Genomic DNA, 141,296 nt, shown 5'->3' on the forward strand with positions numbered 1-141,296 from the left:
GGACCTAGGGAAAAACGTACCAATTGATACACCTAGGAAAAAGGTTTAACCAGGAAGAAAAACACATGGACACTGGAAACTCTACGACATTGGTGAAATCAATTGAAGAAGAAAACTACATCATACTCATGGATTAGAAGAATTACTTTTACCCCAACATCCATACTGCCCAAAATAATCCATACGATCAACACGATTCCTATCAAAATTCCAATAGCATTTTTCAAAGAAACAGAAAAATAATCCTCGAATTTATAGGGGTCCACAAATGACCACAAATCAGCAAAACAATCTTGAGAAGGGAGAACAAAGTCGGAGGCAATATACTCCCTGATTTCAAACTACGGTCATCCCTTGGCATCCATGGGGATGATCACAGGACCTCCCAGGAATACCAAAGCCAGGAATGCTCAAGGCCCTTACGTTAAATGGCACAGTGCTTGCACAGAGCGTACGCATAGCCTTTGTATCATCTCTAGATTTCTTCCAATGCCTAATACAATGTAAATGTCATGCAGAATAATTTTATTTACTGCATTGATAACGGAATGATGAAAAGAAAAATGTCTGCATAGACTGCATAAAGATGCAATTTTTCAATACTCTCAGCTGATGCCTGGTGGGATCCTCAGATGCAGAACCCAAAGATACAGACAGCTGTCTGTGTATTACAAAGTGAGCAACAGATATCAAAACAGCATGGTACTGGCATAAAAACAGACATGCAGACCAACAGAACCACAAGTGGAGGGCCCGGAAGGAAAGCCAAGTAACCTTTGACAAAGATGCCAGAAATAATCACTGGGAAAAGTAATCTCTTCAACAAAGAGTTCTGCAAAATAATGTAGGGATGGTAGCAATGGCTGCACAATATTAAGAATGTATTTTACAACACTGAGTTGTGCGCTTTAAAGCGTCAGGATGGAACTTTCATGTGATGTGTATTTTACCATGAACAAGTTGGAGGAAAAAAAATCAAACCTGTTTTCAAATTCCAAATTAAAAAAAAAAGGATAAAAGTTTTGAGTCTTCCCTACCCAGCTGCAGGACTCTCTAGGAGTGTATGAGGCAAGAGGTGAGGAGGAGATGCCTGCAAAGAGCAATCGGCACTGGCTTAAAGATCCCAGATCATATTTCATTTTCCTAAGAGAGACATTTTTTTCATGACTTGAATCACAGGGATCTCAATTATTTGATTCCTCTTTACAATAAAATCAGATTAAACTATCAAAAATATAAAACTGAGCCAGTCCCAGTGGTGCACAACTATAATGCCAGCTACTTGGGAGGCTCAGGTAGAAGGATCACAAGTTCAAGATCAGCCTGAGAAAATTAATGAGACCTTTTCTCAAAACAAAATCTTTAAATGAACTGTGGACAGAGTTCTGTAGTAGCAAGCACAAGGCCCTGGGTTCAATCCCCAATGCTCCAATAAACAAATATTTTGAAATATGTTTATGTATTTGTAAATATGTTTTCCATACTTCACATATTTCATAAAGGGAGAAGACCTGGTCATTGGTACCGCACGACTTGAAAGAGTTATCCATGGACGTACCTCCATGCATCGTGAACATACAGTCTCTGCTGGAAGGTTCCACGCTAATTCAGTTCATCCTTCAACATCTGCAGGAGGAGGATGAGGGAAATTGAAGAGAACATTCTCTCACCGAGAGATCAGTTCACAGCCCACTAATTTAACAGACCACAGGAAAAAGAAAATTTGTTGAGTATTAGAGTAACTGGTTAAACTAGATTTTGACATTAATATGAAAAGCATCAATAGCATTACCAAGTGTACAATGAATTAATACAAAGTTACTAAGCACCAAAAAAATTTTTGTTTGTTTGGTGCTGGGGATTGAACCCAGAGTCTCATGCATGCTAGACAAGTGCCTAGCATACGTAGACAAGTGCCTAGCATACGTTAGACAAACGCCCCTGCCCCAAAGAATATTTAATATGTTTTTTACACTGTAAAACCATTGAGATATCACTCTGAATCTGATAAAACAAATTTAAAATGGAAAATAACCTCAAAAATTTAAAGTGTCTCTATTGGGATTTTTCAGATAAGCAGAACCAATAGGATATGCAAATAAAAAAAGAGATTAGGAGGGATTAACTCACATGATTAGGGAAGCTAGGAAGGTCCATGATTTGCACTCTGTAGGCCGGAGACCCAGGAGAGCCAGTGATGTCCTCCCAGTTTGAACCTGAAGGCCTGTGAACCAGAGGAGTCAGTGGTATAAGTTGAAGACCATTTTCAAAAGGCCAAGCAGAAGCTCCAGTGTTTGGGGACAGGAGAAGAAGCATGCCCCCACCAAGCACAGAACAAATTCACCCTTCTTACGCCCTTTTTGTTCAGTTCAGGCACTGCATGGGTTGATGATGCACCCTCACTGGTGAAGGCAACCTCCTGCCCTCAGTCTCATTCAATGCTAATCGCAGACACACCCAGAAGCTGGGTTTCACCGTACCTGAGCAGCCCCAGCCAGTGAAACCACATAAATTAGGCAGCACCACAGCTGATCTCTCCTCCTGCTCAGGGACCCCGCTCTATTCTGCCTTTTCCATCTCTTCTCTGACCCTGGTCCCCTCCTTCTCCCTGCCTCTCCCAGGTTGTTCTCTTTCACGCTCACTGTGCCACTGCAAGTCAACCACCACCCCACCCTCCCTTCTCTTTTACCTCAGTTTCTTCCACCTCTCCCTGACAGTTCCCAGTTCTTGGTCCCTCCTCCTGCCCTTCCTCCCCATCTCAACACAAATAACCTCAGAGAAGGAAGGGTCCACTTTAGAGTGGGCATCAAAAATGAAACAGACCCTGGGAGATGTACTTGGTGGGATGCGATTTGGAACAGAGAACACTGGTGTCAGGACAGGGTGCCTCCGGGACTTGGGCCTCCAGGAGGTGGTGCTGACAATGGGAGGCTTAGGGAGAGGCAGGCTAGGCCCGGGGCTCAATGACGGGGCACCTCAGGAAAGGAGTGGGTCTGCAGGATCCCAGAACCAGGGAGAGCGGCAGGTCCTGGTTGTCTCAGGGAACAAGAACTGAGGCTGAGCCCGGGTCCTGGCCACCAAAGTGAGAGGGCAGAGGCTGAGCCTGGATCCTGGCCACCCCAGAGAGAGAGCAGAGGCAGAAAACGGCGTCCTGGCAACAGGGCGTGAGGGCAGAAACTGACCCCGGGTCTGGTTGCAGGATTTTAGGGGCAAAGACAGCAGACTGAGCCTGGGTCCTGGCCGCCCAAGGTGAGAGAACAGAGGCCGAGCCCGGGTCCAGCTGCCCAGATGGGAGGCAGAGGCCGAGCCCGGGTTCCTGTCTCAAGGTGAGAGGACAGAGGCCGAGCCCGAGTCCTTGAAGGCAGGGTGCGAGGGCAGTGGCCGAACCGGGTCCAGCTGCCCAGATGGGAGGCAGAGGCCGAGCCCGGGCTCCTGCCTCCAGGTGAGAGGACAGAGGCCGAGCCCGAGTCCTTGAAGGCAGGGTGCGAGGGCAGAGGCCGAGCCCGGGTCCCGGCTGCCCAGATGGGAGGCAGAGGCCGAGCCCGGGTTCCTGTCTCCAGGTGAGAGGACAGAGGCCGAGCCCGAGTCCTTGAAGGCAGGGTGCGAGGGCAGAGGCCGAGCCCGGGTCCCGGTGCCCAGATGGGAGGCAGAGGCCAAGCCCGGGTTCCTGCCTCCAGGTGAGAGAACAGAGGCCGAGCCCGAGTCCTTGAAGGCAGGGTGCGAGGGCAGAGGCCGAGCTCGGGTCCAGCTGCCCAGATGGGAGGCAGAGGCCGAGCCCGGGTTCCTGTCTCAAGGTGAGAGGACAGAGGCCGAGCCCGGTCCCGGCCGCCGAAGCTGGAGATGCAGGGCCAGGAGGCGCTCCGAGGAGGGGACTCGCGGGCGCGGAGCGGGCGAGGACAGGGCCCCGCTCTTGGGCAGGCGGGCGAGATGGCCGGCGGGGTCCACGAGGACCCGAGGACCAGGGTGGGACTCCCGGGACGCAGGCGCGGCCGCGGTGGCGGACACGCTCTAAACCGGAGAAGGGCGCGGTCAGGGCAGGTCCCTGAGGGCGCGGCCGCCGCAGGGCTGAAGGAAGAAATGGCCCCCAGACCTACCCGCCCGGCTTCCGCTACGACTTCCGGTGGGTTGTGAACCGCGACCTGGGGCGGGGCTCGGGCTGCGTGGGCGGGGCCTAGAGGGCGTGGCTGCATTCGGGGCCTCTTGGGGGGCCTCTTCCGGGGCGGGGCCTGCGCAGCCCGCCCCCAGCTCGCTGAAAGGCGCGGGAAGCCCTGACCTCAAGAGCAAGAAGCACGTGGCCGCCCGACGCCCTGTTGCCAGAATTTTTTCCCCAAGAACCGGAACCAGGCCTCCTTGGAAAATGGTTGACAGGTCTAAGGGTGGCAGGTCTAAAAGAGGAGGACAGAGGGAGGGTACGAGGTGAATCCTGTGCTGGAAGGTAAGGGACTTCAGGAATAAGGGGGCAGGTGAACAGACAGGAATCAGATCGGTCTCTCACGGACCGCATTTGGGATGATTTTAGCATCAGAGGGAAGAATGAGCTTTCCTGGTAGCGTGCGAGGAGATAGAAGGCATCGTCCTTATCGGAACGACAACACTGTGTTCTCACAACACACCCACGGTTAAGCCAGGGGACGGTGGGGTTGAACAGCTGGTGTGTGGTAACCGGTCCACCCTGTGTAGTTAGGCCACAACCTCACCGTGTACTCAGTAAGTACAGTTTTAACTTGTCAATCACACGTCAGTAAAGGTGGAAGGGAAAAACCACTACATAAGGGAAAAAGAAGGGCTTGACCTCTTCACAGGTCCACTGGGGGACTGAAGAACAGCAGAAGCTGTTGCCCCCCAGGTGGGAGAGACACAAGCAGACACAGAGAACCAACTCACCTGAGCAGCCACCCTGAGCAGAATCTCAGTGGGGTCCAGTACCGCGGTGGGAAACCCCAACTGAAATGTACCAATTGCTGAAGGCAGACTATAGACACATTTGAGGTTTGATAGACACATTTGAGATTTAAAATTTTAGAGGTCCCAGGTTTTTGTGAGTTTTAACCTCCAGAATTCCTCCCTCCTGGGTTCTCACAGTGAAGATCAGAGAAAAAAAAAAAAAAAAATACCCTGGTTCTTCCAGCAGGGAGGGAGGGGGAAATTATTCATTCTGAAATTAGTCTGGAGAATTCTGTTCTTAATAAAGCTGGCTTTCAAGAGAAGCAGTTTCATCAGAGCCTGGAGTGTCACCAGATCCTGGCCATCCCATGGGAAGGAAAGTACCAGCTGTGGCCCCCCAGACTTCTTGTCCTAGCTAAGGTGGGAAGGGGTGGTAGAAGCACTTAGGAAAGGCACATCCCAGACACACAAGCTCACCACGAGCTCAAGATGGGTTCAATGGACCACAGAACACCTGGCCTCCCTACCCCTGAGGCCACGTCAGCAGAGCTGACGTCCATCAGGAGAGGAACCTGACAGAAAGAATCACACTCTTAAGAACTTATTCAAGAAGTCTCTAGGGACCCCCGAAGACAAACAGTGAGACAAAAACAAGGATGTCAGAGGAAATTTTAGCCTCCAACACCTTAGAAGCAAAGCAAACTGTAAATACAGCCTAACACCTAATCAGATTAGCATAACCCACATGAGACCAACTGTGACTACCTCCTCCAATACACTTAAAAATAAAATATGTAAGGTGATCAACCCTATGGGCATGGTGGTGCATCCCCATAATGCCAGCAGCTCAGGAACCTGAAACAGGAGGACCACAAGTTCAGCAACTTAACGGGGCCCTGTCCCAAAACAAACAAGTGAAAAGGGCTGGGGATGTAGCTTCGTGGTGGAGCACCCCTGTATTCAGTTCCTAGTATTGCAAAATATGAAAACAAAACTTCAGGAAGATTTTTTTTAATTACAGAAATAGCATGTTTCCCCAATATCAAGATATTTTTAGTTATGTTTCAGTACAAATTTTCTAAATGCATGGGATCTTATCAGGATTACCTTTCAAAAATTAATTCTGTAGATTATAGGTGGGATAGGAATGGTGTCTAGAAAAATACAAAAGAATCCATAGAGAATGGGAGGAAGATTTAACCTCATTATGTTCATGTTTATAAATAAAATTCACCAAGAGAAGGAAAGAAAATAACAACAAACTCTAAGGAACTAAAGGATACCCCAGCAGAAAGATGGGCAAGATATGAATAGGCAGCTCGCAAAAGAACGAGGAGCATTTTAAAATGCTCAGACTGAGAGAAAATAAATGCCAGCAAGGGCAACAAACTATCCCCCTTTTTTTATATATAAACTTTCTATTCTTTTTTAAAAATTCTTTTTGTAGTTGTAGATGGACAACATGCACTTGTTTTATTTTTTTATTTTTATGTGGTGCTAAGGATGGAACCCAGTGCCTCACACATGCTAGGCAAGTGCTCTACCAAGGAGCTGCAGCCCCAGCCCAAACTATCCCCCTTTTACCTTTGGAATGTATAGATGAAAAGATTCTCAAAATGCTGAATTGGCACGGATGGAGAGAAAGGGGCAACTCCCACACGGTTAAGGCAGCTTGAACCCATGTGTCCTTTCTGGAGGCCATCCTGCCTTCAACAACTTGTAACAAAGTGCACAGTGACCTTGAACCCACCCTATCTAACTTCCAGAAACCAAAGGAATGTGAACAGTTGTTGGCACAAATCCAAAGCAGGGTAGACTTACTGTCCACTGGAACTCAGATAGACCAGGTCAGCAACAGGAGCACACACGGTCACTGAAATGTCATGTAGACCATTGTCATTATCTCTCCTGCTGGGTTCAGAAAATTGTTTGCTTGCACCTGGAGTAAGACTAATGAGGATAGTTCCCACTTTCCACAATAGGAAGGCATGCAGACATCCCTCTTGGCCAAGTGCCATCCCACTGTGGACCCAAGTTTAAAGAAAGGAATAAAGGAAGCAGAATGCCAGGTGGGGTTTTCTTATGAAATTTGACCATTTTCAACTGAAATTATTCAGGCCTCGTAGTGTGTATAGACTTCAGCCTTTGAGTAGGAGTTTATTACAAAAGTTCAGATTAATAAACTTCTGTAGTGAATATCAAGACTCACTATAAAACTTCAGTAATCAAGGCAGTGTAGGAATAAGATAAGGATGGCCCCGTGGGACAGAAAAGGGAGCCCAGAAATAGAGCCACCCTTATATGGGTGTCTGGTATTGACACAGATGACAAAGTAGTCCAGTGTGGAAAGGGATGCCTTTTCCACAAATGAAGAAGAAAGAAGAGAGAGAAGGAAGGAAAGAGGGTAGGAGGGAGGGAGGAACAACTGGATTATTTATGTGTTTTAGAAATCTGTCTTTGCCTCACACTATACACAAAATATTCAAAATGAATAATAGACTTAGCTAAAATTATACTTCTATAGCTATAATGTTAAAGTTAAAATTGTACTTCTATAGCTTAAAAGAAAGCATATAAAAATATTTTCGGTTACCTAGAGAGAAGGTAACTGTGTCTTTTAGGACACAGAAAGCAACAAACATAAAGAGGTGGGTAAATTAAACTTCAAAATAAAAGTACATCTTTTAAATAAAATATTGTTAAGAAAATTGATAGGCTAGTCACAAACTAAGAGAAAATATTTGCAAAGCACATATCTGCTAGAGAACTGTGTATGGATGATAGCAAGGATGTGTATAATTCAGTAAAAGCAGACAGCACAGAATAGGGAACTTTTAGAGAATAAGGTCCAAGTGATGCTCAGTGGGGAAAACGGTACCTGAAAAATAGAATTCACTAAGACTACCATGACCCTCATATGTTACCCAAATTCGGTGGAAGAATGATTGAATATTTTTAAAAGATAACATTAGGTGAGCAGAGGCACACACCTGTAACCCCAGCAGCTCAGGAGGCTGAGGCAGGAGGATCATGAGTTCAAAGTCAGCCTCAGCAAAAGCAAAGTGCTAAGCAACTCAGTGAGACCCTGTCTCTAAATAAAATATAAAACAGGGCTGGGGATGTGGCTCAGTGGCCAAGTGCCCCTGAATTCAATTCCTGGTAACAAACAAACAAATAAAAAAAATAACATTAATTGGCATATACACTTGCTCTATTAATCTCATCCTAATTACACTTGCTCTATTAATCTCATCCTAATTAATTCTTCATAAACTTTGGGTAGTATTATTTTTTTATTTCACAGTTTTTTGTTTTAAAAATATAAATCACTAGGTATTTTGGAAAAACATACACAGGATAATCATTTAAAAGTCACAATGTTACAAAAATTTAAAAACCTGCACAATAGGTCAAAATAAACGTGGAATCACTCTGACCTAGAAACACAAGATGGCCACTAGGAGGGGGAAGTGGACCTGGCCTGCGGTTTCTCTATCATCCATCATCACCGAAAGCAGTCCCCCAGACAGACTCCCAGGACATTCCTGTGTCCCAGTAGGGTGTGTGATGTACACATGTCAAGTTAGCATATTGAATTTAGTTCCAAAGTACCGCTTCTCCTCGTCCTCAGGGAGGAGGGTCCACTGCAGGGTGAAACAGGGAAGGCCACGGGCCTGGCCCACACTCGTCCCCCGCCCTGAAACACTAGGAAGCACAGGATGTGGACCATGTGTCCGACAGCAGAGCCACCGGCCCCATGTGGTCAGTTTTACTTATTGACATAAGGAAAATTGAAATGCTACCTCCTCAGTCACAATAGCCACATTTCAAGTGTGTACCAGGCTCATGTGACTGGCGGTCACCATAGTGGAGACTGCAGGTATGGAACGTTGCTATCCTCATGGAAAGTTCTTTGGACAGCCTTGGATGTGGGAAGTGATTCTTCTCCCTCTGCTTTGCCAGGATGTAGGCTGCTCGTGGAAGCAGCTTTGAGAGCGAGTCTCCCGGGATATTCCTAGCTTGGTGGCAGAGTCACAGAAGGAAGCCAGGAAGACTTTCTTTGCATAGATTATCTCCCCAGTGCATAAAAGGAAGGGATGGTCTTTTATGGGCACCAAATACACAAACATAGATTCCACTAAAATCTGACTGACAGGAAAGTTAGGAGGACACAAACGATGGCCGTGAGGAAGAACAGCGCTTCGGGCTGTGTTAAGCCTCCATGAAGATACGTCCGCCCAGAAGGGGCCCACGAGGGCAAGGCTGCCTGCCGAGGAGAACACCTGGCATCTTCCCTCACCTGGCTGCAGCTCAGCAGCACTGCCCAAAGTCCCAGCAGCTGGGAGGGGGCCACTGTCTCAATGCCTTTCAAGCATTGTGCTCCTTCACAATTGGATTTTGTCACCAGGGCACAGACAGCTGGTTGTCCACTTGAGACCTGCGGCCATCACCCCTCACCAAAAGAATGCAGATTTCAATTGAAGGCTGCAGAAGCTCCATTGCATCCAGATGGCAGCTGCCCGTAACGGGGGCTGGCAGCTTTGAGCAGCCGAGAAAGCTCTTCCAAAGGAAATGGATTCAGATTGCATGACCAGCTACTGCTCAGGGCTTCCTCCGTCTGGTGGGGAGATGCAAGGGCCATCTTGGGACCTGCAGGAAAAAGCCAAGGGAGTCACCTAAAGCCTGATGGCTGTGAGCTGCGGAGCCGACACCAGTGGTCACCTACCTCCAGCACACATCAGTGTGAGTTACTGGAGAAAAGAACATCCCTAATTAAGCCACTGTCCATCACCTTCCTTCTGTTATGAGATAGCCATCCAAGGGAGATTTCCATCTAAAAGAAAGAACATCCAGTCTGAAGAATGGACCCATTCAGTAACTTAAGGGACTTCTTAGGCATACTAGTAAAACATAGTCTGAGTATAGGACTTTCAGCTTCAACTCAGCCTTGCCTTAGGATCTCTCTGTAAAGACCAAGAATGGCAGAAATGGTCCCTCATGAAATGAAGCAGCTGCTGATATGGATTTTTAGCTTACTCCATGAGGAAACTTTCCCTGTGTGCTTATTCTCTTCTGAGCACTCTTCAAACACAGTTCTGTCCTTCAACTTACCCAGCGTATGTATGATAACATGGTCACTACTCAGATAATCAGATCTGTATTTAATCTACAAGTTTTTAAAAATTCTGCGTGGACAAAATAAGCAATGGAGAATTGAGGAATTTGTTTCTCTGATTCAAACAAACAACAAAACATCTGCATCAAAGATCTACAACTCAATTCTTAACTTGCTCTTGAATGTGACACAGACATCAGCAGTTATATCTAATGATCCTAGAGTTTCGACTATGAATTGTAGCTTAAATAAGCACAGATACCTCAGACTAGTTGTAAAGATTGAAACAAAGTACAGAATTCTGCAAATACTTTTTATGTACTGCATTAGTATCTTCAGTATTCTTAAAGTCCCTAATCAGTACAACTTACAAAAAGTCAGTGTTTCCTACTATCCAAAATGTTTTCTCCATTACAATGCTTAAAATTTTAAACGTTTAATATTTAACTCTAGTGCACTTACTTTGAAACTACAGACAAAATCGGGGACATGGAATGTCAAATCAAAAATAGAGAATTGCATATTTTTTTACTTACCTAGTTCCAACTTTCCACCCCTGCAAGTGAACCAAAAACAAATCCTGGCATCCTGTCATTCCCAGAAAAGCCAGTGCATGGCACACTCAGGGTAAATTTTATCTTATTCTGCAGAATCACACCAGATGGCATCAATCCTGCATCTACAGCTGTGCCCTAAAATCGAAGTCAGGGCACAGGAATCTGTGTTATTAGACGTTTTGGGTTTTGCAGGTGTGGATGTGATGTCATTCTCATCCAACTTGAATGGACTGTCTTTCCAAGCGGAATTGTCCATCCACTTCACTTGCAAGCTTGGAAATGAAGAAAACAATCCAGATTGTCCTAATAAGATTGGAAGTCATTTGAACAGCTGAAATTTAGAAATAATGAAATTAGGACACTTGGAATAAAATACTAATATTGCATTATTGAATTATGGCTCATTTCCGTATGACACAAGAAATTCAACTTGCAGTCTAACATTGCTGAAATCACTAAAAACCTGTTGTTGAAAATAAAACAGAAACATTTCATAATCAAGTTACACTTAGAAAATGAGCAGTTATTTTAAACATTTCTGACTTTTCAAATGCTTTAATGTCTCGTTCATATTTACCCCATCTTTAAAAATGAGTTGGCCTAGCAGTTGTGAGAAGCAGGGCATCAGTGATGGAGTAGACAGCAGGTGGAGCCGGGGACCTGGACCACTGAGAGATCAAAGCATTCCATCTGGGTCGAGAACTCCTGAGCTTTAAAATCATTCTGATTGGTGAGATCAGTTCTACACTGGGTCTTGGAAAAATTATGATTGAAAAAATGAATAAGAAAAGGCAATTTGTGGAGGGGCGTCAAAGTTTCAAAAGCAGAATCCCTAGCAAAGCCAGGGCAAGGAAGGAGATAAGGAGCAGGAAGTTGTAAGAGCTAATGTGAGGCACTCCAATACCACGTTTAGGGCCAAGCTCCAAGCAGAACATGGACAACAGGAATGGATATTCTGTTTTGGCCTGGATAAATAAGAACTAAGTAATTGATGGATTAGTTTCCCAGGAGGATATATAATGGCACCAGACACAAGATAGAAAGGCAGCCACTCTTCTCAGGACCCCAGTCAGGAGAACCAGTGGAGAAACAAAGTCAAAGCTGAGATGGTAACAAACTACTTACCCAGAGTTCCCTATGGTCTCCCATCAGAGAAGGTCAGGGGTGGGGTGAACTTGTAGACTCCAGCAGTACTGCTAGGAAGATTAAAGGATGGAAAAATCAAGACACCAAGCAGGTGGTTAAAGTCATTTGCACTCTGAGAATTTGTAAAGTGTAGAATCATTGTTTACTAGCCTTGTAAACAACCATAATTGCTAATTACTCCCACATTCATCTTCAGTGTTCATATTAACCATACAACCCTGTAATTAAATGCCACTGCAGAGGTATCAACCAATTAGAGAGCTATTGTTCAAAGCTCAACATGATTCACTGCAGCTGATTCTGGGAATTCAAACTGGAAACTCAAATCAAGTCTTACTATAACTCTGAGAAAGACACAACAAAGAGGTAAGAATTTGCTCATGTCATAAAAGTTAAAAGAAACCACTTCATTTAAGAAGAGCTCTGTTTGGATAAAGTGAAATAGAAACTGTGGGAAACCATCTGCACATCTCAAGCCAATACTAACTCACCTAATGGAGACTATTTTTTCTTTCCTTCGGATCATCAAAACAATTGTCTTCTACTTAATTTTGTATTATCTGCTTAGGCAAAAATTAGTTATGCCCCTGGTTTTAGCCTCTCCACATGGTCTTTGTGTCTAAAAGTAACAATGTTTCCAATATTGTAGTGCCCACAAAGCCTGTCCACCATCAGTAAACCCAAGAGCAGAATGATTGTTAAAATTGTTAACATTCCTTACACCACCTCTAATTTCCATAATCCTCTACCTAGACTTCCGTTCCTGAAATGAACTAGACATCCATCAGCTTTGGCTCCCTGGTCCCAGCAGAAGCTCAGCTGTTCTGAGCAGGAGAGAGCCTTTTACCTGTGGTCCCCATTTCCCTCATCCCAGCCCTTCACTTTGTTAGGCCCTGGTTCCCCGAAGGTTAGGTACAACTAGGGGAGACGTGAAAGTGGCGTGGTCCAGCTTACCCTTCGCAGACAGCTCGGTTCTTCCATTGGCAGCCTCCTGGTGCAGCTGCGGTGCTTGGCGCTCGGTGCGCCGCCTGGGTCTGGAGGACGAAGTTATTCCTGCGGTAGCATCGCCTGGAGAGTACCCAGGCCCACTGCTGAGTCTACTCCGCCCGACCAACTTCCCAGTAGAGCCCTAGGAGCCACAGACGCACTGGCGGTCCTCTCTGCCCTGTGGCCCTACGCTGGAGGACAGTACCCCTCTTCGCCATCCTCCATGCCATCCCCAGAAGCTCACAGACCCGCCAACCCGAAGGCATCTTCCAAATGACTCTCACTCTCACGTTCGCCCTCTTCAATCCCAGATCCCACACCCACCCTAGAAGGCGCCCAGGCTGAGTAGGGATCGAGGGCAGGAAAGAAGCCCTCCCCCCAGGGGGACCCTGAACGCCCTGTCCCCGGACGGCCAGTACAGCCGTCTGCGGACGCACAAAGACATGGAAGGCAATAACTGGGGTGACCCAGGGCGCCCCGTTTCCTCCCGCCGCCGACCCCAAGGCTCCGCTCCTCCTGGATAATTTAGATCCTCAGGTCGACAGCGGGTTTTGTTGGGAAGCGGCTGGAGGGATGAGCTGAATGGTGGAATTTCCAGCTGTTGGCACGAAGACTGGACGGAGAGGCTGGCAGCAGGTGCTGGCAGCAGGTGCCCGAGCCCCTGCCTACTGCCCTCTCTCCTCCTCTCCGTGTGCCCGTGCGCACAGCCTGGCCGCCCCAGCACTGGGGTCCCCTACGCGAGCCTCCGGGAGCCTAGAGTCCCCACCCACGCAGGCCCCGACCTGCCGCCCGAGCACCTGGATGCCGGGGGTCGCGGCCGCATCAGGCTCACACCGCCTGCTCGTGCGGGAAGCCCCAGGGCTCGCGGTGCAGCGACAGGCGCCCGGGCTGGAGCGTTCCGGCCGTGCTGGCCACCGAGTTCTTCAGCTGCTTGATGACCACGAAGAGCAAGAGGAAGAGCAGGAAGAGCAGGAAGAAGAAGAGCGCCAGGTAGAGCAGCAAGTTCAGCTCCCACTCCATGCTGCAGGCGCCGCGCAGCTGCGAGGAGACGCGCCCCGGAGCCACAGTACCCGGGGCTGCGACTGCCGAGCAGGCGCGAGAGCCCGCGCTCCGCTCAGGTCCTCCTCTCAGGTCCTCCTCTGCGCCCGGAGCGCGCCAGCAGATCTCTGTAGAAGCAAACCCCGGCAGGCGGGGACACCGGTCTCCAGGGGCGTCGGGTTGGTGACCCGCAGAGGAGCTTAAGATCTCCACTGCAAGCACCCGCCCCGCAGGATCCCTAGTCCCCTCCCTTCCTAGTATCTTTTGTTACCCCCACCCCCGTTTCTGAAAAGCTAGGCGATGTGTGGCCCAGAGACACTGAAAGACTAAAGTGACAGTGAAGATGGAGTCCCCAGTGCCACCGAGGGCTTCGTGCAAGAAATGACTTAGGGGGACCTGAGTGGGGTCCGCTTGATTGTTGCCTGCTCCTTGGAGTGGCAGATGCGCTCAGCACGAGTGTACTTCATTTGGAGGACAGCTCTTAAGGAGAACATAGAGGATAAAACGCATTCCAGAGTTGTATTGTGCAAAGCTTTCAAATGTTGGCTTGAAATTCAATTTCTTTGAGGAAAAGAGAAAAGAAAATACACTGAAAGTGCTCCATGAAGACCCTAGCACCTGTGTGTGACTGAGGTCCCCACAGCCCTCAAATGGAGCCTTGAAAGAAATTCAGCTTTTCTCTTACTGTGCAACAAGTCACCTCAAAACTTAGAGGCTTGAGGCAATGTAGTCATTGGGTATTTCTCCGTTTCTTTATGGGTCAAGAATTGGTAGCTTAGCTGAGTATTTCTGGCTTAGGTGTTCCCAAAAGGGCTGGCTGTGGTGTCAGCGAGGGCTGCAGTCATCCAAGGGTTTCCACATGGCTGCTGTGGTCTGGAAGGAGTCCGGCGGCCCTGGAAGGCATGGGCTCCCTCCCAGTGGGCTTCTCCACAGGGCTGCCTGGGTGCCCACCACACTGGTTCTGGCTGGTGGAGAACCAGCAACCCAGCAGAGCCAGGAGCTGCAGAATGCCTACCACCTGAGGTGTCCCTGCTGCAGTGCCCCTTTGCCACACAGGTCAGCCCTGTCCAGCACAGGAGTCCCGAGACACGAACACAGGGTGAAGATCAGAGGAGACTCCGTGGAGTTCAGCTGTCGCCCTGTGTCGTCCTTGCCTGTTTTGGGAGCCTCCAGTGGTATTTCATTCTTCGCTTGTGAAGATTCATGAGAGACCCCTGGACTGAGTCTGGGGGATGAGGCCTGACCAGCACACCCAGGTTGTGTGATGGGCAGCTATTCCAGGGATGGCAGGGCTCCAAGAGGACAGCTCTGAAAAAGCCGTGGCCTGAAAGCCCCAAGGGCCGTCCTACCCTCAGCTCCACCTGCCGGCAGCACTTTCTCTCTGCATCGGCTCAGTCCCCTCCCCTGTAGCATAATGTACCTTTTCCTCAGGTTTGTTGTTCATTAAGAATGTGTTTCACAATATAAAGATTCATTTCTATTATTCTATGATTGAGGGTCTCCAGTCTTAAAGGCCATTTTTTAAAATGTCCAGGCCTTTCCACTAAGCATCATACCACCCACCTGCCCCCTCATGTTATAATGATCCATTAAGCTGGGGATGTGGCTCAGTGGTAGAGCACTTGCCAGACGTGTGGAGCCCTGGGTTTGATTCCCAGCACACACATGCGTGCACACACACACATTATAATGATCCACTTCACAGGCACTGGTATGCTGGAGCAGGCTCATAATGACTCACAAGAACACTTGTTAAAATTTTCATGCCAATTGTTTAAAAACTCTATTATTAGAAATTAAATTATATGAATTCACAAATGTTAACAAAAACATAATAAAGGCTCAAGACTTTTGCTTCCTAAATGTTTCCCACTTGAGGCAATGTGTCTCTGTTGTAGCTGCGTGGTGGAGACTATTCCTGACTGCACATCTCTCTCTTCCAACTGTGTTCAGTGATGTCATCTTAGCTTGAGACTGGCCAGGGTGTAAGTGTGTACCCCAAGGAACACAAATGCTTCAGATCAGGTACAGAGGGCCTGTCGTTAGACATTGGAAGGCTTATGCAAGTTAACAAGTTTTGATTTCTCTGACTTCCCAGAATCCATACATCTCCACTCTGGGCACCATGTGTTCCTCTTGTGGAATTCTCCATTTATGTAATCTTGGCAAGAGGACAGCTCCCCATGCCTGCCTTCCGTTGCCTCCTCCCAGTAAGGAAATGAAGGGGATCAGATATAGCTTCTACCCACCCCTGGAACCGTGTGGGGAGGAGGGCAGGAAGAACCCGCCAGAAGCTCAGCCAAACATCCTGATTCCAGACTGGAGCCTGGGAGCTGACAGAGCAGGAGGGAAGGTTTGGAGGAGTCTAGTTGCAAGGGTGCTCTGAGAGCCAGCCCAGCCCCAGGCGTGACCTGGGGGTGGCTCCTGGCCCTCTTGCCTTCTTTCTGTTCTGTTACCTCTATTGGTTTTCCAGGAAATCTTGTTGTAGCTAGTCAGAGTGGCTAGTCCCAGCTAACAGATGAGGACGCCGACTGATGAAGAACACTTAGCCAGGCTCAGTGGCACATACCTATGATACCAGCAGCTTGGGAGGCTGAGGCAGGAGCATGGCAAGCTCGAGGCCAGCCTCAGCAACTTAACAAGAACCTGTCTCAAAATAAACATAAATAGGACTGGAGATGTAATTCAATGGCAAAGCACCCTGCATTTGATCCCCAGTAAATCCCACCCCTTAAAAAAAAAGGGCAAGAAAATATCACTTGCACACTTTGCACAGAATAAGCTCTCAAAACCAATGAGGTGTTTAGTAGAAAAGGCATACGCCATTTGACTTATTGCCCACCAGATGTCCAAGCTCTTAAAGGATGTCAATTAAAGCAGAGAGGTTAAGTGACTACTGGAGGCACACAGCTGGCGAGGAGCAGAATCAGGATGTGAACCCAAGCAGTGTGCCTACAAGGTCTGTGCTCCAACCCTGTGATGTGCACTGCTTCATAAGAAAGAGTAGTTTTCTTGTGCGCAATTATCAAACTAATGGTCATATATTTTCTTGTAAGTATTAAACTAAAAAGAAACTTCAAGAGATGCATATCTCCTGACATACACCTCAAGTCCTCCTTTTGAAATCTCAAAGGTCAAAGGAGCCTTTGAGGAGGGTTTGCCTGGAGCGTGCTGAGGAAAAGGCCAGGGGTTGAACATTTCATGTGGCCAAGCTCCGAACCCTTCAGCCTCCCTATCCAGGACTAGATAATCCATTTATCTCAGCAGCTTAAATGAGTTATAAATATTAACTAATAAATCCTCATAGCCACCCTCAGTATTAAGATAATACTGTTCACACACACACACACACACACACACACACACACACACACAAATAACATTACATTTATTAGATGCTCCCAGAGTTTTTAGACTCTGGGTATGTACCTCATTAAGGAGGTCTGAAATTTGGTTTCCATGACATAAATGACTTCATAGAAATAAGACATAATCTTCCTCTTCCTAAGTATGCACATTATGGAAATCCATGGAAAGAAATCCCAAGCATTTTAAAGGACAGAACAGACACTGCTAGAGATTGGAGCTTAACAGCTGGCCGGTTAAAGGAGGGCCTGCATAATGTGTGCGCTGTGTGAACTCTGAGGTGAGAGAGCCCTCATAACACCCCTGGGCACAGCAGACCCCCCTGCTCCAGCTCACCAGCTCTGCTCAGCCCTTGACAGGCTCCTGGGTCTTGCAACCCTGCTTCCTCCTCCCACGGATTTCAGAACAACTGCCTGCTGCCAGGGGGCCTCTGTTCCCACACCCTGGCCTGGGAGGATCTTTTATCTCAACTCGTGACATAGGCATTTATGGAAAGTGACCACTGGTAGCAATGAAGGACTGTGAAAACTCAGTGTCACAATCCCAGTATGAAGAGACCTGAACTCACCTGTGGGGCACCTGCAGGATGGAAGGGGCTTGATCAGGGAAGAGCAAAAAGAGAATTCCAGATGCATTATAAGGCTGAAAGGAGCCCAGAAGAAGTGTTTGGTACCATTCTCTGGCCTTGAGGTGTGACTTTGACCATGGCAGGTAAGACTGGGTTCTGATGTAGCTACGCACTTACCTTGGTGCCGTTGCCACGACAACTGAGTTACGTGTGGATGACTGCTGCTTACCTGGGATGTGCTCTGAAGCACCCATTCATGTTCTGAGGATGAGGCCCATCTCTAGGGAAGCCATCCAGGCCCTGCTCCATCCGCTAAAGAGTAACTTTAGCTATTATGCAATACTTAGAAAATAAGAGATTCTCTTCAGGAAGTAAGTAGAATTGATGTGAAAACTATTATATCTCATGTAACCATTTAGGAATTCCAGTGAGAAGGGAGGAGGGAAGAAGGGAATCTAAGGAAGAGATTTATTTGAGGGACATGTGGGAGCTGGTCCTATGTGGGTAGCCTTTAGAATGCAGAATTCACCACTAAGAATAGTTCTCTGAAAAACATTTTAGACTCTGTCCTCATCTTTGAACATTTTAAACACAACAAAAGTAGCATCAAGCCGAACCATTACTGAAGAAGAAAAATATTAAATGTCAGATGGTGATTCTGGCCAAACATTATTTCTTTGATTTAGACTCTTTCCCAGGAAGGGAGCAGGAACATAGGAAGTCGACGGGAGGGTGGCGGCTGGGCTGGACGGATCCCGAGCGTCGCGCAGCAGCACTGGCTTCTTCACCACAACTTGGCAGCTGTGGAGAACCCGCAGGAGCTGTGAGGCTTGGGAGCCTGAGCTTGCACGCACACACACACACACACACACACACACACACACACGCTCACGCACTCGCTCACACACACACACACACACACACACATGCTCACACACTCGCATAAGGCTGAGCCCGGACTGCCCCAGGGCAGGAAGAACTAGAGGAGAAGAGGACTCTGTTGCCCTCCTTCCCTAGTGGTTCCTGAAGTCTGGCGGCCAACAGGTCGAGTTTGCACTCCCATGGTGACCCACACTGCCCCCAGGTGTCCACAGGTGGCCTGAGTGCAGGCTGGTGACAACAGAGTCCCAGCCCGGCCCCCATGCACTGTCCCTCCCCAGCTGGATGGCACTGTGAGCTGCAGCAGGTACTCTGCATCCCGCGGACTGGACGTGATTCCCAGCCCCCTGTCTTGCTGACTGGGTGTCCTTGGACATGTTGGGTGGCCCCCCTTTCTTCTTTCTTCCTGGATCCTGACTTCATCCAGGAATCTCCCTCGTCCTGAAGCCTCCCATGGGACTGAGAGGCATCCTCCCAGGGAATTGGGTCCTGAATGGTCTAAACTTCGCTCAGACTATGGCAAGATTTTATATTTGGTCCAGGAGGGAGTATCTGATGGAAAGTGACATAATCTAATGGAAGCATATCAATCATTGTCCAAAAAAAGAGAAGAAAACAACTGTTGCCTCTAAGAAGGGAAATTTACTGCTGGTTAAACTGGTCCAACTGGCTTGGAGGCTGTGCAGAGGCAGGAGAAGCCAAGTGGAGAAGGTGGGAATAGCACCAGATAATAGCCTGGGGCCAGAGGAGCAAAGGACATCACCCAGAGCCACACTCCCTGTGTCAGGAGGGCCACCAAACACCACTGTGCGCTATGCCTGGAGGAGCTGAATCCAAGGAGGAGCAAGCAACCATGGCCACTGGCTCTGGCCCAGGTACCACGGAAGCCCGGAGACAAGAAACCTCCCTCACCCTCGCCCTCCAGCCCTTGCCAGTGCCCCTGGGTGAAGCCAAGCTGGGAACAGGTGGCAGGGCTCTCTGGACTCCCTCCAGAGAGAGGATGACCACAGAACTGAGACAGCAGACACCCGCGTCCACGTGCTCACACCCTGGAGAGAGTCTTCTCCTGCAAATGCCAAACATAAGTAACAAGAACAGCATCCCAACCTCCGTCCTCATGGGGGCACAGCCGGCCTGACAATTGGTAAGACTGAGGAACCTGCATCCCTGCTGCCATTATTGGGCCAGCAAGCCAGCCAACCCTGATGGCTCACCTGCTTCCTGACATCTCATTTTACACAAAAATACGTTTCATTACTTTTAAATCTAGATTGAGGCTGGTTGCTGTTGCCTCCTGGAAGCACTCTACTGATAAATCAGAAGCATCCTGTTCTTATCTGTTGAGTGGAACTGATATGCAACCATGGCATCCAGTACTCGAGTGTGGGTGTCATGACTGCTAAACGGGGTCAGGCATGAGCCCCCAGAGGGGATGTGCGTAGCCTCTGGTCCTGCTTCTCTGGAGCACGCTGGCTAGTGGACATTCCACTGTGTACTGGTTAAACCATGTGGTGCTGTGTCCCACTCTGTGCTCGTGCCTTATACTGGCTAGAACTGCAGGTGTTCCATGTGTGCTAAACCCTTGAACAGGCTGGTTTGGCTGTGGGTATAGGCAGGCAGACTTGCACCCCCCCAGGGACCATCTCCTACAGAGCCAGCATTCTTACACAGAAAACCCAGTGTTCCCACAGGCGAGGGACGGGCTTGGCAGTATTGCTACTGGAATATCTCATTTTAGAAGGCCCACTATCATGAATACTAGCTGGAATCTACAGCAAACATCCCTGTGAGAGACTCCAAGGCCTCTGCTGGGAAATATACCTGCTACCGACCTTGCTATCCCACCCTAAACCGATCAGCAAACACCTGCTTGTCCTTGCCTCTCTCTGGCTTTTGTGTCTCCCTCTGGAAGCCGCAGGACTCTTCTAACCCTCCCCTCTGAAAGCACCTCTGTAGACCAGGGCCTGCTGGCTTAGGCCGTGGTCACTTGGCTCACATGTGCTTCCATAGCTTCATGGAGCTGAGGAGCCAAACCCCAAAGTGACCAGCACCATAGAGTCATGGAATCTAGAGCATTTTTTTTTTTTTTCAAGAATCTAAAAGCTATGGGCTTTCAGTTCAGCAGTAAAGGCACTGTCCTATCATTTTCTTTATGACCTGCGAAACACGTTAAAAAGAAGGGTGTGTGTGAAGACAATGGTATCAACCGTAAAAGGCTCCTGAGCTTCTGTTTTGCTCCACCCGAAATGCTGTTGGTTGAACCAAGTGGTACTGTGATAGCAATTACTCACCAGTGAAAATGGGCCAGGTGACAGCCAAAGAAAATGCATCTTCCTGGCCAGCTGGTCCCACTGGTTCTCGTGTGCCTTCCAATCATGATCTCTTCACGTGTTGCATGGCTGAGCCGTGGGTCCGGTTCTCACCATGCACCACCAAGAACCACTCTCCATCCCCCCAGCTGTGGGCGAGCGGGTTCTCGCCGTAGGAGACGTGATCACAACTCACCGTGCCAGCCTCGGCACCTGCTGCCTACATATTCTACAGCTCTTCGTATTTTCTTCTGTCTTGTGTATTCTGTCACAGGACAAAGTTCTTCCAAGAGGAAAATGGCGCGATCCCAGTTTTGTCATCTTGTCCACGCCTTAGTTATATTTCCCAGTACAATTTTTCCTCTTCCACATTTCTTCAGGTTCTCTGGCTGGAGAAAGTCCCTGGTGTGTTTGGAAACTAAGAGGCCTAGGTTCTAAACATCCCCTGCTGGCATGAGCCATAGAATACTGGGCATGTGTCTAACTCTCCCTGCTTCTGGTCCCTAAATTAGGGGCTTACACATAATTATCTCCATATCCCTTCTGCTTCCAAAATTCAAGTGGCTCAGCATCCTTACTGCCAAATCCAGGGTGGTGAGAGCCAGAGTATCTGGGTGGATTGCTCCCATCCACCACGATGACAGGGCAGGCTTGGAACCCAGTGTGCCTTCTTCCAGGAGGAAACTTGCTGCAGGAGAGGCCTCCGTCGCACCAGCAGAAGAGGGTGCTTCATGCCCCAGCCAGCTTGTGGCACCCCTTTTACTTTAATGGAGTGGAGTTGCCCATGTGTAACCTACATGTCAGCTGCCCCTCAAATCAGTCCCTCCCTCGCTGTGTACAAACCCTGAGCAGGTTGGAGCCCATGTGGCTTTCCCTGAGAGAGAGAGAGACATCCGGAAGCACAGCTGCCTGGTGCAGAGGGCATCCAGAGAGGCGTTCCTTTAACCCTCCATCCCCAGCTAAGTCGTCACTTCGCCCCGTCGCCTGGCTTTCCTGTCACACAGGAAACCTGGGCAGCAACCCGAGCTGGCTGCTGCCTGTCTACCAGATCTTCTTTACGTAAAACGGACCCTGCCCGCAGGAATTCTCCTGCTCTCTGCTGCACGTGCTCCATCAACCTCCTTGAGCCAGCCCAAGTCACTTCCACGGAGGAAAGGGTATGAGAAAGGCGGTGAGGGAGACCCTGCCCGGCTGGGCTGCGCACCTGCCTGCCCTCTTCAGTGTCTCTCCCGAGGGAGTGCACACAGAGTCACCGCACACACAGGCTGAGGCTTTCCAAGTTTTCAGCCCTCCAAGAAGAAGGCTTCTACTAGTGTTCAGTTAATTTTGAACTGAAAATTTGTCTCATTGTACAAATTCCTCTTTAAATACAAGAGTATTAATAGAGTTTTTTTCTTCTTATTTTTAGGTACTGGGGATTGAACCCAGGGATGCTTAACCACTGAGTGATATCCCTAGCCCTTTTTAAAATATTTTATTAGAAACAGGGTCTCGCCGAGTTGCTTAGGGCCTTGCCAAAATGTTGAGGCCAGCTTGGAACTTGCAATCCTCTTGCCTCAGCCTCCCAAGCTGCTGGGATTACAGTTGTACACCACTACTCCTGGCTAATAAAGACTTTTTTGTTATCAAGCTGTTGACAATCTATTTTATCTTCTTTCACATCACAATAACCGTTTCACAGAAGTATTATTAAGCAGGTGTATTTGATGTGTTGTTTGGTATTCATGCATTTCTAATGAGGCTCCCACATTTACTCAGCCAAGGAAGTGATGTGACAACATTTGCTCTCGGCTTCAACACAAGCAGAATATTAACATAAAGCACGATTGTTCTGTTCCCCTTCTGTGATAAACTGTTAATAATCATATTTGTAAAATACTTCATGCATAGCAGCAACCATGTGTCTAAAACTATTCTATACACTGTGATTTTTTTATACTGTGAAATTAAATTGTGAAATAGGCCTTGCAACTGTGTCAAGATTATACTCTCTGGTTAGTGAAATAGATAGGGGATAAAATAATACTGTGCTTTCTCCGTGAACTGTTAAATGAAGAAGAGCCTTCTCTAGAGCTTTTCTAAAGGAAATACACAAATTGTTTAAACTTATCATTACATACACAACTTTATTAGCCTGAAATATCCATTTAACATTGCTTCAAGTAGAGTCTGGTGATGAAAGCTACGGCTGCCTAGAGGGGCTTCCCTCCTCACCAGCATGGAACCCCAACTCCCTGCAATTCAACTGCCTGAGGCAACAACTTGCTCATCACTGGTTGCTGAGATGAGTGGTTTAATACACACATATTGCTTAGAATGCTGCCCAGAACATAATAAGTGCTCAGTAAAGGTCGATGGTCACTCTTACTATTATTCCACAATGTAGGCTATTGAGACATCAGGTCAGTGCTGCTCCGGGGCACTTCTGTGATGACACAAACCAGCTGTGTACTCCATTGCCTGCCTCACTGATCACACCCACTGCTCTCCAGCTAATAGTCCCTGTAGTGCAATGATGGTTTCAGTTTTTATATCTAAATTTTTGATACAGTATAAAGTGGAGATCTGCCCTTATATTTTTGCATATGACTATCCTGCTTTCCCAGAGAGTCTGTCCAGTGGTGTCTTGACAGTTTTGTGTGCTATAACATAATGCCTGAGGCTGGCTGATTGTAAAGAGAAGGTCTACCCAGCTCACAGTTCTGGCGGTCCAGGAGTGTGGTGCTGGGGCCGCACGCCAGATGGCACCGCTGTGGCAGCACTGGGGAGGGTGGGAGCTGTGCCTGTGGAAGAGATCCCAGGCTGGTGCTGGGCTGGCTCCCGCCGCCCCTTCTCCAGGAACTCATCCAGTCTGGGGCCCGAGCCCCTCTCTCGAAGCCGCATCAACCTGCTCACAAGGGGGAAGCTCCATGACCTCATCACCTGCCACCAGACCCCACTTCTTAAAAGTTCTCTCATCCCAGTCTTGTCACACTGGGGCCCGGGCTTCCGGCACCCAGACCTGTGGGGGGCAGGGCACACGCCAGCACAGCACATGAAGACCCCACCTTTCCTGCTGCGTTTTCCTGGTCCACGCACTCCTCAGCCCAAGCCCAGAGGCCTCCGAGCCCACCTCAGGTCCACCTGAAGTGGATGAAGATTTCCCAGAGGGCACACACACACGGACACCTCCAGGGGCCAGGTGCAGATCCTCATCCTCTGTGCACTGCTTCCTAAAATAATATTACTTTTCCTAAGGAGAGGCTTGTCATCTGGTCTCTGTTCCTCTCTCTCTCTCTCTCTTTTAGGTTCTCAGAAAAACTGATGTCCCTGTAAGTCCCTGCGTCCCCCTCCCCACGGCCCCGTGACATCCTGCCCCAAGCTGCTCATTTGGTAGTTCCTGTGGGCCCCCGAGTCACATCACCCACCACCCATAGCTGACATCAGGGCTTGCTCTTGCTCTTGTGTATTCTGAGAGTTCTGACAGATGCAGAATGACACATGTTGTGTCGATCAGCTTTTGTATTGCTGTAACCAAAGCACCAAATGAAGGCAACTTACAGGAGGAAAAGTTTGTTTCGGTTCATGGTTTCAGAGGTCTCAGTTCATGGATGGCTGACTCCGCTGCTCTGGGCCCAAGGCAGCGCATCATGGAGGAAAAGTGTGATGGAGGAAAGCTGCTCAGCTCCTGGTGGGGTCCAGAAACAGAGAGGGGAAGGGGCCACAGGGCGGATGCTCCTTTCCAGGGCACACCCCAGCGACTCGCCTCCTCAGCCCCGCCCCACCTGCCCACAGCTCCCACCGGTCAGTCCCCTCACCTGGGAGGGACAGACCAGGTCACAGCACTCCCAGTCCAGTCTCGCCTCTGCCTATTGACACAGGTGCTTCGGGGGCCCTCATACCAACCCTGACATTGACCTGTCTGCTGTAGTTTGGATGTGGAATGACCCCCAAAGCTCCATGTGTGAGTAGAGGCATGGTCCCAGGTGGGGCACTGGGCGTTGATGTGGACCTTCAGAAGGTCCTATGGGGAGGCCCTTAGGCCGTGGCCACTAGGCCTCCCTTTGGGCTGTCGTGAGGCAGCTTGCTGTGGTGGAAACACATGCAGGAGGAAGGCTGCTCCCCACAGGGCAGCCAGGAAGCAGAGAGGAGGGGGCCCAAGCCCGATGTCCTCCTCAAGGGCATGCCCCCAGTGGCCTCGAGTCCTTCCTCCAGGCCCCATGTACAAAAGGTTCTGCCACCTCCCCATTGTGCCATCAGATGACACAAAGTCCTAAGCATATGAGCCTTTGGGAGACACTTAAGATCAAACCATCGTGTTTAATGATATTTCAATATCAATCACACCTGCACCCAACCCCAAAAGACTTACAGAAAGATAAGCACTTCCTGTGTGCAGGAGCCATCTGCAAAGTCCACCAGTATAAAATCAAACTGTCATATTGGCATTCACACTTGTGTGGCAACCTGACATGTCTGATCAGAGTGAGTGGTGAATATTTACTGACTGATTGATCTGTGGGGCTGTGATAAAGCAGGACCCACCATCCTGAGTAACAATTCCTGAGTTACTCAGGAAAAAAATCGTATGTGCTATCAGGAGGGTTAAGACATCTTACCATGGCCCATTTGGCAAGGGGGCCTTGTGTAGGACCCACGGTTGTCAACTGCTCAGTTCCTGTTAGCTGACAGCAGTCACACACACATAACATTTTGGCCAGAAATGGCCACATATGCAATGATAGTCTCATAAAACGATCTTGCCTCGTGACAGCTGAGTCGTTTGTTTGTGTAAGTACACTCCATGAAATTTGCACGGGGACAAAATGGCCTTATGATGCAAGTCCCATTAAGTGGCAGGTGACTGCATGTGTGAAATAGATTTCCTCACGCCTGCAGACCCTCCCAGCGAGCGGCACAGGATGGAGTAGGCTAGTGCCGGCCCCACCATCATATATAGGACCCTGACCCCCAGCATGCAGTCTGAGGTGGGGCCTCTAGAGGTGACTGGTCTTCGTGGGTGGGCTCAGGGCCGCACAAAGAGCCTGAGAGTGTCTTCACTCCCACCGTGAGGACACGTGAGAAGACACTGTCTACCAAGCAGAGAACCTCCCCAGCCAGCACTGGATCTGCCGGCACTGGACTTGCACCTCCAGACCGAGAGCACCAGATCTGTACAGCTTATCAATGCTGCAGCCCCAGGAGGCGCTACAGCAGCCGGAATGGAATAAGGCAGCAGGCGCAGGCAGGGGTGGGGTGGCCAGAGCCAGGAGGGCCAGGCTGAGGAGGTCTCCAGCAGAGACACTGACCTACCATCAGCAGGTTCAGGCTGGACGTCACCGGCTGCACTGCCGGAGTTTGGAAGGAAATGTGGGCAGTTTTAAGTTGCCTTTGTCACTGCTTCCCTGGGTGTTCTGTCAGCTAAGACCATCCCTCATGGGGGGCCCTCTCCACCCCGGCCATGCCATGCCAACTCCTGTTCAGTACGTGCTTCTAATCTCCCCCTCTCATGAACCCAGGACATCTCTAACGTCACTGTAAGCTGCCATGGTGGGGCACAGGCTGCCTGTCTACTGCACTAGTCCAGGGGTTGGCCGATACACAACTACCAAACCCCAGTGGGGACACCAGTGGCTTGAATGGGATCCTCTCTGGTCAGCCAGCCATCACCTATCAATTGCTAGTTCTTTGTGACATCAAATTGAAGAAACAGAGGCTCTAAAATACTTAGGGGAGACCTACATCAGGGAAATAGAAGTGACTGGTGAGTCAACACTACTCAATGTGCGGTTCAGAAACATCACTGGTCATTTAAGAAAAGGTTTGTCTTGTGACTTGGACAGGTGAATGGAAATGTTCTCTTTTTTAAAAAGGTTTATCGAGACATCACCTACATATAATAAAGTCCACTCCTTTAAGGTCTATCCTGCAAAGGGGTTCAGATGCCACAGACTTGTGCAGTCACCGCCACTAAGTTTCTCCATTGTGCCCCAAGGAAACTTCATCCCCATTATCAGTCACTCTCCTTTCCCCCATCTTCCTACCACCCCTTCCCCAGCCCACTGCCACCGCTAACCCACTTCCTGTCTCCACAGAGGTGTCTTTTCCAGACAGTTCCCATCCGTGATCATGGACACGTGCTGTCCTTCAGGGCCTCCTTTCTCTTAGTGCCGGGTGTTTGAGGTCCATGTACGCAGGGTGTGGAGCCCGGACTGCGCATCGGCATCTCAGTCCTTTTCACTGCCAACTAGTGTTCCGTCACACAGGATGGTGCATTTTCTCCATTTGTTCTGCAGCTGAAGGACGTTTAGTTTCGTTTGCACTTCGTGACTACCATGAATAACATTCCCATGAACATCCCGCACAGGTTTTCATGGGAACGTGTTTTCATTTCCCTGGGTAGGTGTGTGGAGGTGGAGCTGCTGGCCATATGTCTAATGCCATGCTAGCTACTTAACTCTATGCTAACATTTGGAGGAGCTGCCAACCTGTCTTCCAAAGTGGTTGCACCGTCTCGCATCCCCACCAGCCATGCTCCAGACCCATCCCCACCTCCTCCTCCCTGTTGTCACGCTGCCCTGTTACCACAGCCAACTAGTGTGTGGAGGGGATGGCTGCCTTCATCCAGATTCCCCACTGGACTCTGCACTTCACTCTGCCTGATAGAGTCACAATCAAAACCACAAACCTCCAGGTACACTGAGTTGCTAGCAGCACAAGGTCTGTACGTGTCTGATTGCACATGCTACATGCAGGTACCGAGACATGAAACATTTCACTTTAACTCTTGTCTATACTGTCCTGGTTCCCCCTTCTACTTCAGAGAGAACAGGTAATAAAAGGTGAATCCTGCTATGCACTGAATGTCTGTCTCCCCAGCAAATTCATGTACTGAAGCCCGAACCTCCTGGTGATGGTATTTGGAGATGGGGGCCTATGAGCGGGAAGAGGTTTAGATGAGGTCATGTGTGTGGGTCTTCTTATAAGAAGAAACCAGACACTTTCTCTGTCATGGCAGGACACAGAGAAGGCTGCCATCTGCAAGCTGGGTCAAGAATCACATCTGCCAGCAACAGGATCTGGGACTGCCAGCCTCCAGAGCTGTGGGAAAGAAATGTCTGTTGTATAAGCCACACAGTCTAGGGCATCTTGTTACAGCAGCCACGCTGACTAATATACATCTCATCTTTAAGGAATCATTATTTTCTGGTTAAGAAGAGACTAAATTAAAATTAAATAGATAACAATTACAGATGAAAATGTGGAAAGTAGCTATAAGATTTAAAATGTGTCGAAGTGACATAAACAAGCCAGAAGAGGTGGGGTTCACAAGGGAAAACTGAGATAGTCATGTATTTGAATGTTTTCTGGTTGGGCCTGTTTCCTTTGGGCCCGTCATTCGTTTGGGGGCTGCAAATACGTTTGAGTCAATATTTTTTTGTGGGAGGGTAACTAGGGATTGAACCCCGGGGGGCTTTCCCATTGAATTACTTTTTTATTTTTTACTTTGTGACAGGGTCTTGCAGAGTTGCTGAGGTCTAGTTAGTTTTTCATTGCTGTGACAGAAAGACATGGCAAGAACAACTTAGAGGAAGAAAAGTTTATTTTGGCCCATGTTTCAGAGGTTCAGCCCATGCTGGCCGACTCCATAGCTCTGGAACTGAGGTGAAGCAGAACATCATGGCAGAAGCGGGTGGCAGAGGGAAGCAGCTCTGATGCCAGGAAGCAGAGAGGGGTCTGCTCACCAGGGTCAAAATGTAAACACCAAAGGCCCTCCAGAGACCCATCTCCTCCAGCCACAACCTACCTGCCTACGGTTTCCACCCAGTTAATCCATAACAGGATTAATCCAATAATTAGGTCATGGTTCTCATAATGTCACCATTTCACCACTGAAAATTCTTGCATTGACTCACATGAGCTTTGGGGGACACCTTGTATCCAAATCATAACACAAGAGAAAAGGACTATGGGTGGAACAGAAAGTCAGAAGGAAGGAACAGTGCCCACAGACAGAGTCAATATGCTTAATACTAAAATTTCACCTCTCCACCAGAAGGTCACACGCTCATGTTCACATCTTATTTTCAGGGGACCATATCCGATCATGTGGACTATAATCTACTTTGGGAAGTCTACCAACATCTGCCCTGCTCTCCAGAAGCCCTCATGGACCCCTTGTCACCACAGCCTGTGGCTGGAGGGTTGTTTCCTATGCTCAGGGCCTGGGGAAGCTCGTTCTGAGTGTCCCGTGCCCAGCTCCTGGACCTGCCTTGTCTGCAGCCACTAAATGCGCACCACATGGCCCCCTAATTCAGCGATGGCCGTGGCACATCTCTGAGGACATCTTCTCTGCTGCTCGCTCCCACCCTCCTGGGGGACGGCCACACTGCTCCTCTGCCTCGGAGTTCCACCCACCCACCCACAGTCGTTCCCTCTTGGCAGCTCTGGAGCCTCTCAGCTCTGCTGGGGTAGGAGCCAGTGGTGCTCTCGCCAAGTGGGCTGACGCCGCTCGGCTGCCCACGGCTGGGCCCTGCTCCAACAGCTGCTCCTTGTCTCTGAGCAGCATGGCGCCCACAGCGAGGGGGGGACTCAGCCCCCGGCGCAGCCTCTGCCTCGGGGCTCTGCTGGAGAGTCTTAAATGCCCAGGAACCACTCAGCGTGCGCCTGTGAGGATGTGCTGTGGAACGCGAGGCTCTGACAGCATGTGGATGGGTCAGAAGATCAGTCTGCTCTGCGCACTGGGACAGGCGGCTGCCAAGCGGACCCTGCATTCCTTTCCAGTTTTTACCATGGCGTGCCTGACACTTCCTGAACACTAGGGGAAATCCCACCATGCTGGTACACTCGGTGGTTTAAGTTTTATACATAATTGGCTGTAGTACTTATTTGCTATAAATGCAATTTTAAATACTGTTCATCAACCAGCAAGTGATTCCACTGTTCCATTTAAAACACTCCATCAACAAATATACAGGACCACTTGTCTGGGGAAGCTAGAGATTTCAGGTTAACTTCCCAAAGCCTGATCACCAAAATACTGACTAACATCCTGAAGAAAAACTGGACGTCCTGAGAAGCTTGTCAAACACGTTTTGAATGGCAAGATATGTGGTGGGATTTTTTTTTTTTTTTTTTTGGATTCTGTGAAACTTCCCAATTCTGAACAAATGTCTTTGCAGCCTGCTTTGCCAGTGTGGCGCTACGGAACTTGGTGCTGTGCCTCACCTGCGCTGCCTGGCACCCGGCCCAGAGGTGGGACGATGAGCTGCCCTCCCGCCTGCCCGAGCAGGCTTTGAGCAAAGGTGCACGGGGTCACCGAAACTTTCCATAATTTATAGTATGTTGAAGGGTTCTCTCATAACAGAGATGTACAGCTACTTAAAAAATACAATCTTTTCTAATCTAGAGATTGAATTTGTTTGTTTCAGAAACACTGAAACCTCAAACACGCAGTCTGGTGCAATCGCGTGCGGTGCTCACACGCACCGAAAGTAACGTCCTCTCTGAGCAATGCTGGGAGCTCCCGCCATCCAGCCCAGTACGTCTGACGTCTGCCAAGCGTCTTACCCGGCTCCGCTCCAGCATCCTGGTGGTCTTGAGGTTGTCGGGGAACCTGCAGAAGTGGCCTTGAGCTCTGCGGGAGGCGGCTGTGGGGTCCTGGTAGGCTCGTGTCTCCAGGTGCACACCGCCATGTGCGTTCCACTTCTCTCTCCTTCGCTCTTCTTTATTCCTTCATCCACTCGCTCGGGATTTACTGAGTCCTCTCCATGTCACTGGCCCAGGCATTGTGGGCGGCGAAGGGAATTGAGCTCATGGTCAGGCCGCCCTGGACACGCCCACCTAGTTGGGTCTTGGGAGCTAAGCAGGGTGGGGCCTGGGGCTTGAATGGGAGAAGGATGAGTAAGTGATCTTCCTGTGGAGCTGAGTGGGACACGCGGCTGGGCGAGCAGACCACCTGAAGCCTATGAGTGCCGTGAGGGGGGCAGGGCTCAGTCCAGCCTGGGCCTCAGCAAGGGCTTCTTGCTGTCCCTGAGCTGAAGCCTGAAGGGTAAGGGTCAGGACTTGACCAGGAGAAGGCGTTTCAGGCAGGCAATTCCAATGCAAATGGCTGGAGGGAAGAGAGAAGTCTGTGCCTTGAAGTCATTGAAAATAACTCAACCAAGCTGAGATGAAATAATTAGTGCTTACAGATGGGGATGGGGAACATACACAGGGACTAGATCATAAACGCCATTGCAAACCACGGTAGAGAGCTTAAGACCTATCTTAAGAGCAGTGGACTTCATGGGCGCCTGGCATGGAGCAGCCTGGTTAGACTCAAGGTTTGGAAGCATCTCCCGAAACGTGAAAAACAGCAGTATCAGGCAAAATGATGGTACGACTGGAGACACGCAAGGGTTAATGTTGAGTGGGTGGTGTCAGTTGGTCTTGGCGCTTATGAGAAAGGTGGGTGTGGAGAGGGAGGAGTCAAGACAGACACCTTGATTCGGGTACTGGGTGCTGCCATTCCCCAGAGGGAACACAGGAGGAAGACATCTGGGGACCAAGATGATGATTCAGTCGTGATGCTGAATTTGAAATGTTCGTGGAACATCTGGAAACATCCAGAGCCCAGAAGAGAGGTCTGGGTGGTACAACAGATTTGGAAGTAATCCACATATCACTGATAATTGCTAACAAGGAGGTGGAAAATTAGGGAGAATTATAAAAGGAAAAATGTTCTCAGACAGAATCCCACAAAACATTGATGCTTCAGAGACGACATGAGGAAGAGAAATTTCTGAAGGAACTGAAAACAAATGCCTAGAGAGGTAGAAAAATCAAGAGAAGAACAAGTCACAGGAATAGGGAAGGACAGAAAAATCAAGCGAGACAATTTTCATTAGTTCAAAACAAAAGGTGTAAGTCAATCCAAATTCCACAAACAGAGACAGACACTTAAGTACACACAATAACAGACTTTAAATCCTCAAATAATAGGCCAGCGGCCCTCCAGGACACACCAGGGCCTGCTCCTCGGCTCCTCTCTTACCACCCCTGTTCTGCAGTTGCTCTCTGAGCCATCTGCAGCACTTCAAAAGTAAGAGGGGCGAGAGACCAGGGCGTGGGGTGCCACTTAGAAGTTCTGTGACCAAAGCCAAACCCCTCTCAGTGGTAACCCTGATTCTAGCTGTTGAGCTGCAACTCTCCAATGGGAGCAAACTCATTTTTTGAAAACTCAGTCACAGAGATGTGCTGCTAACTTGACCAGCTGAAGTTGTGAAGTTCAATTCTCATCTCCTGATTAATTTTCCTTGGAAAATTTTAAAAGGGAGATCTTGAACTATAGCTTTTAACACTGAAGAACTTCTGCTGCTAGTTTTTGCTCTGGACCACACCATCTGGATATAAACCATATTGCAATAGAAGAAAAGTATGCATAGTTTAATCTTTTGCTCCATTTAAATGGTCACAAATTATTTATTAAGCAAAAAATGTAGTTGGGAAGATTTGCTGCAAAGAAAGAGACTGACTTATTTCCAAAGTCCAATTATAACTCTGAGAAATTAAAATATATGAGATCTAATTCATCAAGGGGTTAGGAATATAAAAATCTCATATTTTCATTTTTTAACTCCTTCAAAACATATGGATTAGTGAAACAGAATTTATTTACAAGGCAGAAGAATGTCACATTATGACTCATGTCCTACCTAAATTTTCCTGTTGGAAGCTTTTCTCTAACAGATGAGTAATCTAATTTTATGTTGGATCAGCTCCACAATTTGATACAGAGTTATGGTTTGAAATAGGCATCAGTTGCTAGTTGTATAATTTAAATGCTCTTCAAGGACAATGTAATCATCTCATTCCTTTCATTAAAAAGCTGAAATTATGTAGAAAATCTCCAGTGGTCTTCATCACTGAAAACTGTGAGCTTGATTTTCATCCTGAACAGAACAAAAGTTCCCCAAGACCCTAACATGCAAAGAAGGAGCGCCTGTAAACCAAGTGCAGTGTGGACTTTCCACTGGTTCCCATGACGTTCTAAACCAGGTGCTCCAACAGGAGGGGGTGAGCATTTAGGGATGTGGGAGGAGGCCAGCAGGGCTCAGACAAACTGTGCCTGTGGTCTCATGTCCTCCCGGGGCACAGCAATGCTGCAAAAGTGAATTTGCAATACACACAAGGGAACTTAAACCATGAAAAATGACTGAACTTTTTAGCTACAATAAGATATGCAGGTAGTCTATTGACTAATGATAAAATTCACTGATTCTGCAAAGCCAATCATTCAACAAATATCCAAGCACCCCTTACCTGGAGTCTTGCACTGAGCTAGTATTTACAGGTCATGCTTGTTACAGTCTTCTCTGTGAAGTAGAAACTCAGTTGATCCATGTGTGTGGCTTCAGTTTGCAGCTCCTGTCACTTGAGACTTGAGTGACCTTGAGAAAATAAATTTCTGCCTAATTTTCCTCATCTGTAAAATAGAGAGATAATAATAGTAACTACCTTGCAAAGAGATTGCAAAGTCTAAATAAATTAACTTCTGCAAAAGGCTTAGGAAAGTGTCTGGTACATATTAAATTCTTTTTTTTTAGATTTATTTTTATTGTAAACAAATGGGATACATGTTGTTTCAGTTTGTACATGGAGTAACAGCATACCATTTGCATATTAATACATTTACATAGAGTAATGATGTTTGATTCATTCCGTTATTTTTTTCGTTCCCCCCACCCCTCCCACCTCTCTTTTCCCTCTATACAGTTCCTCCTTCCTCCATTCTTGCCCCCCTCCCACCCCCCATTATGTGTCATCATCCGCTTATCAGAGAGATCATTCGTCTTTTGGATTTTTGAGATTGGCTAATCACACTTAACAATATATTCTCCAATTTCATCCATTTGCCTGCAAATGCCATAATTTTATTATTCTTTATAGCTGAGTAATATTCCATTGTGTATATATATATATATATATATATATATATATATATATATCACAATTTCTTAATCCATTCATCAATTGAAGAGCATCCAGGTTGGTTCCACAGTCTGGCTATTGTGAATTCAGCAGCTATGAACATTGATGTGGCCATATCTCTGTAGTATGCTGATTTTAAGTCCTTTGGGTATAGGCCGAGGAGTGGGATAGCCAGGTCAAATGGTGGGTCCATTCCAAGATTTCTAAGGAATCTCCACACTGCTTTCCAGACTGGCTGCATTAATTTGAAGCCCCACCAAAATGTATGAGTGTACCTTTTTCCCCACATCCTCTCCAACACCTATTGTTGCTTGTATTCTTGATAATCGCCATTCTAATTGGGGTGAGATGGAATCTTAGGGTAGTTTTGATTTGCATTTCTCTTATTACTAAAGATGGTGAACATTTTTTCATATGTTTGTTGCTTGCTTGTATATCTTCTTCTATGAAGTATCTGTTCATATCCTTAGCCCATTTGTTGATTGGGTTATTTGTATTCTTCAAGTAGAGTTTTTTGAGTTCTTTATATATTCTGGAAATCAGTGCTCTATCTGAAGTATGAGTGGCAAAGATATTTTCCCACTCTGTAGGCTCTCTCTTCGCATTGCTGATAGTTTCCTTTGCTGAGAGAAAGCTATTTAGTTTGAATCTATCCCAGTTATTGATTCTTGCTTTTATTTCTTGTGTTATGGGAGTCCTGTTAAGGAAGTCTGATCCTAAGCCAACAAGTTGAAGATTTGGACCTACTTTTTCTTCTATAAGATGCAGGGTCTCTGGTCTAATTTCAAGGTCCTTGATCCACTGTGAGGTGATTTTTGTGCAGGGTGAGAGATAGGGATTTAGTTTCATTCTGTTGCATATGGATTTCCAGTTTTCCTAGCACCATTGGTTGAAGAGGCTATCTTTTCTCCATTGCATATTTTTGGCACCTTGGTCTTGTATGAGAAAATTGTATTTATTTGGGTTTGTGTCCGTGTCCTCTATTCTGTACCATTGATCTACCTGTCTATTTTGGTGCCAGTACTATGCCATTTTTGTTACTAATGCTTTGTAGTAGAGTTGAAGTTCTGGTATTGCAATACCCCCTGTTTCATTCTTCCTGCTAAGATTTGCTTTAGCTATTCTGGATTTCTTATTCTTCCAGATGAATTTCATGATTGCTTGCTCTATTTCTGTGAGGTACGTCATTGGGATTTTAATTAGAATTGCATTGAATCTGTATAGCACTTTTGGTAGTATGGCCATTTTGACAATATTAATTCTGCCTATCCACAAACATGGGAGATCTTTCCATCTTCTAAGGTCTTCCTTAATTTCTATCTTCAATGTTTTGTAGTTTTCATTGTAGAGATCTTTTACCTCTTTGGTTAGATTGATTCCCAAGTATTTTATTTTTTTTTTTTGAGGCTATTGCAAATGGAGTTGTTTTCCTCATTTCCCTTTCAGCTGTTTCATTGCTTGCATATAAAAATGCTGTAGATTTATGCGTGTTGATTTTATAGCCTGCTATTTTGCTGAATTCATTGATGAGGTCTAGAAGTTTTCTGGAGGAGGTTTTTGGATCCTCTAAATATAAAATCATGTCATCCGCAAATAGTGACAGCTTAAGTTCCTCTTTTCCTACTCGTATCCCTTTAATTTCTTAAGTCTGCCTAATTGCTCTGGCTAGAGTTTCGAGGACAATGTTGAATAGAAGTGGTGAAAGAGGACATCCCTGTCTTGTTCCAGTTTTTAAAGGGAATGGTTTCAGTTTTTCTCCATTAAGAATGATGTTGGCCATGGGCTTAGCATAAATAGCCTTTACAATGTTCAGGTATGTTCCTACTATCCCTATTTTTTCTAGTGTTTTGAGCATGAAAGAGTGTTGTATTTTGTCAAATGCTTTTTCTGCGTCAATTGAAATAACCATATGATTTTTATCCTTAAGTCTATTGACATGATGGATTATGTTTATTGATTTACAAATATTGAACCATCCTTGCAATCCAGGGATGAACCCCACTTGATCGAGATGCACAATTTTCTTAATATGTTTTTCGATACGGTTTGCCAATATTTTGTTAAGGATCTTTGCATCTATATTCATCAAGGATATTGGTCTAAAATTTTCTTTCCTTGATGTGTCTTTTCCTGGTTTGGTATGAGGGTGATATTAGCTTCATGGAATGAGTTCGGTAGGGTACCCTCATTTTCTATTTCCTGGAATACTTTGAGAAGTATTGGGATGAGTTCTTCTTTGGAGGTCTTGTAGAACTCAGCTGAGAATCTGTCTGGTCCTGGGCTTTTCTTGGATGGTAGATTTTTAATGGCTTCTTCTATTTCGTTGCTTGATATTGATCTGTTTAAATCGTGTATGTCCTCCTGGTTCAGTTTGGGAGGAGCATATGTCTCTAGAAATTTGTCAATGTCTTCGGTACTTTCTATTTTGTTGGAATACAGATTTTCAAAGTAGCGTCTCATTATGTTCTGTATCTCAGTGGTGTCTGTCGTGATATTTCCTTTTGCATCATGTATTTTAGTAATTTGAGTCTTCTCTCTCCTTCTCTTTGTTAGTGTGGCTAAGGGTTTGTCTATTTTGTTTACTTTCTCAAAGAACCCACTTTTTGTTTTGTCAATTTTTTGCATTGTTTCTTTTGTTTCAATTTCATTGATTTCAGCTCTGATTTTAATTATTTCCTGTCTTCTACTACTTTTGCTGTTATTCTGTTCTTCTTTTTCTAGGGCTTTGAGCTGTAATGTTAGATCATTTAGTTGTTGACTTTTCATTCTTTTCTGGAATGCGCTCCATGCAATGAATTTTCCTCTTAGTACCGCTTTCATAGTGTCCCAGAGATTTTGATATGTTGTATCATCGTTCTCGTTGACCTCTAAGAATTTTTTAATCTCCTCCCTGATGTTTTTTGTTATCCATGTTTCATTCAATAGCATATTATTTAGTCTCCAGGTGTTGGAGTAATTTCCCTTTTTTATTTTGTGATTGATTTCTACTCTCGGTCCATTATGATCTGATAGAACACAAGGCAGTATCTCTATTTTTTTTGCATTTCCTAAGGGCTGCTTTGTGGCATAACATATGGTCTATTTTAGAGAAGAATCTGCTCGTTGATGGATGGAATATTCTATATATATCTATTAAGTGTAGGTTATTGATTATGTTATTGAGTTCTATGGTTTCTTTGGTTGGATTTTGTTTGGAAGATCTATCTAGTGGTGACAGCGGTGTGTTAAAGTCACCCAGAATTATTGTGTTGTGGACTATGTGATTCCTGAAATTGAGAAGGATTTGTTTGATGTACAGGGATGCACCATTGTTTGGGGCATAAATATTTACTATCGTTATGTCTTCCTGATTTATGGTTCCCTTAAGCAGTATGAAATGTCCTTCTTTATCCCTTCTAAGTTTGGCTTGAAGTCCATTTTATCTGATATAAGGATGGAAACCCCCGCTTTCTTACTGAGTCCATGTGCGTGGTAGGTTTTTTCCCATCCTTTCACCTTTAGTCTGTGGATGTCTTTTTCTATGAGATGAGTCTCTTGCAGGCAGCATATTGTTGGGTCTTTCTTTTTAATCCATTCTGCCAGTCTATGTCTTTTGATTGATGAGTTTAGGGCATTAATGCAGGGTTATTATTGAGATATGATTTGTATTCCCAATCATTTGGCTTATTTTTGGTTTTTAAGTTGGCTTGGTTTCTTCTTCGAGTGGTTTTTCTCTAAGGTAGTTCCTCCCTTTGCTGACCTCCATTGTTGTTTCTCATTTCCTCCTCATGGAATATTTTGTCGAGAACATTCTGTAGTGCAGGCTTTCCATTTGTAAATTCTTTTAACTTTTGTTTATCATGGAAGGATTTTATTTCATCTTCAAAGCTGAAGGTTAGTTTTGCTGGATATAGGATTCTTGTTGGCAACCATGTTCTTTCAGAGCTTGAAATATGTTGGTCCAGGCCCTTCTAGGTTTTAGAGTCTGGGTTGAGAAGTTGGCTGCTATCTGTATTGGTCTCCCCCTATATGTAATCTGATGCTTTTCTCTCACGGCCTTCAAAGTCCTATCTTTATTTTGAATGTTAGGCATTTTCATTATAATGTGCCTTGGTGTGGATCTGTTGTGATTCTGTGCATTTGGTGTTCTGTAAACCTCTTGTATTTGATTTTCCATTTCATTCTTCAGGTTTGGGAAATTTTCTGATATTATTTCATTGAATAGGTTGTTCATTCCTTTGGTTTGTATCTCTGTGCCTTCCTCAATCCCAATAATTCTTAAATTTGGTCTTTTCATGATGTCCCATAGTTCTTGGAGAGTCTGTTCGTGATTTCTTACCATCTTCTCTGTTTGGGCAACTTTATTTTTAAGATTAAATATTTTGTCTTCATTTTCTGAGATTCTGTCTTCCAACTGGTGTAGTCTTTGGGTGATGCTTTCCATTGAGTTTTTTATTTGGTTTATTGTCTCCTTCATTTCAAGGATTTGTTTTTTTTTTTTTTTTTTTTTTTTTTTGAGAATCTCTCTTTGTTGAAATGATCTTTTGCTTCCTGCAGGTGCTCTTTCAGCTTATTGGTATTATCATTCATTGCCTGCATTTGCTCTCTTATCTCATCCTTTGCTTCGTGATCATGTATAATCTGAAGTCCTTTTCTGACATTTCCTCTAACATGCTGGCATTTGATTCTATTAGTATAGAATCTAGATTTGTTTGGATCATTTTCTTCCCTTGTTTTTTCATGTTGTTCATGTATCTTCCCCTCTAGCAGTGCAGATCTGGGGTATTGCAGATTTCCCCCTATAGGCTTATAGTGGCCCTATAGGTTTCCAAAACCCTTTCTTTAAGGGGAGATCAATACTAGCAGTGCCCAAATCAGACACTATGCAATCCTACACCAAATGGCCCCTATAGGGACAATAACAAAACTGTCATAGTAAACAAAATGAGTTCAAGTATTATCTTTGGTAAAACAAACAGGTCTGCAGTTTCTAATGGAGGACAAAAAGGATGCAGAGGGATGTAGAATGTGGCTGTTAATGGGATAAGAAAAGAATATACAGAAGTTCTAGAAAACAGAAAGGGTGAGAGTGTAATCAAAAGAAATTGGATGTTAGCATGAAAAAAAAGGGAGAAAGATACTCTGAGGGAACAGGTAAACAAAAGGAAAAGAGAGCAAAGAAAGTAAAGAAATAAAAACTTACATTTTTTAAAAAGGAGAAAAAAAGAAAATCTACTGTATAACAGTCATATACTAATGAAACCTCCCAGCGTTCAGTAGCCTGATGCATGAGAGGTACCTGACAATGAGCCTCAAGCCTCCAGCAGGCGTCTCAGGATGGGATTTGCCCCACCTAAAGATCGGAGCTAAGGCTTCCAGGTTTATCCAAGATGGCCGCCCTGGCTTCGAAATGTGTTGGCAAATGGGGCTGCACCTCAGAGTTGGACGTGGTCAGCTGGAGGTCCTGGAGACGGGATGCGTTTGTTCTGGCAGGGGTCCTGGAGGTTTGGTGTGTTTGGTGTGGTGGTGGGATCCTGGAGGCCGGGTGCAATCAGTCGGTCTGGGGTTCCGGTGTAGGGTGCAGTCCGTTGGTCTGGGGGTCCTTGCGGCAGGGAGCAGTCAGTCGATGTGAGGGCCCCAGAGGCAGGGAGTGATCGGTTGGACTGAGGTATCCTGGAGACGGGGCTCAGTCAGTCTGGCCAGGGGTCCTATGGGGCCTGGCTATTGTCTCAAAATGGCGGCAGCCACATGTAATCAAACCAGCAGGAACTGTAACAGTGAACTTCCAGGAGACAGCAGGCATCTGATGCTCCACCGGCGGTAGGCGGTCAGTTTGCTGACTGTTGTTGGACGATCAGGAGGTGAACCTTGTGGGTTGGGTGATGGATAGGTGTAAGGCAGGCGATGGACAGGCGAGAGGCAGGCAAATGGCAGATGATAGACGCCTAACAGTGAGCAATCTGCACTCAAAAAAGGCGTCGATATGCTGGCAGACTGCAGGACATCACAGCAGAGAAATGGGGTAAACACCAGGGGATCGATAAGCAGCAAAAACTGCCTCATGGAGAAACAGATATCCTGTGCTTGAAACCAGAGTTATGGAGCAACAAGGAACGCAGCCTCCCTCTAGTCCACCATCTTGGATCTCCATATTAAATTCTTTATGAGTGTCAGCTGGACTCCATTTTAAAGAGGTGCTATTGACTGAATGCTGGGGTGTCCCCAAAATTCATGTGCTGAGGCCCAGGTCCTCTGTGTCATGGTGGTCGGCAGTGGGGGCTGTGAGAGAGAGTCAGGTCAGGAGGGTGCGCTTAGGAGAAGATGTACAAATCGGCAGATCTGTGTGCCTTGTGTAGATGCTGCCAGCAGGCAGCCCTCAGAAGCCAGCATGTGACAGGCCTTCACAGCTGTGAGAAATAAAACTCCATTGTTTAGGCACTGGTTCGAAGAAGCCCAAGCGGCCTAAGACAAGAGGTGTCATCCAGGAACTGTCCAAGACCCCAGAATTTCCCAGCTAGCATTCAAACCCAGGGCTGTCTGTTGCCAAAGCCCATGGTCTATAAAAATTGTTTTAAAAAACGTGAACCTCTGTTGACTGATTTCAAAGAACTCTTGACACCTATTGCTTTATACTGTGTTTTCATAACGTCTGTTATGTCTAATGTTTCTGGGAAGCTAGCTCTGCGTTGAAACTTTCCTAGAGGCCTGGAAAGTTGCTTAGGAAATTGGGCTTGCCAACTTGAAGGCAACACCCCTCCATTTAAAAGGCATATTGTTATAGCTCTGGAGCACAGCATGTGTTGACATCATCTAATAAAGAATAAATATTGTAATAGATGTTTATTGCTAAATATGGGCTCTGGCTGTTTAAGAACTTTTGCATGTTAACATCTAATTCTCATGACCACTTTGTAAGATGAGGTGGTATTATTAGCATCCACACATACAACAGGGGAAGTTTATAACTTGCCCCAGGTCACCAGGCTAGTAAGTTGCTAAGATGGAATCTGAGCCAGGAAGCATGGTCTCGAGTCTGAACTTTTTATCTGCCTAACTCCCTCCAATGAAACCACTAGGAACTCTCCCCAGGCCCCAAGGAAGTCATGGCCTCTTCAGAACTCAGTGACCCTGTTTCCAGCAAATTCCTCACAGTCTCAAGGTTTGGATGTGAGGTATCCCCCAAAAGTTCACATGAGAAAATGCAAGAAGGGTTGGAGGTGAAATGATTGGGTCATGAGAGTCTTAATCAGTGAATTAATATCCTGATAGGGATTAAGTAAGTGCTGACTGAAGGCGGGTGGAATGTGGCTGGAGGAGGTGAGCACTGCGGTGCGTGTCTCTGGAGTGCGTACTTGGTGAGCGGAGCTCGTCTCTCCTTGCTTGGTGGTGGCCATGTCTGAAGTTGCTTTCCTCCGCCACACTCTTCCACCATGATGTTCCTTTTTCCTTTTTGGGAGGGTACCAGGGACTGAACTCAGAGGCACTTTATTACTGAGCCACATTCCCAGCCCCTTTTTATATTTTATTTAGCGACAAGGTCTAAGTTGCTTAGGGCCTTGGTAAGTTGCTGAGGCTGGCCTTGAACCTGTGATCCTCCTGCCTCAGTCTCCTGAGTTGCTGTGATTCCAGATCAGGTGCAGCCACCATGCTTGGCTCTGCCATGATGTCCAGCTTCACCTTGAGACCCCAGGAATGGAGTAGGCTGTCTACGGACTGAGAGCTCTGAAACTGTGACCCTCCCAAATAAACTCCTGCTCCTAAAATTGTTCCTCTCAGGTCTTTCAGTCGCAGCAACTAGAAAGCTGGCTGAAACAGCCTCCTTGGTCAATTCGAACACTGCCGTCCGCCCACTTGCCTACATATTCACCCGCCACTCTTCAGGTTCTGCAAAGCCTGCTCACCAGAAGCCGCCTGCCCCCTAGGGCACCATGTGCAGAGCCATCTGCCAGGCACTCTGTGGTCTGTGCAGGCTGTCTTCCTATCATTCATCATTGCCAGACATCACTGCTTATTGATTATTTTGTTATCCACCCATCCCTATAACACTAAGTTCTAAGACTTTAAAATTTGTTTACTACATTAACCTAGTGCTAGAATAGAGCTTGACACAGAGTAGACTCACAGAAAAAAAAATTCTTATGACTGAATTTTTATAGATTATTTTAGGTTGGTTATGATTATTAAGTTTTAGCATATAATACCAGAGAAAAAATTAAATACCCACCATTAATCTTTTTTAAAGAATTTTTAGATGTTGATAGACCTTTTTTATTCATTTATTTATATGTGATGTTGAGAATCGAACCCAGTGCCTCACACATGCTAGGCAAGTGCTCTACCACTGAGCCACAACACCAGCCCCACCACCATTAATCTTGATGTATAACCTCTTATTAATTTTAATTTTCCCTTCTAGTTCTTGATTATAAGCAATTTATTTTTGCAGATGTGTACTCACTGTGGACATTATATTTTCATTCATTTTTAGATAACATCAGATTTTAAAAATCTATTGCTTGAAAAAAATCCTGCTTCCTTGGAAGGTGGTGTATACCCGGGGAGGCCAAGGCAGGAGGGTCGCAAGTTTGAGGTCAGGTTCAGAAACGTAGTGAGACCCTGTCTCAGAATAAAAAGGGCTGGGTATGTAGCTCAGGGTTCCAGGTGTGGCTTAACTAGGTTATCTCAGGGTTCCCTAGGATGCGGCCATCAAGCTAGTGGCCAGGCCGAGGTCCCTGCTGAAGGTTCACCACCGCCAGCTCGACACTCAGGCTGCGACCATCGGGAGCTCCTGCCCCTCCGGGGCTGCGGATGGAGGGCTCGGGAGCACTGTCTGCTCCTTGCCACATGGGCCCCTGCATGGGATCTTCTTCATCAGATGCAGCACAGCAGCAAGTCTGCTGGCATGACGAAGTTACCTGTTCTTGTACTCTAACCACAGAAGTGCCGCACCTTGAGGGCTCAAGGGTTCTGCTTAGAAGCAAGTCATTTCAGGCGGAAAGAATGGGACAAAGCCCTACCTGCCCTGAGGTGGGAGTCACTGGGGACCATCTCAGAGGCTGCCTACCACTGAAGGATCATCCCAACATGGTGTCACTCTACTTGCTAGGAAGTATGCTCGACGACACCACAGTCTGGCTTTGGCTACTGACACCTTCCTGGAGAGCTGCATCACCTTGTGTCTTGCTGCTGCTGAAACTACTCGTTTCCTTCCTGGGTAACTTTAGGAAGAGGTAAAAAGGTGTCAGAAATAAAGTAGAAACTTCCCCTCTTAAATCATTAATTTGCATAAAGTCAGTCATTGATGAGTCACAGCACCCTTGGAGAGAAGGACTAATGGAGAGTGGCCACTGTTGTAGAAATGAGAGTCTGCAAGAGTCTCTCAATCAAGGACCAGGACCAGTTTTTAACTAATGTGCAACGCCTGTTCCTTCTAAGGAAAACTCCAAGACCAAACTCACCCTTGCCAGTGTCCTAGCTTTGGGACTGTGTTCAGACCTCCGGTGTTTCTGCATTCCTAAGCCCTACATTTAGTTGTCAAGCCAAAGCAGAAGAAACTGGGTTCAGGTAACCTAATAATAGCAGCTTTATTCTCTACATACATGTCAGAAGGCAAAGTAATTAGGTGAAGAAAGATCCCACAAAGATAGGAAGTAAATGGTTGGGTATTAAGGGTGAAGATAATATAATTGGCATAGAAATAGATTTTCATTTTCAAAAACAGCATGGTGTAGTAAGTATAAATATAGACTCTGGAGACCACACTGCATATGAATCCTTCTATGATTTACTAGCTTTGCAAATGTAAATTATTCAATCTCTCTGCTTCGTAGAACAGATAATAAACACAGGCTCATTCTAAGAAACGTATACACTGGTGAGGGAGGTCAGCAAGGGGAGGCCATAATAGGGAGGAAAGAGTATGAGAACCCTCTGTAGTACTCAATTTTGTTGTGAACCTAACATTGCTTTAACACTGTCTATTAATTCTGAAAAATCACAATGTTAAAATATACCTTTATTATCCTGAAGGTGCTACTTTTACACAATGGAGAACAAGACGGAAATACTTTAGGTAAGCACATCTCATTTAACTTGGCTGATGCCAGTCATACCACACACAAATATTTATTCTATAGCAACTCACTGTTAAAATCCTAACCCCTGATGTGATGGTATTAGGAAGTGGGAACCTTTGATTTGGTCATGGGGGTAGACTTCATGAACAGGATTCATGTCCTCATGAGACCCCAGAGAGCTCCCTTGTCCCCCTGCCATGCAAGGATACGGCAAGAGGAGGACCATTTATAAAGTAAGCAGCAAAGCATCGCTAGACACCAAATCTGCCAGGACCTCAATCTTGTACTTCCCAGCTTTGGAACTGTGAGAAATGAATTTGTTGTTCATGGATCACCAAATCTACAGCACACTGTTATAGTGGTCTGGACTAAGACAGTGCTGTTACAAATTACCCGAACTTAATGGCTCAAAGCAACATACATCTATTTGCACAGTCCTGGAGCTCAGAAATCTAAAACGTGTCCAGGCAGTTTTCTTTTAAAGGTTCTGGAAGAAAACCCCATTTCCTTGCTTTCTCCTGCTTCTGGGCATTCCCATATTCTTTGGTTTGTGGCCCCTTCCATCCTCAAAGCCAGCTGTGCAGCATCTTCTTTCTCTCCTGACTTCTGTCATCACATCTCCACTCCAGCCTAACTCCACTGCCTCCTTCACCCAAGGACCCTGTTAATTACAATGGACTCATCCAAATAATCCAGGACAATTCTTTCAACACCCTAAGGAACTTCTGCCATATAAGGTAACATACTCACAGTTCCCAGAGACCAGGCTATGGGCATCTTTATCAAGGGCCATTATTTTGCCTATCACATAACCCCAGTGTAGTAATATGCAATCCGTGTCACAGTTAGTCCACAATAACAATTTTAATAAGATTTTATTTGTAGAAATCAAACCAAATTGACACAGAACTTTTCTAAAACACATTTGTCATTTAAGACATTAATTTTTAATAAATTAGAAAACACTCACACTCTTTCCAATACCAAGTTGCCTTACAGGAAAGAATACACTATTTTAATGAAGACCCCCTTTTGATTTCTGAAAGGGGAATTATGAAATGCCCACTGTAAGAATCAAAGATTTAAATGAACTCAACCAGGAGTTCTGGTGTGAAACTAGACACACATTCACATTTTCAAAGAGCTTGCACCCTGTAACCTCTTATCTTGAAAACCAATCAACTGAGGAGGTAGACATAACTTCCCATCCACTTTCTTCCTTCCTGACAGGTCCTGACCTCAGACTATGAGTTTACTCCATATCTCTCTGTACTTTTTTTTTTTTTTTCTCCTGCCTCAAAACACTTCCTTTCTTAGTCACCTCTACCTGCAACTACTTCTATAAAAATATTAAAATAGAGCCCCTGTCTCAGGAAACACAAGTCAGTGTGAGAAATGGCTTGATTTTAATTAAGTTTTTATTGTCTCTTCAAAAAGAATCTAAATTCTTTGAAGAAAGGACCTTGTCCACCTGGTTTTCCCAGCATTTGATTGTTCTTGGGATACAGTAGCCCTCTTTAAATACTTATTGAGTACATGGATTGCAAAGGGTGCAAATAACGACTAAAATGTATCACTTGTAGGAAAAAAGCGTGAGAAGACAAAAGAAACCGAGGTGCATTGCCTACACCATCCAAAGCCAAAGGAAACAGAAGAGTAACGTACAGTTAAATGGGGCTCACCTCGATCAGGCACGGTCCTACATTTTTTTAAAAGTAGTTTGAGTTGTCAATGGATCTTTTATCGTTATTATTTATATGCGGTGCTGAGGATGTAACCCAGGGCCTCACGCACGCCAGGCAAGCGTCTAGCACTGAGCCCTGCCGCAGCCCTGCTCCAGTTGACTCCTTTCCACTCCTCATCGTAATGGCATTTGCCATCCTAGTTCACAGGTGGGCACACCAGCACCAGGCCCAGCAGTCCGCCGCCGCGGGCAGGCCCTCTATCAGCCACCAGCGGAGAGGGCCTCCCCACGCACCGAGGCTTCCCTCCGCCTGGAGGTGCCGGGCAGCGGCAGGGAATGAACCGCACTCCGCTCTGGCGCGCCGCCGCGGGCGGGCGGGAGCTCCCGACTCCGGCCGAAGCCCCCGAGACCACCAGCATCATCGGCCCTACCGACGCCCGCCCGCTGCGACCCTGCCGGCCGAGGCTGACACGGTGCGAAAGTCGGGGGTCCTTCCCTCCCGCGCTCCGCACTGAGGAAAACGGGGCACTGCGGAAGCGGATCACCTCGCTCTGCGTCTGCGCTCTGGCAGCCGCCACGCCGCGGTGACGTCAGCCCGCCACCGCGCCGCGTGACGTCCGTTTTGCGCGCCGCGCGTGGAGGCGCGGGCCGCTTGCCCCTCGCCCCTCGGACTCCGGTGCCCGTGGGCCAGACACCATGAAGGAGACGCCGCTCTCAAACTGCGAGCGCCGCTTCCTCCTCCGCGCCATCGAGGAGAAGAAGGTAGGCGGCCCGCGGGGAGGGCGGGCGCCGCGGCCCCGAGCGCGCGGTGCGTGACGGCACGTTGTCTTGCAGCGGCTGGACGGCCGGCAGACCTACGACTACAGGAGCATCCGGGTCTCCTTCGGGACGGACTACGGGTGCTGCGTGGTGGAGCTCGGGAAGACGAGGTGAGGCGCCGGGCGAACGCGACGCCGGGTTGAGGCCGCCTCGCCTGGCCGCTGGTTTACGAAGCAGCTCCGAAGCCCGCACCCCGCTCTCTGTAGCTGCCCGGAGTGCAGTTCCGGCTCTCTGGCCACACGAACGCCCATTACAGACGCGTTTCCGCCCCCTGAGTGTCACGTGGCTTCCGATCTGTGCACGTCACGTGATCGCCGTTGGCGTTGTGAGTGGCACCTGTCAATCCTGCCCCTTATGCGGACTGTCGAGGTCTCCCACATCTGTCGGCCTCAGGCCCCACTTTCCTTTCTTCATGAGTGAAGTAAAAATTCGAGAGTTGTGAGGCTGTTGGGTCAGAGCATGTTGGCTGACCATGCCACATGGAAACCCTCAAGGCTCAAGTGTTCTGACCCTCTTGTGTCACTGTTTGAGAAAAGAGGAGTAAAAGTCCTTGACTTTCCTTTACATCTGTGCAATAGTAAATACTGTAATGAGTTGTTTTTCTGTCACCTTCTTAGGCATGCCATGTTTTTTTATTTTTGCATCTATTCTGTTAATGTGTTTTATATATAATCTTTATTTCAAGTCCAGTTGAGTATATTGTTATTGACACTGATTTAAAATAAATTTTTGTCTTTTATATTTCTTACTTTTTTAATTGAAAAAGAAATAACATTTAGTTAACCCCTTTATCTTTTCAGAGTTCTTGGACAGGTTTCCTGTGAACTTGTGTCTCCAAAACTCAATCGGGCAACGGAAGGTATTCTTTTTTTTAACCTTGAACTCTCTCAGATGGCTGCTCCAGCTTTTGAACCTGGCAGGTATTTACATCTTTTTCTTAAGTTGCTTTAGCTATAGAAGAACCTAAGAGCAGTGAGCTATTGTTTTAATGCCTAGTGTTACATTTCATGACATTAGCCCATTCCTGTTTTCACAGGCAGTCAGATCTCTTGGTGAAGTTGAATCGACTCTTGGAAAGATGTCTAAGAAATTCAAAGTGTATAGACACTGAATCTCTTTGTGTTGTTGCTGGTGAAAAGGTGGGGAATATGCTCAGAATTCTTAATCTTAGTATGGATATTGTTGATTCATTGGTTTCTAGATCTGTGCTTTCATTCTCAGAGCTTTGGTTAATTTAGGTATCTTTTGTTTGTTTTCATACTAGGGTTTAAACCCAGGGGGCTTTACCTCTGAGCTACAACTCTAGCCCTTTTTGCTTTTTATTTTGAGACAACATCTTGCTGAGTAGTTGAGGGTCTCGCTAAGTTGCCCTGTCTACCTTGATTTGGGATCTTCCTGCTTCAGCCTCCTGAGTCACTGAGATTATAGACATGTGCCACTGCGCCAGCTGTTAATTTAGTTTTATACTGGTTCATATCACCTGGTCCCAGGTGCTGCCTTTAGAACTTTTTGCCATCTCTTTCCAAAGGCACAAGAAAACATCTTGAAAGGGTCAAAGTAGCAACTTGGATTTGTGTAAAAAAAATGTTTTATTCAGGAACTTGCAGCTTTTTCATATTAGCTCTCATTTACTTTAGATGATTTTATAGGAGCAGGTTAGCGTTTTCCTTTTTTATGGATGAAGAACAGATTGACTCCTTTATGTGGATAGGTTCATTGATTTACACAGGCCACACAGAGTCAGTGGCAGGACTTACGCTGGAAATTTTAGACAAAAAATTGTGTTGCACAAGGATGTTAGAACTTTATTTTCATGAGGGGGTCTTGTTACCTTTTTACTCCAGAGAGGTCATGTCACTTTCCACATTCTGTAGCTGAATGTAACACTTCAATTTGCATTCCTTTTAATCGTATTATCATTTAACTCTAAGACTTTTGAGATTTTTAAGTTAGCAGATAACATAAAAACATAGATTTAGAGGTAGGAAGTATTAGATATAGATGCTGAAATGATTCCTTTTATTTTGAATATGCAGCTTGCTTTTGTCAAATGACTCATATAGAAGGTGAACTATTAGTATTTCAGATCTGCTTTTTTGTTTTTTAAATTTTTTTGCATTTTTATTGATAGAAGAATTAATTAGAAGGAATAATATTAAACATACTGTTACCATTCCTGCTTAATAGCCACAGATTTTGTTTAGTTAGGTTTATTTTTATCTTAAACTCCCTTTTAGGTTTGGCAGATACGTGTGGACCTACATTTATTAAATCATGATGGAAATATCATTGACGCTGCCAGCATTGCTGCCATCGTGGCCTTGTGTCACTTCCGAAGGCCTGACGTCTCTGTCCAAGGCGATGAAGTTACCCTGGTAAGCCCCTGTGACTTGAGCCAGGACCCTCCCTGTGGACGAAAGAATATCCTAGTTGTGCAGACAATTTGCTTGTAGTAAAGTCATGTGTAGATGGCACCTCCATAGGTTCTGAAATACTCATAAGGCAAAAAGCATATATGGTCAAAATTTTCCTTACCTAGATGTCTGTCATTATGAACACAACCTCAAGCTTGGTTTTTCAGAATAGAATGCAACTACTTCTTTGGATCGAATATTAGATGAAATGGTTGGCCCATGTTTAAGGGGTCACATGTGAAAAATCGATGGTTCTCAGCACCATGGGATGCATACCCTGCGAGAGGCATGCAGTAACTGGACAGGACTGAGGTCCTGCAGAGTCACCTCTCTCCCCAGGACTTCTGTTCACTAAGTAAAGTAGATGGCAGGAGTCCATTTGAAATACCTGGAGGGGCTTATTAAACAGACTGCTGGGCTCCACTTCCAGAGTAGGACAGAGGGTGGGAATTTCCTTTTCTGACACTGATGCTCCTAGTCTGGGGACCACATTTTGAAAACCACTGATCTTTGTTGCCTGACTTTTGTGCTATGTCAGTTTTGATTTCTATAAATTACATACTATGATAATGAAAATGCACTGGAGGCATAGTTTGAGCCCTGAAGTTTCAAAAGGAAGCATCAGATGCCCAAGATTTCCAAATAATCTATAAAACTAGATTGGAGCATCTTCTTCATAGACTTAGAGGTAGAGTTTATTAACAGTCGAGAAAATGTTCCTTTAGAAGAAAAGTTGGTTATAGGAAAGTAAAAACAAGAAAAGAAAAAAGTAGAGAGCAGTTAATAAACTTGAAAAAGAAATCAGTTTAAAGATGCTATAGTGTTATTGTTGGTGGGAATGTAAAATGGTATAGCTGTGTTGGAGAAGTTTGGCAGTTTCTTAAAAAGTTAAATGTAAACAACATTCTGTATTCAGAAAAATAACAATGGAAGAATAAAATACTCAATGTATACATCTTTCAGCACATTTGACTTTATAATATTAATAAATGGCTTAGAACTGGGGAAAGACTTTTTTCTAGCAATTATATGCCTAAGAATCTCTAGGAGGAACAAGAGCATGTATTTGTGAGAGATATGTATGCAGATGTTCACAGCATTCACTTAATAGCCATAAGCTCTCGTTACTGGTGAATGGGTAAACAGTGTGTACTCATACATGGAGAACTTGGCCTGTTTCCTCCATCTTGCAGTTCACTGCTGTAACTGCTGCAAGGTGGAGGAAACAGGCCAAGTTGAAAGAAGCTGACATGGTGACTTCAGGTCACTGGATTCATCTGTATAGAATATGGAGCTGAGGTGGATCCATCAGACAGCAGATCAGCCAGGGACTGGGGTGGGGGGAAATGAGAACTGACTACTTAAAGGGTCTTAAGGAACTTTGTGGAGTAATGGAAATACACACTGGGAAGGCTGTCATGGTTCATACCTATACACTTGCTAAAAATGGGTCATACTTACGAGAAGTAGATTTTATGGGATATAAGTTACACCTCAATGAAGGTTTTTGAAGAATGCATCTAATTTTGAGGAATCTGAGTGGCAGGGTCAAACAGATAATTGTAAAAGAAGTGATTGAGGTATTCACCGAGGATTGAAAGATTTTCATGTTTTAGTACTTGATTCCCAAGGTGATACTTGGTATGTTCAGAACTGAAGTGTGATTGTTGAACCTCTTCTTCTGAGACAGTATACTCCTGAAGAGCGAGATCCTGTACCATTGAGCATCCACCACATGCCCATTTGTGTCAGTTTTGCCTTCTTCCAGCAAGGGTAAGTCTTGCCTTGGCATGAGAACTTCATTGCCCTGCTTAAGTGTTTCAGGCACATATTTCTTCCTGAGTCATTAGTTGGCAGAGGGCTTTCCAAATAGAAGTAACAAAACAGTTCCATAATTACACTTTCCAATATTTTTCTTCTTTAGTACACTTAGAATTTGGTGATTTGCCATGGCATAGTAGCACCTTGCCTTTCTTAGAAGTATATGCTAGGCTCTAATTTGGGAAAGTGGGGTTAAGAATTACTGTGGATTTTGGAGCTGTGTTAGTCCTAGGAGCAGATGACAAGGGAGAATGCTTCACAACAGCAAGAAAATCTTGTTTCCTTTGATTTTCCAGCAGTCTGTTCAACTCCTTGCTAAATCCTCCCAACAACAGAAAACCTGGGGTCTCTTAAGTCCATGTGATGGTGCTTTTGAGTGAAAGCTTGAGCCTTAACTATTCAGAAACAAGCAAAGATATAAAAATATGCTTTAACAGTGTTGTGCATAAGAATGAGAGAAAAGATGTCAGCTTATAGCCATTGTTATGTAGAATTTTATTACAGGGAAATGGACCGGCAATGTCTAATAGAAATAAAATGCCAGCTATATAAATAATTTAAAATTTTCTCAAAATCACATTAAAGAGGTAGAAACCATTTTTATATATTTTACTTAACCCAAAATATGCAAAACATTTTCATTTTCATTTATGTACTCAATATATTTAAAACTACATTTTTAAATATCCATTAAGTCTTTGAAATCTAGTATTTTACATACTGTTTGGATTAGTCACATTGCAAGGTCTTAGTAAACCATCTGACTGCTAACTACTGTATTGGATGGTGCAAAGTACTACTTTTAATGTACCATTAGCAGAATTTAGAACAGGATGTTGAGGTAACTTTAAAATTAACTCATTTAATGGTATCCAAGTTTTTATTAATGAGCCAGAAATCATTTAATCAGAGATAGCATTAGGTTTGGATTATATAGTTTAAATTAAAATTAATCTGAACTTAATATGATTTTACTGCAATAGCTAGAAATAGCCACTTAAGCATTTGTGTTCATAAAAACATGTTCTCGACTCTTGTCTCATTAAAGTGACTCATACCCACAGGCTTAGACAACTTTAGTGTTGACTTCATTGATGCTGTCTTTTAAGAAAAAATTCCTTTACTCTAAAAATGATGGGCATTTAGCCTCAGATTTGTTCAGGATCATTTAATATTCATTTCAGAATGTATCTCTTGGTGGATCCCAATGAACGAGAAGAACGGGTAATGGATGGCTTGCTGGTGATTGCCATGAATAAGCATCGAGAGATTTGTACCATCCAGTCCAGTGGTGGGATAATGCTGCTAAAAGATCAGGTTAGTGCTTTGACTAATGTGCCTTTAAGAATAGGGCTCATCTTTTAAGAAGTCTTTTCTTCTCTTAACCAAAAGCCAGAGCACTTTTATGGATTGATTCTAGGATGTGCTGAAGTCTGATTTCAGTACTGTTGATACATTCTCCTGATTTTGGCCACGGGGTATTCTCCGTCTGTGGCTGCTCCCATGTCTGACCATCCTGAGTTTGACCCTTGTAACTAGGGGAACACTTTTTTCTTTCAGTGAAGAAAGATTCATGTCTTTTTTTTTTTTAATGGCAAAAGGTAGAAATGAGGTAAGAAAATACCTTTTACTTTTAGAATTTGGTACTACTAGCAGTGGTCCTCAAACCCAGTCACATGCCAGATTCACATGGAGACCTGTTGAAAGTAGGGTGCCCTATGGGGCCTGCAGAGTAAGGGGCTGCTGTGCGTCCTGTTCCAGTCCGCCTTGCACTCACTCTGGGCAAGTGATGTCACATCTGTGGACCTGTTTCTTTTCTGTAAAATAAGGAACGGTGTTAGTTTTACACCATTTACAGCAGTGTCCAGGATACGTGAAGTGCTCAGCAGACCCTAGTTTATCCTCACAGCGGTCATAGTTAGTAGCACTACAGCCACTACCCAGGTTCCTGTTTCTGTGGATTACTTATGGGAAGGTGCACACCTGAGCAGGTCTGTGTGTCTACAGTCTTTCTCATGGTATCTTAGACTGTCAGCTAACAGTCTGATCTCCTACTGCAGTAGTCCTTCAGGTGGTAACACAACTCTTGCATCTTGCCTTAATTTGTGTTAACAATGCATTATTTTCATATTTGGAAAAGCTTAAATCAATCTCATGGTTATAGTTTACAGAAATCCATTTGGTTTGTTTTAACATAATTTGCTTTTACAAATAGGTTTTGAGATGCAGTAAAATAGCTGGTGTGAAAGTAGCAGAAATTACAGAGCTAATACAGAAAGCTCTGGAGAATGACCAGAAAGTTAGGTAAGTTTACCTTTTCCAGAACTAAATGGTCTTTTTATACCTATTTTCTAAAGGCCTTTCTTGCATAAAGGCAACAATATAATTTTCATACTTGATCTTTCTTTGTTTGTTAACCTGAATTGAATAGAGTACTTATGTTTTTGAAAGTTTATTAGACTATTGTATTTTATTCCAGTTTTTAATCAAAACTTTTATTGAAAATTCTCAAGGTTTTTCTTTAAAAGTTCACATTTTCTTAAGGGGAAAAAAAATCTGGTAACTCAGTTAATGGAAAGAACACAAATCAGTTTGATTCTCATCTCTCCTTCTTACTGTGCTACCTTACACACGATATGTGATCTAGCACTTCAGTCTCTTTCCTACTATCCGTGGAGCTGATGCCTCCCTGTAGGACTGACCTGAGGATCAGAGAATGTACCGTAAGCACCTGGCACATGTCTGGTACATGGTTCCATAAGTGGTAATGATGGGATTTGTTACTGTTTCCTTGATAGGCATAAGTTTATGGAATAAACTGTTCCAATATTTCTTGCCTACCAAAAGGTAAAATACCTTTGTTTCCTCTCATTTGTCCTCATCTTCTCCATCCACCCACCCACAACAATCCACATACAGGAAAGAAGGTGGAAAGTTTGGCTTTGCAGAGTCTATAGCAAATCAAAGAATCACAGCATTTAAAATGGAGAAGGCCCCCATCGATACCTCAGATGTAGAGGAGAAAGCAGAAGAAATCATCGCTGAAGCTGAGCCTCCTCCAGAAGTGTATCTTTGTTGCATGGTTTGTGCAGTGACAAGAAGATTGATAGCACTTTTGACTTTGCTGATGTTGTGTATGCATATTGACATTTCTTTTCTGAATACTGATAAACACTTAAAGTAATGTGAATCATACTAAGTTGACAGTTTAAAATCTAGCTTCATTTATTCTGGCAGAAAATTTTCTATTGTGAGAACCATTTTAGGGACTGGCAGTGTGGTTCCCTAGTAGAGCACTTACTTAGCATGTGCACATGGCCCTGGGGGTTACATAGCACTGCCAAAAAATAAATGTTTTTATAGCATTTTTATTTTCCTTTGAAAAATTTAGTATCGATGGTATTGGTCAGGTTACTTTATACCGTTATACACTATTCTTAAGTGTATTCATTCGTTCACTAAACTTACTGTCTCTTCATTTCTCTTACCACTGGTGCCCATAACATCCTGGGTCATGTATTTTACTTTTCATTGTTCAGCCCTCCTTATTACTACAGCTCTACTATTTTCCCTGAGAATTTGAGGACTAATTGAATAAGTCTTAGATGTGACTTTTTTATCAGTTCGAATAGCAGTACATTTGCTCTTCAGTTTTCTTAACTGGTAAAGTGTTGCTGAACCTGTGCTGTGGACTCCTGGAACTGCCCAGATTGGAGAGGGAATAGAAAATTCCTGGGGTGCACTTGAAGACTCCGAGAAGGAAGCTGAGGACGAAGGTGGCAGTGACGAAGCTGTACTTCTTGACGACATGAAGATGGACACGGCAACAGAAGTTTCCGACATTGGAAGCCAAGGTGGGTGGTGCTGTATGCCTTTTGTGATCCACCTAAGGAGTGTACACATAGCTGTCTACAGATGGTGTGCATGTCAGTGTGTAACACAGATGGCTGTGCAGAGATCTGGGGAGGACACAGATGCAGCTAAACAAAGGGTATGCGACCCTTTCTTGGAGAGGCTAAATATTTTGTGATTTAAATTTCAACCAAATGGGGCTAACTGTAACATTAACATAGATTCTTTTTTAAAAAGAGTTTATTTTTGTGTAGTGGTACACTTTAGCATATACAGTTATAACATTTTTAATTTAAAATTTTTGTCTTTCGTATATATATCTGGGTCAGTTTTAAGGGAATGAGTTTCCTGGTTTTTATAGTTTGTAGACTTAAAGTACACATTAGATCATATAGTACAAACTTTCTGCAGTGAGCAGCACTCTGCACCTGCATAGAAACCACTAGCCCCATGTGGCTACTAAACATTTGAAATTGGTTTGTCTGAGGAACTGAATTTTAGTTCATTTTAGCCATATGTGGCTAGTGGGTACCATATTAGTGCAGAATCAAAGGATACAGAAATTCTAAATATGCCTGTGTATCTACCTTGCATTCTAAAAAGGTGAGGGAATGAAGAAATTGATTTTTACCTACGGATCTTTTTGCTTTTAAGAATACCCAATTCTGATGTGGCCCATGTAAAAATCAGGAATTGGTTTACATGGTGAAAAGTTTTGGTAAATGGGTGAAAACTCCCCTTGATGGGAACTTCAGCTCAGCTTTCCCAGTGACTACTTCTGTTTGGTGTTATTCTTCCAAAACTTGTTTCAGGTATTTATTTACTAGTGCAGTAAGCTGCTTACTCCAGGGACTTGTCTTTACAAGTTTTTCCACATCAGCATGTGTAGCTCCTCATTTTTTAAATGCTGCACAGAATTCAGTGCCATTGCATGTACCCAGCAGGCTTACCCACCCCTCGTCGATGACTGTTGCTGCGGGTTCTCCACTCCTACCACTGCTGGTGTCCTTGCACTTAACACACACCTCTGTTTAGTACTGTTCTGATTACTTAGTAAAGTTAACAGCTAGACATTGTTCTGAAGAGTAGTATTTTCAATTAAATAATGAAATTGGTAGGATGAAGCAGGTAAAGCTTTTCTGAAGCATGTGAACAGAGCAATTTCAAACTAAAACTAGAAAGAATTAATAGACAACCAACCAATTAGAAAAAAGGTTCAGTTTGGTGTGTAGGACATGTATTCACCATTAATGCTCTGGTGAAAAATGGGCAAAAGATTCGAAGCAGCTCTCAAAGTATAAATGGCCCCGTTAACATTTTTAATGGTTAGCCCTGATAAATACCAGTATTGGCAAGGGTGAATGGGGAATGTGTTTTATCATTTGCTACTACTTAAGAGTTATTGGAACAGTATTTCTGGAGGGATTTGGCCAAACATATCTTGGAACGTGCATTTTGACCCAGCAGTTCTGCTTCTGGGAATTTTCCAGTGTTTATAGTGGAGACAAGACAGCAGATGCTGAGGTGGACCCTGTGCCTTCTTAGCTAGAGCAGCACAGTCAGCTTTGCTGGCATCCCGACTTCAGGCCATCTCACTTGGTTCTGTAAGAACTGCATAGATTGCCCCTGGAATTCTGTGACGTGTTAAGTGACTACACAGTGAAAGGAAATAGGAATTTTTAGAGGGGAGTTTTTCTGAGGGAAGGATTTGCAAAGAACAAAGTTCATCCCTGTAAACCCAAGAGTACCTGGGGGTGCCAGTGCGGAATGGAGGTTTGAAACCTGCAAACCCATGGAAATTTTTTGGGAGATTACTTACATTGCTTTCTTGGTATTTTCTTAAAGATGCCCCTATAGTACTCTCAGATAGTGAAGAAGAAGAAATGATCATTTTAGAACCCGACAAGAATCCGAAAAAAATAAGGTAACGGATTTCTAGGTTATTTACCCTCTGGTTTTGCACTCATCTTGGCTTCTCCTATAAAGACAGCCCTTTTTCATTACTGTTCTCTCTCTGATTTATTCACTCTAAGTTAGTACCTGAATTCTATAGAAATGGATGCCTTTTAAAGTTATTTGACTCATAGATGCCACATTTCCTACTGGAAAAAATAAGGAAGCCCTATTTTAATGATCCAAAATTCAACAACATACTGTTAGTGAACTGTTACTTTTCTTTATTCACAGAACACAGACCGTCAGTGCAAAACAAAAAGCACCAAGTAAAAAGCCAGCAAAAAAGAGAAAAAAGAAGAGAGTTGTTAACTAACAATAGTTGCATATTTGCAAATGTAGCTAATAAAGGTAATTTATTCAGTGCAAACTACTCTGGGTATTTTTTTTTTATTCACACTCCCATTATAAAGCCTGATTAGCCGATTGTTTTTAATACTAGCTTTAAAATGAACCTTTAAAGTGAACTCTTTGTTAATGTGCACAAAAGCTTCCCAAAACCTCTTCGGAGTTTTTGTCATTTCAGATTCTTAAGTTGTAAGTAACTATGAACCAGGTAAAGTTATAGAAGTTGATATTTTCAGGGCTGCTTCAATGTAGTTATACAGAGCTGAGTCTCAGGGTCTTCACTGTACTGAAAAGGTCTAGGTTTATTCTAGGAATGCTTACTTTAAGACTAAGTCAGCACACTGGTTCAGCTGCTTAGGAAATAAGTGTCAGAATTTGAGGGTGTTTTCCTAATACGACTTCAATTTTAGAGGAAGGCTCCTCACTCCCCATTGCACAACAAACCATAAAATGTTAACTTTTTTAAGAGAATCTGGAACAAGTCATATTTAAACCTCCAATTAACTACATCAAAGATTTCCAAGTCAATTTATTATTACCCTGACAGCTGGCGGTATTAATACTTTTAACAAAACCACTTAAAATTAGCCAAATATCTAGGATAGATACATGTACAAAAGATATACAAATTAAAAACCATTAAAAAAGTAATAGATACCATAATTTGTCCTTGACCAACTTCTATGTTCAGAAATGATTGTGGAATTAAAACCTAAGATAAAAACTGTACACCATGTACTTTGAGTGATTTACATCTTAGAAAACAGGCAGTCTTCCACGTTACACATTTAGTGTCTCTGGTGGGTTGAGGAGAGAAACTCCGTGATACCTGTAAGTTAAAAAAAGTGTTTTAGTAAACGTTCACTGGGCAGAGGAGATCATGGAGTACCGTGTGTGCTGGGCACTCAGAAGTGCTAGTCCTACCTCTCTGGTTTGGTTGATTTTAGAATCACTGTCTGATCCCCCTTTCCTCTCCCGTCACCCCAGCTGCAAGACAGAGCATCATCTAAACCTCCAAACACCACCTGCTAAGGGATTAGTTTTTTAGTTGTCATTTTGTTTTGTTTTGTTTTGGCAATTCTGGGGATGGAACCCAGAACCTGGCTGTGCTGGGCAAGTACTCCACCCCTACATTCCAGCCTGAGAACAGCTTAAAGAAGCCGTGGCAGACCCCGGTGTCCTTTGATAAAGTAAGTGTGCTCGGCTCTTACTTTGAATGCTTGTACTTCTCCCTGATGGACTGCTGTGCGTGCTGCGGGGCTCTGAGGTAGGTCTGGTGGAGGTCCACAAGACAGGGCTTGAGGCTTTCCAGGGTGTATCCCGTCTTCTGAACCAGTGATTCCGGCTGTAGGAGAGGGCAGAGAACCAGAGTGCTGCTGTTCACACAGGACACTAACCACAGTCCGTAGTTGGCTGAAGTCCATTAAATCTCAGCACTACTCTTAACACTACCCACCAGCAGGCCTGTTTTCTCAGGCCTCTATTTCATCTCTTACGCTTTTGTCCATTTTCACCGCTTTCCCCACCAGCACTGTTAACTGCAACCCGATGTGGCCTGAAGTCCTAGGCACATCTTTCAAATCCCAGCTTACAACTAAGCCTTCTACCAACCACACTGTTCAACAGGTAAGATGTCTTAAACAGTATATTCACTGGACTCGTCTTCCAAGTAAGACCACCTGGACAACCCGGGTCCCAGGGGGGTTTTAGCCTATGTGGCACCACCTCTCAGTCGTGGTGGACGTAAAGGCAGTGTCACACTTACCCAGCCTTGGCCTGTGACTGTGTAGAGTGCTAAGTGGAAGGCTGCTCCAGCAATAACAGATGGCAGATACTTCAGGTACGGGTCGGCATCTACCAAACTCAACTCTCCCAAAAACTGTAATGACAGACACTTGATGATCGAGCTTCAGAATTCACACCTCAGATCCTTGCCTTCTGACCTAATTTTTTCCTTTGATGTTGCCTCTGTGACAACCCTTGAGAAAATACCCCATAGCCTCATCTTTAAACACACCCATTATCAAAGTGTCTCACTCCACTCTCATCCTGCACGCCCCTCTACCAACTAAAGACAACGCTCCTGACTACCATTGCCAACCACTGCTCCTAGTGCTTTCCTGATCCACAGCTATCCCTCGGGGTCCATGTAGAGCTGCTTCCAGCACCCCACCCACCCACTGATGGACACCCAAGCCAGCATATGCTTAAGTCCCATAGACGTAGATGGTCTAGCCCTTGCATGTACCTACAGACATCCTCCTGTATACTTTAAATCATCTCTAGACTACTTATAATTCTTAATGTAAATGTTACATACTTATTATTGTTTAGAGAATAATGAAAAAAAGTCGGTACTTATTCAGTACAAATGCAGTTTGTTTTCCCCATGAAAACTTTCAGTCCATGGTTGGTTGAATTCATGAGTGGAGAACCCACAGATAGGGAGGGCCAACCATATACTGTCTTTTGCCAGTGCTAGGCTTTTTTCCATACTGCAACTGTAATCGGTCCCACTAAATCTCTTGAGCAAAGCTGTAGAATTAAAATCATGCTTACCCCTAATTACTGTGCAGGGATCCCCAACAAAATGAAAGTAACTTACCATTGCTAAACTTTCAACTTTGCAGTTTGCAGGCTGCTGATGTAGAAAGTATTGGGTAAGAAACTGATTTACTGTTGGTGCAGCTAAGTCAAAAGCAAGGACTTTCAAAACTAGGTGCTCCATTCTCAGAACCTGCTTCTTGGTATAGGTATCATCTGTAATGTACACAAACTCTGCTACTTCTGGGGGGTATATTTCTTCAAACTTTCTACAATGAAAAAAGTTTGTAAATAGTAAGTCCTTCTAAAAGAGAAGCAAGATTCCTAGCTCTGCAGTCCCATTTGCAGAACACATAGAACGACCCCCAAATCCACTGTTTACCACTAGCACTCCCACTGATACTTGACCTTCGTTTCTAGCAGAGACCACTAACTACTACTCAAAGACCCTGATCAAAGAGGACTTCCAACATACTTCTCCCAGTGTGGCACAGGGAGCCAGGGAGAGGCAGGAGCTCACCACATAGCTAAAAATAGGTCAGAATCTGAAGTTTCCATTTCTACATTTCATCTTCATGTCTTAGTGGAGAGAAGATACTATCTGCACGCCAGAGAGCACTGTCATGGAGGAGCCACACTCCAAGCTTTGTAATCCGGTCATGGTGAAATGCAGTATTTGCACGTTCTCCATTCCCTTAACTCCCACGCCACTGCCATCCCTAAAGCACTGACTCTGCCCTATGAAGCATGTTAGAACGTCACCGCTGACATCACATTTATTCCCCACATGAAAAGGAGACGGCTCTGACAAGACAAACAGGACTCACGAGGCTAGCAGCATGGCGGCAGTGCCCACAAGCTGAAGCTTCCCTCTCAGCACCGACATGGATGACAGGAACCGGTCGATGTAGTTCACAGCCAGGTGCAGGGTCTCGTTCTGCAGTTTATATTCCTCTCCCACTTCAACCAGCCAGTCCACGAGGATGGCCCGCATACTGTTAGTGATGTCTGGCTGCTTCTTCATGTAGCCCACTCGAGGCTTACATTTAACCTGTTGGGAAAAGGTTAGTAGTGTAAGATTGCAATTTGAGTAGTGTCCACTGGCACAGACGCTGCATGCTATAACTTAAGCGCAGCACTGGAGCTACTCACTAGTAACTACAGAGCTCGCACACCATTCTCTCAAGTCCACTCAGCTGCACTTGGTGAACACACATGCAAAGTAGACCCGGCCCTTACCTCCATTTCCCTAAGGTACGTGTGGATATCCTCATGGTAGTCTGGCACTTCATTCACACTCACTGGCTTTTCATCTTCTAATACAATTGACATGTCCATCGTGTGTGGTGACTCTGAGAATTCAGAAGACAAGAGTAAGTTGTTTCTGTTCGATTCAGCAGCTAAAAATGACTGCCCCTACCAGGAGTCTACTACTACCAGAGCATTTCTTTCATTCAAGAGGACTTCTCATGGCAAAGTGCATGGAATATTTTACTCTGGCTTTAGTATCTGTTTATGTAGCTTTAGAATGGTTCCAATTGATGAGGCAAATGCTGATAGGCCACTAACAGGAGATTGAGTAGTAAAGTATCATTCATCTTCCATGAGAGATGGGAGCAGATGGTATGTGGTTCTATTAGGAAAACACTTACCATCCAAGTTTTGAGATTTCTAAAGTTTGCCCTAAGAGAATGCAGACCCTGTAGTCAGACATTTTCAAAGCACAGTTGGGCATCAGCTAGAATCAGCACTTTACCAGAAAGGAAATAGCTGTATTTGTGGGTTAGGGAAAACATCTACGTACAGCTACTACCTTACAGGACAGTGTCACTTCCTGGTATCAGATGATCACTCAGAATGGTTTTATAGAAAAAGGTGTTAGATATAACCAAGACTGTGTCTTCAAATAGTACTCTCTGAAGTGATATCTGAGAAGTGAGGCTTATAAATACAACTGGAATCCATTCTCCCAACAAGCAAACATATAGGATCAGATTCAAATAAGAATTCAAGACCTAATTAATAATATGTCAATTAATTTGGTAGTGTCCCCCAAGGAGCATGGGGACTTGGGTCCTTCTGTAGGTCACTAGGTTCAGTATTAGGGTGAGAGTAGAGATAGAGCACATCCTCTTTAAGCTTATTATACTAAACTTTAACACAGTGTATCATAACAAACAGGTACAAGTGTCTTAGAATGCGAAATGTGATTAACCCAATCAGTTAACTTAATTCAATATGTTCTTTAAAACTTACCAAAACTACCATCCATTGGATAATCCAAAGGCACCAGGGGTTTTCTTGCTCCAGGTAAAGTAGCAGCTGTATTAAAAGCCAGGACATCCTCACACTCTGTTCTTTTAGATTCAGATGGCCTCTTTTGAGTCTCCTCTTCTGCTTCATCCACATGAATGGTGAATGCAGGCTGTTTACTGTTTGCTTTCCAAGGAGGAACAGCAGTGGCATGTTCATCATTTACAGGAAGATCCTTCAGAGGTGCGACCTAAGGGGAAAGTAATAACAGGCTTTGAGCTTATTCAATGGAGTTTTACCTTTTTCCCCTATGGATCTCAGCCTTTGCTTCTACCAAATAAGCTATCAGGAAATTTAAATTATCTGAGGCAAATAATAAAGATTGAAGGGATATTCCAACTTGTCACAGACTTTCCTACAAAAACTAAGTAACCAGGACTAAGTGGAATTATAAAACAAACACGGCTTCAAGAAGGATGGGGTGTCAGGTCAATGCACAAGTTTAGGAAAAGAGAAAAAAGTTCCACTTTCACCCCAGGGTGGAGCAACAGAGCAAATCCGGCTAAAATGGCGGAATTTAATTTACCAAAAGCAAAATATTTTTCAGACCCCTTCCCCAAACAGAGGTTGTCTTTAAACTGATGGGTGGGGTGGGGGTGGGAGAGTCGGTCCTAGGGCAGTGCCTAGAGTTTAAACGTGGAGAAAAGGGCTCGAAGCTGGGCAAAGACCACATCCATGGTTTGACCCCATTATCTACAGAAAGAAGCCTGGGTAGGGCACGCTGAGAATAATGGAAGAAGCTACTACAGCGGTATCCTACACACCAGGAAACCTGGGCCCGAGTGGACTCCTGACCCGAGCCCCCTAACGGGCCGAGAGGGCGCTTGGGGCCCCGCTCCTCTGCCTTCGAGAGCCGCCGCCCAAGTCCCGCCCAGCCGCCCTTCTGCAGACACCGCGCGACCTTTACCCGGCGCGTCTTGGGCCTCTGCTGCGGCGCGGGGCAGCGCGGGTTCGCGGCCTTCAGCACGGCCAGCGCCGCCTGGGTCCGCGGCTGCGGGGCGGGCGCCTTCTCCGGGTTGATGTTCTCCTGGTCCTCCTGGAGCCCAGTCTGCTGCAGCGCAGGCAGTGCCGAGCCCGTCTCGCGGGCCGCAGGCCGCGGCGCGGAGCTGCCCAACATCGCGGCTCCCGCGGGCGCGAGGCGGATCAGCTCGCGCGCCAAGCAGCGTGCGCTCGCCCGCCCGCCGGAGACGCTCCAGCCGTAGACGCCCGCCGCCGCCCAGCCAGCCTGGCCGCCGCGCGCTCACCGGCGAGGGCCCGCGCGGGACGCAGGAGTCGCCAAGGGTGGAGCAGGCGCTGCCGGGCGCGGAGGCGCGGACGCCCGAGATGCAGCCGCAGCCCGCCGTGCGGCGGCTGTTCCTGCAGTTCAAGTATCCCGCGACTATTGAAATGGACCAATGAGAGCCCGGCCCGTGACGTCAGCCAGAGCGACGGGCGCAGCGAGCGCGGGGGCCTCGGGGCGGGGCCGCAGGGAGGACGGAATGGGGCGGGGCCACGCATGCTAGGGAGGGGCTGAGCAGGGAGGATGGGAGCAGCGAGCGCGGGGGCCTCGGGGCGGGGGCGGGGTCGCGGCCGCGTAGAGAGTTCAGGCGCGGGGCGGGGGCACGCAGGCTGGGCGGGACCGCGCCCGGAGGACGGGCGCAGCAGCGAGGGCGGCTGCGCACGGAGGTTGAACGCGTGCGGGGGCTTGCGCCAGGCGTCCCTGCCCCGGACGTCCCTAAGGCTCTTGGGACTGACGGAATTAAATTCCAGCAACTGTAGGATGCTGCCCCAGTCTCCTGCGCCAGTCTCCAGCCTTGGCACTTGAGTTCCTAAGGCTAAATTATTCCGTGTCTAGTTCAGCGGTCTCATCTGTTAACTGGGAGTAATGACGTCTGCACGTTTTAGGGCTCTCATTAGGATTTAATAATGTACATGCATCGCTTGACACGCTGCTGGCAGTAGCAGGTGGCAGCCTGCCAGTTTTACTCATAGGAGGCTGAAACTTGTGCTGGGTGGCACTGGACACAGGATCTCTCACACACTAAGCACACGCTACCACAGAGCGAAGTCTTCAGCTCTGTCTTATGCTTTTGTCCTCATGAAGATGCTATCAATTTAAGATGCCACCTTGCACTAGTTTGGATAATAGATAAGTTCTTTATTACAAGAAATTTAAATAGTCACTAATTTTTATCTTTTTCCCTAAGCTGTGGCAGCCAACAAAATCACACAGTGACATCCCGGTGGCCAGGATATAGTTACAAGTTTCATTTAGAAATTAAGGTTGTTCAAATATACTAAAAACAAATTGGGAGTGTGGTTCAGTCATACACAGCGGACTTAGCATGTGCAAGCCCTGGATTCAAAAAATCCCCATTGCCACCCCCTAACTTCCACAAAAAATGCAGTAAAGACAACATGACCCTATTAGAATAAAACTCAACTATAATGCCTTTAACAAAGTTTACATTTAATATTCAAGGCTTGCACATACTATGACATATAATTAAGAATCACTGTTTTCTGAAAAACTCATCAGTCTACCCTTACTGAAAATATAAAATAGCTTATTTTCCATTCTTTATGCCATTTTAAAACATTTAGATATAGTATTACCCCAAAATAAATATGAATTGAGATTTATGAACAAAACTTGTGTAGCTTGAAAATGGTGAAGTTAATGGATTTGAGTGCAAGAAAACCGCAGAAGCCATTGCTATTCGCATGCACACTTGGAGAGATCAACTGGAGAGAGCACAACCAGTTAAGACCCTCCATCCTAAGCAAGCTCCACTTATGTCCCTGGGCTCAATGGACAGCACTGAGCCAAGTCAAGTACTTCACCAACTGCAGCAGGTTCACAAAATGTCCCCAAGCAACAGAAAAACAGCTGCAAATCAATTCCAACTCCCAGAAATAATCATCAGTAGGTTATTTCCACTTTTCACTGGTTGATGACACACAGGAACCAGGACACAAACCAGGTGCCAGAACGTGGATTCTGGTCCTAGCTTAATTATGTAACTTCACTGAGAAGTTTACAAACATAAAAGTTGTGAAGATCAAATCAGGTAATATACAAAAATAAAAATACACTGAAACCTGTAGTTTTCATATATTTATATATCTATTATTTTTACTTTCTACCACAGGGCTACAACCCCAGTCCTTTTTTTATTTTAAGACAAGGTCTCAGTAAGTTGCTGAGTAGTTGGGATTAGAGGTGTGAACCCGCTTCCAAATCCAAATTTCTCAATTTAAAAATTAAAACATCTACTTGCCCCAAACTCATTAATATCCCTCATAATTATTCCACTTGTGTTTTAAAAATAAAACTCCCTCCCAGCCCCCCCAAAATAAATAAAATAAAACTCCTTGTTTTTAAACAGTTCCATTTTTCAAAAGAAATAAAGCTTTACTTAAAAATCAATGAATTTCAATATTTTTAGCTACAAGTTGGTTTGTAATTCAGCTTTAACATTTTGTTAAAAAGACCACTTCTTTGGTATGTTGCCCTGTTTATCTTTCATGCAGCATCAAAGAAAGCAATCAAGGCGTTTTGGTCATAACTGTCTAGAATCTGCAGCAGGAGAGGTACTTTGGTTTTCACATTGGTACCTTTGAATTTAAACTTATCTATGAAAAGATCGGTGATCATACCTGTAAAGAAAAATATTTTATCATTGATTCATTCTTTCAAGAACACAGTATTTAATGAAAATAATTGCTGGATAATCTACTTCTGAGCACCTGAAATCCCACTATTTACATACATAAACCTAAAAGGGTTGATGCTTTAAAAAATATTTGGGGGTGATTTTAAAGCAAGTTTCAAGGCAGACATAGTTAGCTAACAACCTGCTTAATTAGTTATGAGCTGTTAATCAACTGCCGGTCATCTTTCAATTACTATTGGCATACATAACATCACAAGTGAGTATTTTTCCCATCAAGCAAATTAAATTCTTAACAGCCTTATCTAAATTAAAATACTGCACCGATATGCTGACCTGAAGGTCAAGAGTCCTGGGTTCAAAGACTTGGGAAAATTATTTCACTTTTTAATTTTTACAGATATAAAATAGGAATAATTCATGCTACCAATCCTTTATCCAAAACCCTTGATGCAAGATGTGTTTCAGAATTTTCCACACTTTAGAAATAAATAAAAGGAATATACTTAAGAGTATATAGTATTAATCAAAGGGGCCTTAGTGGCAACAACTCATAAGTAAACATGACAATATTTCTACCATATACAACATGGATGACTATTTGCACTAACAACAATAAAAAAGATCAGAAATAACTTCATGTCCATTTAAATCAGGTTTTGTCATTAACTCATTCAGATTAAGTCAGATTTTGTTGCCAAACAAATTTATGCAAAAAGCTTTGGTTTTTAATTTCTAGATTTTAAAGTCACTGATAAAAGATGGTAGATCTGCACCAATTCCATGTTATTTTAAAGATAAAAGAGATCCTGTGCCTGCTGGATAGGAAACGTTAAGATAGTACATATTATGTGGGTATGCTGGTATATACCTGTAATCTCAGTGACTCAGGAGGCTGAGGCAGGAGGATTATAAGTTTGAGGCCAGCCTCAGCAACTTAGTAAGACTCTGTCTCATTTAAAAAAAAAAAAAGGGCAGAGAATGTAGCTCAGTGGTAGAGCACCCCTGAGTTCAATCCCCAGTACCACCACATAAAAAAATCATACACACATACACACACCTGTATGTACACATATATGTGTATAATATACTTATAAGTTTGTGAGAAAGTCTCTGGGCACACCATCAATTCACCAGGCAAGAGAGGCTTCAGGATTGACATGGATTGGTATCAGTTAGCTCTCCAGTGTCTGTGGACTCTCCAGAGACTCGGCCTGGCATACAAGCATGCATTTGGGGTGAGGAGGTTCCATGCTAGGCTTTGCCACTAACTAGGAATGAGGCAACCAATCCTGCAGCCTCAATTCATTGAAGAGTAATAAAAACACTGGGCCCAGGGAACGGATGCTGAGCAAACTGCTGTTCAGTGCTGTCCCTTCCTCCTCTGTCCCTCTGTGTCCCTCACCTCCAGCTGCTCTTTCTTCTTTCAATAGGATCTGTGAAACACTCAACTTCTCACCACCAAAGTAAAACAAGCTTAAACTATAAAATGACACAGAATAAAAATGTCCCCCATTCAGTTTTGCATAAAAATAATAAAAGCTGCATTCTAAACCTTTTAGAGTGTCTGTATGGAAAGAATCTCAAGTGCTGTGCTCCCTGAGTCACGTTCCCTTTACACCATGGGCCTTCATCACAGGATCATTTCGCTTGTGAATTTTCACTAGCATTTTGTCAAGTAAAAACAACGCAATTTAAAACAAGCTTGGAAGATACAGAAACATTCTGTGTGATGAGCTGGCTGTCACTGGTGGATGGCTGCTATCACCTTTCTCTCGATCTTTCTGCCTGGCTTCTTTCACATCATCTTCAGCAAAGAGCCAGCTGCAAAGAAATATGTCAAGGTATTCTAGAGTAGACCACTGACCATAGAGTCTCTCAAGATGTGCCGGCTGCTTCTTGTACTCTTCCTGTAGGTGATCTGCCTCTTCTAGAATACAGCGATACTCTGGGATCAGGAAGTTTGTATTTCCCTCATGAACTTGCAATTCCTTATTTAAAATTAAAAAGAGAAGCACTTTAGTGTTCAGATTCAACCTCCCATGACACTGAAGTGTTTGTAATTTTAGAAATCCCACTCCTTAAAGTATGAATCCACAACATGTACTTACTTTTAGAGCATCAATCAGCTGCACCTTCTTGGCCAGCAGGAGCTGGTATTCCAGCTTCGGGTGGATCAGCATTAAAGTGTGTCTGACTGATACTTCATTTATCTCTACAAGAAGTTGCCAGGCACAATCAGGTAAGTCATTTTCATCAGAAACACTATTACTGTAACACAACTACAAAAAATAAGAATGATTTCTTTTTTTTTTTTTTTACCGTATGATATGTTGAGGTTTATTTTCCTTTTTGTAGCTTCTTTAGAAAGCACATCTTTTAGGATGGATATTGTAGAAATGTTGTCAGATTTAAAAACTCCTTCTCCTTTTCTATAAAATGAATACATTTTTAAAAGAAAAACTGTAGAAGAGGGCTAGAGATGTAGCTCAGTGGTGGGGCTCTTGGCATAGCATGTGCAAGACCCTGGGTCCAATCACCAGCCCACAAAAAAAGAAAGCTAGCTCAGATGGAAGTAGCTTCATAAATACATATCTGCACATATCTCATGACTAGCAGTTAACTGATTAGATTTCATTTGATTTTAGGTATCCTGATATAAACCATACTTATACATGGAATCATTTTCTACTGTTAAGTCAGTTTTGAACATACTCATAAAACTAAGCATGCTAGATACATGCCTCTTAAAGATAAAATGTGTACAAGTACGTCATTTAAAATTACTTTTCCTTTTTGTCATCAATATTTCCAACGGCTACCTCTTACATATGAAATGCATTTAGAATCACTTACTTACATACACAGGTAACTGTTTTCTTTGATGTGATCACACAAATGACAACATGACTATACACTTCATCCTTAAAAGAAATCTGATATCGACCTGCAAGAGTCAGTCTGCATTGATCCACGTCTAGCATGCACTGCCCTGCTTACACACAGGAGCTTTAGTTTTCTATAAAAAACCCTCTTCCCATCTCTTCCCCTCTCAGCCACATCATTTCAGTGGCACTGGCCTCGTTCCAATTCTGGAGTGTCAGGAGGAAGCAGCTGGCAGCATATCCCACACCCGACCAGTGGTTCAAGTCCCATCCTGGGACTGCTATTACTGGAACTAGCCGGAGGCAGTGGCTCTACAGCAGCTGGAGACAGGCAGAACTGAATGACAGACAGGGGTCAGAGTTTGATGACATCAGCTAAGCCACAAGTCAAGTTGTGCCCAAGACAAATTACTGCAGACTTTTGCATCTGCTTTTTTACTGTGATGACCAGAAGCTTCTTTATGAATACATGCCATCTTTCACATATTTAATGAGGTCTTTTCTTCGGCCTTCACACACACAGATCATTTATATTGACTATCTGTAGGCCAATGCAAATTGGTTTTTCCAGAAAAATGAATATACCTTTACAGTCTGATCCCAACTGTGCTATAGAAATCATGACACTTCCATCTGTCTCTCAACTTAACAGGTGATGTTTGTAAACACCTAGAGCCAGGCACTAAGGAATGACTTACATGGTTTATCCTCTTAATTGTCACAGAATTCCCTAAGGAAGTGCTATTATTTCCATTCCCAGAAGAGACAGCTAAAGCTCAAAGGGTTACGTGGCCAGCTACAGTCACAGAGCTGATGAATACAGGAGCTGAACCTAATTATGGCTGCCTCCAAAGCTCTATGCTAGCTCCAAATACATGCATTGTGTTCAGGAACCTAGAAAACATTTATTGAGCACCTACTGTGTCCAAAGTCACATGTTAGGTACTGGGAAGCTACGTACAGAGATAATTAAAAATGCCTATGAGGATATAGTACAACTTAGAAAAGCTACACAAAAAATACACTTCAAGTAAATGGCAATGAATCTCAAAGACAGATAAGAATAAAATGTTAGGAGAGGGCTGGGGGTTAGCTCTTAGGAGAGCATTGTCTGGCAGGTACCTGGCCCCAGGCTCAATTCCCAATAGCATAAAGAGAGAAAAAGCTGTGGAAACAGAAAAGAATCAAGGAAGTCCTCAGAAAAGTGGCTTAGACAAAGCCTGGAGGGGCGCAGAGAGTCTGTGTTGAAAGAATGTTGGGCACAGCGGGGTAAAGAGCAAGGGCCTATGGACACAGGCTGGGGCACAGGGCGTGCCCCTCCACCCCACCTCTGCGGCAGCCTGGTGGCCCTAAGGACCTACGCCAGCTACATTTCTGAGGACCTCTTTCCCAGGGGAAAGGCTGGTTTGCTGCTGCCTCCAGAACTGAGCATGGTGACGCACCAGCCAGGCAGAGCAGAAGTCACAGTCCTTCAGGGGAGCAAGGGACGCTCTGCCCTCCCCCAAGCCTGGCCACGCCAAACCACAGAAATGACAGGGCACAGAGGAAGAGTGGGAAGGTGAAGACCCTGAAGCACTGGGGGTCCAACTCAGGAGCAGATGCAGAGACTGGCCTTGCCCAGGGAGAAGGCCATGTTACACTCACAGGTGGAGAAGGGGAGGAGGGGTGAGAAGCCCCAGGCAAGGGACAGGGTGCAGCTGGGAGCAGAGGGAGCCTGTGAGGCCGGGTGACCCACACCTGGAAGGATCACCTCAACACGCTGCACCTGCGGGGCCAGGCCATCTCTAGTTTTACACAACGAAATTCAACTGGAAGGTTTGCTGGAATTAGGATAAATATTCAAGTCCATCCGGGAAGCCTGCCACCTTGCAGTGTCTTCATATTAAGACTACCTGTTTGCATTTAATCTAGTCTTTTATAGCTTTCTTCATGTATGTCCTACGTATTTCTAATTAAGAATATTCCTATAGATTTCACGTAGACATTTTGTTGTTATTAATCCTGTTCTGAAAGGGTCTTTTTAAACTATTTCTAACTGATTCTTCTTACTGTTGGAATTTAGGAAAGGCACTGATCTTTGCATATCCATCTTCACTGATCACTTTTCTAGCCTCATTAACCCTATTTGCTTTCCAGCAGAGTTGCTTGAACAGTACGGGTTTTTAATCATATGATTTGTACATTATTCCTATCTCAAACCAATAGAAATCGGACACTGCATTCTCACGGGGCGACGCACCTGTAGATACTTTCCAGCTGTGTATCCAGGAAGGTGTTCTGGAAGTGAAAGGTCACGCACTCTCCTGCTGGAGGCTTCTCGGGGACTTCCGGCAGGCAAAACACCACCCAGGAGTGAACCTCAGCGAAGCTGAACTGGCCCGTCAGAGTCAGGGTGTTCGTGGGTCTAAAAGTCAGTGCACACACGAGGTGTGTACTCAGTGTCACCTGCACACTCACAGGCAGCATTTCCAAAAGCAACCAAACACCTTAAAGAACACTGATTTTCCTAACCTCCCACATTAAATAAAAGAAGATATGAATTTCATGGAGGGAAAAAAAGAACATCTGTCTGTATCTGAACCTGTGCTCAATGTCTTGACATTCAATCACGTGATACAAATAGCTCTTTGTCATTACAATAAACCTCACATACACAAAAATGTCTACAGGTAGATCTCTCTTTAAAAAAGTTCATCTAGTGTTTCCATTATGTGAACTTCAAGACACACTTACATATGAATGGCCTTAGGGAAATAATCAGCATAATATGAAGGAAAGAACTGGGCTTTCAGGTCAGACAGGCAGGGTGAGAACCACCGCCTGGTTAATGATGCTTCTACCTCCCAGGGATGTGGGAGTACTTCCTATCACTCGAAAGCACAAAAAAAGTAACACAGGTTTGAAAAATAAATCACAACACTTGAAGCAAGCCAGTGGGCGACCACTGAGGGCAGAGAGCACAGGAGCACAGGGAAGGGAACGTTCAGAAGCAAGCTCAGTGGGACACACGCTGAGGAGGGGAAGAGCTAGACACAACGTTTGAGATCATCCAAAGCAGTCGTCTCATTTGCAGATGAAAAATCTGAAATCCGGAGAAATGATCTTCCTGAAACCACACAGGAACATATTGTAACTCAGTTTGCCTTCCCTTCTATACCATTAAAGCTGACCTTGACTTTAAAGCCGGATGATATCCCCAAAGAATCTATTTTCTTTGTTTTCCACAAGCCTTCCTTAAGAAGTTTCCACCTTATCTCATTTAAATCACAAGTTTTAAATTAGAAGCTGCAATAGAAAGAACTCGGAATTTGGCCTCAAATCATAGCTCTGGTTCTTTATCAGAAGCTATGTGCTTTCCTAAGCTTCCATTTCTTATTGTAAAATGGAGACGTGACATCTTGCTGTGAGGTTTAAATAAAACATGAGCACCCACCATACTACCTGACCCGAGAAAGTATTCAGTAATTGCTCATCTCTTTTTCTTCTCTTTCATTCAAGATCAAGTTCTCTTGTCCTGAAAACTCCTAACAGAAAGATGCTTACTCTGGAAGTCAGTAATAATAGGCACTGTCACTACCTGCCCTACCAGTATTCCCTGAAGTGAAAAAGGAGATACAATGTGTGAGGCCAATACAATAGAGCCCTGTTCACTCAGAACTACTGGGCCATCTAAAAGCTAAATGTATATATTTACAACAGGTATCTGAGAAAACTGCTACTCTCATCGTCTTGAGATGGTAATAAAGGGAAAGACAAGAAAAGTCAACTCAAAAGAGCTTTGAGAATAAGACAAAAAAACCTTGTATCCATTAGGAATATTAAACTCATACCTAAATATCGAACCACAAGTTAAGATTATTTTTAAATGGAGAAAAAGCTATCAGAATATACACTACAGAAATAAAAAGCAAGTTTATCTGAACAGTGCAAGTTAAAAATCTATGGATCTCTGCCTTGTCCCACCTGCCATGATCAATGCAGTGAGTCCTCTGGTGCAGTGAGAGTGGCCTGATGTGGTACTGGCGCACCTGGCAGGTTTTGGGCTGAATTCTTGGAGTCACGTAGGCTTGCAGGGTGCCGTACTGGCCTTCGATTGAGCGAATCTGATGCCACGTGCGCGAAAGAAAACAAGAACAATGAGCAGCATAAACACATCTTTATAATTTTCAACAAAGTTATCAAATATTTCTTTACTCCTTGGTACTATTTTGAGGGCTACAGTGACATTCTACCAAGCAACTACTTTCTTTCCCCACTACAGGGAAGTAGAATTAAAGACAATCCTGGCAGTCAGCGGCGAAGGCGATCCGAGTTATCCACCGTGTTTCCAGGTGGCCTGCCCACAGTTTCCAGCCCTGCGCCACTCCAGGACAAGACAGACACTCCTGCATGCTATTCTAGAGTACTCAAAAGAGGTGTGAACATATGGTAGAAGGCCCATAAGAAAAGAGCTTAAAATCTGGACATTTTTGTTGAACAGATCAATGAGTTTTCAAAAATAATTATAGCTCATGGGACACAGCACTTTCTCAGAAATAGGGATTACACCATACAGGGATTGCAAAATTTTACTGACAGAAAAAAGTGTTCCCAAAAGCTTAACTCCTGACTGTCTGAAAGCAGGGAAGTACAGATTATACCAGCACAACTGGACCGAAATTCCCAGGCCATTTTGAACATGGCTGGATGCCCCGAGAACTCCAAACCCCTAACATAAAACGACTCCCTAAGCTGCTAAGACCTGGCCTACGGGGAGTGCCGCGGTTGCCGCGCCGTCCCAGCTCCAGGGCAGACTGCAGGACTGCTCGACCTGGAAGATACCGTCTCCAAGCTAACTGACGTCTTCACTTCACCTTTCTAAACTCACACCCTTCTCAGCATGTGAGGAAAAATAAAGAAATGTTTTACCTAAATGAGAAAGTCTAAAGGAAGATTTGTTTCCAAATGGGGAGAAAGACAAGATAACAGGGTAAGAAAGACACTGAGTAAAAATACAGAAAGAAAATAGGCTTTGTAAATCCAAATTTGGGGTTTATTTTTAAAGGGTTTTTTTTTTTTTAAAGGGTTTATTTTTACAGTGGCAGCACAATTTCCTCCCTAATAAAAAAAGGTTTAATCAGAAGTGTAACAATTTTATATGAAAATTGTATCTTTTAATAATGAATATAACAGTTCATATTATTTAAAAATTCCAACAGTAAGGAAACATCAAGACAAACACACAAGTCCACTGGCATCCTCCTGCCCAGAGATGACCCCTGCTGTTCAGATCGCCAGTCTTCTCCAGGTACACCCGCGACTTCCCAGGAGGCTCTCGTGCCCCGGCTCTGCCCCCTCTCCCACCCCACTCGCACCTGTCCCACACTGCAGGCCATGCCTGCCCCCTCGGTGTGTCTCTTCCTGACCTCTTCCACATCATTATAGTTAAGATCTACACATACATACACACATAGGGACCTGACTGCATTTTGCTTTTGTCCGGAACACCCTCCATGCTAATAGATGCAGTAGCTCTGTAGCATCCCAGTCAATTATTAACGAGTATTCCCTTTGGTTCTATGTTACTGCCTCTAAAAGCAAGACTGCAATTAATTGTACTCAACTGGGTGTGTACAGGTTGCTGTGACTTCATTACTATTAAATAGACCCTCCTGAAGGGCACTATTACTTGTCTTCAAAAATGGCTATAACAATTTATATGTCCACCAACCATGACTGACTATGACCTTTTACTCATCCCTGTTACAAAGAGATGATGTCTTCACTATTTTAATATTTTTTGCCCATTTGTTAGAAAAGCAGAAGCTACTTTTTTGCTATTTGAGTTTGAATTTCCCCAATAGCGAGGCAGAACTCTTTTGTTAGCTATTCTGATTCTCTTTTTTGTGAACTACCTATCCAGAACCTTGCCTATTTTCCTTATTCAATGGTCTTCTCTACAGTAACATACAGATGGCTTTTATTTTCATTGACAATCACCTGTCATCTGGAACATAATGTTTTCTTTAAGTTCTTCTGAATTTATTTGTTACACTTGGCAAAAGGTAAGAATACTCTAGAGCTGGGCATGTGGCTCAGTGGTGGAGCGCTTGCCTGGCATGGATGAGGCCCTGATTCTGAGTTCAATCCCCAGCATCACAAAAAAAAAAAAAAAAGAAAAACTAACCCCAAATCCCCATCATTTTCTTCCAGATGAATGCCAGTTAGGCCAATTTTTAAACAGAAATAGCAATGTGGTAGAATTTTCCCCTAAACAGAGATGCCGCATGTTAAGTCCTATAAACGTGTGGTAGCTCTATTTCTAGACGCTTCTCTGCTATAGAGCCCATTTGTTTACACTCGGAAATACTCTGTTCCTCCACCACTGTCACCACCATCATCACCACCATGGCCAGTGTCTTGGAGACAGTGCTCTCCTGGTGCTGCCCAGTTGGTCTTGAAGGTGTGAGGACACAAGATCCTCCAGCCTCCGCACAGGGGCTGAGACACAGGGCGTGTGCCACCACACCCAGCTGCTGGGTTATTTTTGCTATCATGGTTTTAAAGTGTGTTTTCTCTTTTGGCAAGGCAAGTTCCTCCTTACTTCCTTCTCATAATTTTCTTGCTCTTTTCAGGTATTTACTTTTTCCTTTGAACTTTAAAACTATTGTATCCAATTGTATAAAGGAATATGATTTTTTAAAAAATTTTTAGATCTGCTTTTTTTTTTTTTTTTTATTGTAAACAAATGGGATACATGTTGTTTCTCTGTACATGGCGTAAAGGCATACCATTTGTATAATCATAAATTTACATAGAGCAATGTTGTTTGATTCTTTCTGTTATTTTTTCCCTTCCCCCCACCCCTCCCACCCCTCTTTACCCTCTATACAGTAGTTCCTTCCTCCATACTTGCCCCCGTCCCTAACCCTAATTCTAACCCTTCCCTCCCCCCCATTATGTGTCAACCTCCACTTATTAGCGATATCATTCGTCCTTTGGCTTTTTGAGATTGGCTTATCTCACTTACCATGATATTCTCCAATTTCATCCATTTGCCTGCAAATGTCATAATTTTATCATTCTTTATGGCTGAGTAATATTCCATAGTATATATATACCACAGTTTCTTTATCCACTCATCAATTGAAGGGCATCTAGGTTGGTTCCACAGTCTGGCTATTGTGAATTGAGCAGCTATGAACATTGATGTGGCTGTATTTCTGTAGTATGCAGATTTTAAGTCCTTTGGATATAGGCCAAGGAGTGGGATAGCTGGGTCAAATGGTGGTTCCATTCCAAGTTTTCTAAGGAATCTCCACACTGCTTTCCATAGTGGCTGCACTAATTTGCAGCCCCACCAGCAGTGTATGAGTGTACCTTTCTCCCCACATCCTCGCCAACACCTGTTGTTGCTCGTATTCTTGATAATCGCCATTCTAATTGGGGTGAGATGGAATCTTAGGGTGGTTTTGATTTGCATTTCTCTTATTACTAGAGATGTTGAACATTTTTCCATATGTTTGTTGATTGCTTGTAGATCTTCTTCTGTGAAGTGTCTATTCATTTCCTTAGCCCATTTGTTGACTGGACAATTTGAATTCTTGGAGTAGAGTTTTTTGAGTTCTTTATAGATTCTGGAGATTAGTGCTCTATCTGAAGTATGATTGGCAAAGATATTCTCCCACTCTGTAGGCTCTTTCTTCGCATTGCTGATAGTTTCCTTTGCTGAGAGAAAGCTTTTTAGTTTGAATCTATCCCAGTGGTTGATTCTAGCTTTTATTTCTTGTGCTATGGGAGTCCTGTTAAGGAAGTCTGGTCCTAGACCAACAAGGTGAAGATTTGGACCTACTTTTTCTTCTATAATCTGCAGGGTCTCTGGTCTGATTCCGAGGTCCTTAATCCATTTTGAGTTTAGTTTCGTGCATGGTGAGAGATATGGGTTTAGTTTCATTCTGTTGCATATGGATTTCCAATTCTCCCAGCACCATTTGTTGAAGAGGCTATCTTTTCTCCATTGCATATTTTTGGCCCCATTATCCAGTATGAGAAAATTGTATTTATTTGGGTTTGTGTCCGTGTCCTCTATTCTGTACCATTGATCTACCTTTCTATTTTGGTACCAATACCATGCCGTTTTTGTTACTATTGCTTTGTAGTAGAGTTGAAGATCTGGTATTGCAATACCCCCTGTTTCACTCTTCCTGCTAAGGATTGCTTTAGCTATTCTGGGTTTCTTATTCTTCCAGATGAATTTCATAATTGCTTGCTCTATTTCTGTAAGGTACGTCATTGGGATTTTAATTGGAATTGCATTGAATTTGTATAGCACTTTAGGTAGTATGGCCATTTTGACAATATTAATTCTTCCTATCCAAGAACATGGAAGATCTTTCCATCTTCGAAGGTGTTCTTTAATTTCTTTCTTTAGTGTTGTATAGTTCTCATTGTAGAGGTCTTTCACCTCTTTTGTGAGATTGATTCCCAAGTATTTTATTTTTTTCGAGGCTATTGTGAATGGGGTAGTTTTCCTAATTTCTCTTTCTGAAGATTCATCACTTATGTATAAAAATGCGTTGGATTTATGGGCATTGATCTTGTAACCTGCTACTTTACTGAAATCACTTATGAGTTCTAAGAGTTTTCTGGTGGAATTTCCAGGTTCCTCTAAATATATAATCATGTCATCAGCGAACAGGGATAGTTTGAGTTCTTCTTTTCCAATTCGTATCCCTTTAATTTCTTTGGTTTGTCTAATTGCTCTGGCCAGAGTCTCAAGAACGATGTTGAATAGAAGTGGTGAAAGAGGGCATCCCTGCCTTGTTCCAGTTTTTAGGGGGAATGCTTTCAGTTTTTCACCATTTAGAATGATATTAGCCGTGGGCTTAGCATAAATGGCCTTTACAATATTAAGGAATGTTCCCACTATCCCTATTTTTTCTAGTGTTTTGAGCATGAAGGGGTGCTGTATTTTATCAAATGCTTTTTCTGCATCTATTGAAATAATCATGTGATTCTTGACTTTAAGTCTATTAATATGGTGAATTACGTTTATTGATTTCCTGATGTTGAACCAACCTTGCATCCCTGGGATGAAACCCACTTGATCATGGTGCACTATCTTTTTAATATGTTTTTGTATGCGATTTGCTAAAATTTTGTTGAGAATTTTTGCGTCGATGTTCATTAAGGATATTGGTCTGAAATTTTCTTTCCTTGATGAGTCTCTGTCTGGTTTGGGTATCAGTGTGATATTGGCTTCATAGAATGAGTTTGGGAGGGTTCCCTCCTCTTCTATTTTATGGAATACTTTGAGAAGTATTGGAATGAGCTCTTCCTTAAAGGTTTTGTAGAACTCGGCTGAGAATCCATCTGGTCCCGGACTTTTCTTTGTTGGTAGGCTTTTGATGACTTCTTCTATTTCAGTACTTGAAATTGGTCTATTTAAATTGTTTATGTCCTCCTCATTCAGTTTAGGCAATTCATATGTCTCTAGAAACCTGTTGATGTCTTCGAAATTTTCTATTTTGTTGGAGTATAGATTTTCAAAATAGCTTCTAATTATGTTTTGTATTTCCATCCTGTCTGTTGTGATATTTCCTTGTTCATTCCGAATTTTAGTGATTTGGGTTTTCTCTCGTCTTCTCTTTGTTAGTGTGGCTAAAGGTTTATCAATTTTGTTTATTTTTTCGAAGAACCAACTATTTATTTTGTCAATTTTTTGTATTGTTTCTTTTGTTTCAATTTCATTGATTTCAGCTCTGAGTTTAACTATTTCCTGTCTTCTACTACTTTTGGTGCTGTTCTGTTCTTCTTTTTCTAAGGCTTTGAGCTGTAGTGTTAGGTTGTTTATTTGTTGGGTTTTACTTCTTTTATTAAATGCGCTCCATGAAATAAATTTCCCTCTAAGTACTGCTTTCATAGTGTCCCAGAGATTTTGATATGATGTTTCTTTGTTCTCATTTACCTCTAAGAATTTTTTAATTTCCTTCCTAATATCTTCTGTTATCCATTCATCATATAATAGCATATTGTTTAATCTCCAGATGTTGGAATAGTTTCTGTGTTTTACTCTTTCATTTATTTCTAACTTCAATCCATTATGATCTGATAGAATACATGCTAGTGTCTCTATCTTCTTGTATTTGCTAACATTAGCTTTGTGGCATAATATATAGTCTATTTTAGAGAAGGATCCATGTGCTGCTGAGAAGAAAGTGTATTCACTCTTGGTTGGATGGAATATTCTATAAATGTCCGTTAAGTCTAAATTATTGATTGTGTTGTTGAGATCTATGGTTTCTTTGTTCAATTTTTGTCTGGAAGATCTGTCCAGTGGTGAGAGCGGCGTGTTAAAATCACCTAGTATTATTGTGTTGTGGTCTATTTGGTTTCTGAAATTGAGAAGGATTTGTTTGACATACATAGATGAGCCACTGTTTGGGGCATAGATGTTTATGATTGTTATATCTTGCTGATTTATGCTTCCCTTAAGCAGTATGAAATGACCTTCTTTATCCCTTCTGACTAACTTTGGCTTGAAGTCCACATTATCGGAAATGAGGATAGATACTCCAGCTTTTTTGCTGAGTCCATGTGCATGGTATGTTTTTCCCCATCCTTTCACCTTTAATCTATGGGTATCTTTTTCTATGAGGTGAGTCTCTTGCAGGCAACATATTGTTGGATCTTTCTTTTTAATCCAGTCTGCCAGTCTATGTCTTTTGATTGATGAATTCAGGCCATTAACATTCAGGGTTATTATAGAGAAATGATTTGGTTTCCCGGTCATTTGGTTCATTTTTAAAATTTTGTTTATTTATTTGTTTGACACAACTTGTTTCCTCCTTTATTTGACAATTCCTTTAGGATAATTCCTCCCTTTGCTGATTTGCTTCTTTGTTTTTCATCTCTTCCTCATGGAATATTTTGTTGAGAATGTTCTGTAATGCTGGCTTTCTTTTTGTAAATTCTTTTAGCTTTTGTTTATCATGGAAGGATTTTATTTCATCATCAAATTTGAAGGTAAGTTTTGCTGGGTATAAGATTCTTGGTTGGCATCCATTTTCTTTCAGGGCTTGAAAAATGTTGTTCCAGGACCTTCTAGCTTTTAGGGTCTGGATTGAAAAATCTGCTGATATGCGTATTGGTTTCCCCCTGAATGTAATTTGGTTCTTTTCTCTCACAGCCTTTAAAATTCTGTCTTTATTTTGTATGTTAGGTATTTTCATTATAATGTGCCTTGGTGTGGGTCTGTTGTAATTTTGTGTATTTGGAGTCCTGTAAGCCTCTTGAACTTGATTTTCCATTTCATTCTTCAGATTTGGGAAATTTTCTGATATTATTTCATTGAATAGGTTGTTCATTCCTTTGGCTTGTTTCTCTAGGCCTTCCTCAATCCCAATAATTCTTAAATTTGGCCTTTTCATGATATCCCATAGTTCTTGTAGATTCTGTTCATGATTTCTTACCATCTTCTCTGTTTGTTCAGCTTTGTTTTCAAGGTTAAATATTTTGTCTTCAATGTCTGAGGTTCTGTCTTCCAGGTGTTCTATCCTATTGGATATGCTTTCTATGGAGTTCTTAATTTGGTTTATTGTTTCCTTCATGTCAAGGATTTCTGTTTGGTTTTTTTTCAATATCTCTAACTCTTTATTGAAATGATCTTTTGCTTCCTGTATTTGCTCTTTTAACTGTCGATTGGTGCGATCAATCAATGCTTGCATTTGCTCTTTCATCTCATCATTGAATGCTTGCATTTGCTCTTTCATCTCATCGTTTGCTTCTCTGATCATTTTAATTATGTACATTCTGAACTCCTTTTCTGTCATTTCTTCTGCCATGCTGTCATTGGGTTTTATTGATGTAACATCTAGATTTGTTTGCAGCATTTTCTTTCCTTGTTTTCTCATGTTGTTCAGATATCAGTGGACCGCTGAGATATTGCAGATTTCCTCTGTTGATTTACAATGTCCCTGAAGATTTCTATATATATCCCCTCTTAGCCTTCAGTAGGCTGAAGTCTTGGAGGAAGTTGATAATGCGGTGCTCCACAAGGAAGCTGCCTCTCTAGGAGTGGTGGCCTTCAGGTGGCGTATATTCCCTGCTAGTGGGCAGAGGTGCCTCCACTTGTTGACCAATGGTCATCCAAAGGGGACCTAGGCTGCGGGCTGAGGCAAGGCCTGTTTGGGCCTGTGTCTCTGGTTTTACCGTCCTTGTGGGGAAACCTCACCAGGCAGGGAAGACTCACCCAGTGGGGAGGTCTCGCTGGTCAGTTTCCTCCTAGAGGTTCCCCTCAATTTACAGCTACTGCCTGGGCTGGGCTGCCTTCCTCTGCAAAGTTTCCAGGGGCCCGGCCCTACCTCCTGGGCCTGGGAGCCTCACCCTTCGCAGATGAATCTCCTTAGGCTGCCCCTCCTCAGAGAATTTGCCCATAGGCCTGGAACCTTTGTTCCGCCCTAAGCCTGTCTCTGTGCGGCTCTTCCACCCAGAAGCCTCCTAGATCCTGGGACCCTGTTCTGCACCTAATCGCCTGGCTGCGTGGCCCCTCCTCTGAGCAGCCACCTGTGGCCCCGAACAATCGCTCTGAGTCCCAGAGACCCGCCACAGGCCTCTTCCTCCAGACAGCCGCCCAGTATGCCGGTGCGGTCACTAGGAGTCCAAGAAACTCACTTCGTGCCTCCTCCTCCCACCAACCACCCGTAGCCCGGGGCAATCAATCACTCCGAGTCGAAGTGACCCTCCCCGTTCCTCCTCCTTCTCCAGATAACCCCCCGGGTGTTCAGGAGCAGTCCCTCTGAGTGGCTCTGAATCCATGTGACCCGCTGCACGGGTCCTCTGGGCCCCACCCGGAGCTCTGGTGCGGCCCCTCAAGACCAAGCGTCCCACCACGCTTCTCCTCCAGGCAGCCCCCTTGTGTTCAGGAGCTGTCACTTTAAGACCAAACAACTCACCACTCGCCTTCTCCTCTGAGCAGCCGCCTGGAGCGCTAATGCAGTCACTGCGAGTCCAAAGGACCCGCCGCGCTCCTTCTCCTCCTTCTCCTACTCCTCCGGGCAGGCCCCGGGGTTCAGAAGTGGTCAGAGTCCAAACAGCTCGCCACGCAGCCCCTTCTCTGGCAACCGCCTGTAGCTCCCGCGTAGTCACCCGAATCCAAGCGGCCGCTCCTCTTCCTCCTTGTCCTCAGGGCAGGCCCCGGGGTTCAAAAGCGTCGTTCTGATTCCAAACAGCTCGTCGCGCGGCTTCTCCTCTGGCAACCGCCTGCAGCTCTGGCGCAGTCTCTCCGAATCCAAGTGGCCACGCTCCTCTCCTCCTCCTCAGGGCAGGCCCCGGTGTCCTGAGTCCACACAGTTCTCCCCGCCACTCCTCCCCCGGGCAGCCGCCGGAGCCCCAGTGGCTGCTCCGAGTCCCAGCGCTGTGCCGAGCGGCCTCCTCTATGGCGCTCCAGCGGGGGGAGGGGCGTCTCGCCGGCAGTTCTACTTCACAAAGTTTCCTGCGTTCCGGGACCCCCGTCCCATCCGGGATGCCCCCCCAGGGGGTGAGAGTCACCCGGCTACTTTGAGTTGGTCCCAAGCGTCTCAATATCTCCTCTCTTGAATCCTGAGTTCTGGAGCAACACGTAATGCAGCCACCCTCTAGGCCGCCCTCTTGAAAAGCTCCTAGATCTGCTTTTAAAATTACTGGCACAGCCTTACTTAGTGACATACAAATAGGTGTATAATTCGATCACTCACACAATATGCTTAATTAAATTCTTCTAGAAATAAATTTATCCTACTTTTCAATTTTTCTTTCAATGATGCATGAGAGGGAACTTATAAAGATTGAAATGAATTGTTTTGGGAAAAAATTACATTTAACTCCAATTTTCCTAACCAGATGTGAAAAAAGTATCATAAAATGGAATTCGTCTTGAAAAAGCATACTTCAAGTTTCAAAGTAATCAGCAATACCAGGAAAAAAAGTTTCAGTCCTTAAATTTTAGATCAGAGGTGTATCAAAACTAAAAAAATTGTAAAACCTCACAATCCAAAAAAACTAATATAAATTTGTCTGCTATACTCAATCTTTAATTATAAAAATGACTTTTAATTGCTAAAGAAAACTTAAAACAGGCGATAATAAAATGCAATCACTGGAATGCAACTGGCAAAATTTAGACAATAGGAAAATATCAGGGAAATGTTCAGATAACTTTAGTAAATTAGATTAATTTAGACCATGATTGGATCACAAAAGCCAATGGAATCTGAACACTAAATGCTTGTTAATATAAAGAAAATTTTTAAAAATTTGTTGATAGCATTTTTGCTGTGTTAAAAAAAGAACTCATCTTTTAGACATATCTACCAAGTATTCATAGGCGAAACGGCAAATATCCTGAATGTGCTTCCAAGTCACCTGCAGCAGCGAGTGCTGGCACACAGGACTGCCGTGAAGCTGGGGGTAAGTAACGAATCGTTACTTTTATGTATGTTTGAAACTCCCCACAATGGAAAACAGAAAAATAATTCCGTTACAGGGAAGTTTACAATCACGAATTTTACAAATGGTAACTGAAGGAGTGTCAGAGCAGAGACGATGGTTCAGGCTGCATCATGTCAGCCAGTCATTCTAAAGGTGGACCCCAAAACCATTTGCTCTCCATAGAGAAGTTCAACCCGAAGAAATGCCGTCTCGAGTGATATGCCAAGGGGGAGAAAAGACAGCTCAAACACCCAAGTAAAGGCAATTGCTAACATCTTTACCTTTAGTTCCAGCCTTGTGGTATTTGCTTGGCAGCGGTAGGTGGCAAGAAGAAAGTTGTCATTGGACTGGAAAGAATTCAAAGTTGGGGAAAAGGATGAATCCAGGTTTTTAACCACAAAAATGTCATCAATAAAAATTTTTACCATTCACCTGAATACCTATCATGTGTGCTATGTGATTTTCAAACGTTCTTATTATATAAACAACCGTATGCACCAAGTTTTACTAAGTAAGCTTTTCAGATGAAGCAACTGGCCCTGAGGGGTTCGGGAAATTTTCCAAAACTAGTCAGTGATGAAACAAATTTCTCTAAGATGCCATGGTTCATGCTCCTTCCATCTTGTAAACACTAAGTTCTTCTAAAAATCCAACACAAATGTTATAAAGGCATGTGGACCAATGCCTTTGATTTTCACAAATACTTGCAGAGAAGAGAAAAATATTGTCTCTGTGATTCCAGCAAACAGCACATTACTGGCATACATGTTTGTTGAATTAAATTGGGCCAGTTCCTTCAAATATTGTGATTACTTGAAATTAAATATCAAACTTAAAAACAGAAAAAGAAACCTAGGTGCATGAATTGCAACCACAAAATATGAAATATTTTACATGCAATTTTCATGTACTGCTATTTCTCTATTTTTAAAAACCAAAAAATTAAAAAGATGTTAATATAAAAAAGAAATCTCAATTTTTTTTTCATTTTAAATCATTTCAACTCTGTGAACAGGAAGGAGGGATCAAATTTAAAATAAATATACCTTATGTAATTAAAAATAAATGTCATATGCTGAAGTAGTTATGGATAAAATAACAGATTAAAGAGAGAAAATGCCTGGGATTCGGTTCAGGAACGGGAGGTGGGGGTGGGGCACCTGCTTGGCTCAGCGATGAGTGTGGAGAGGGACGTTATACTTCTACTTTAAGTTTGAAATCTCCATGTAAATTTTCTGACTTAAGAACCCATTGTCCTAGGAAACTGATTTTAAATTAGTTTAAAACACTCATTTCAAATAATTCTGCAGTGATGTAAATGGATTAGTTTTTCATAGTAACTTAACAAAAGATTTTAAGTTCATGCTAATTTTATTTCTTAAATGATCATAAAAACGTAGGTCCTTTGTGTTTTACTCTAAAAAAAGGATGTCAAACTACACATTAATAACTATTATAAAATGTTCTCTTAAAAAAGAAAGCGCTTACTATGAAGCTATATTTAAAATATCTCCTTTACACAGCTACCACTCATCTTCATCCACTCTCTCATTCCTCCCTTTTAAAACACACTGTGGTCACCTCTGTCCTGCTCTGCTTGCCTTCCACACCCAGCCCATCTGGCTGTGTCCTTCCCCGGCTTCCCTCAGGACAGGACTGGCTAGACAGCTTGCCTGGCAGCACGGGGCAGAAGGCAGCGGCACTCAGCAGGTGACCTGCTGGTAGAGGGGAAGTGTTCTAGGGCAGTCGGGAAGCACCGGGGAAAGGAAAGACCGTATCCAAGCGCAGGGATGTGTGAAGCTCCCGGCAGTTAGGACATTTTAAGAACTTCAATTTGGCAGAAACGCATGGGGTCGTGGGGGAGCTGGTGAGATGAGCTGGGGTGTGATTACAAGGTGAAGATCTGTGCCAGTGAGGGAGGAGGAGGCTAGATTCACATCCAGCAAGAAACTGGAATCCTTAAAACGTTCTGGGAAAAGGAAGGTCGATGTGAAGTTTGTGCTGGGGGAAGGCCCCGCTGGTGGCAGGGGACAGCGTCTGCAGCGGGAGGCAGGATGGGAGGCGGAATGGGAGGCAGAGAGCATCAGCAGCTGGAGAGGCAGGAACAGGAGGCTGAGAGCTACAAGAGCCCAGGGGCAGCGCTGAGGGCCTGGAGCTGGGGACCCTGGCCCATGGAGCCCGGGGGCAGCGCTGAGGGCCTGGAGCTGGGGACCCTGGCCTATGGAATCCTGGGGCAGCACTGAGGGCCTGGAGCTGGGGACCCTGGTCTATGGAGTCCGGGGGCAGCACTGAGGGCCTGGAGCTGGGGACCCTGGCCCATGGAGCCCGGGTACAGCACTGAGGGCCTGGAGCTGGAGACCCTGGCCTATGGAGTCCGGGGACAGCACTGAGGGCCTGGAGCTGGGGACCCTGGACTATGGAGTCGGGGGCAGCACTGAGGGCCTGGAGCTGGGGACCCTGGCCCATGGAGCCCGGGGGCAGCGCTGAGGCCTGGAGCTGGGGACCCTGGCCCATAGAGTCCGGGGGCAGCTCTGAGGGCCTGGAGCTTGGGACCCTGGCCCATGGAGCCCGGGGGCAGCACTAAGGGCCTCGCCTCTGGAGTGTGAGAGCTTGACCAGACAAGTGGCTGTGGAAGAGGCAGCAGCCACCTCCTGGCCTCAAGACCTGAGTCGGAGCAGGGGCAGAAGAGGAAGGGAAGGGCTGCTGGGATCTTCACTCACCTCCGAGTCGCAGCTGCTGAAGCTGACGACCGCGGAGTTCTTATCCACATCAAGAAGATCTATCGGGACGTCGCTCTATAGGGAATATTTAAAAGAAATGGTTCAGAGGGAAAATCCCCAAATTGTTCACAAAATGTGTTCTCTAAGGGTCTGCCTGGGTTCCAGTTTATGTTCACCTTTAAATTTGAGAGTATGCATTCTCTTAATTCACAGACATTTCTGGAAAACAATAAAGAATAAATCACCTATGTTTTTCTAATTTAGAGTATCAGAATCATAAAATGTCTCTTACTATCCCCTGAAAAGCATCGTCTTCTATTTTCGTAAGTGCTAAAATGTTACCATGGCTCTAAGTAATCAGATGGGCATTCAGATTACACAAGTTCATGTTGATCAATTTTAGTTTCACCTGTAACACAAAAAGAAGATACGCCACGGTCCCTGAAGGAGCAGTGTCTAAGAGGTGCTGCTGTGCAGGTTCTGTGGACGGTGCTCTGAGGCTGCCGAATGCAGCAGCCTGAGCAGCCTTGCCCTGGAGTTTGCCGTGGTGAGACTCGAGTAAGTAAGAATCGGGCCTCTCCACACGTCTTCTTGCACCTTGTCTTATTGCTCCAATTTATTATTTCCTCATCTTATGGTTTTCCATCTTATTCTTGTTTTTCATTCATCCTACTATTATCCTTTTCTACTTCCTGAGTATATTCCAACTTAAAAGTAAATAAAACTATTAAATAGATGAACAGAGCTATACATTATTATCCCTAAATTTCACCCTTTGGGATTATCTGTCTTGTCTGTTGACCTACCTAGAAACTACTGGGCTAATGGGTAAACTATACTGTAAGTTATCATTTTAGTATTTGGAGATTTATAAAAGGGTATAACAAGAGCATTAAATATTGGAGTTTCCTAAGTCACATCTCTGTGAAGATTCTCCCAGAACAGAGCAAAAGAAGAAAATCCTTATTGTTCTCTCTCTTCCTGAAACTGAAGTTCATCCATCTTTTGTTTATTATGTTTAGGGTAAAGCAAAAGTAAAGATAAAATTCAAATAACCTATGAGCAAACTGATTATCTAATGGAAAATTAAGAAGCCATAAACATTTAAAATTACCATCTAAAACTAAAAGTGCTCAATAATAATAAGTGCATATGGTTGGTGTTCAAAACAGATCCAAGCACACCACCAAAAACACAGACTTCTGCTTACCTGTATTAAGACATTGTCTATTGCGGTCTGCACCTCCAGAATGAGGCTGTAGCTGGCATCATCTTTATTTAATGTAAACTTGTCATTTATGCTAAATGAAGGTGCTGCTGATTTTGCTTTGCTTGACTGAGAAAACTGTTGATAGTTCTCTCTTTCCTGCAGTACCTTATACTGCAGATGTTCCAACTCATTCCTAGAAGAAAAGACATACAACTGTGTCATCTATAAACATTTGAGGTCCTTAGAATGTGTAAAAATTCAAGACATTTACTTCTGCAAAATGGGTTTTCAATTGGTTGGCTAGAAGTATTCTATCAATAGGAACAAAATTTTAGTTTCTCTGACTGACCAACTGATCTCACGTTATTTATTCCTAACCCCCAAATTAAAGCATCTACTCAGTCCCACACCAGAAATACTGACACAGAGTTGTGAGTACCCAGACAGGTCACAACTAATCAACTCCAGCACAGGAGATGGCCACAGCCGCATCCAAGACTAGTCAGGAGGAAACAAACCTCAGGAAGAACGCATCAGCTGTAAAGAGGAGGAACACCAGCCACACACACCCTTCAGTAATGATTGGGGCACAAAGACAAAATAAGGAGCAGCTGCTCAGTAGTCCATTGTGGTAACCACCAGGACGACCCTGGGACAGTGGCACAGTCTCAGCTCTACCCAAGTGGTGCAGCAGATCCTGCTGAGACTGAACCATATGGGCACTGCCTAGGTAGTTATGGTTGAGGGACAAGCCACATGCAGATGAAGTCAACAGCAATAAGCAGTTTCAAGCAAAAACAGTATCACAAAATGCTTAAATGCTTTTTTTTTTGCATGAAGTCTGGTATTACACTGAGCAACTGTATCTACGGGAGGCAACATTCAGTTCCACTAAGAACACTTATGAGCCAAAGTTATGTCCACAGGAAGAGTGAACACTAGAGTTAATGAGAAATAGAGAAAAACAACACATCTGTTGGGTTTCTTTGTAATGTCTTGGGGGGGGGGGGGCGCACAACACTGCAACCACCTTAACTGACAAATGGGAACATGCAGTTCTGGATCTGAGAGGGTCACTACGGAATAATGCACAGAAATGGTGTATCTCTAAACCCAAAACATTCATCAACACTCACTGCTAATTCTCCCAAATCAACAAACTTTCACTTTAAAAGGTGACAATCATATCACTCCTTCCAATAAAATGGAGTGCATCTGTAAGTGGTAAGCAGCAACCAGCATTTGAGATGAAACACACAACTCAAAAGTTACCGTAAAGAAGAAATTTTACTCTGCATCTCCTGATTAATCTTCAGCTCTTCTCCTGGTCCGCTTTCCTTCTGAACGGGCTCTGTTGTCAGACCTGTGACCCAGCCTGTAGAGAGAACAGTCATGCTCCATCAGTGCTGCTAGTGCACAGGAGGTGCCGACAGTGTGGGCCCCGTGTCCACCACCACCAACCCGACTCAGCCCCAGGACATCTTCAGAAACAAAGCAAAACACAACACCCAGCTGCAAAGAATTCAAACCAAAAAAAAAAGCATTTAAGCATTTTGTGATACTGTTTTTGTTTGAAACTACTATTATATTATGCCTAAAGATATCTTTCTATTCTCAATAGTTTTAGATTTGAACTATGGAGTAAGTCAGAACATTTTAGCAAATTCAAAAAAGTGACCACTAAGCATTGCCTTTGGAAAATCACCTTCAAGATTTAAACCCTCGAGACTGTTGTGAGAAAGCAAAACTTGATGACTCAAAAGCAAATGAGTTTTTATAAGAAAAGCACACAAACAAAGCAAACTAGGTTTCAGGAGGTAGTTCCCTTTCCACAAAGAGTACTACTTGGTTTTCAAAGGCACTAGAAACATGGGTCATTCAAACGCAGACTACCTTACAAACCAACAAGCCAACTGCTCCTGCTTTACTTATTTTCTGTGGCTGGGGTGGAACCCAGGGCCTGGTGCAGGCCAGGCAAGTGCTCCAGCGCCGCCTCGTTCCTCGCCAGTACAGGTGACCATGCTGAAGGAGGGATTTACTAATGACACCAAGCAAAAAGCAGCCACCCAAAGAGCATGTGTTCAGATTTTGGTCACTGGTTCTCCATCGTTCTTTACCTGAGTAGGTGGACACCACGATTTCATCATAACCGTCTTTCCCTACGCAACCGCCCTGGATGGATGTGACACTCTCAGACAATGCCTACAATAAATTCAAGACCAAGCACTTTATTAATAAGCTGAAAACTTCAAAGGCAGTTTCAGCAAGCTGCCAAGACGCATCTTCCTGTCTCCAGACATTGAACACATACTCACTGACTGTCTATTTGTTATGGGCAGATGCTGTGATTAGAAAGACAAAGCCTTATACAAATGCCAGTTTTAAATTTTGAAAGAAGATTAAAATGACTCTAGTATATTTGTGAGGCCCACTTGGCTAACAGTGTACCTATCTAAAGAGCAAAACTAATTTATTCACATAATGAAAGATTCTTGAAAAGAAATTACAAAAGTAAAACTACTACTATGTTTATTCTATTATCTGAATTCAATAGATCACCTCTTACTTGTTTTCTCTAAAAAAGTTTTTAGATGAACAAAACCATGTATACTCCTGTACATTTTTAAGTTAGCTTCTAGATTTTTCATCATAATGTTACATAGTTATAAAGCCTATATTTCTGGAAGTTTGTAAATAATATCATCTTTTAAAAAAGCAAAACTCCCCAAACTTGTCTGACAATAATCACCAAGGTGAGTCAACCTGGAATCTGTATTTTTAACAAGCACTGTAGGTCAGTGGCTTTAAAGCTATTTGGAAAGCAGCAATCATTTTTTAAAAATCTGTTGGCAACCCACCAGTGAGTGTTTTGTTATTTTTGTGCTACTGGAGATTGAACCCAGAACCTCCCACATGCTAGGTAAGCATTCTGAGTTATACACCACCCTTTTTATTTTAAGACAGGATCTTAATAAGTGCTGGGCTGGCCTCAAACTTGTGATCCTCCTGCCTCCACAGATGCTGGGATTACAGGTGTGCACCACCAAGGAGGGACAAATTGATGCAAACAACTGAAATACTGAGAAGCCAGGAATGGTGGTGCTCCATGTAATTCCAATGGCTGGGGAGGCTGAGGCAAGAGAATCTCAAGTTGGAGGACAGCCTCAGTTGCTTAGCAAGACCCTGCCTCAAAATAAATAGAAAAAAGGTCTGGAAATGTAGTTCAGTAGTAAAGTGCCCCTGGGTTCAACACCCAGTATCACAAAAGGAAAAAGAAAAAAATGTAGATTTAATAAGTCCTTAATGGTCGGAAATTTTACATTTTTCCTTTTTCTCTTTCAACTTTCATTTTCATTTCACTCCCTTCACATACTTTTATTTTAATGTAATCATATGCTTGAAATTCTTTTATGCTTTTCTGCAACCAAAAAATATATAAATTGAGGCCAGGCATGGTGGTGCATGCCTATAATTCCAGCAGCTGGGGATTACAGCCGAGGCAGGAGGACCCAAGATCACAAGTTCAAAGTCAGCCTCAGCAATGGCGAGGCACTAAGCAACTTAGTGAGACCCTGTCTCTAAATAAAATATGAAAAAGGGCTGGAGATGTGGTGTAGTGGTTAGGCACCCCTGGGTTCAATCCCCAGTACCAAAAAAAAAAAGTATATATATAGTATATAAAATATACATATATGTATGTATATTTGAAGTTATCTTCTGTGATCATGAAGTCCTAAGATTAGAAATTATGATAATTACACACACTGGATATTTCTATCACAATTATTAGTATCACACATCTGATCAAGACAAACACACAAGCTCTAGTATGTAGTATTTAATCACAAAAGCAAATTTCTGAAGGAACCGTATCTCATAAGATGAAAGGAGAGGTTTATTTACTAGAATAAGACTGACTCAACATCAATTGTATTCTCTTTGCTTTCATTTTCACAGTAAGCTCTGAAACCAGTACCTGTCCTGTTAGAAAAGCAGAAGAACCAGAGGGTGACAGGTCTCAGGCCAGACCTGGCAGAGCAGATGTCATTGCTGAGGTCTGGGACAGACATTGAAGTGGGGACTTGAGGCCTACACAGGAGACTCCACCAGCAAGGAGGCCACCCACAGACAAGGCCCCCTGACCTGGACCTCCAGAAACACAAGCTGAACTAAACCTGCTCCCTATAAAGGAGGTTGCCCCAGATACTTCACACAAGAGCAGAAACATGGACTAATATGCCAGCTCAGGAAAATGGAAGATCCCACTTAGACCACGGAATATGCCTGATACCACGCGAATGGAACTGAAACCATGCGCTAAATGAAATACACACAGGAAGATGAGTACCAAGTGATCTTACTTGCACGTGTGACATAAAAATGTTGATCTCATACAAGTTCAGAGGAATGGTGCTCTCGGGGGCTAGGAGGGTAACGGGACACAGGAAAAGGCTGATCAGTGGGTACAGCTACAGTTCAGCAGGACTAGGCAGCTGTGGAACCCAGGTCACAGCACACACACACTCAAAGCTCTGCTGTGCCACTGCACAGCAGGGTGGCAGGCGACCATGTCTCGAAAAGCTAGAACAAAGGATTTTTGCTGTTTTCACCATGAAGAAATGACAATGCTTGAGAAGAAAAATGCTTGATCTGATTTAAACATTACACAATGTATATTATCAAAACGCTCATGATTCCCCATTAATATATTCAATTTTTATATTTTTAAATATCACTAAAATAAACTTAAAACAAGTAGAAAAAATAGGAAAGATCCTGTTTATGCCAGAATGCTTCTCCATGTGACTCTATACCTCAGCATAAACAGATTCCATTACATTTAAATTTTGTGAACGAAAGTCATTCTTCTCTAGTATTTCTTTCATAGCTGGCTCTCGAGTATCTACACGCAAAACTGCTACTTGTTCCTCTCTGCTTAAGGCTACTTCTGATACAGTCCTCGTGGTATGCAGCTTATTCCTGAACTCTGATTACTTCAATCACCTCACACATGACACTCAAGCACAGAAAGGCGACTCCTACAGAGTGTGCTGCTGTGCATTCGAGACACTCGGGCCAAACAGTTAATGCTTGAGGAACTCAAAGGGTTAAAAGTCTAGTGAAATAGCAATTGAGAATTCAGTTTAGAAGCAACAGTCTATTATTCACACACAGAGTAGTCTAGAGATTTTGACGACATCAAAATGTCTCAGATCAAACACAAGATTTTAATTTACTTTCCTTAGTAAAATCCAGCCCTTGATTATCTCTATAAAACCTGACAAGGAATAAGCACATAGACGGAGAATTCACTAAATGAGCCTACCTGGGCAAACCGCAGAACAGGCTCCTCTGCATTGTCAAGACTGTGCACTTCCACCATTCCATCATCTCTCCCAACAAGCAAGTCTTTAACCCCATCACCCACAATATCGAAGCTGTCAATACACAAAATACCTTTAAAAAAATGTGATGTTATTACAAAACAAGTAGTTGTAGTCAAGTATGTAGCAAATAAGAATGAAAACCTGTAAAGACTAACTCAGAATGGGGGAGGAAAGATGAACTCTGAGCACGATCAGGTGCTTCCTCCTCACTACCCACATCCCTGTGTCCAGGGCTTCACGTTGACCTAGGCGGCAGTGGCCTCAGGTTTACATCTCCTTCCCATGCCAGCCTCCCCAGGGCCCAGGCCCACGTGCCAATTCAGCCTCCTCCTGTGCACATCTCTCAAACTGTCCATGCTCCAAACAGGACTCGTCAAGCTCCTCTCTACCACACCTTCCTCTTTACCCTGCTGCTCCTTCCCAAGACTTGCCCCAACTCAGTAGATTAGAGCACCCGGTATTCAGGCTGAAACTTAGCCTACAACTGGATTCCTTTCTTCTTCTCACTCCCCATTTCGAATATACTAGCAAATTCTACCTTCTCTGCCCCACAATGGATACTAACACTGCCCTCTTCTCACTTCCAGTCAGTTAGTCTGGACGAGGCCTAGAATAGCTTATGATATAATAACTTGTGTCCATGCTTCCAGTCCTGACCTGCTTCCCCCAAATCCAGTCTCAGTGCAGTGTGCTTTGTTTGTTCTGGTGAATCAAATCACACCGTCCCCAGTGGCAATTCTCCAATGATGTCCCACCGGGAACTCCTGCAAGGCTCAGGGAAACTGAAGGCTGGAAGATTCTTCTCCCGGGAATCTCACATCCTTCTTTTTCTCTTTTGAGTTCAGCTCAAATTTCACCTCTTCTAAGACACCTTCTCTGACCACGCAGTCTGAAAGCAGCTCCCCTCTCCCAGTGCTCTCTAACTCCTGGTCTCTTGTGTTTTCCTCACATGACAGAGTCAGACTATCTCTGTCTTTCCTAATAATACTTGTTAAGGGGATAAATGTATAGACATCCTGTACGTATAAAGACCCATCTCACTACCGACCTCGCTGGGTGCAAATTCCCCATAGAAAGGTGTAAATTCCTTAGAAAACAACACCTCCTGACCTACTGTGCTCCTTCTTTGCATCCTACCAATCACTCTCAGAGTCCAATTACCTGCCTACTATAGGCAGTTAAAAATGGATTTTACCATAGAATGATGCACATTAGCATGCTACCCCAAATCACTACTAGTATTTCTTACTTAAAAAAAAAAAAATTATACCTACAGTGTGAGAGACCTGATAAACAAATAGTATATAAACCAGAGGTGGCTCTGTGAATTGCTAGGTCCACTATATAACATGAATCATAAAATGGTGAATTGCATAATCTTTTTAATTTAACAACTATGGACACTTCAGGATCTGAACTACATCAGCATCATACCTCCCTTCTTTCTCTCATTTCCAATTTCCCACTTGTGCACTGGCTTGGATGTGGTGATCTGAATAAGCCCAAGCTTCCCATCTGCTGTTCCAAACAGGAGGTCTTCCCCAGAGTTGCCTAGTATAATTAAAGGCAACATTAGTGACAGCTCTTTAAAATTAAAATATTTTCATATAAAAAACCTCATTTTAATATCATAAGGCAAACTTGGGAGAATGGTTATATATTCACAGAATTTTAATATTATAAGGCAGATAACAATTTGGGAGAATGGTTATATATTCACAGAATTTTGTAGCTCAAAAAGAAGACCACTCCTCCCCACCCCCATCATCTAATGTTAAGATGAAACTAAAAATCAAAGTTCAGTGACTCATTATTATGAGTTATAGGCAAGTTATCAGAAGACAAATATCTCAATCCCAGTTCACCTCCTTTCTACAAGTCTCATTTTCCTTAATTTATTTCATAAATACAGTTGATTGTGAAAACTGAAATCTTGATTACCCCCATCTCCATTGTGTAGTGCTAAGACAGCAGGTGGGCCAGGAACTTCAATTTCATACATCACATCAGAACCCTGAAGGAGAAATACAAGTTTAAAATAATACAGAATGAAGTTGGGCCTGGTTCCACCTGCCCAACTAGCTACTGGGGAGACTGAAAAATCCCAAGTTCAAGACCAGCCTGGGAAATTTAATGACACCCTGTCTCAAAAGTAAAAAAAAATTTAAAAGGGCTGGGGGAAGTAGCTCAGAGGCAGGACACTCCGGGATTCAATCCCCACAGTACCACAAAAAAGAAAAACATAAATACACACACACACACACACACACACACACACACATATACATGCATTCATAGAAAACACTGGTATTCTTGATAAAACTGCTAAAAAAAAATAAGTCAGTTGAACCACCTTCCATTTGTTAGCAACTCTATATATATTAATACATTTGAAAATAAAATATATATAAAATGCAAAGACCAAGGAGAAAAATATGCAAAATATTCTCCACTTTCAAACTTTTCATTTTTTGAATATGCTGATTGATAGAATACTTGACAATAGTAAATTTTCCTTTCAAAACTCACTAGGAACAGTTGTTTCTTCTGCCTTCTCTAGTCATAACTAGCTTAACTTCAAGCACATTCAAACATTTGAGCAGGCCCAAAATTACTGCCTAAGGAAAAGTGTGGCCTTGTCTTTTGGTATTCCCAAAATCCACTCCAGATAGAGGCAGAGTCACCTGCTATTTAGGTAAGAAAACAAGTTAGGTCCTTCTGTCACTTCAGTTTTGCCACATAAATAGTAAAATGGAAACGCAACTTACAGAATTATAGTAAATATGGTATAACGTTAGTTAAAAATATTTACTATATATTTAGAATATGAGAGCCATATATGTCTTATCTTTAACATTTTTAAATCTGCAGATATCTACACACAAATACATGAACACAAAAGAACACACACAAAACCTAAATACTGGCCCAATTAACCTTACAGTTACACAATAAACTCTAAGGGTCTTGGAGAGAGAATATGTAACTAAAAGCCACCCTCCAGAGGACACAGTGGTGATGAGGACCACTAACAGCAATGACCTGAAACAGCTGTGTGTGTCATCAGGTTTCTTACTAGAAATAAAGGAACTTAGATGATTTCCCCTCTGTCACTTACCTACTTATCCAAAAAACTTGCTTTATTCTACATACTGTCACAAATGTTGGATAAACTCAAATTAAATATCACCCTTTCCTCAACCCAATCTCTTCCTTTAATTTGATTTTTGGGGGAAGGGGAGGGTGATGGAGAAAGAAAGTGGAAAATGTTAGTAAGCACCCTGTTGTGACTGTACTAGCTTAGAAACTGTGGATGGGGAGGGAGAAGTATCCTTTTTCTTCCACATATTGCTCTCTAAAAATGTGTGAAAGATTTGCCCCAACCAAACATATTAACTTATCAATTAAATTTAACAATTATTTAAAAAAACTTAACAACAATGCTCATAATTATTCATTTACTTATATAATGAAAAGTTACAAAATGCAATGACAGTCACCTGTAAAACCCTGAGCACTCTGTCCTGGCAGGCCAAGACGGGTGTAATCCGAGGTACTCTTTCCACTGGAAGGCAGATGACATCATTGATTTTGTCTGCAGAAAGGTAATAATGTTGGTCTTTGCAGTCACAATAATGATTATAGATGTAACTTGCACTGAGAAAGAGGTCAGAGCCAGATATGTGCCTGAGAACATTAAAATAGTAATTTAAGACATCCATAATTTAAAAAAAACCAGCACAGGTAATTCCTGAATTTTTCTCAGAAATGAAAACAAAAGTTAACGCAGACTTAGAGAACACAAACTTTTTTAAATTTCCCTACTTAATGTCTGGTCTTTTTGAAAATACATTTTTTTATTTTGAAAGATAAAAATGAAGATCTTAAAGCTTCAGGCTTCTCAATACAAACTAAGCTCAGAAAAACTGAAAACAAAAATGATAATTTGTCTGCAGGTTAAGAAATATAAAAAAGAAACATTCTTAATGTATAGGACACTTCATGTCAAGCACTGTCCTGGGGGATTTATGTGGTAAGTCAATCCTCAGGGTCCTGAAAAGTGGGATTATGACCATCCCCTTGCAGGTGAAAAACAGCCAGCTGACTTACAACTAATAACAGTGCAGTGGACTGCAACTCAGTCATTTTTAGTTCTAGAATTAAGCTTTCTTACTACCACACTAAATGGCCCAGAAAAGTCTATTTGAAGTAAATCTACTATAAACTACATGATAAGAGGAGGAGAAAAGTCTTTAGTAGAACTTTATCTTGAATAAAGAAACGAGAATTAAGTTCATTTCGAATTATTCTAACAAATTTTTGATAAGAATCATAATGATGTTCTAATTCTTAGAATGAATTTTCTCTTGGTAGACCTGAAATTTCTTGACAAAAATTTATATATATATATTCCACGTATAATATATATATATATTGGAATGTAAGGTAAGCAATCTGAAAATCCCAAATCCAAAACTTTATGAGTATTAACAAAATGTTCAAAGAGTTTCAGACTTTGGAACATTTCAGATTTTTGGGTCAGGGATGCTTAATTGAAAGTCTTTACAAATATCTGAAATATCTGAAAAATTTTGAAATCTGAAACATTTTTGGTCCCAAGCATTTCAAAAAAGGGACAGTACACACGTCTACTTTGACTTCTAGATTATCACCGTATGACCACCCCAAAGATAATCTTACTTGGGCCTTTCATCTATTTCTCCATGCTTACAGTCCACTTAAGATTTTTCATACTAAAATCACCCTGGCCATGCTTACCCTATACTGCCCCTCCGCTCATTATTACATGGTCTTCAGTGTGGCTCTGAATATTACCCTGATCTGATCATTATACATAATATACATGCACTGGAATGTCACTCTGTACCTCATAAATATGTACAATTAAAAATAAAATGTACTGGGGTTAGGGTTGTGGCTCAGTAGTAGAGTGCTTACCTAGCATGTGTGAGGTACTGGGTTTGATTCTCAGCACCACATAAAAATAAATAAAATAAAGGTATTGTATCCATCTACAACTAAAAATAGTTAAATAAATAAATAACATAACGTAAAATGTATTTCAAAAAAGAAATGCCCAGAGCAGGGTACAGTGGTGTACGCATACGATCACAGCTACTGGAAAGGCAAGGCAGAAGAATCTCATGCCTGTGATCCCAGTAACTCAGGAGGCTGAGGCAGGGGGATCACATATTTGAGGCCAGCCTATGCAACTTATCAAGACCCCATCTCAAAATAACAGTAAATAAAAAGAGATGAGGATGTAGTTCAGCAAGAGAATACCCTCAAACATTCCACAGTAGTGCAAAAAACAAAAATCAAAAAAACAACAACAAACGAACGTGTGTATATAAATGAAGTTCTTTAAAAGAAAACAACATTTCAACAGTCAGTTAGTTTTGTATTGCTAACAGTCAGTTAGTTTTGAAATCAGATGGGGCACATCTGATTTCCAATAGAATATCTGTAATGTAGTCAATATTATTTTCCAGAAAACTTAAGATATGACATTTAATCATATAATCTACATCTACTAAAAACATTGAAAATAGATATGTACAATGAACATACATAGCTTTAATGCTTTCAGTGAGGTTCGTTTCAAAAGAGAGGAACTGTTTTCCTCTCTTGGTGAAGCCTCTAATCTCAGATCCTGCGGCAATAAAGATTTTCTCCTGAGGTGTATTAAGAACCCCTCCCAGCTCCAGCCGGGCAATCTTCTGCCCTGGTAAGGTCTTGAACACTGCCTGCAAAAATCATTCAGAAAAGGTAAGTATACAAGTTATTGTACTGTAAGCCTCTTTCCTTTATCATAAAAAAAAGCTATGATTTTGAACTTACGACACAATGTTTTATAAGTTCCACTATATAGAAACATCTTCAGAAAATATATGATTTGTTTTAGTGGGTCTTCCAGTTTTGTGCTAGATATCCTTTAACTCTGTCATATTTATTCTGATACTTTTTTATTGGTGCACTGTGATCATGCCAGGTGGAATTCATTGTGACATATCTGTACATGCACGTGACATGATCTGGTCAACTTCAGTCCCCAGCACCTTCCCTTCCCACCTCTTCACCCTTGCCTCCCCTCTATTTTCATGAGATAACTGCCCCTTTTCCTTTTTTCTCTCTAGCTTCCACGTCCCAGAGAAAATGGACACATACTTTAATGATACCACAGAAGTCTGAACTCTTAAGCAGGGTTCACGAAGCAGTAGGATTAGCATTGCTAAATTCATTAAAAATGCAGAATCTTAAGCCCAACCCCAGACTTTGCTGAATGAGAATCTGCATTTTAACAAGATTCCCTAGCTTTCCTATACACACTGAAGTTTCAGAAGGACTGGATCTACAGGAAAGTCCACTTCACAAATTCTTTAACAAGGTTCAGTGGACATATTTTATACCATAACCATCTTTTCTGAAACTAATTGTTCCTAAATTTTGTACAATTTTATTTATAAATTTTGGTAAAGGACTACCTATAGAATTTACTGAAAATGTGACTATTTTATTACCTTAATCATCTCTCTCTTTAACTAAAAACAACATTCTGATTGCAACTTTCCGCGTAATTTCCACTTTATACTCTGCACCAGTCTCCCTTGCCCTGTCGTGATTCATACACAGAGAACACGATTTCTGGGAGGGCATGTGAATAACAGAGACGGTATTTCTGGGAGCTTCCACCCTCCTCATCTGTTTTTAAATCCTATGTAATGTACATGAGTGTGAGAGTTCACGTTTCAGACCAAGCACGTGAAATGACCAGGTAACCTTGACTGGGTTACGCTAAGTGGCAAGGGTGGCAGGACTGCCAATTCCACTATTACATTATGCTTCGTAAGACTCCATCTGACCATGCTAAGAGATTTTCCTGCTCACTTTGAAGGTTATTATGTCGTACGAAGAACTGTGCATGGACCACTTGGCGGGGACTCGGGGACTTCCCTTACAACCTATTTTAATTGTCTGTACTTTAGGAAATTTTTAACCTGGGAGTATTGAAAAAAAGGTAGTACATTTGTCTTTAAAAAAAGACACAGGGCTGGGGATATAGTTCAGTTGGTAGAGTGCTTGCCTTGTAAGCACAAGGCCCTAGGTTCAATTCCCAGCACCACAAAACAAACAAACAAAAAACCCCACAAACCAAAACAACCCCAACTTTTCCCCACCAAAAAAGCTACACTTACCATGGCTTCTCCTTTCTTCATGCCAAAGCACATAACTACCCCATCATGATCTCCAATAACCACCTGTAATAGAAAATAATCTAAAATTAATTTTACTATAAAAAGTTCATCAAATGCTTTCAGAGTCCATATCGCACCAATGTTTAAGAAACTACATCAAGTTTAAGTGTAGTATCAAATGGGAAGAGAATAGTCATACTATCTGAAAAAGCTATCTAAATACCTTTCCCTATTCCAAGTCATGTATCCGGACAAGCTGGGTTTTCTTCATATATTTCAACCAAAACAACATATCACACCAGACTGAATATAGAAAACAGATATGAGAACTCATCTACCTTTGCTTATGCCAGACACTAAAGAATTTGCAAAAATATAACATCATATCACTAATCTTTCTATATTTGAAAAAAATACTTTCAATAAAAATGTGTTATTTATATAAACATATACATTTTAAAAATATTTTTAACATTTCATAGGCTTAATTTTAATACAGTAAGTGTTAATAGATAAAACCTACATAAAGTTGTTTGGGATCGTCAATAATTTAAACATGTAAAGGGGCTCAAAGACCTTATTTTTATTAAAAACCAATAGTGTTAGCTAAATACAAAGTTCAACATATAATAAATGACTTAAAAATATGATAAATCTTAAGGAAAGAATTTTCTCTACATTCGGATGTACTTTATTTTTCTTTTCCATGTACACGATCTGGTCCACATAGGGCAAATTATTACCATAAAAATGGAATATGATTTTTAACAAGTTTATTATCCTATTTACTAACTGTACATAATAATTTTTAAAATGTCCAAGAAATGTGTAAATTTACTATGTGTAAATGTGCCTTGTTAGTCAAACTTCATTCAAATTAAAATAAATTCATTTTCATTTTAACACTTCTGTTTTTAAGACTAACTTCCTGGTAAAAGAGGAGGTGTCCACACCTACCTTCTGCGCAGCTCTATGTCTTGACGCCGGAAGTAGCTTCATAGTCTTCTGTGAGGTCACTCCCACCTAAGAAAACACCAGCTGCCTAGTTAATGGTTACTGATACTCTGTAATTTGAAGTTGTTACATCAGAGACTAAAAGGACCAGCAGATCAGATCATAGTGAGCCTTATTTTTTTTTTTATCTGAAAAGAGTGATACCTGTTTTTAGAAGCTGGGTTCATTTTGACAAAGACATTCATCCCCGGAATGTGATGGACCATTTCAGTCTGTTCCCCTTTACCTCCCTTCCTTCCTTCCTCTCGTCTCCTTCCTCTACTCTGCTGATCTTCCTTTCACTCATTTACCTTTGGCGGATGCTTTCTACGTGTAAAGGTGGGGTCCCTGTGCATGCTTACACGTGCACAGTGTGGTTTTGTCAGACTCACTGCACACTGCATCCCTTCCCTGTCCCTCCTCTCTTCAGCTCGATCTCCTTCTACTCTACTGAGCTTCCCTATATTTTTGATATCCATACCACATCCTTCTGTCATGATGTCCTGCCTCACCTGGAGCCCCAGGGAGTGGAGTTGGCCATCTATGAACTGAGACCTCTGAAACTGTGGGCTCCAGATAAACGCTTCCTCCTCTAATTATTCTTGTCAGGTCTTTCAGTCACAGAGGCTGATTTTAGTTCTTTAGAAAAACAAGAGCAGGGCAACTGGGCCGTGTGGTGGGTTCATTCCTAATTTTTTGAGTAATCTCCACACCGCTTTCCAGAGTGGTTGCACCAATTTGCAGTCCCACCAACAATGTGGTACACCAAAGGTGGCATATTTATTTATGCAATAGTGTGATTTTGTTTCATTTTATGGCATTTGGGAACAGTACCAGGGATTGAACTCAGGGGCACTAGGCCACTGAGCCACATTCCCAGCCCTATTTTGTATTTAATTTAGAGACAGGGTCTCACTGAGTTGCTTAGCGCCTTGCTTTTGCTGAGGCTGGCTTTGAACTCACAATCCTCCTGTCTCAGCCTCCAGAGCTGCTGGGATGACAGGTGTGCACCACTGCACCCGACTAGCATTTTTTATTATTTGTATTCTTGATAGATATTTGCCATTCTTATTGCAGTGAGATGAGTTTTGATTTGCAAATTCCCCAATGGCTAGAAATGTTGAACATTTTTTCCTATCTTTGTTGGCCATCTGTGTTCATTTTTTTGAGAAATGTTCAGTTCTTTTGTTCCTTTACTATTTGTTTTTTTGCATTGAATTTTTTGAGTTCTTTATATATTCACGGTATTAATCCCTGTCAGAGGAGTAGCTGGAAAAGACTTTCTCCCACCCTGTGGGCTCTTTCTTCACTCTCCTACTCCCTACCTTTGCTGTGCAGAAGTCTTTTAGTTTGACGCATTCCGCTTATTGACATTTTATTTCATCTCTTGAGCTGTAGGAGTCTTGTTGAGGAAGCTGGAGCCTGCACCAATACGAAGGCGTGTTGGCCCTATGTTTTCTTCTGCAGTTGCAAGGTCTCTGGTCTAATTCCTAAATCTCTGATCCACCCTGATTTGACTTTTGTGCATGGTGAAAGACAGGGATCTAGTTTCCTTCTTCTACATATGTATATCATTTTCCCAACAACATTTGTTAAAAAGCCTATCTTTTCTACATATTTTTTTTTTTTCACAACAAAGATCACACCACTTATTTATTACCAATGCCAGTATGGTAATGGGGGGAGACAGGGAGGAAAAGTACAGACATCTCTGGACTGTTTGGGACCCTTTCCCACTTGGAGCAAACTTCTGTTCCTCTTGCTTCCATATTCTCCAAGCGGCGGGGCCACACAGCTGAGGGAGGAGGTGGTAAAAGCCTCCTCCGTGCTCCAGTACACAATGTCCAGTTCCAGATTAAAGGCATTGTTCCCACCATCCCCTCCCTCCTCAAATAGAACTTTCTGGCCTGGAGGGAAAATAATAAAAAACTAAAAGACCAGGGACTCGGGAAGGAGAAACCCCTGTACTAGTCTCCAGAACAGCGGTGGGTGGTAAGGGTAGCAGTCACACCCTACCAGCTTCGCGAGGGTCCCTGCACTGCCCTTCTGTGACCCAGCATCCAGAAGCCTAAGCTCTCTTGGATGTCCCTACTTCTGCTCTAGATGGGCCCATGCGCTCACTTGTCTCTGAGAAGTAGCTCTGAACCAGAAATCCATGGAGAACCCAACTCTACCCAACTCAATATGGGCACACACGCACCCAGACACTACCCCAGTACTGAACAGGCTTCAGTCCCCCTCCTATCCTTTGAGGTCTTGGGTTCATGGGAGTGTGAGTCAGTGTGTGTGAGAGAGAAAGTGAAAGTGTGAGAGAGAAAGAGAAAGAGAGAGAGAGAGAGAGAGAGAGAGAGAGAGAGAGAGAGAGAGAGAGAGAGAGAGAGAGAGAGACTGCTTAGCTTCATCAAGTCCCTTTCTTCAGTTCAAATCCCATTAGTATACCCATTTCTCCTCTCAGGCCTGGGCATGGATCCTCTTGCCCCACAGAGCTACTAGTACTCCCAGACCCCAACTGTCAATTCCCATGTCAAGTCTTTTGATCAGGTTGTCTCCCACTCCCTTCCTCTAGGAAATCTCAGTCTCTCCTCTGCCTTAACAGTCTCCACTGCTCTGGTCCACGTCTGTTAATTTCTGTCCATGAGACACAGAGTGCTCATGTTCCTCTTTGGATGAGAAGTCCAAGAAAAAGTACTAGATGAAGTGACCAGAATAGGCATTGGGGAGGAAAATCACAGCCTGTTTCAGCTGCCCCTCACCTTCAGAGTGTACAGTGCTAGCACTGGAGGGCTGGCGGGAGGGTGGGGAAGTACACAGTTACCAAAAGTAAATCAGGACAGGCTAAAACCTAGCGGTACGACTGGAAGACTGTTGCAGTAAACCAGATGGCTGGGTCCTCCTTCAACTTTGCAGTCCCCACTGAGAAGGCTGAGATTGCAAAAGGTGGTGTGGGCAAGGAGCTGGGGTCAGTCAACAGAACAGTGAAAACTCTTCACACAGCTCTGCTCTAGGAGGACAGGAGAAAAGATTGTTAGAGACAAGGGTAAGATCAAAATTCTCAGACGGAGCTATGGGATTGGACCCATGCCTCTAAGTCATAAGCTGCAGAGGTTAGGGGCTGACCGAGGAGCCAGAGGGTGCTGCTGAATCAGGGCACAGGCAGGAGGCATGGAAAGAAGGATTAGGAGTGCTGGGAGTCCAGGAATCTCTCAATAGCTGCATTGATGTCCCCTCGGGTGGCAATCAGGTTCTGCAGATTGGCCTCCTGATTGATGAAGCCTATGGAGTTGAGCTGCTCCAGATCTTGCTGAAACCTCACTTCTGGCGTCTGCACCTGTAAGTTTCTACTTACGGCCAAAAGCTGGATCATCTGCTGCATGAGCTGCTGCTGGGCGCTAGCTGGCATGGCTGGCAAAGAGGTGGGGCCCTCAGCTGCATGCCCAGAGTTGCTGCCTGCTGAGGGTGCTGGGGTCCAGGATATCCCGAAAGAGCCAAAGCTGGGTACCAGCCCAGGGGCCTCAGTCTGCAAGGTCTGCAGTCCCTGCAGTCCCTGTTGGTGAGGATAGACAGTGCCTCAGGATTCTGCATCTGCTGCAGGAAGATGGCAAGGTGCAGGTAGAGGGGTTCCCAGCAAAGAGAGGCACATTCACTATCATCTGAGCAGCACAATCAGGGTTCTGGGCAAGTATATGCATCATTCTATGCATGCAGGGGGCTGAAGTTATATTCTGCATCAGCTGGGGATTCTCAGAGGTCTGCTGGAGGAGTGCCTGCATTTCTGGGCTGTTGAACCCAGGCTAGTCACATTGACCCTCAAGGGGTTCGAGACTGTCAGGTGCACCTGGCTGGTCCCCGATCCTCTGGTGCCCTCTGGGGGTGCGGTCTGAGGTGGGGGAAAAGGAGCTCCCTGGGTTAGCGAGGGGCTCTCCATCCTCAGTCCATAGGCCTGGGAGGATGAGCTGTAGGAGTTCCTGGCCAGGGAAGAGAAGGGACTGCTGCCAAACTGTTGCTGGGCAGCCCTGAACATGGGCTCCTGGATGTCGGTGCACACGTGGCACAGAGCGTCGCACCCCCCCAGGGAGGCTCTCGAGGTTGCTTGGGGCTGGTCCTGGTTCCACATCATCTCTTGCTGCATGGCAGGATTCTGAGCAAGCTCCACTGTCTGCCTCATGAGCTCAGGGTTATTGAGCATGTGGCTGATTCTGACGTTCCACTCTATCAACTGCTGTATCTGGGGACTGGCCATAATCGTGTGGCACATCAGATCAGGTGAGACATCATATCGTGGACCAAGGATTTCTCCATGATCTGCAGTAGCATCTCAGGGCTGGACATCAGCTGCCTCTGCATCTGCTGCTGCAGTTCCATGAAGCTGGCAGAGCCCAGGCTGCCCCAAAGCCAGAGAGAGTAGGTGCAGTGGCACTAGGGTGTCCCTCTCCTGCTCCTCTCACTTCCACTGCCAGAGGTAGAGGGATGGGCAGGGGTGGCAGGTGAAGCATGCATGGTGGAGGGTGCTGAGACAGGGTCTGGAGTGGAAGAAGCAGTGGCAGCAGCTGGATCTTGAGCCTTCTGAGGGGTCTTGATAACCAAATGGACAGTGAGTCTATCCTTGATCCTGTTCAGCGTGTCTCCATCCTTGAGGATCTTGCCTGTGAAGATCAGGACCAGCTGATCTTGCCTTATCTGAGCCTTAAACCTCCAAGAGATTTCCTCTTTGAACTCCCTGACCAAGGCCTGGTCACAGATCAATTTCCTCCTTGTCCTTGGGGGTCTTCACCATAACCTGAATGGGGGGCCTTGTCTCAGCCCCGCTCAGCTCCACCATGCCGCTGCCGTCACCTGGCCAACCACCAGCCTGTCAGGCTCCTCCTCCTCTCCGCCCATCCCACTGGCCTGGCTCATCTCCAGCCTTGTCATGCGAGGCAAGCACTCTACCAACTGAGCTACATCCCCAGCCCAACATATATTTTTGACAACTTTGTCAAGTAACAGTCAAGTGTGTGGGCTTGTCTCTATGACTTCTATTGTGTTCCACTGGTCTTCATGTCTATTTTAATGCCAATACCATGCTGTTTTTGTTACCATAGCTCTGTAGTATACTTTGAGATCAGGTATTGTGATTTTTCTTGCATCACTCTTTAGGCTCAGGATTATTTTGGTTATTTTTGGGTCACTTATTCTTCCAAGTGAACTTAAGGACTGTTTTTTTCCTAGTTCGGTGAAGAATGTCATTAGTATCTTGATGGAGACTGCATTTAATCTGAACAGTACTACTTTTGGGAGTATGGCCATTTTGACAATATTAATTCTCCCTATCCAAGAACACAGAAGATGGTTTCACCTTCTAAGGTGTTCTTCAATTTCTTTCTTCAGTGTCCTATACTTTTCATTGTAGAGACCTTTTACCTTCTTGGTTAGATTAATTTCAAAGTGTTTGGGGATTATTTGTTTATTTTTTAGTTTATTGTGAATAGAATGGTTTTCCTCGTTTCTTTTTCAGCAGAATCACTGTTGGAGTATAGAAAAGCTATTGACTTATGAATGTTGATTTGTAGCCTGCTACTTTGTTAAATTCATTAACTATGGAAGTCTTCTGGTGGGAGTTTTTTGGTCTTCAAGATATAAGATCCTGTCGTTAGCAAAGAGATCATTTGAATTCTTCTTTTCCTATTTGTATCCCTTTAATTTCCTTCTCTTGCCTAATTGGTCTAGCTAGAGTTTCAAGAACTATTGAATGGAAGTGATGAGAGTGGCCATCTATGTCTAGTTCCTGATTTTAGAGGAAATGCTTTCAGTTTTCTCCATTCCATATGATGTTGGCTTTGGGTTTGTCATATATAGCAGCTATAATGTTGAGGCAAGTTCCTTCTATCCCCAGTTGCTCCACTGGTTTTAACATGAATGGGCACTGAATTTTATCAAACGCTTTTCCTGCTTCTTTTGAGATGATCATATGATTATTGTCCTAGATTCTTGTGTGGTGACATTGATTTGTATATGTTGAACATCCAGGGACAGAAACCCACTTGATCAAGGTGTATTACCTTCTCTATGTATTTGCTAGTATTTTATTAAGGATTTACATCCCTGGGATTAAACCCATTTAATTGTGATGTATTATCTTCTAGATGTGTATTTTAATATGGTTTGCTAATATTTTATTAAGGATTTTTGCATCTACATTCACTGGGGATGTTGGTCTGTAGTTTTCTTTCCTTGATATGTCTTTGTCAGGTTTTGGTATCAGAGTTTTACTGGCTTCATAGAATGTATTGGTGGGAATGTTCTTTCCCTTTCAATTTCATGGAATAATCTGAGAAAGACCAGTGCTAGTGCTTCTTTAAAGGGCTGGTAGAACTCAAGTGAGAATCCATCTGGTTCTGGGTTTTTCTTTGTTAAAAGGCTTTTAATGCTGTTTCAATTTCATTGCATGATTTTGGTCTGTTTAGGTTTTCTATAACTTCTGGTTGAATTTGGTCAGGTCATACATGTATAGAAATCTGTCGATGACTTCTAGATTTTCTAGTTTATTGGAGTATAAATATTCAAAATAGTTTCTAATGAATTGTCTGTGGTAGATACCTGCTTTTTAATCTCTAATTATATTTATTTGGGTTTTTTTTCTTTCTTTTGGTTAGTTTGGATAAGGATCATTAATCTTATGTTTTCAAAGAACCAACTCTTTGTTGCACTGATCCTGTGTACTGTGTTTTAATTCTCAGTTTCATTAATTTTAGATCTGATCTTATTTCCTGTCTTCTACTAATTTTGGAATTTGTTCTTCCTTTTCTAAGATCTTGAGGTGAAGCATAAGCTTATTTGGGATTTTTTTTTTTTTAATGTAAGCACTCAATGTTATATATTTTCCTCTCAGAACTATTTTCATGCTGAGATTCTGATATGTTGTATCTTTCTTCTGTTTCTAAGAATCATGAATTTCTCTCATTTCCCCTATCATCCATTCCTCATTTAAGAGTATTGCCAATCTCCACGTGTTTATGGGGTTTCTATTATTTTTCTTGTTGTTGATTTCTAGTTTCATTTCATTATGATCTGATAGGATACATGGGATTCTCTCTCTCTCTATTTACTAATACATTGCAACCTAGAATATGGGCTACTTTGGGAAAGATTCCATGAGTTGCTAAGAAGAAAATTAATTCAGATGTTTTCAAGTGAAGTAATCTATAGATATCTATTAGGTTCATTTGATGTATTATTATTATTTAAGTCAGAAATATCTATTGATTTTTATATTTGGATACTGAAATCATACGGTATCATTTTATTGGGGGTCTTTTTGGGATTTAATGTTAAGAAGTTTTTTTATGTAATTAGGTGCAATGACATTTGGGACATATATATTTACTATTGTTATATCCTCTCAATGGACTGTTCCCTTTACCAGTATATAGTGGCCTTCTTTGTTTCTTCTGATTAATTTTTGCTTGAAATCTGCTTTGACACACATGAGAACAGCTATTCCTTCTTGCTTTCAGACTCCATTTGCATGGACTATTTTTTGACATCCTTTTACTTTCAGCCTGTGAGTATCTTTGCCTATGAGATGAGCTTCTTGCAAATAGCATATAGTTGGCTCTTGGTTTTTGATACATTTAGCTAGTGGGGAGTTGAGATCATCTACATTTAGTGTTATCATGGATATGTATGTGTTGTTTCCTGACATTCTGGTTTCTTGCTGTGTTTAATTCTGTCTTTTCATTTAGTTGATTGTTCTTCTAGTGATCTTTATTTCAGAACTTTGGGGTTTGTTTTGCGGTTCCACTAGGTACATTATATCACTGGGTATGCTTTGTAGTGCTGGCTTGGTGGTTATGACCTCTTTTAGTTTATCCTTCTCAAGTAAAGTTTTTATTTACCCCCTTAATTTCAAAAGATAGCTTTGCTGGATACGGTAAACTTGGCTAGTAATTGGTTTTTGGAATCTCATTCCAGCCCCCCCACCCCCGTGTATGTGTGTGTGTGTGTGTGTGTGTGTGTGTGTGTGTGTGTGTGTTTGTACCAGGGATTGAACTCAGGGGCACTTAACCACTGAGACAAATCACCAGCCCATTTACCCTTTTGTATATTTTTATTTAGAGACAGGGTCTTGCTAAGTTTTTTAGGGCCTAAGTTGCAGAGGCTGGCTTTGAACTCATAATCAGCCTGCCTCAGCCTCCTGAGGCACCGGCATTATAGATGTGTACCACCACACCTGGCCCTCCCTGATTTTGAAATCTGAGAAGTCACAAGTGAGCCTTATTGGTTTCCTTCCAAATGTGGTGTGTAAGATTTTTCTCTTGTAGCTTTTAATGTCTTTCCTTATTTTCTATGTTAGGCATTTTGGAGAGGCTGTGTTCTGATTTTGTCTATAGGGGGTCCCATATGTGGAAATCTAATTTCTAATATGAGTAACTTTTCTGTGACTATCTCACTGAAGATGTTCTTAATGTCTTTATTCTGTATTTCTATCTTCTTTTCTCTCTCAACAACTCTCAGATTTGTCCTCTTGATACTATCCCTGAATTTCTGCATATTCTCATCATGGCCTTTTCTTTCTTTCCCTTTATTGCACACCGAGTGTTCAAGTTACACACCCTGTGTTCAACGCCTGAAGTTCTGTTTTCTATGCAACTTCATCTGTTGGTGCTGTTTCAAGTGAATTTTAAATTTGATTCACTATGTCTTTAAATTCCAGGAATTCTGTCTGTTTTCAATATCTGTATTTCTTTATTGAAGAGGAGCCTTTCGTCTCCTCTTGATTCCTTTCTTAGATCTTCTTTTAGTTCACTGAACATTTTAACAGTTTTATACATTTTTCTCTGAAATTTCACCTACTTCCATATCTGTAGGATCCTTTGTTAGGGGATTGTGAACTTGGGGGGAGATCTGTTTCCCTATTTCCTCATGTTTTCAGAGGTCTTGGACTTGTGCGTCAGTTGAGGTGGTTTCCCCTTCCTAATTTATACATGCTCTTCTGTGTATACTTTTCTCTCTTATTGTGGGACTTCTATTTTTGATGAATGAGTAGATGTCCAAGAGGGAGGCCCCCCCTCTGATGGATGCTCCTTGGGGCCTGGTTGTTGGTTCAGGGTTTTCCTCTCCAATCCTGTGTTGAAGTATTGCCAAGGCTCAGGTGGGCTAGACCACGTGGGAGGTGAGATGTGCTGGATCTTGGCTGAGCCGTGAGCATTGCTCAGGAGCAGGATCTCACTTTGCAGCCCCTCGTAGAGGAACAGGGCGCCAGGAGCAGCACTAATGTTAGCAGTGGTGCACAGCCTTAAGATGAACGTCCCGTGTCTACAATGACATCTGTAACACTAACTGCCACCTCTACAGGATCAGTGGGGTCGACATTTAACATCAGCACCAACACTAAAGAACCGTGACTTAGACCTAGCAGTAAACAGTACGTGTCTACTACACTGTCTACTGTGTTAATAATCGTAACACAAATGGGTAGGAATTATATAGTCTATATAATTCTATTAGATAGTGGGATTATAGACTCTTAGGTAAAAAGAAAATAGGGTAGGGCGGCAACAAAAAGTATGGAATATTTAAAAAGTGAAGAGTAGAGGTGGGAAATCGGAGCAGATGATGGCTATAAAGGAGCAGGATAAAAAACAAGTAAAAGTAATTTTAAAAACAAGAGTGGAAGAGGGAACAGGAAAATTTGGCTATTGGAGGGGAAGAGAGTGACAAAGGGGTAACAAAAGGGACAAAAACCAAGGAAAGAATAAACAAATGTAAGATCAAAACAACTCAAACCCACATACAATTACACCCCACCTAAGTCAAAATGAGACTACATAATAAAGAGGTGAGGAAGAAAGCAATTAAAATGAAAGTAGTTATTTGAAAATATGTACATTTGAACCTATCCATGCAGTGAGAAAAAACATGCAATCTCACAGAATTGGAAAAAAAAAAAAAATGAAATATCTGAAAATTTTTTGAAAATTAAATACAGAATAAAATATAATTAAAAATGGGGCCTATGGATAAGAAAAAAAGATTAAAAATCTTAACAAGAAATAAAGGGCTCGTTTCTGCTGAGGTGGCCAAAACTGTTGCAGGGACGGACTTTCGTTCATGGCACTGACTACTGGGCTCTGTAACTCCTGGGCCAGGTTGGGGGTCAAGTCCACCATCTCTGTGCTCCTCACCGAGCTGCCACTCACTGTGGCCAGGAGCCAGGGCTGGCTGCCGTGGTGCTCAGCTCCCTGTCTCCCAGCACAGGGTGGGGGACAGGAGGTGGTGACAAGCCGTGTGTTCCCGCGGTGGGTGCTGCAGAGTTCCAGACTGGGGCTCCGCAGTTAGCGTTTGGTCTCGGCTGACCCTGGGAAGTCTGTCAGTGGTGTTTGAGATTTGATCAGACACCCTGTCGCTGGGAGATGCTGGTTGCTGCTGGATGTCTGACCTCGAGCCTCTCATAAACTCCAGTTTTACAAAGGCATAGGGTCTCCACCTCCAAGGTCTCACATTCACTGCTGTGGGTGTGAACCACCCAGATCAGCCCTGGAGTGCAGACTCTGCTGGCCACGACAGGCTTCTTCCCAATAGCTCTGGTGGGTCACGGCCCACAGAGGGGCTCTCTCTTTAGTTATCTGGAGCCTGGCTGCCCCAGGCACAGTCCTCTCCCAGCCTGTTTCAATCTTGCTGGTCCAGACACACTCTGCAGCCCACAACAGGATATTGCTGGGTCCACTGGCGACTTCCTTTATGAGTTCCAGTGTCCCACCTCTGCTCACTGCTGCCTGGCCTCTCAAAATTGTTCCTGCTCTCAGAACTGGACTCTCTGCCCCTCAACCAAGCAATTATGTTTGCTTTACACTCAGTAACTTTCCCCACTAACCTGGGTCCATTAAGCTCAGCTCCCTCTCTAGTCCCAGGGTCCCCCAGGCCACACCACACTGTCCCTTCTCTGCCTGTGCCCCTACCCTCCGCTGCCAAGCTAGCTCATCTCTAATGGATTATTTCTTATATCATGTTCAAAGTTCCCGATTTTCTGAGCCTCTGTGGTGTTCTACTGTCCAGCGAATTTCAGCGAATTCAGCGAATTCTCCTCAGCAACACACATCCCTGAGGAGGATTCCTGCTGTCTGTGCTGAGGACTTGCAGGGCGTGCTCCCTGCCTCTAAGGCAACATCTTCTCTTCTGATACAGCTATTATTATTATCAGTAATGAACTCCCCACACACACCAGGGATATACCACTGAGCTATAACCCCAGCCCTTTTTATTTCTTTCAGATATGCTCTCACTAAATTTTCTAGGCCAGCTTTGAACTTATGATCCTCCTGCCTCCCATGTAGTTGGGATTACAGGTGTTAACCACTGTGCCCAGCTGATAAACTTATTTTCTAATGAAACAGGTCACAAAAAATTAGAATGTAGGAAACAATCAAAAATAGTAAAATTTATTCTATAAGGTTGTCAAGCCAAAAACAATTATGTGACATTACTGTTTCATGAAAGTATGTTTTAGTAAATCTTTTCTAATTTCATACATTTGTTGAAGAACTTTTGTAAAAAGATTAAAAAATATTTGGAAATAGATTATAGATACTGAAAGGTAACACAGAAAGGCTCTGTTAAAATACCAAACATGCTGGGCGTGGTGGTCCATGCCTGCAATCCCAGTGACTCAGGAGACTGAGGCAGGAGGATCATGAGTTCTTGAGGCCAACCTCTGCAACTCTGCAAGATCCTGTCCCAAAACAAAAATAAAAAGGACTTGGGATCTTTCAAAACGAGGTTCTAATTCTTACTGATCTTACTTTTTTTGTGTGGTGCTTGCCTCATGCAGCATGGCAGGCAAGGATCTACCACTCAGCCACATCCCCAGACCCCAACCTAACCTTAGAAGCTTAGAGCCACATCCCCAGCCCCCAACCTAACCGCTGAGGCTTTAAAAAAGACAAAGGATGTGAGGATGCTGCAGTGCCCATTAGCTGTGCTGCTGTGTGTCTGCTACAAATGGAAGGAAATCTGAAGGTTTCCCCTTGTTCACGGTTTGGGAAAAAATGGGGCTTTTATTTACTGTGAAGAAAAAAACATAGTGTAGATAATCTCCAGTCCTTTGGTGAGAGGTACACTCAAGCTTCAGAATAAAGTGATGAATCAAAAAAAAAAAAAAAAAAGACTGGGGATGTGACAGCTCAGTGGTTAAGTGTCCCTAGGTTCAATCCCCAATACCAAAACACAATAATGATAAAAATAAAATACCAAACATGCTAATAATAATAACATCCAATCTGAGGGTGAGGGTTATTTTACAAATGGTAAATAATTTTACAAAAGAGGATAGAAAGATGGAAAGAGCAGAGCTTGCTCAGCAGGATACTGTCAATAGGGAGATATGGCTAGAGGAGGGACAGGACTAATGGGAGAGAAGTTGAAGAAAACAGATCAAGAAAGAATTTGCATACAGATAAACGATTCCATGCTACACTGAGGGAGTAGTACTGAAGTTTAATCTGTTAAAATTTGCATTTTAAAAACATCCACCTAGCAAGTGATATGAAAGAATGGCTTAGAGGAAGGTGAACCTGAAGGCTATGGGTCCAGTTAGGAGTCAATTTCAATTAACCCAGCAAGTTAGATGAGCCAATGTGATGGAGATGATGAAAAGTGGTACAGATACAAGAGCTATCTAAGATTAAAAACAGTAAGATGTGATAATCATATATAGAAGTTGATCTGTCCTCCCAGCAGCTTGGGAGGCTGAGACAGGAGGATCCTAAGTTAAGGCCAGCCTCAGCAACTTAGCAAAGCCCTAAGCAACTCAGTGAGACTCTATCTCAAAATCTCAGAATAAAAAAGGTCTGGGGATATGGCTCTGGGGTAAAGCTCCCCTGGGTTCAATCCTTGGTTTAAAAATGTGTGTGTGTGTGTGTGTGTGTGTGTATGAAGTACCTAGGCATTACCTAGCAAAACTCCCAGGGAAACCCACTAGGCAAATATTGCACCATGACCTGAAACAGAATGGATGGCTGAAAAGGGAGATGGGAAACCAGGAAAGGTAATTCCACGCTGAAAGGATTCTGGAAAGAAAGGAAGCTAGCTGTAATAGAAAGGGCACCAGTTCTAGATTCCAAGACTTTTATCCAAACAGCAACAACACAATTTTTAGCTCTTGAACAAATTATTTACCTTCTCTGAGCCCCTGAATCCTCATTTATATTATCACCTATTTTGAAAAATAAGTATGTACGCTAAGTTCTCAGAAGAAACTAGCTGCTCCATGAACGGCTGTCGCTGCTTTTGATGGAAACCGGCTGAAAAGAAACAACTAAACCTCTGGAGAAGGGGCTGGTAGAGATGCAAGAGTGCGGTATGCAGGCATGTGCAGCTAGGCAGAAATGCACGGCCGAGTCCTGGAGGGGCACCTCTGGCACTGTGGGGGCGCACACCGTCTCCCCAGGCCCTGCCGGACACCCGGGGCGGCCCCACGACGGCACCGCGGGGCGCACACCGTCTCCCCAGGCCCTGCCGGACACCCGGGGCGGCCCCACGACGGCACCGCGGGGCGCACACCGTCTCCCCAGGCCCTGCCGGACACCCGGGGCGGCCCCACGACGGCACCGCGGGGCGCACACCGTCTCCCCAGGCCCTGCCGGACAGCCGGGGCGGCCCCACGACGGCACCGCGGGGCGCACACCGTCTCCCCGGGGCGCGCGCCGGCACCCAGCCGGGCCCTCGCGGGAACCGCGACGGGAGGACCTGGCCCGGGCGGCGTCAGGTAAGGGCCGAGCCTCTCTGGGACCAGGCTCGCCGACGGCGCCCGCCCCAGCCCTCGGGTTTACCTGTGAATAATCCGCTCGGTTTAAAACAAGATCCATGCCGGCTGCGGAGCCCGGCAGCGCCGGCAGGACGCGAGCTGCAAAAACTCCGACCCGCAGCCTCGGCCGGCCGCGCAGGCCGCAGCGCCCCTCAGCAGCACCGGTCCCGCTACGCGGTTCGGCCCCCAGCACACAAGCTCCGCGCAGGGCGGCGGCGTTGGCTGCGGCGGGGGCGGGGTGACGTCAGTGCGCTCGCGCGAGTGGCCAGAGAACCGAAATAAGCCCCGCCCGCTCCCGGCGGACCGCCCCCGACCAGCCTGCTCCAATCACAGCGAGCGGAATACAGCACGGGGTCCCGGAGGTGGGCGGGCGGTTTCCAGGGAGACCGGGACGCAGAGCTCAGCCTGACCGCGCTCCCCTGGGCCGAGACAGGCTGTGGAGAAGCGCCCCTGAACCCCAGCTGTTTCCCTCGGCTGCAGAGCGCCCGCGCAGGGCCAGCGTCTTGGCCTCAGGAGCTTAGCGTTTGCTGCCTTCTGCAGCAGTTCTCAAACTTTTAGCTTTGGAATGAGTTCTCAAAACTCTTAGAAGGACCTTTGTTGTATGAATCAATATTGGTATTTACTGTATTGGACATTAGAACTGAAAATGCTTTCGATTAATTTACTTCTAAAACCCCGTTGCATAAGTATCTTAATAAAAATTTTATTTTCTTTTTATTTGTTCAAGAGTGTTCCATTTTAATTTTGGAGTAATTTGTATTATAAATGTAATCTGATGTTAAAGTGAACGCATGTCACTATCGTACATGTTGAGGGCAGCTGACAATGTGCTACTCTGTCAAAGGATGTCATTTAAAAACAACAATAATTAAAACACCCTCTAGTATTAAATCTATTTTCAAATGGACTCTTCCATACACCAAAACATAGACTAAAGAAGTAATTTGATAAATTCTAGTGACTTGATATTTAAATAGATTCCCATTGTGTCTCATTTACTTTTTCATTGTTTATGGTGGTAAAATACACATAAAATTTAGCATTTTGACCATTTTTACGTGCGTAGTTCAGTGATATTAAACATATCCATCATCTTATGCAACCACCATTACATAAAGCTCCACAACTCTCTTCATCTTATAAAACTAAAACTCTATCCGTCAAACAAAAATTCACTGCTTGTTTCCCCTCCACACCTCTGGCAACTGCTAATGTTTTTGTGATTTTTCACTATTCTACCTCAAATAAGTAGAAGCATGCAGTATTGTCTTTTTGTGACTGGTTTACTATACTTAGAATAAGTTTCGCCCACATAGAATTACTTTCCTCTTCAAGGCTAAACAATATTGTATACACAACAGATTTCTGGCCCATGTAGTTGTTGATGGATGCTCAAGTTGTTCTACACTAATTCTCTTTAGTTTTTTTGGTGAACCACCATACTGTTTGCCCACTGGGGCTATCATATTTCACATTTCCAGTAATGATACCCAGAGGTTCTAATTCCCATATCCTCACCAACACTTATATTTTTTTGATAGTAAACATTCAAGTGTGTGTGAGGTAGTTTCTCATTGTTGAAATTGGATTTAGCAATGATTTCTTCAAAATGATACTTATAAATGAAGGCAACAAAAGAAAAAAGTATAGAAATTAGACCTCAGAAACACTAAAACTTTGTCCATCAAAATATACTATCTATAGAGTACAATAACAACCTGAATAATGGGAAAATATTTGCAATTCAAATATCTGATCAGGAGAAACCAAATATCCAGAATATATAAAGAACTCCTAAAATTCAACAAAAATGCAAATCAATTAAAATGTGCGAATGACTTAAATTGATATTTCTCCAATGAAGACATATAAATGGCCAATAAGCACATGGAAAGATGTTTGATATTGTTAAATATGAGAAGAAATGAAAAACAAAAACTAAGATTTTAAAAATTAAACGACTGGCATTGTATGTTTACCAAGTCTTTCTCCAAGGTACTAGGAGATGGCAGAAGTCCCAGATCTGCTTTCGTAATCAATCTATTGGTGTATTGTTTTTGTTTACGTGTATAAGAAAATTTGGTGCAAGGTCAAAAAGGTGGTAGTGTTTGAAAACTTAGTTCCAAAAAAAAAAAAGGGAAACTTAGTTCCAATATGAAATGTGATTTTGATTTCATTATTTGTCCCCCCAAATCCTATTTATCATTATGCATTTCATCAGAAATCTTGAAAAAATGGGAAATTGTTAAACGGTGAATACGCAGATTTCCAAAAGCTTGAATTTTCGGTTGTTTCCTTAGAACTCAGAGGTTCCTTTTGTAAATTCACAAGAAAATTTACACCAATATCCAAGTCTGAATAATCATAAATCACTTTTAAATTTAAAAGTGTTCCATGAAAAAAGAATTCATCTAGCAACTCAGTCACAGTGTTTTTCTTTGAGCCAACTAGTGTACTTGTGTACATAATGAAAGTGTTTTATGGGTCCTTCCCTGTCATCACTGTTCCCGTTTTCCACTTCTAGGTATATCCACCGCCCAGGAAGCACCATCAGAATATCAAAGGCACGCATGCCTTCCTCAATTCCTGTAGCAGTCAACCCAGGTGCCTATCCATGAGTAAACCCAGGAAGAAAACACAGTACATATACACAATGGGATCTTATTCAGCCACAAAAAAATGAAGCATTCTGTCCATCACAGCACAGTGGATGGAACTGGAGGACATTGTGTTAGATGAAATAACCCAGGTGTGAAAGGCAACCACTGCACATTCTTATCTGCATGAATTTAAAAAAACCATCTGGGAGTGATTATTACTAGAGGCTAGGAAGGGTGGGAGGTGAGATGACGGATGTGGAGGCACAGACAGGAGGAAAGCCCACAGCACAGCAGATGACCAGAGTTCACACGCCTTACTGTGTATTTTATGAAGAACTGAAAGAGAAGGTCTCCAAGGCTGCAGATGCACACAAGTTACAAGGACATGGAAATGCTCATCACCTCGATTTGATCAGCATACATTATATACACATTGGAATATCATACTGTACCCCATAAACATGTGCAATTATTTTGCATTAATTTAAAAAAAAAAAGAAAAGAAGAAAAATCTAGAGTCAATCTAAGTTTCCAACTTAGGAAACCAGAAAAAGAAAAGTAAATTAAATATGAAGCAAATTTTTTAATGTGTAAGATTTGATTTATTTAAAAAAATAAAAATTATTTCATTCATAAATGATGAATACTCTGAAAGAGAAATTAGGAAAATTACTTCATTCACAATAGCCACAAATATAAAATTGGGAATCAATCTAACAAAAGAAGTGAAAACTACAGCACACTAAAGAAAGAAATTAAAGAAGATCTTAGAAGATGGAAAGATCTCCCATGATGTTGGATGAGCAGATTTAATATTACCAAAATGGCCACACTACCAAAGGTGCTATACAGATTCAAAGGAATTCCATTTAAAATCCCTATGACATTCCTCATAGAAATAGAGAAAGCAATCGTGAAATTCATCTGGAAGGATAAGAGACCCAGAATAGCCAAAGCAATCCTGATCAGGAAGAGTGATGCAGGAGGTATTGCAATACCAGAACTTAAACTATACTACAGAGCAATAGTAACAAAGACGGCATGGTATTAGCACCAAAATAAACAGGTGGACCACTGGTACGGAACAGAAGACACAGAGACAAACCCACACAAATACAGTTATCTCATACTAGACAAAGGAGCCAAAAACATACAATGGAGAAAAGATAGCCTCTTCAACAAATGGTGCTGGGAAAACTGGAAATCCATATATAACAAAATGAAATTAAACCTCTATCTCTCACCCTGCACAAAACTCAACTCAAAATGGATCAACGACCTAGGAATTAGATCAGAGTCCCTGCACCAAATAGAAGAAAAAGTAGGCCCAAATCTTCATCATGTTGGCTTATGACCGGACTTCCTTAACAAGACTCCCAAAGTGCAAGAAATGAAAGCAAGAATCAATAATGGGATGGATTCAAACTTAAAAGATTTTTCTCAGCAAAGGAAACAATCAACAATGTGAAAAGAGAGCCTAGAGAGTGGGAGAAAATCTTTCCCACATGCAGTTCAGATAGAGCACTAATCTCCAGAATTTATAAGAACTCAAAAAACTTTACACCAAAAATACAAAGAACCCAATCAATAAATGGACTAAGGAACTGAACAGACACATCACAGAAGAAGATACACAGGAGATCAACAAATATATGAAAAAGTGTTCAACATCTCCGGTAATTAGAGAAATGCAAATCAAAACCACCCTAAGATTTCACCTCACCCCAATTAGAATGGCTATTATCCAGAACACGAGCAATAATAAGTGTTGGCGTGGATATGGGGGAAAAAGCACACTCATACATTGCTGGTGGGATTGCAGATTGGTGCAACCACTCTGAAAAGCAGTAGGGAGATTGCTCAGAAAACTCAGAATGGATCCACTTTTTGACCTAGTTATCCCACTCCTTGGTTTATACCCAAAGGACTTAAAATCAGCGTAAGTGACACAGCCACATCAATGTTTATAGTAGCTCAAGTCACAATAGCTAGATTGTGGAACCAACCTAGATGCCCTTCAATAGATGAATGGATAAAGAAACTGTAATGTACAAAGCTGCTCTCCCCACCCTTTCCGATGCAGCCATTTCCCCACCTCCCAACTACTGTCAGTCTGTGAACATCCTAGCTAGCTATTGGTTCATGAGTCAGCTTGCAAGTATCCTTCTCTGTTATTGGTCCTATTAGCCCGGCGGGATTCTTAAAGATAGCTTCACCACCATCTTTTCTCTCTTGCCTTTCTCTCCCCCTGACTCACTTTCTTTCTCCTCCTCTCTTTCCACTCTCTCTAGCACGTGCCCTTTCCCTCTCCTTTCTCTTTTCCACTCATTTTCTCTCTTACCCTGCAGGGAGACACTCTGTTTGCTTAATAAACTCCCTTATGTGATTTCCCATGTCCGGCGTGGTTTTTGTGAGATTCCTTACATTGGTGCCGAGAACCGGGATGGGTCCTTCCACTGCCTCTTAAGCAAGTGGAAACCCATCTGACGCCCCAGTGACCCCCCAGACGCAGCCCCACCTTCCATTCGCCCCGACGCTCAGTTTTTGCATGCAACACCGGACTGCAGATTGGGAGTTCCCTCAGACAGGTCCCCACTCTAGACCACTTAAACACACCTCTGCTGACCTGAGAGGCGACCATCGAGTGTCCAGGACTCTCGGAGCGACTGAGGGGTGGGGGACCCCAGTCACAACTTTTGTAGTTACGGCAGCCCTATAGTCGGTCTTATCTGCCGGGTGGATTCCTGATTTCATGGTGGAGACTCCCTCTCAGGGTTGAGGCTCATCTCGCGCTCGCACTCGCACGAGTACTCGAAAACCCCGACGTCAGGTCCTCAACTCTTCTCGGCTTTTGCCTGGCCCCACATTGATGTTTGTGTGACGACACCATCTATGTGCTGCCTTCTCGTCTCCAGTCGACTACTCTGGCCTCGGGACGCCCTGGCCACAGACTCGGCTGTATCAATCTCCACCATGGGATCTGGGTCCTCCATTCCGGTAGATTCAACCCTTGGCCTGACCCCTGGCTTAAAGCCATCAAAATTCGTTTGTGTAATGTCACGTACCTTCCGAGAGCGAGTGGGCAGATGGAAAGGGATTCCTTATCTTCAAGTCTCTTCCTTCTTGCTTCTTGGCTCTTCCTGGAAACTCAAACGCCGCCTCCTTCTCCCCCTCTTAATCCCTCCTCCTCCTCCAACATTGACTCAGCTGTTTCTCCTTCCATTCCCTGGCCCAGGCCACCTAGTCCTCCTGCCACGAGGTCCTGCATATGCTGGTGTGGAGGAGTAACCAGCCCAACCATCAGTGGCTTGTTCCAGTAAGGAGTATGATATAGCAGCCCCGTTCCCCACAAGTAGTGGGAGATAATGTTTCACAATTTTCTGCATCCAAACCTAATTGATTACTAACCAGGAAAAAGGGTTAAAATGCCCTAGGCATCAAGTTTCTGCTAGAACCTGTTAGCTCCTTTCAGTCAAAGCTTACACTGAAATGTAAATGGAGGAAGGCGCAGTGGGAGACCAGTTTCAAACCCAAGGGAAAAAAGTGTCCATTTTAAATTTCTCCTGGGCTGTAACACAACACTTTATCTCTCCCTTTTCCTCTTCTCTCTGCCCTTCTCTTTCCCATTTTCTCATGCTATAATTAATGGCCATTATCACTTTTCTTCTAGGAATCTTATTTTTCTTAATGCTATATTTTTGAGCTCACAATTTTGATCCTACATACCTAGGTTAATGATTTTTGATCAGTTCTTTTTATCCAACTCTAGAGTTATTTTTGAACCTCTGTTACATTGAAATGGAGATAAACATTACAAGGCCTTTATTTTTGTGTTAAATATAAGCATGCATAAAAATTAAAATTTAATTTAAAACATGGATCCAAATACATTCATTCACGTGATTTAAAAAGGTTCAATTTAGGGGAGATCCAAGATGGCGGACTAGAGGGAGGCTGCATTCCTTGTCGCTCTGTAACTCCGGTTTCAAGCAGAGGATCTCTGTTTCTTGGTAAGGCAGTTTTTGCTGCTTATCCATTCCCTGGTGTTTACCCCATTTGTCTGCTGTGATGACCTGCAGTCTGCCAGCATATCGACGCCTTTTTTGAGTGCAAATTGCTCACTGTCACACGCCTATCATCCGCCATTTGCCTGCCTCTGGCTGGTCCATCGCCTCCCTTACACATATCCATCACCCAATTCACGAGGTTCACCTACTGATGGTCCTACAACAGTCAGCAAACTCATCGCCGACTGCTGGTGGAGCACCAGCTGCCTGCTGTTCCCTGGAAGTTCTCTGTCACAATACGTGCAGGTTTGATTACATGTGGCTGCCGCCATTTCGAGACAACAGCTGGGACCTGTAGGACCCCTGGGCAGACTGACTGAGCCCCATCTCCAGGATCCCTCAGCCCGACCGATCACTCTCTGCCTCTGGGGCCCTCACATCGACTGACTGCTCCCTGCCGCCAGGACCCCCAGACCAACTGACTGTGCCCTATCACTGGGATCCCACACCGAATGATTGCACCTGGCCTCCAGGATCCCACAACCACACCAAACACACCAGACCTCCAGGACCCTTGCTGGACCAACTGCATTCCGCCTCCAGGACCTCCAGCTGACCACGTCCACTCCTGAGCTGCAGCTCCCCATTTGCCAACACATTTCAAAGCCAGAGGAGCCATCTTGGATAATCCTGGAAGGCTTAGCTCTGATCTTTAGGTGGGGCAAATCCCATCCTGAGACACCTGCTGGAGGCTTGAAACTCATTGTCAGGTACCTCTTATGCATCAGGCTACTGAACAGTGAGAGGTTTCATTACTATATGACTGTTATACTGTAAATGTTCTTTTTTCTCCTTATGGAAAAAATTTAAGTTTTTATTTCTTTACTTTTGTTGCTCTCTTTTCCTTTTGTTTACCTGTTCCCTCAGAGTATCTTTCTCCCTTTTTTGCATGCTAACATCCAATTTTTTTTATTACACTTTCACACTTTCTATTATCTAGAACTTCTGTATATTCTTTTCTTATCCTATTAACAGCCACATTCTACATCCCTCTGCATCCTCTTTGTCCTCCATTAGAAACTGTAGACCTTGTTGCAAATCTGTTTGTTTTATTGAAGATCATATTATAACTCATTCTTTGTGTTATAACAATTTTATTATTGTCCTCATAGGGGCCATTTGGTATAGGATTGCATAGTGTCTGAATTGGTCACTGCTAATATTGATCTCCCTTTAAAGAAAGGGTTTTGGAAACTCATAGGGCCACTATAAGCCTATAGGGGGAAATCTGCAATACCCAGATCTGCTCTGCTACAGGGGAAGATAGATACATGAACAACATGAAAAAACAAGGGAAGAAAATGATCCAAACAAATCTAGATTCTATATTAATAGAATCAAATGCCAGTATGTTAGAGGAAATGTCAGAAAAGGACTTCATATTATACATGATTAAGATGATTCGCGAAGCAAAGGATGAATAAGAGAGCAAATGCAGGCAATGAATGATAATACCAATAAGCTGAAAAAGCACCTGCAGGAAGCAAAAGATCATTTCAACAAAGAGATAGAGATTCTCAAAAAAAACCAAACGAAATCCTTGAAATGAAGGAGACAATAAACCAAATAAAAAACTCAGTGGAAAGCATCACCCAAAGACTACACCAGTTGGAAGACAGAACCTCAGAAAATGAAGACAAAATATTTAATCTTAAAAATAAAGTTGCCCAAACAGAGAAGATGGTAAGAAATCACGAACAGACACTCCAAGAACTATGGGACATCATGAAAAGACCAAATTTAAGAATTATTGGGATTGAGGAAGGCACAGAGATACAAACCAAAGGAATGAACAACCTATTCAATGAAATAATATCAGAAAATTTCCCAAACCTGAAGAATGAAATGGAAAATCAAATACAAGAGGCTTACAGAACACCAAATGCACAAAATCACAACAGATCGACACCAAGGCACATTATAATGAAAATGCCTAACATTCAAAATAAAGGTAGAATATTGAAGGCCATGAGAGAAGAGCATCAGATTACATATAGGAGGACACCAATACGGATAGCAGCCGACTTCTCAACCCAGACTGAAAAGCTAGAAGGGCCTGGAACAACATATTTCAAGCTCTGAAAGAACATGGTTGCCAACCAAGAATCCTATACCCAGCAAACTAACCTTCAGATTTGAAGATGAAATAAAATCCTTCCATGATAAACAAAAGTTAAAAGAATTTACAAATAGAAAGCATGCACTACAGAATGTTCTCAACAAAATATTCCATGAGGAGGAAATGAAAAACAACAATGGAGGTCAGCAAAGGGAGGAACTACCTTAGAGAAAAACCACTCAAAGGAGAAACCAAGCCAACTTAAAAACCAAAAATAAGCCAAATGACTGGGAATACAAATCATATCTGAATAATAACCCTGAATGTTAATGGCCTAAACTCATCAATCAAAAGACATAGACTGGCAGAATGGATTAAAAAGAAAGACCCAACAATATGCTGCCTGCAAGCGACTCATCTCATAGAAAAAGACATCCACAGACTAAAGGTGAAAGGATGGGAAAAAACCTACCACACACATGGACTCAGTCAGAAAACAGGGGTTTCCATCCTTATATAAGATAAAGTGGACTTCAAGCCAAAGTTAGTCAGAAGGGATAAAGAAGGACATTTCATACTGCTTAAGGGAACCATAAATCAGGAAGACATAACGATAGTAAATATTTATGCCCCAAACAATGGTGCATCCCTGTACATCAAACAAATCCTTCTCAATTTCAGGAATCACATAGACCACAACACAATAATTCTGGGCGACTTTAACGTACCGCCGTCACCACTAGATGGATCTTCCAAACAAAATCCAACCAAAGAAATCATAGAACTCAATAACACAATCAATAACTTACACTTAATAGACATATATAGAATATTCCATCCATCAACGAGCGGATTCACTTTCTTCTCAGCAGCACATGGAACCTTCTGGAAAATAGACCATATGTTATGCCACAAAGCAGCCCTTAGGAAATGCAAAAAAATAGAGATACTGCCTTGTGTTCTATCACATCATAATGGACTGAGAGTAGAAATCAATGACAAAGTAAAAAAAGGAAATTACTCCAACACTTGGAGACTAAATAATGTGCTATTGAATGAAACATGGATAACAAAAAACATCAGGGAGATTAAAAAATTCTTAGAGGTCAATGAGAAGGATGATACAACATATCAAAATCTCTGGGACACTATGAAAGCGGTACTAAGAGGAAAATTCATTGCATGGAGCGCATTCCAGAAAAGAATGAAAAGTCAACAACTAAATGATCTAACATTACAGCTCAAAGCCCTAGAAAAAGAAGAACAGAATAACAGCAAAAGTAGTAGAAGACAGGAAATAATTAAAATCAGAGCTGAAATCAATGAAATTGAAACAAAAGAAACAATTCAAAAAATTGACAAAACAAAAAGTTGGTTCTTTGAGAAAGTCAACAAAATATACAAACCCTTAGCCACACTAACAAAGAGAAGGAGAGAGAAGACTCAAATTACTAAAATACATGATGCAAAAGGAAATATCACGACAGACACCACTGAGATACAGAACATAATGAGAAGCTACTTTGAAAATCTGTATTCCAACAAAATAGAAAGTACCGAAGATATTGACAAATTTCTAGAGACACATGCTTCTCCTAAACTGAACCAGGAGGACATACATGATTTAAACAGATCAATATCAAGCAATGAAATAGAAGAAGCCATTAAAAATCTACCATCCAAGAAAAGCCCAGGACCAGACGGATTCTCAGCTGAGTTCTACAAGACCTTCAAAGAAGAACTCATTCCAATACTTCTCAAAGTATTCCAGGAAATAGAAAAGGAGGGTACCCTACTGAACTCATTCTATGAAGCTAATATCACCCTCATACCCAAACCAGGAAAAGACACATCAAGGAAAGAAAATTTTAGACCAATATCCTTGATGAATATAGATGCAAAGATCCTTAACAAAATATTGGCAAACCATATCCAAAAACATATTAAGAAAATTGTGCACCACGATCAAGTGGGGTTCATCCCTGGAATGCAAGGATGGTTCAATGTTCATAAATCAATAAACGTAATCCATCATGTAAATGACTTAAGGGTAAGAATCATATGGATATTTCAATTGACACAGAAAAAGCGTTTGACAAAATACAACACCCCTTCATGCTGAAAACACTAGAAAAAATAGGGATAGTAGGAACATACCTGAACATTGTAAAGGCTACTTATACTAAGCCCATGGCCAACATCATTCTTAATGGAGAAAAACTGAAACCATTCCCTTTAGAAACGGGAACAAGACAGGGATGTCCTCTTTCACCACTTCTATTCAACATTGTCCTCGAAACTCTAGCCAGAGCAATTAGGCAGACTAAAGAAATTAAAGGCATACGAATAGGAAAAGAGGAACTTAAGCTGTCACTATTTGCGGATAACATGATTCTATATTTAGAGGATCCAAAAACCTCCTCCAGAAAACTTCTAGACCTCATCAATGAATTCAGCAAAATAGCAGGCTATAAAATCAACACGCATAAATCTAAAGCATTTTTATATGCAAGCAATGAAACAGCTGAAAGGGAAATGAGGAAAACAACTCCATTTGCAATAGCCTCAAAAAAAAAAAAAAAATACTTGGGTATCAATCTAACCAAAGAGGTAAAAGATCTCTACAATGAAAACTACAAAACACCGAAGAAAGAAATTAAGGAAGACCTTAGAAGATGGAAAGATCTCCCATGTTCATGGATAGGCAGAATTAATATTGTCAAAATGGCCATACTACCAAAAATGCTATACAGATTCAATGCAATTCCAATTAAAATCCCAATGACATACCTTACAGAAATAGAGCAAGCAATCATGAAATTCATCTGGAAGAATAAGAAACCCAGAATAGCTAAAGCAATCCTTAGCAGGAAGAATTAAACAGGGGGTATCGCAATACCAGAACTTCAACTATACTACAAAGCAATAGTAAGAAAAACAGCATGGTATTGGCACCAAAATAGACATGTAGATCAATGATACAGAATAGAGGACACGGACACAAACACAAATAAATACAATTTTCTCATACTAGACAAAGGGTCCAAAAATATGCAATGGAGAAAAGATAGCCTCTTCAACAAATGGTGCTGAGAAAACTAGAAGTCCATATGCAACAGAATGGAACTAAACCCCTATATCTCATCCTGCACAAAAATCAACTCACAATGGATCAAAGACCTTGAAATCAGACCAGAGACCTTTCATCTTACAGAAGAAAACGTAGGTCCAAACCTTCAACTTGTTGGCTTAGGATCAGACTTCCTTAACAGGACTCCCATAGCACAAGAAATAAAAGCAAGACTCAACAATTGGGATAGATTCAAACTAAATAGCTTTCTCTCAGCAAAGGAAATTATCAGCAATGCAAAGAGAGAGCCTACAGAGTGGGACAATATTTTTGCCACTCATACTTCAGATAGAGCACTAATTTCCAGAATATATAAAGAACTCAAAAAACTCTATATGAAGAATACAAATAACCCAATCAACAAATGGGTTAAGGATATGAACAGATGCTTCATAGAAGAAGATATACAAGCAATCAACAAACATATGAAAAAATGTTCACCATCTTTAGTAATAAGAGAAATGCAAATCAAAACTACCCTAAGATTCCATCTCACCCCAATTAGAATGGTGGTTATCAAGAATACAAGCAACAATATGTGTTGGAGAGGATGTGGGGAAAAAGGTACACTCATACATTGCTGGTGTGGGGGCTGCAAATTAGTGCAGCCACTCTGGAAAGCTGTGTGGAAATTCCTTAGAAAACTTGGATGGACCCACCATTTGACCCGGCTATCCCACTCCTCGGCCTATACCCAAAGAACTTAAAATCAGCATACTACAGAGATACAGACACATCAATGTTCATAGCTGCTCAATTCACAATAGCCAGACTATGGAACCAACCTACATGTCCTTCAATTGATGAATGGATAAAGAAACTGTGATATATATATATATATATATATATATATATATATATATATACACCCACACACAATGGAATATTACTCAGCTATAAAGAATAATAAAATCATGGCATTTGCAGGCAAATGGATGAAATTGGAGAATATCATGTTAAGTGAGATAACCAATCTCAAAAATCCAAAAGGCGAATGATCTCACTGATAAGCGGATGATGACACAAAATGGGGTGGGAGAGGGGCAAGAATGGAGGAAGGAGGGACTATATAGAGGGAAAAGAGGGGTGGGAGGGGTGGAGGGGAAGGAAAAAATAACAGAATGAATCAAACATCATTACCTTTTGTAAATGTATGATTATGCAAATGGTATGCTCTTACTCCATGTACAAACAGAAACAACATGTATCCCATTTGTTTACAATAAAAATAAATTTTTTAATAAAAGGTTCAATTTAAATTGGGTAAAGTAATAGAAGTAAAATGTCTTTAAAATTAACTCACAAGTCTCTAGGTGGTCAACTAATAATATGTTGATGTTTATAAAATGTCTATCATCAATTTTTCTAGGACTTTTCTTCCACAGGAAAGAGACAGCAAATACTGTAGGTACACTTGTCTGATATCTTTTTTTTTTTTTTAACAATAAGATGAGTGAATTGGAGTCAACATGTATGGGATTACTCAAATGTGTTTGTTAGAGACATCTGATTAATTTATAAATTTATTCCATGGAGTAACATACTTAAAAACATTATTCTTTGTATATTAAATGTGTTCATATTTTCCAGGTATACAAGCCTTTAAAGCAGAAAATGTGTCAAGCTGATATTCTCCAAATTAAACTCACCTGTAATGATAATTTTAAACTCATCTTTTAATGGTCTATTATAGGTTCTGTCATCAATAGGGTAAAGCATTTTGCCACTTTGCCACACGAAAGGAAAGTTAAATGCTCTCTCAGCCTTTCTTTAATTCACATTTTAGATATAATGTTAAGTTGTGTTAACTAATGTTCATATAGACTCAGGAGTCAATACATGTAAACTTCTTAAAATGACATTTAAGAAAGTGTGTAATGCACAATAGCAAAATTGGGACAACAGTGACTGAGATTGGGGTCTGTGACCTCATGACTATGGCATGCCTGGTGCCTGGGAGTGCTCCTGAGCAGGGCACAGGATGCCTAACTGCTGGGGCAGTACATTGATCTCAGGCACACAGCTTTTGGGCAGGAAGGAATTCTTTTGCTAGATAACCAGTGTTTCATCGCTCCCTTCTCTGGTTCCTGCCCACCTTACAGTAACTTTGGACAGTGGACTTCCTTGAGAGCTACACAGAGCTCCGAACATTGCACTTTGCAGCTGTGATAAAAGTTATGTAGATGTCCTAGTCTCTGTAACTTTCCTGAAAACAAAGAATAATGCTTACACACATATATAAAGATTGCTGACATAACTCTTTAGATCTGCATTTCCATCAGAGAACAGAGCTCCATCTGATCTCAGCTTAATCTTCAAAAATCTGTATTTATAAACCTTTATTTTCTAATACTCCTTTGTCCCTTACTGAACTTGAGAATTTGGCCATGCTGGTCATGGCAAAAAGGAAGCCTGCTTTACCTGAGATAAGGTTCTGCCTCACAACCCTGCTGCATGTCAGAATGGCCCCAAAGTAAGCCAGACTTTAACTCTTTTAAAGTTGTGTTCAAAAGTTTGATGTTTGTTGTAAAGATTACTGTGATCTCAACCAGGGGATATAATGAATAACTCAGCCAAAATTCAAGATAGCTATTGCACAAACTGAATGTTTTACTGTTGGTGATTCCATTTTGTATTTCCTTGTAAACTCTAACTGTTGCCTGATATTTTGTAGAAGTACTGCTTCAAGAGCGAACACTGTATAATGTAAACCCCAATTAGATAAAAGGGGGTAAATAACTGTAAAGTTATAGACATTGAAGTTAAAGCCCAGTACTCTTACTTTATGACTGGTGAGACTGGCTTGCTTGATGGTTAAGATCAAACTTAGAGATTGAGATTAAATACAGAGGTCAAGAAAAGTCCATATTTGGGTCTTGCCCTCAAAGTCACCCTGAACCCAGGGAACAAGAGTACTTTTCTAAGGAGCTTTGCAACTCTGGGTGGGTCACAAAACCTCTTGATCAAGGAGGTTGATGAGGCCACTAGAGAATGAAAAGTCAATCAGTGCACCTGCTGCAGAGGAGGGTCATGGAAAAAGGGAGACACCCCTAATGTTTCCAAGGGAAGCCACTCATCGAGGAGACCCTGCCTAACCAATGGCACAAATGGAGCTAAGAAGCTGCTCTTAAGTTCTCTATGAGTGACCCCTGTGGGAACTCAGCTTACTCTTTAACAGACAGGAACAGGTCACTTTGACCAGCTTGATCATAAATACCTAGCAAAACAGTTAAAACCAAAATATAGCCATTTTTGGGCATTTAAAAGAAATAATAGTTAAATGTAACTTAAGATGTACACTTGTGTTAGCCCACTAGAATAAAGATTGAAAGCTATAAAAGAGAGATTCTTAGGCAAATGTGCCTGATAAGTATCAAGAGAGACTGCCAGAGTCAGAAGTTTTAGTCAGTTTAAGGCCTACAGATACAGGTAGGCTTAATCTATGTTTGCTAGTATCTCTACTGAATGTTGTGTTTACATTCCTGATAACCTAGACAATGTTAAAGTTCCCAAATAAAGGCCTGTCCTCTCCAGCCTTTGCTAGGCCTTGTTATGGGAATAACTCAGTTCTTCCACCTCCTGGTGAGAAATTATTGAGATCTGTCATCTTTATGATACTCATTGGCATGTTCCAGATTCTGCAACATTTATATTGTATCAATCTCACTTCAGTACTCATGTCTTTTTGTTCTTCTCTCATAGAAGCACCCATCCCCAGATGCCTTTACAACTTGCTCTTCCCCAACCAGACTTCCACCATGGACCCCTCGATTAACCCGATTTCTAAAAAGGGAACTCCAAACAGCTTGCCCCATGCTGCCCGCTTCCAGCTCAAAGAAGCCAGAACGGTAATCGCTCCCCTTTCCCTACAGCAGTAAAGGAGTTAAGCCAGAATTGGGGACAGGTAGTTATTGTAGAAATCGGGGATCAGTTAAATCGAGGAAATGGAAGTCCATGAAAACCATCTGCCTCTGGAAGTCTGGAAGTTGAAGACTGCCCCTGGAGAATGGACTTTTTACATCTCACCTGCAGAACTAGCCCTAGTCACTTAGGCAGGAAGGAGAGGGAAGCTGGGAAAGAACTGGAGAACAAAAGATTTTCTTATAAAAACAGAAATGGGGGAATGTCATGTACAAAGCTGCTCTCCCGACATTTCCGATTCAGCCATTTCCCCGCCTCCCAACTACTGTCAGTCTGTGAACATCCTAGCTAGCTATTGGTTCATCAGTCAGCTTGCAAGTATCCTTCTCTGTTATTTGTCCTATTAGCCCGGCGGGATTCTTAAAGATAGCTTCACCGCCATCTTTTCTCTCTTGCCTTTCTCTCCCCCTGACTCACTTTCTTTCTCCTCCTCTCTTTTCACTCTCTCTAGCAGTGCCCTTTCTCTTTCCTTTCTCTTTTCCTCTCATTTTCTCTCTTACCCTGCAGGGGGACACTCTGTTTGCTTAATAAACTCCCTTATGTGATTTCCCGTGTCTGGCGTGGTTTTCGTGGGATTCCTTACAGAAATTGTTGTACATATACACAATGGAACATTATTCAGCCATGAAGAAGAGTAAATTTATAGCATTTGCAGGTAAATGAATAGAATTGGAGAATATCATGCTAAGTGAAATAAGTCATTCTCCAAAAACCAAAGGCTGAAAGTTTTCTTTGATAAGTGGATGATGATACATAATTGGGAGGGGGGTAAGGAAAGAATGGAGGAACTTTGGATTGCGTAGAGGAAAATAAGGGGAGGAGGGGATGGGGGAAGGAAAGATAGTGGAATGAGACAGACATCATTTCCCTATGCACATGTATGATCACATGTATGGTATGAATATGTGTCATGTACAACCATAGAAATGAAAAGTAGTTACCCTGAGGGAAGCCATCCTTATTTAGCAGAATCAGACTAGGTTGAGCCAAGGGACACAAATGTCTGGCTTCTAGGAACTTCCAGGAAGTATCTGGCACTGTGTGGGAGTTGTTCCCTTGCTCCTTCTGGAATATTCCCCCTTAAGAGAATGGCTGCCCTAACTCCACCCTATCCTGTCCATCACAGAAGAAGCTCCTCCCAGTCCTACCCCCCTTTACCTGTGTGTTATAAATAAAGGAGAGTTGGGCGAGTGGTTGTAGGAGGCCAGAGCTGGTGTGGCCAAACCTGTCAAGCTCCTTCTCATTTAAAAAGAGTATTGGCTCTTGTGTGTCCATTGAGTAGATAAGTTCTTTGGGTAATAGATAGAAAAACTGCCAACATCCTCTTCTCACAGTTAACCCTTTTCTCCTCCACACAGAACATGGCAGAGAGGACTCCCACATTTGGCGTCCAGACAGCGACTGTTCCAGAGGATTTTAGAAGAAGAAAGGTAAGGATGTTGGCCCCTTTCCAGGGGAAGTGCATGCATGTGAATAAGTTTAGTAGTAAGAAAGGAAAGGGAATTTAATTGTGTGATGTTAAGTCTGGGGAATGCACTCTCTACAGAGAGAGAAATAAAAATAGATCTTTTCAGCCATATTCAGTACTTAGCTGGAGTGAAAATTCAGTGGAAAGAATGCAGCTCCTACAGTCCTTGAAATGCAAATGGAGACCTGGTTGCTTTGGATACTGCAGGTCTGCCTGTGTCCCTGTGACGGCATGAGACTGAGACCCAGCTAGGCTGAGATGGGTGCAAAGTTTACAATCCTGGGAAGAAAAGATCCTAATTGGGAATTCAGAGAAATCTCTAACTTCGAAGGGGAATTCCTAGTTTAAATACGTGTGTCCCCGCCAGGCTGCCAGCCCTCCAGAAACAGCCTGGTCTCTGCTCCCTGGGGGAGGATGGAAGCCCACAGAACCTGGCTGCTCACTGCTCAGGCACAGCCCTCAGGGCCGGGCCTCTTGATGGGGGAGAGATAGCCCGGGATTGGAAGCCCAATGGCAGGCTGTGGGAATTTAGTTTGGACTGTAATAGAAACTTGCTTTTATGTTGATTTGTGGTGTCTGGATGATTTGAGCAGGAGTCTTAGAAACGCTGTTAAGACTTTAGATCTAAGAGTCAGAAATGCTCGTCCTCCAGGACCTTTCTTCTGGGGAATTGTTGGTTGGTAAAAAAGAAAAGAATTCAGAAACTAGCCCCAAGCATGTTTCTGTGGACAGAGGGACACCTGACAGTGGGGGCAAAGTTTCTATTCAGAGGATGGGAAGGTATTAGATGTAGAGGAAATGGAGTTCACATGGGACTCCTGTAATTTACATTAGAAAGGTCCTACTCCAGTGTCTTGCCCTGCCCCTGGAGAAATCAGGAGACCAAGGATTCTGATCGCTGTTAAAACAGCAGAGAAGGAAGTAACAAAATTTGGGTTATACCCTATTTTTGAGCAAAATGATTATTAAAGTTCTGTCTATTCCTTTTACAACATCAAGGAAGTTAAAATCTGCATGATCTATGTGTGGAGTGATACATCATTCGTACTAAACTTCTTAAAATTAACATGTAATGAGGCCCTACCACTCCTACTACATAGCTCCTGCTTTTCTGAAGGTGAGTATTTAACATGGAAATGCAATTTGATAGAGCATTGTTCAGATCAGGCAAAAATTAATAAATTGAATGGAGTTCAGATTACCTTGGCTATGCTTACTGGCTCAGGACAATTTGCTGATTTGGAACAACAACTGACTTAATAACTTGAAAACTTATGCTCAAATAAGTGCATGTGCACAAAGAGCATGGAGAGAATTATCTGCCCAGAGAGAAAATTCTTAACCCCAGCCAAATTCGGCAGGGGCCAGGGGAAAATATTTCAGAGTTTGTAACAACGAACCTGGATAGTGTTGCCTCAAGGATTTGGAGATAGCCCTCACCTGGTCGGACAAACCCGAGCTGAGGACTTAAAAATATTCAGAGATAAAACATTTGTAATTGTTCTTCAACGTGTAGATGACATCCTTAATGTGCTACCACACAGGAGAAATATCAAGGCCATTACAGATGCTTCCTTGGGATAGCTGGATACTGCAGGCCTTGGATTCCTGGGCATAGGGAATTAGCTAAGCCTCTTTACAGCCTCCCCAAAAAACTCCGCACCAGGGAGCAACTGCCCTGATATGAGAACCAAAACGAACTAAGGTTTTTAAAATATCAAAAGTGTTCTCAACCTACCTAAGGAACGAGATTTAACCTGTTTGTCACTGAGAGAAAATTAACCCTAAAAATAATCACCCAGAACTGCTGGATAGGCAGCCTTGGGCAAATCAGGTCACTAGCCCTTGGCATACCTCAGTAAGGAGCTTAGCCTAGTAGCTTCATTCTCAAAAGTAATGGAAAATAAGGTCTCATAGTGTTCTTTGACATCAAACCTGTCCTAAAAATAAGAAATGGTTAAAATGCCCTTGGCATCAAGTTTTTGCTGGAACCACTACTCTCTCTTTTAGTTCCTTACAGGTCTCAGTGAAGGCTTATGTTGAAATGTAAATGGAGAAGCCTGCAAACTCACTAGGAGACCACTCAGACCCAAGGGGAAAAAAAGAAAAGAAAAGATATTTTTTGTGAAGTTGATAAAAGATATTCTGATTGTGTTTTTTGCTGAATTAATCTTTGTTTTGTAGGGATGATCATAAAGGTGAATAGCCATCATCAGGACAAAAACCAGCAACCCAAATTATTCTGAAGTTTTTCTTTTTATATCTTAAATTCTTAGATAAATTAAATCAATGTTCAATGCATGTTTGTTCGTTGCTATGTAGTTACTTATAATAAATTATGAAAATGTCCTTATTTTGACTGATCTATAAATGTGTGCACACAATGACTATATTTACATGATTTTAAAATTTACTAGTTCAAAATTTTTTAGTTCAATGAGCATGCTCACATTTTAAAATTAATATAAAAATGGACCCATATCCATATAACTTTAATTCACATGAATCAATGAGATTTAACTTCCATTGGGTAAACAACTGAAAATAAAAAGGGCTTCTTTTTACTTATTAACTCACATTTTTCCAGGTAAAAAGGCTTCTTAATTAATTCACATTTTTCCAGGTGGTCAAATAAATAATAAAATTGCCAAATTCTATAATATTTAAGATCTATATTCCTTGTTTCTAATGTTTTTAAACAGGAAATAAATTATTAATATTATTATTTATATTTGTTTGATGTCTTGGCTTTTGCAAGTAAGAATAAATAAATTTAATTTGAGGTAAATAAAATTAATTATCCAAGCTTTTATTATAGGAGATACTTTATTGATTCACAAGGATGGTGTCTCGAGCAGTGAGTAAGAGAGGAATCAAGTTTGGTTCCAACAAGTGGATTTTTTTCATGCAATGCACACTCAACTTAACATCCCTAATAATAGCAAGTCACAAATACATTGAAGATTCACTCCCTTGTTCACCTAGAGTCCAATCCCCACGAACTTACTCAATGCAACGTCTCTTAGCCAAAAAGTCAGTCAGTAAGACAGAAGGGATTCTGCTCAGCTATAGCCCCTCTCAGCTCCTCAGATATCCTCAGATGTCCTCTGATGTCCTCAGGTGTCCAATAAGCAGAAGACTAGGTGGCAGTCATCTGGCCTCGGTGACAACAGTTGATCAGTAATCAGTGATAGAGTGGACAGCAGCTGGGGTAGTCATGAGCCAGAGTGATGTGGAGTCCTCTGGTCACAGTGCTGCTGACAGTTTACTTCAAAAGTCCAGGGGTTTAAGCAGTGATTTTCAGCCCAGGCACGCTCTGGTCTTCATTGAACACGACTATACTAGAAGCCACAACTCAAATCATAGATTAAGGTTCATATTGGCATCGTTCAGGAGTGTCATCCTGCCACACAGCAAGTTTGTCACCAGGCGCCTGTATGATTTTAGTTTTACAAGTCCAGGCAAATACCAAATACAGCTTATTACTATGTAACCCACAACTATAGCAATTCCTATAATATCCTTGTCTCATTACAGATGGGATGCTAAAAGATCGTCAATTGGAACGTCATCTACTAAATATAAAAATATCAGATACTTTTAACTAAAACATTTAAACTGTAAACATATTCGTAATTTGGTTACTATAAAGAAGGTCTAAAATTCCTTTATTCTCTATGTTCTCATTGAGAATCAAGACACTAGCACTTAAACTATCAAGTGTAATATGTGTTTAAAATTTTTTTTTCACCTCATAAAATAGAAGACTATGACATGTTGAATAAATTAAAACAAAATCTGTGAAAAATAATTTTCCAAAGATTTATATGTAATTAAATTGGCTGTATATAATTAACACAATCAGTTAAGGTTACTGTTTTTTATTCTTTAAATTCTACTAAGCTTCTATCATAAAGGCTATTTACAAATATAGATAAGATCTTTTCACAAATCCCTGTTAACTGAATCTTCTAACTAAAGGATAGAAGAAAAAGAAAATACCTAAAAATTTAATTTCTCATTCTAATAAAATTATTTCTTATGCCTGTTGAATTTCTACTATTAAAAACAGGTTAATTTCAAAGACATTATGGTTTATACAATTTGGTTAAACAATAACTTATTTTAAAATACCACCTTGCATTCCAAATTTTAAATTTCTCTTTAAAAGCCAAATTTGATTAATACAAAAACATCAATGGCTATATTTTATTTAACTTAACCATGGTAATTACTACTTATTATGTTAATTATATTCTTGTTTTCCGAAGAAGTCTTTAAAATATTAGATTTGCAGGGACATGTTCTTAAGCTGATGTTCCCCAAACTAAAGTTTTTTTCAATAATGGTTTCTTGCAAAATTATATGATAATAACAAATTGATTTTAAAAATTATATTATTTAATATTTTTAAATTACATAAAAATAAGTTGCACACTTTTCATATTACTATCTACACTAGGAAGTAAACAGCTATATTTTTAGAAGACAGTCAGGAGGTGCTGGCTTATTTAAAGTCTAACAACATGGGATATGGAAGTGTTTTGACAACTTCCCCCAAGAGGGGATGGAAGCTGTTGACTTGTCTGTTTCATGTTTCAGATGTGATATTAAATTATGTTGCTTAAGCTACATATTAAGCTATATTAATCCAAAGAATTATATGTGGAAGTTTTATAAAATAATATTCAGATAAAGAGGCTAAAGATGGTTTCAAGATTAAGGTATCTTCCCTAGATTTTGTCAAGAGACCCACTTAGGAAAAATTAGGTATACATAAAAAAACTTTTTTTGAGGTTCTAACAACTATTATTAACATTTACTAAATCTTCTAAACTACTTTCCCTACATAAGCTCAGAGATATACATATTTTATACATACACAATTATATTGTTAATTTCAAATCTTTTAACATTGTTTTAGATTGCACATAATTAGTATTCTTTTACAACATTACTTTTAATGCCAGATTTTTGTCATATAGTTCACTTATCCAAAACCTCATGTTGGACATTTGGATTATTTTTACTACTTTAAAAAGGTTATCAAAGATATTCATATAAATATATCTTTATACATAGTTGTTATCTTTCCATAGATCCCTTAAAATGTAATTCCTAGATCCACGACAAATTCTAAGATTTTTAAAATAATTTATTGAATTGTTATCCTGACAGATATTACCAATTTTAATATAATAGCTTAATTTAGAATAATAAGGTTATGACCTATAGAAAAAACATGTCATGAGTGTAGTGCCCAGTGGGCTGCTTGGTGGGCTGCCCGGCGGGCGGACGTGGCACAGCAGGTCTGCAGCTGCCAATGCAGCACTCTGCCCATGCTGCGCTCTGCCCACGTGAACACGCCGGGTGTCGCTGACCGCGGGAGGCAGCAGGTGGGCACCGGGTTTTCCCTGCAGTCTAGCTCTCGCCTGGGGCCTCAGGTTACCTACAACCAGCGCACCCTATGACCTCCTGACCTCCTGGGGCTCCTTCCTGGGCAGTGGGGTGCAGGACAGCCTGTGGGGGAAGGGAAGGAGGCATGACAGCACCCCCAGCTGTCAGTCTGCCATCCTAGCCAGCCATTGGTCCACCTGTCAGCTCGGCAACCCTTGGCCTAATTCGTGGTTCCTGAATTTTAACTGCTCAGCAATTGGCCCCATCGTCCTTAGCCCGGGAAATTCAACTACTTAAGGGAAGCTCCCCAGCCATCCTTTCTCTCTTTTCAGGGCAGACACTGTTCGTCTACCTAATAAAATCTCTTGTGTGAGTTCCCGCAGTCCTGAGTGGTTTGTCTGGGCGCCTTTTCACTTTTCAATGAGACTAATTTTCCATGTTTGTAATGACAGCATATTATAGCTTTGTAACTCAGACCACTATTAAGAGACTAAATCAAATCCTATATTTGGTGGAAACAATTTAACAACATTGACTTTAACAATAGGTAACTTTTACTAATCTTCCTGGCCAAATAGAAATATTTATTAAGTCACTTCTTATAGTTTAAATATTTGTACAATGCTAGGCCATTGTCTACAGTTCAAGGTTAATAATGCTTATAGTAATGTTTGTAGTAACAAACATTAACAGAAGGAATCATGCCCCTAGATATAATGAATGTAGGAACGAACAGAAACCTAGAAGAACACATATGTGAATTATTCATCTCTCTAGTGTAGTATCAGTTTCTTAGATTCTAACTTGGTCTTAGATTTAAAAAAATAAAAATACAAGGGAACAGATTCCTAAGTAAACCCACTTAATTTTAAAAACTATTGTCTAAAAATTATGATATTAGGAGTTCCACTGCTGCTGAGTGATGCATGTAGCAATAGAATGCACCAGGTTTTACCATAAGGATATCTTAAATCTCCAAACACAATATTTATGTGCAGCTCTTCTTTTTAAAATTTATTTTTATTATAATCAAATGGGATACATATTGTTTCTGTTTGTACATGGAGTAACAGCATACCATTTGCATATTCATAAATTTACATAGAGTAATGATGTTTGATTCTTTCCATTATTTGTTTCCTCCCCCCCACCCCACCCACCTCTCTTTTCCCTCTATACAGTCCCTCCTTCCTCCATTCTTGTCCCACTCCCACCCCCCATTAAGTGTCATCATCCACTTATCAGTGAGATCATTCCTCTTTTGGATTTTTGAGATTGGCTTATCTCACTTAACATGATATTCTCCAATTTCATCCATTTGCCTGCAAATGCCATAATTTTATTATTCTTTATAGCTGAGTAATATTCCATTGTATATATATACCACAGTTTCTTTATCCATTCATCAATTGAAGGGCATCTAGGTTGGTTCCACAGTCTGGCTATTGTGAATTGAGCTGCTATGAACATTGATGTGGCTGTATCTCTGTAGTGTGCTGATTTTAAGTCCTTTGGGTATAGGAGTGGGATAGCCGGGCCAAATGGTAGGTCCATTCCAAGTTTTCTAAGGAATCTCCACACTGCTTTCCAGAGTGGTTGCACTAATTTGCAGTCCCACCAGCAATGTATGAGTGTACCTTTTTCTCCACATCCTCTCCAACACATATTGTTGCTTGTATTCTTGATAATCGCCATTCTAATTGGGGTGAGATGGAATCTTAGGGTAGTTTTGATTTGCATTTCTCTTATTACTAAAGATGTTGAACATTTTTTCATATATCTGTTGATTGCTTGTAGATCTTCTTCTGTGAAGTGTCTGTTCATTTCCTTAGCCCATTTGTTGGTTGGGTTATTTGTATTCTTGGTGCAGAGTTTTTTGAGTTCTTTATATATTCTGGAAATTAGCGCTCTATCTGAAGTATGAGTGGCAAAGATATTCTCCCACTCTGTAGGCTCTCTCTTCACATTACTGATAGTTTCCTTTGCTGAGAGAAAGCTATTTAGTTTGAATTTATCCCAGTTGTTGATTCTTGCTTTTATTTCTTGTGCTATGGGAGTCCTGTTAAGGAAGTCTGATCCTAAGCCAACAAGGTGAAGATTTGGACCTACTTTTTCTTCTATAAGATGCAGGGTCTCTGGTCTGATTTCAAGGTCCTTGATCCATTGTGAGTTGAGTTTTGTGCAGGGTGAGAGATAGGGGTTTAGTTTCATTCTGTTGCATATGGATTTCCAGTTTTCCCAGCACCATTTGTTGAAGAGGCTATCTTTTCTCCATTGCCTCTTTTTGGCACCTTTGTCTAGTATTAGAAAAGTGTATTTATTTGGGTTTGTGTCCATGTCCTCTATTCTGTATCATTGATCTACCTGTCTATTTTGGTGCCAATACCATGCCATTTTTGTTACTATTGCTTTGTAGTATAGTTGAAGTTCTGGTATTGCGATACCCCCTGTTTAATTCTTCCTGCTAAGGATTGCTTTAGCTATTCTGGGTTTCTTATTCTTCCAGATGAATTTCATGATTGCTTGCTCTATTTCTGTGAGGTACATCATTGGGATTTTAATTGGAATTGCATTGAATCTGTATAGCAATTTTGGTAGTATGGCCATTTTGACAATATTAATTCTGCCTATCCAAGAACATGGAAGATCTTTCCATCTTCTAAGGTCTTCCTTAATTTCTTTCTTCGGTGTTTTGTAGTTTTCATTGTAGAGATCTTTTACCTCTTTGGTTAGATTGATACCCAAGTATTTTTTTTTTTTTTTTTTTGAGGCTATTGCAAATGGAGTTGTTTTCCTCATTTCCCTTTCAGCTGTTTCATTGCTTGCATATAAAAATGCTTTAGATTTATGCGTGTTGATTTTATAGCCTGCTATTTTGCTGAATTCATTGATGAGGTCTAGAAGTTTTCTGGAGGAGGTTTTTGGATCCTCTAAATATAGAATCATGTTATCCGCAAATAGTGACAGCTTAAGTTCCTCTTTTCTATTCGTATGCCTTTAATTTCTTTAGTCTGCCTAATTGCTCTGGCTAGAGTTTCGAGGACAATGTTGAATAGAAGTGGTGAAAGAGGACATCCCTGTCTTGTTCCCGTTTCTAAAGGGAATGGTTTCAGTTTTTCTCCATTAAGAATGATGTTGGCCATGGGCTTAGCATAAATAACCTTTACAATGTTCAGGTATGTTCCTACTATCCCTATTTTTTCTAGTGTTTTCAGCATGAAGGGGTGTTGTATATTGTCAAATGCTTTTTCTGGGTCAATTGAAATAACCATATGATTCTTATCCTTAAGTCTATTGACATGATGGATTATGTTTATTGATTTACGGATGTTAAACCATCCTTGCATTCCAGGGATGAACCCCACTTGATCGTGGTGCACAATTTTCTTAATATGTTTTTGGATACGGTTTGCCAATATTTTGTTAAGGATCTTAGCATCTATATTCATCAAGGATATTGGTCTAAAATTTTCTTTCTCTGATGTGTCTTTTCCTGGTTTGGGTATGAGGGTGATATTAGCTTCATAGAATGAGTTCAGTAGGGTACCCTCCTTTTCTATTTCCTGGAATACTTTGAGAAGTATTGGAATGAGTTCTTCTTTGAAGGTCTTGTAGAACTCGGCTGAGAATCCGTCTGGTCCTGGGCTTTTCTTGGATGGTAGATTTTTAATGGCTTCTTCTATTTCATTGCTTGATATTGATCTGTTTAAATCGTGTATGTCCTCCTGGTTCAGTTTAGGAGAAGCATGTGTCTCTAGAAATTTGTCAATATCTTCGGTACTTTCTATTTTGTTGGAATACAGATTTTCAAAGTAGCTTCTCATTATGTTCTGTATCTCAGTGGTGTCTGTCGTGATATTTCCTTTTGCATCATGTATTTTAGTAATTTGAGTCTTCTCTCTCCTTCTCTTTGTTAGTGTGGCTAAGCGTTTATCTATTTTGTTTACTTTCTCAAAGAAACCACTTTTTGTTATGTCAATTTTTTGAATAGTTTCTTTTGTTTCAATTTCATTGATTTCAGCTCTGATTTTAATTATTTCCTGTCTTCTACTACTTTTGCTGTTATTCTGTTCTTCTTTTTCTAGGGCTTTGAGCTGTAATGTTAGGTCATTTAATTGTTGACTTTTCATTCTTTTCTGGAATGTGCTCCATGTAATGAATTTTCCTCTTAGTACCGCTTTCATAGTGTCCCAGAGATTTTGATATGTTGTATCATCCTTCTCATTGACCTCTAAGAATTTTTTAATCTCCTCCCTGATGTTTTTTGTTATCCATGTTTCATTCAATAGCACATTATTTAGTCTCCAAGTGTTGGAGTAATTTCCTTTTTTTACTTTGTCATTGATTTCTACTCTCAGTCCATTATGATGTGATAGAACACAAGGCAGTATCTCTATTTTTTTGCATTTCCTAAGGGCTGCTTTGTGGCATAACATATGGTCTATTTTCCAGAAGGTTCCATGTGCTGCTGAGAAGAAAGTGAATCCGCTCGTTGATGGATGGAATATTCTATATATGTCTATTAAGTGTAAGTTATTGATTGTGTTATTGAGTTCTATGGTTTCTTTGGTTGGATTTTGTTTGGAAGATCCATCTAGTGGTGACGGCGGTACGTTAAAGTCGCCCAGAATTATTGTGTTGTGGTCTATGTGATTCCTGAAATTGAGAAGGATTTGTTTGATGTACAGGGATGCACCATTGTTTGGGGCATAAATATTTACTATCGTTATGTCTTCCTGATTTATGGTTCCCTTAAGCAG

General features: G+C 42.8%; 4 protein-coding genes, 2 long non-coding RNA genes and 1 pseudogene across 15 annotated transcripts in view; 1 reads left to right on the forward strand and 6 right to left on the reverse strand.

The window, feature by feature from the left end:
* Positions 1 to 3,271, reverse strand: part of LOC306669434 — a 6,226-nt gene extending 2,955 nt beyond the window's left edge. The window contains exons 1-3 of the long non-coding RNA XR_013766117.1: positions 3,183 to 3,271; positions 2,131 to 2,224; positions 1,559 to 1,626 (exon numbers count right to left, since the gene is read on the reverse strand). This is a non-coding gene — a long non-coding RNA (uncharacterized lncRNA). The remainder of the gene's footprint in view (positions 1 to 1,558; positions 1,627 to 2,130; positions 2,225 to 3,182) is intronic.
* Positions 3,272 to 8,225: 4,954 nt separating this feature from the next.
* LOC306669585 lies at positions 8,226 to 11,300 on the reverse strand. Its single transcript, XR_013766161.1, has 3 exons — positions 10,537 to 11,300; positions 9,611 to 9,718; positions 8,226 to 9,534 (listed from the first exon to the last, which is right to left on the reverse strand). It is a non-coding gene; the product is annotated as an uncharacterized lncRNA (long non-coding RNA).
* Positions 11,301 to 11,310: 10 nt separating this feature from the next.
* Positions 11,311 to 13,710, reverse strand: SMIM43 (small integral membrane protein 43; the record flags this gene model as incomplete). Of its 2 annotated transcripts, none has more annotated exons than XM_079153645.1 (3): positions 11,311 to 11,753; positions 12,658 to 12,737; positions 13,488 to 13,710. In XM_079153645.1, one exon carries the CDS (start codon positions 13,708 to 13,710, stop codon positions 13,519 to 13,521), a length of 192 nt encoding a protein of 63 aa, XP_079009771.1. In that variant the 3' UTR covers positions 11,311 to 11,753; positions 12,658 to 12,737; positions 13,488 to 13,518. The 2 variants fall into 2 exon arrangements, with proteins under 2 accessions (XP_079009771.1, XP_079009772.1); XM_079153646.1 differs by having other exon boundaries at positions 12,658 to 12,771.
* A 30,141-nt stretch (positions 13,711 to 43,851) lies between these two features.
* Positions 43,852 to 57,108, forward strand: EXOSC9 (exosome component 9). Of its 4 annotated transcripts, XM_079153405.1 has the most exons (12): positions 45,953 to 46,302; positions 46,375 to 46,469; positions 47,160 to 47,279; positions 47,396 to 47,498; positions 48,597 to 48,734; positions 50,464 to 50,546; positions 51,779 to 51,911; positions 52,810 to 52,898; positions 53,514 to 53,660; positions 54,264 to 54,448; positions 56,292 to 56,370; positions 56,634 to 57,108. In XM_079153405.1, exons 1-12 carry the CDS (start codon positions 46,237 to 46,239, stop codon positions 56,713 to 56,715), a joined length of 1,320 nt encoding a protein of 439 aa, XP_079009531.1. In that variant the 5' UTR covers positions 45,953 to 46,236; the 3' UTR covers positions 56,716 to 57,108. The 4 variants fall into 4 exon arrangements, 3 of the variants coding, with proteins under 3 accessions (XP_079009531.1, XP_079009529.1, XP_079009530.1); XR_013766116.1 differs by lacking the exon at positions 56,634 to 57,108 and having other exon boundaries at positions 43,852 to 46,302; positions 54,264 to 55,258; XM_079153403.1 differs by lacking the exon at positions 56,634 to 57,108 and having other exon boundaries at positions 46,145 to 46,302; positions 55,101 to 56,323.
* A 151-nt stretch (positions 57,109 to 57,259) lies between these two features.
* Positions 57,260 to 62,982, reverse strand: CCNA2 (cyclin A2). 4 transcript variants are annotated; one of them, XM_079153400.1, is made up of 9 exons: positions 62,512 to 62,982; positions 61,548 to 61,794; positions 60,531 to 60,643; positions 60,119 to 60,342; positions 59,353 to 59,560; positions 58,513 to 58,626; positions 57,959 to 58,092; positions 57,672 to 57,734; positions 57,260 to 57,576 (listed from the first exon to the last, which is right to left on the reverse strand). In XM_079153400.1, the coding sequence occupies exons 1-9, from the start codon at positions 62,719 to 62,721 to the stop codon at positions 57,528 to 57,530; spliced, it is 1,362 nt and encodes a 453-aa protein (XP_079009526.1). In that variant the 5' UTR covers positions 62,722 to 62,982; the 3' UTR covers positions 57,260 to 57,527. The 4 variants fall into 4 exon arrangements, with proteins under 4 accessions (XP_079009526.1, XP_079009525.1, XP_079009528.1 ...); XM_079153399.1 differs by having other exon boundaries at positions 62,506 to 62,982; XM_079153402.1 differs by lacking the exon at positions 57,672 to 57,734 and having other exon boundaries at positions 62,512 to 62,981.
* Positions 62,983 to 63,821: 839 nt separating this feature from the next.
* BBS7 (Bardet-Biedl syndrome 7) lies at positions 63,822 to 114,100 on the reverse strand. Of its 2 annotated transcripts, XM_079153395.1 has the most exons (20): positions 113,920 to 114,073; positions 111,715 to 111,821; positions 100,079 to 100,144; positions 99,122 to 99,184; positions 97,497 to 97,672; positions 95,405 to 95,591; positions 93,846 to 93,918; positions 93,339 to 93,455; positions 91,844 to 91,974; positions 88,635 to 88,719; positions 87,790 to 87,892; positions 86,518 to 86,710; positions 85,308 to 85,382; positions 82,869 to 82,934; positions 72,106 to 72,245; positions 70,382 to 70,546; positions 67,580 to 67,689; positions 67,369 to 67,472; positions 67,125 to 67,248; positions 63,822 to 65,243 (listed from the first exon to the last, which is right to left on the reverse strand). In XM_079153395.1, the coding sequence occupies exons 3-20, from the start codon at positions 100,118 to 100,120 to the stop codon at positions 65,110 to 65,112; spliced, it is 2,088 nt and encodes a 695-aa protein (XP_079009521.1). In that variant the 5' UTR covers positions 100,121 to 100,144; positions 111,715 to 111,821; positions 113,920 to 114,073; the 3' UTR covers positions 63,822 to 65,109. The 2 variants fall into 2 exon arrangements, with proteins under 2 accessions (XP_079009521.1, XP_079009520.1); XM_079153394.1 differs by lacking the exon at positions 111,715 to 111,821 and having other exon boundaries at positions 113,920 to 114,100.
* On the reverse strand, positions 103,212 to 109,229 carry LOC306669689 (ubiquilin-4-like; annotated as a pseudogene). The gene has a single exon. The product of its transcript is annotated as a ubiquilin-4-like (transcript).
* Positions 114,101 to 141,296: the final 27,196 nt, after the last annotated feature.

The sequence above is a fragment of the Sciurus vulgaris genome (assembly GCF_902686455.1).
Source record: "Sciurus vulgaris genome assembly, chromosome: 9".
NCBI lineage: Eukaryota > Metazoa > Chordata > Mammalia > Rodentia > Sciuridae > Sciurus > Sciurus vulgaris.

Bases quoted from the DNA above. Each gene is read 5' to 3' on its own strand.
- EXOSC9 (XM_079153405.1), top strand. From the start codon at position 46,237: ATGAAGGAGACGCCGCTCTCAAACTGCGAGCGCCGCTTCCTCCTCCGC. The intron at 46,303-46,374 runs GTAGGCGGCCCG...GTTGTCTTGCAG, and splicing joins GCGCCATCGAGGAGAAGAAG to CGGCTGGACGGCCGGCAGAC. The intron at 52,899-53,513 runs GTAAGTTTACCT...ATCCACATACAG, and splicing joins GAGAATGACCAGAAAGTTAG to GAAAGAAGGTGGAAAGTTTG.
- CCNA2 (XM_079153399.1), bottom strand. From the start codon at position 62,721: ATGTTGGGCAGCTCCGCGCCGCGGCCTGCGGCCCGCGAGACGGGCTCG. The intron at 61,795-62,505 runs GTCGCGCGGTGT...CTTTCCCCTTAG, and splicing joins CCAAGACGCGCCGGGTAAAG to GTCGCACCTCTGAAGGATCT. The intron at 58,627-59,352 runs GTAAGTTACTTT...CTGTCATTACAG, and splicing joins AAGTTGAAAGTTTAGCAATG to TTTTTGGGAGAGTTGAGTTT.
- BBS7 (XM_079153394.1), bottom strand. From the start codon at position 113,955: ATGGATCTTGTTTTAAACCGAGCGGATTATTCACAG. The intron at 93,919-95,404 runs GTGACTGTCATT...TTTCTCCTTCAG, and splicing joins GAGTGCTCAGGGTTTTACAG to GGTTCTGATGTGATGTATGA. The intron at 91,975-93,338 runs GTATGATGCTGA...ATTTTTTTAAAG, and splicing joins AAATGAGAGAAAGAAGGGAG to GTATTTTGTGTATTGACAGC.